At 41.2% G+C, this 144,179-nt stretch overlaps 4 protein-coding genes and 1 long non-coding RNA gene across 26 annotated transcripts; 3 read left to right on the top strand and 2 right to left on the bottom strand.

The window, feature by feature from the left end:
• Positions 1-4,824: 4,824 nt before the first annotated feature.
• Positions 4,825-5,527, bottom strand: LOC6899197 (40S ribosomal protein S3-like; the record flags this gene model as incomplete). Its single annotated transcript, XM_002136291.3, has 1 exon — positions 4,825-5,527. A coding segment is annotated over one exon (630 nt), but the record flags the coding sequence as incomplete, so codon positions are not given.
• Positions 5,528-23,020: 17,493 nt separating this feature from the next.
• Positions 23,021-103,719, top strand: LOC26532449 (uncharacterized). Of its 21 annotated transcripts, XR_004470722.1 has the most exons (7): positions 23,100-23,395; positions 23,477-23,619; positions 47,514-47,829; positions 71,182-71,440; positions 71,536-71,632; positions 71,698-71,885; positions 71,945-72,230. XR_004470722.1 is itself a non-coding variant. In XM_033385357.1 (3 exons), exons 1-3 carry the CDS (start codon positions 47,808-47,810, stop codon positions 103,425-103,427), a joined length of 168 nt encoding a protein of 55 aa, XP_033241248.1. In that variant the 5' UTR covers positions 47,514-47,807; the 3' UTR covers positions 103,428-103,719. The 21 variants fall into 21 exon arrangements, 2 of the variants coding, with proteins under 2 accessions (XP_033241248.1, XP_033241246.1); XR_004470727.1 differs by lacking the exon at positions 71,945-72,230 and having other exon boundaries at positions 23,101-23,395; positions 23,454-23,619; positions 71,698-71,889; XR_004470723.1 differs by lacking the exons at positions 71,698-71,885; positions 71,945-72,230 and adding an exon at positions 103,379-103,423 and having other exon boundaries at positions 23,102-23,395.
• Positions 103,720-103,972: 253 nt separating this feature from the next.
• On the top strand, positions 103,973-106,803 carry eIF5 (eukaryotic translation initiation factor 5). The gene is made up of 3 exons (XM_002137874.3): positions 103,973-104,216; positions 105,301-105,777; positions 105,851-106,803. The coding sequence occupies exons 1-3, from the start codon at positions 104,004-104,006 to the stop codon at positions 106,577-106,579; spliced, it is 1,419 nt and encodes a 472-aa protein (XP_002137910.1). The 5' UTR covers positions 103,973-104,003; the 3' UTR covers positions 106,580-106,803.
• Positions 106,804-110,978: 4,175 nt separating this feature from the next.
• Positions 110,979-112,082, bottom strand: LOC117184577 (uncharacterized). Its single transcript, XM_033382855.1, has 2 exons — positions 111,847-112,082; positions 110,979-111,815 (listed from the first exon to the last, which is right to left on the bottom strand). Exons 1-2 carry the CDS (start codon positions 111,848-111,850, stop codon positions 111,016-111,018), a joined length of 804 nt encoding a protein of 267 aa, XP_033238746.1. The 5' UTR covers positions 111,851-112,082; the 3' UTR covers positions 110,979-111,015.
• Positions 112,083-126,597: 14,515 nt separating this feature from the next.
• Positions 126,598-129,185, top strand: LOC117184578 (uncharacterized). Of its 2 annotated transcripts, none has more exons than XR_004469984.1 (2): positions 126,598-127,098; positions 128,336-129,185. It is a non-coding gene; the product is annotated as an uncharacterized lncRNA (long non-coding RNA). The 2 variants fall into 2 exon arrangements; XR_004469983.1 differs by having other exon boundaries at positions 126,771-126,990.
• Positions 129,186-144,179: the final 14,994 nt, after the last annotated feature.

The following is a 144,179-nucleotide window of genomic DNA, read 5'->3' as shown; positions in this document are numbered from 1 at the left end:
ATCTTGAGGATGCGTTCTGGCTCCTTAAAGGTAGCCGGCACCCAAATTCTGGCCCTCGGTCTGCTGGGCACCTCGCTCCAGTCGACTGCGACGAGTTTCCCCCAGCATAAACCTCGCCGACCTGCGCTACCGCCGCTTTGTACAGCTTCACAGAGCGCTCGTCTTCGCAGGCAATTATCTTTACATTGCCCTGGAACCACCCCATGTCCTTGCAGACTGGCGGAGGTCCAGGGTCTTTGTCGAGGAGTTCGAAGCAGCGGTCGGCCAATGCCGCTTCCACCCACTTCCACTGACTCCTTGGGATTCTCCCCTCTGCGCTGCCTTTGTCGAGGACACCAATTAGCGTCCTCTCCTTGGCAATCTGCGCAAAGGAGATATTTGGCAGCACTCTGGAGCGCTTTGCTACCGGTCCCGGTGTCTCCTGCGAGCGCTGCCTCTTGGCTTGGGGAGCCACCTTTTTCTGTTCTAAGGTGAACTCCGGAAGTACGGCCGAAGCCCATTCCACCTTCTTCAGCCATTCGGCTGATGGGCTGGCTTCACTGCTGGCGTGTTGCCGACGGAGTATGTGCCCTGCACTCCTCTTTTCGGCATATGAGTATCGTCTGGCTTGGGCACTTGTCGACGGCAAGTCAACCCCCTCCGCTTTACCAGAAGGTCGGGCAGCCGCAATATTGCTTAGCTTCCCTTCCAAGGTGTCAGCTTCGGGAGTTTCCTTGCCACCCACACCGGATTCGGGATGGGACCCCCTCGGGTTCGCACAGGCACCTTCCACCTTGTAGGTATTCCCCACTATAGAGCCGGTTGGGCCAGGCCTTTGGGCCGCTGCCTTTCCGAGCTTGGGATTGCTCCCAGTTGGCATTTGGGGAGCGCCGCACTCATTTGTTTTTTTGTTGGTTTTGTTTTTATTGTTATACATCTTGTTCCCACGAGATGCAGAGAAAGGGAAAGGTCAGCCCGGGCAGAGATCCACGTTGCCCGGGTAAGGCATCATTAGAACAGGGGGCTGCCAAGTCCCTGAGCCCTCCGTTAGAGACTGGGCTATTTTTTATACCGGGCCCCCAGCCAGGCTGACTCTCGGCACGGGTCGAGTAACACACTTAGTCCGGCCCGGTGTGAGGTGGATGTGGGGGTTGGGATGTGGGTAGGTATTGTGTATGGATGGGAGTGTGTGAGCTACTTATTGAGGCGGCACCACAAGCGCATCGTCAGTGTTGCTGCTTCGCGAACACCCGCTGGCTGTCCGGGACTGCTTATTTCCCTCCCTCCCGTGAGGGATGCCCGCTTATTCGCAGCTGACCTACCGAGGTAGGCCGTTCGCTATCCGCAACCCGCGACCCGTCCGGTGGCCTCAGCTAGGCCCCCTTTGAGCTACCTCACAAGCTCATCAGACCAGAATTAGCTTAGTAAATGGAGAAACATTTCGATATGAAAGTTACTCAATAGAGTCTGAACAGTTTCAAAATGGGTTGATTTTTGTTTACACTGACATTATCAAACCAAGATGTGTTGGAAATAAAAGACCTCGATGTCTTCGAGTATTACATTATAATGGAAAAGATCAACTTATACAATTCAACAGTATTGAATATTATCCCATTGAAATATAGTCTCCAAAAGAAATTTCGATCTTAATTACCGATTCCAAAGGGTCAATTTAAAAAACGACAAGAAATGCTATAAATAATACTGTAAATATGGAAATTTATTCAGAGTAGAAATAACCACCATGACGAAATCTTATCAACATTATTATTTAAATCAGTGTGGAGGAGGTTTGAATCATATAGGAAGTCTTAATGTTTCACCCAGAGTTATCCAACAAGGTAGAGGAATTGGGAATTTTTTTAGTGGTCTTTTTAATTACATAATACCACTATTCCTTTCGGGATTAACTCTATTAAAAACTAAGCTTCTGAGACTGAAAAGGCAGTAATAAATGAGGTCGAAAACCTTTAAAAACCATTATCCAAGAACAAAGTAAAATTGCTTTGCAAAACCTGTCAAATAAAGCCATTAATAAGTTAACCCGATTCCAAAATGGGGCAGGTAAAAAGAATAAAAAGAGAAGGTCTAGGAAAAAACTATCTCATTTGTCATCTAAAGAAGGAAGCAAACATACGCAGCAAAACTCAACAAAGAAATTAACTATAAGAGACATTTTTTCTAAATCAAAATGACCACCCATATTGAATGTATGTAAAGCGAATTGGATCTCTTTGAGCCACATTCTACACAAAGCTCTATTCTGAGAACAGAAGAAGTTTCATATAACCCCATAGCTTCGTTGAACAGTGCTTCTTCAATTGAATTCGTTTGCTTAGGAAATGGGGAAACATATCGAGACCTATCAAATGTTTACTCAAGACTTGTTGTGCAACTAAGAAGAAGTGATAATACCAACATGGAAGGAAACGATGTTGGAGTAGTGAATAATATTTTGCATTCAATGTTTAGAAGTTCGTCCGTATATTTAAATAATATTTTGGTTTCTCAGAGTGATAATAACTATCATTATATTTTAAACTATGGTAGTGAGGCCAGTGAAAGTCACTTAGCCACTCAAGGTTATTAACCTAATTATGGTAAATTATTATCTGGTAGATACGTTAACACCGATGGATCCATTATGCTCAAAAATATTTTTCAAAACAGTAATAAGGTTGAACTATTCGGAAAAGTTCATGGAGATATATTTAATCAACCAAAACTGCTTATAAATAATGTAGATTTGAGGATTACTTTTAACATTGAAAAAACAGCATTTTATTTAATGGAATCTGAAACTGAATCAAATATTAAAATATTGGAGGCACAACTATTCATGAACCACATAACTATTAATCCGAGCATTTTAATGGCTCATCATCATGTTTTACAAACTAAAAATGCCATTTATCCATACAGCAAAGTTCAAGTAAAATCATTTACAATATATCCAGGAAATAATACGTTATGAATTGACAATGCAGTTTGTTTAAACATAAATAGATTATTGTACCCATTCACTCATGTAACAACACCGAACTCTAAAGAAATCACATAAAGTAGACAAGTTATGACTGCACTGGTGTAAACAAAAATCTGTAACCCATTAATACGACAACAAAACACAAGTGGAGAAAACACTTAACAAATGCGGTCCTAAAATACAACTAATGTAAGCATGTACTCAAATAGACACCCTCAGTGAAGTGTATCCTCTGCGTAGGTCTAACGATAATTATAGACTACCAAATTGTACCTCCTACCTCATTGTCAAATCACTCTGATTTTAAGAATAAAATTTAGTTTGAATTTACAATTCAACTCGCAAATGTCTAGACTTTTCTTTTAAGGTCTTAACACAGTTATTAGACAGCTTCCCAATTTTTTGGCTTTTTGCATGGTAAAAAACAAATCATATTCTGGAAAAGATCAATTTTGATAATTTTAAAACTGAACGCTATAATCTATTGGTTAATGGAGTTCAAGTACCATCGCAGGCACTTGAGTTTGATTTCTCGAACTCTGAAAATGCTCAAAGCTCTAGAGGATATAATATGCTATTCAGATCAAGTGGAATAAAACTTTTATGCTTACAAATTAAGCAGGAAATGTTTGATAAAAATAGTTTTATATTAGCATTTGACCTAACTGCAGACCATCACAATTCAACTGTATGCTCAAATTTAATATCACAAGGAGCCATCCGAATTGAAGGACTATTTTCGGAGCCTTTTACAGAAGCAGTTACTTGTCTGGTATACTGTGAATATGACTCAATGATTGATATTGATAAACATAGATTCATCGATTGCAAATCGATAAGTTGCTTTACAAGCATTCAAAAACAAAAACAATTTTTAAAGGAGTTTATCCCTCTGATCAGCTGCCTAAAGTAATATCGAAATATCCTGCTTTAATAATAGCAAACACAGATTCTTCAAGCCATTCAGGAACTCATTGGGTTTTTACTTTGATAAAAAATATTCAGCAGAATTTTTTGATTCATATGGTCAATATCCTCAAAATAAAGAATTTGTAGCGAACCCTTTTGGGTTCGTTGCACCCTCCCCTTTCTTCCCCGACGAGAGTCGCGTTGTTGTTGGCGTTGCGCCGCCGGTCGGTGTTTCGCTGACGTTGTCTCTCTTGGCCGGGTGCCCCGGGTTCTGCCGACTCTGCGGTGCCGCGGTCGGGGCGTCGGGTTGCTGTTTCATTGGTTTCTTCCGCGATGTCAGCATTCCTGTGTAGGCCAGTGGGCTCGTCGGGCTCGTGGTCGTGGAACTCTCTCAGGTCGTTGATATTCGCGGTCTTCCGTTTCCGGCTTTAGCCAATGATTGCCAATGTCATCTCGGGTAGGAGTTCGTCCCACGTGTTCTGGTGGTCGTCGACGAACTGTGCGATCATCGTTTTCATAGACCGATTGGCCCTGTCCGTTGGGTTGTCTTGTGGGCACTACGGTGCCGTATGCTGTAGCTCCACGCCTGCGGTGCCTAGGAATATTTTAAATGATCGGCTGGTGAACTGGGTTCCGTTGTCGCAGACGAATAGTTTTGGCACGCCGAAGCTGCTTAGTATTCGTTCTCTGAAAGCTCGATCGAGGTTCGCTGTTGTTGCTTTTTTTAGTGGCACCAGTTCGACCCACTTTGAAAAAGTGTCGATGAAAACCAGTAGGATGGTGTTCTCGTGCTTGGACCTTGGTAATGGTCCGACGAAATCGGCACACAGGGTGGCGAAGGGTTCTTCGGCTTTGCGTGTGAGCATCCTGCCCACGGCCTTGCGCTGTGTGGCCTTGAACTTCTGGCAGCTTACGCAGCCCTGCACGTACCGTCGTACGTCTCGGTGTAGTCTGTTTTGTTTGTTGTATTTACGGGGCGACTCGGATTAGTCGCTCATTTGATGAACAGTAAAACTAAGTTTACAAAACTTTCGCCTCGGACAGATCGTCCAGGGGCTTGCTGGGTGGCGGGATCTTGTACTCCGTCTCGGGGGTCTCGTAGATCTTCTCCTCCTTGGGCTCCACCACAGACACGTTGTCGGGCAGTGGCTTCTTGGGGCCAATCTTGTTCTTGGGATCATAGGGCAACATGATCTTGACCTTGATGCCGAGCACTCCCTGGCGCAGCAGCACGTGACGTGTGGCGGTTTCGACGTAGTCGTTGCACGGATCACCAGAGTGGATCATCAGGCCATCGACGAACTTCATCGACTTTGCACGTTGACCACGCAGCTTGCCGGACACGACAACCTCACAGCCCTTGGCTCCAGACTCTATGATGAAACGCAGCACACCGTAGCAGGCGCGACGGACGGCCAGTCCTCCGGTCAGTTTGTAACGCAGCGACTCAGCCTGGGCGATGGCGCACAGACCACGGGTGGCGACCTTCTCGGCGTACAGCTCGATGCGGCCGGTCTCGAAGTTGAAACGCTTCTGGACCATAGCGGTCAGCTCGCGGATGCGGCGTCCCTTCTCGCCCAACACCTGCTGGGTCTTGGTGGCCATGATGATGATCTCAGTGCGGGAAGGGGTCACACAGGGTCCTGGACAGTAATTTCGTTGCGTTGTCCTCAGGATGGTTTTCCGGACGCCGAGGTGTCCTGCTGTTGGTTCGTCATGGCATTCGCGGAGTACTCTCGTTCGGCCGTTTTTAGGCACGCATAGTTTCCACGGTATGTGGTCGTCGTCGTCGGCTCCGTGTCCTAGATAGCGGTATAGCTGCCCGCTTTCGTGCGTGTAGTCCGGGTATTTCTGGGGTTCGTCTTGGACTTGCTGGATCCTTTGTTTAAGCCAGGTGCATGCTGTGTTGTCTTCCTCCTCGATGCGGGAGAGGGTCTCCAATGGTTGTCTTGACAGCGCGTCAGCGGCTACGCTCTGGTTGACGGCCCGATAGTGCACGTCGTATTGGTATTGCTGTAGTTCGAGCGCCCATCATGTGGCCCAAGTATTTTATCCGGCGTTGGAAGAAGGCGCACTTGTCCGTGTTGATCCGTAGGTTTGCCTTTCGCAGTCGTGCGAAGACTTCTTTTACGTTGTTCAGGTGTTCCTGGAAGCATTTCCCGACGATGACGATGTCGTCGAGATATGCGAACGCGAATGGTTCCATGTCTGCGCCGATGACGGCGTCGAGGGTCCGTTGAAACGTGGCTCCCGCGGAATGTAAACCGAAGGGCATTACTTTCCATTGGTATAGCCCTCTGCCGGGTATCGTGAATGCCGTGGCTTCCCGGCTGTCCCAGGCCATTGGTATCTGCCAGTACCCGTTTTTCAGGTCCAGGGTCGTGATGAAGTGGGCATTTCGGAGTCGCTCTAGTATGTAGTTGATCCTGGGTAGCGGGTACGCGTCCGGGATAGAACGCTCGTTGAGCTGCCGATAATCTACACACATGCGCCATCTCCCGTCCTTTTTGCGGACCAGGACGATTGGCGCACTGTGGGGGCTCCGGGATGGTTCGATTAGGTCCTCTGCTATCAGTTGGTCGACCTGTTCATCGATGATCCGCCGCATGGCTGGATTTTTCGGGTAGTACCGCTGTTTTATGGGTCGGTTGTCTCTCATGACGATGGTGTGTTCCGTTAGATCCGTCGTCCCTCGGAGGCCTGCGAGTGTCGGCAGTTCTTCGTCTAGAAATTCCTGTATTCTCGGGCCGATGTCGGGAGGCCATGGGTCGGAGATTCGTTCCGAATCGTCCTCCGGTGGTTCGTCGATTCCTGGGTCGCAAGTGTTGTCGGGGTTCTCGGGGAGGATCGTTGTGTCGAATGCGCTTGGTGGTTCGACTTCGCGAGTGTATTCGCTTAGGCCGGCGACGACGGCGGATGCGTCGCTCAGGTGTGGGGTGCTCGTGTGTGTCCTGGGGGGTGCTTGCGCGACGTTGTACTCAGCGTGATGTACGAATGTGCGGGTCTCGATTGCGGTCGTAGCGTTTGACCGACGGCTAGTTTGGGCGGTGAGGTTCACCGACATGGCTCCAGGCGTGGTGCTGGGCCGCATGCCGGCGATGATGATGTCGGTGACGATCGATGGTGTGTCGGCTCCAGGTGCGGCGGGGTTCCGATTGATGCCTCGTGCGGCGGTGATCGCCCCTCCCGGTTCCTGCCTGAGAGGACGCGGGAGTAGCGGGTCGGTCGGTGTCGTGGGGGTAGTTTTCGCGTCGAGGACGGTGTCGACACGTTCGTGGGCCAGGGTGGCGGTCGGAGGTGGTACCTCGAGCGCCTGGCTGCTGCGTGGCGGCTGTCGTTGCTGGGGCCGGGTTGTCTTCTGGAGGGGCGTCCTGGGTTCCTTTCCCATCGTTGGTGGAACCGCGTCGGTGCCCTCGGGAGACCGGCTCGCTTTCTTCGTGGCTCTGCTTAGTTTTGGGTTTCTCGGAGTGAGCCTGAGGCTGGTGTGCCTCGTTGTGGCCATGGGTTCTGTGTTCCTTGTTCCTTGTGCTCGTGTCTCGTGTCGTGGCGGGGGATTCGTTGGCGGCAGGGGTCTCAAGTTCTTGGGTCCGTGGGCGTGTACTTGGCTGGCGGTGATCGTCGGCGTGTTTGGGAGGGGGCGTTGGGAGCCCTGGAGATGGAGGCGTGTGGTGCCACATTGTATTGTGGTTTCGATGGCGCACAGGAAGTCCATCCCTATGATGGCTTGCTCTAACATGTTGGGTAGTACCAAGAACGGCATCTGTACCTCTTGCTCGTCTAGTTTGACGCGCGCTAGCAAGATCTGAGTTATCTCGCGTGCCGAGCCGTCGGCATCGGGTATCGGGACGCACGCGTCGCGCAGGTCGTTGTCGTGGCCGAGTTGGCGGGCGAGGTCGGCGTTGATGAAACTTCGGGACGCCCCGGTGTCGACCGTGGCTTCCGTGCGCCGCCCTCCGATGGTCACTCTCGCCACTATCCGGCCGTCGTGTACTTGTAGTGTAGTATGTGCATATATTGAGTTTACACTGTACCCAATGGTTAACAATAAATGTATCAGCAACACATTGTTGCAGTACACAAACAAAACCACTTCAAGTGAGCGTGCAATATGATCGCCGCTTATGCGCTAAGCTAAGTCACCATTCCCACGCTGACCACTTGAAGCATATATATATATACACATATGTACATACGGCTCTTGCCCTCTCGATTATGCTGATAAGACAAATATGTATGAAGCCGCTCCGCTGTTGGCGTAACCGGCAGCGCAGCTATGCGGTCTGAGTTATAAGAATAAATTCAATAAAGATATTCTAAAAACCGAAGTCAAACGGCATAGACGTGCCCGGGTTATTACTAAACCAGTGACCTATTACAGTAGCGGGCTTCTTAGTTGGTTGTCTGAGGACGCGTCGTGCCCGGCTGTTCCCGTGTCAGCTGGGGTCGTTTCCCGACGGGTCCTGGCGGCAACAGCCCACGGTGCGTGTTCCGCGCTTGCCGCATTCCCAACAGAAGAGGATCGATGGGTTGGTGCAGTCGCGAGATACATGTCCCGCCTCTCCGCAGCGTCGACAGGCTGCGTGCGGGTTGGCGATGGGTGTGGTGATCATTCGATGTGCCGCTTCCTGTGCCGAAGCGCCGGCTTGGTGCGGCTTCCTTGCGGGTTCCGAGGTGTTCCAGTGGGGCTTTCGGAATTGGGCCCGATTCGTCCCGCTTTCGTTTTGTTGTGTCGTTGGCCGCGTGTACCTGGGTGGTTGTCGATAGGGGATGAGGATCGCTGGTACGTTTCGTTCCTGGATGCTCTCGAACTCTGTGGCCAACATCGTTAATTGCGTCAGACTTCTCAGTTCGTGTCTTCGCACGTACAGCTGGTACACCGCTTGTTTGCGTTCCCTGATCTGGTCTTCCAATTGCTCGAAGTACCGGGGAGGCAGGAAAAAGGCTAGGGATTCCTGGCGGAAATCGGCCCATGAGGCGCTCTGGAGTCGGCTGGTGCGGAACCAACGGTTGGCTCGGTCGGTGAGGAGCTCTGCCATGGCTCGCGGCACGTAGTTCATGTCTACCCCGTACGCGAGGGCACGCTCTTCCAGTAGTTCGTCGAACGACAGTGGGTCGTCCTGCCCGTCAAACTGGATTCCCCACTTTCGGATCCGTTCCGCCATCTGTGCGGCGTGACTGTAGTAATAGCCGTCTGTGGGGCCATTTCCTACTGCTGTCGGCAAGATCCTTCTCATGGGCGAAGGCCTTGGCTCCGGGGGCGGGGGCTTCGGTAGATCTTCGGCGGTTATCGATGTCGGTGAGGTGCTGGCTTTGCCTCCCATGATTCCTGGAACTGGTAGGCTGAGTTTGGGGTCCGTCTTCCGCTTCTCTGTTGGTGCTGAGGTGTCGGGCTGGGGCGATCTGGCTCGTCCTGGCGATCTGGCGTACTGCCGCTCGAGCTCCGCCAACCTGACCCAGGCATCGTGTTCGAGGGGCCCGGCGACTAGTTCGGCGAAACTCCTAAGCAAATCTTCCACGTTCCCCTCGCGGCTGAATCCGAATTCCTCCGCGAAAGACTCCAGCTCCTCTCGGCGACGTTTGTGTATCCAGCCGGTACTCACCCCTGGGTTGGCGACGAATTCTCCAGGGTAATACCCGCTGGTCTGTTCCTCTGTGTGGGATTCCATCGCTCCGATCGTTACTTGAGTTGGCTGTTTCGCTGGGCTTGCGCCTTTCCTTCACTAGGGCACTGTGTCGAGCTTCGCGGCTGACGCTTCGAATTTCTTCTCGGGGTGACGGCACTGTTCGCGTTTCTCTGTCGCTGTGTCGCGCTTTCGTCTGCTCGTTGCGCAACTCTCGCCGTTGATATTGCGCGAGGTCGGGGTTTTCTTTGGGTTATTCTCTTGTGTTCTTGCTCTATTGGCCGTGGGGTTTTTATTCCACGAACCCTCGCTGACGTTCCCTCAGGTCCCTGCTCGGGCGCCACTTGTGATGGACCTATTTCAGGCTGAGGTAAGCTCAGTCACGTCCAGGGGTCTGTTCACATGAAATTTGTAGAAATGTGTTGGAACCTTAAGGGCGGCGTCAGAGGGCGGCCTGTCGTAGAGAGGTGGATCGGGGCTCGGGCGGGCGTTTCTAGCGTTGTGTATATGAAACGACCGTGTGGACTCGGGGTGGGGCGACGTCGGTGCCTCGGCTGATTGGGGTGAACTTACGCAATCGGGTGTTTTTACTTTGCAAATTTGACACTTTATTGTATTTCTTAGCGGTTTAAGTGACTTATTATTAATTGGGCGCCGATGTCTTCTGGTGGATTCCGGGTACCGCGTCTGTACTCCGGACTGGGTCTCTGCGTAAGTTTTGGTACAACGACCGTACTGCGAGCCGGATCTCTGCGTAAGTTGCTTTCTGGTTTTCAGTCGGCGTCTATTTATACGCCAATGGGCGCTGTGTCAGCGGGTTCAGAAGTGCACTTCCGCGTCGGGGTGCACTTCGCCGTTCTGGCGATCGCGGGTTGACCTAGTTCTGTCTCTTCGTGTTTTTGGCGAGCTGGCGGGTTTGCCGTTGGGGGCTTGTTGCGGGCTTCCGCGGTGTCATCGTTTTGTAGCCGATGAACCCGGAAGACTGCGCCTGGCCGGTTGCTTGGTCTGGAGCGGTGGAAGTCAGCGTGACCTGGTGTGTTTGGTCAGCGTTATGAAGGCGGCGCGTGTCAATCGGTGGCACTGTGTGGAGGGGGGGTGTTCGTGTAGTAAATCACTTTGGGCAAGGTGTTGTAATTTAGTAGCTGGGTTTTTATAGGGCGTTGGGAGAGGCGTTGTAGCGAACCCTTTTGGGTTCGTTACAATATTCTTGATCAGCATCAATAGCCGAGTCGATTGAGCTCTGTCCGTCTGTCCGTCTGTCCGTCCGTCCGTCCGTCTGTCCGTCCCCTTCAGCGCCTAGTGCTCAAAGACTAAAAGAGCTAGAGCAACGATGTTTTGGATCCAGACTTTTGTGATATGTCACTGCCACAAAGCACGAAAATCTGTGGCATCCACAATTTCGACGATACGAGAAAACTAAAAACGCAGAATCGTAGAAGATGACTATATCTTCTAGAGCGTAAAATCTCAACTAGATCGTATAATTATTATCAGAATATTACCAGAATCAAGAAAACAATTTCATTCTTTCTCGCTCTGTCTCTAACACATAGGTTTCATGGTCGGTTTTGCCCATTGCAAAATATGAGTTCAAGGATCTCAGAACCTATAAGAGCCAGAGTAACCAAATTTGGTATCCACACTCTTGTGATATCGGACCTTGACCGTTTCGTGTCCAAATTTCGCCACACCCCCTTCCGCCCCCGCAAAGGACGAAAATCTCGGGCATCCACAAATCTCAGAGACCATTAAGGCTAGAGTAACTTAATTTGGTATCCGCACTCCTTTCAGATCTTACTATAAAACGTATATCTCAGAATTTCGCCCCACCCCCTTCTGCCCCCACAAAGGACGAAAATCTGTTGCATCCACAATATTGAGGATACAAGAAAACTAAATACGCAGAATCATAGATAATGACCATATCTATCAGATTGCTGAATCTGGATCAGATCGGTTAATTTTTGTAGCCAAAAGCAAGAAATCAATTTGCAGTGGCTGCGCAGCGCCCGACGTCACGCTCAGACTGATTTTCTGTCTCTATCGCACGCACTCTTGTCGTGTCGTTTAATATTAGCGGCATAGTGACTTAGTATCGGGTATAACTGTAGAGTTGCGGTCTCCGCAGCAACTCACAACGTTCCCCCTCGTTTACTTATGTATATTCTTAACCTTTTTCTTTATTTTTGTCTTTACATGTATAGTTGTCTCTTCTTCTCTTACATATATATAATGGGAAGTCTTTATTTACTCTTTACATATCAATTGGAAATGGGCAGTGCTATATCTATTCATCTCTTTTCCTTTATATATAAGATGTGAAATTCCATGCTCTTTCAACATCTTAAAGGGCGTTTTTGTAGAAAATTTGGTTACATAACTTTTAGGTAAAAATATCCAAAGCGGTTCGTTATCCTTATCAGTTAAATAAAGGACTACTTTATTTCTAAATGATGTTGTTTTGATTTTAAATCCATTGATCTTGTACTCAAGTCCTATGCACAGGTCCTCAACCTTGGTGTATCCAACCGCCGGCTTTGTCTCGTTAAGTAATTCTAGGAAAGCCTAGGTATAATTTTCATTATTATCATTTTCTATATAGAGATTTAAATATTCTTACATACTATTATAGTAATAGAAACTATTCAAACTACTAACGATTTTATACCAAATTATTTAAAAGATTGCATGATCTTTTATACTCTCATTAATTCAATTGTATACAAATGTGATCTGAGCAGATTGGTAGTTGAGTGATAATAAGTAAATGGTTTTAAAGCTGTAAAGGCCAGATATCTTAAGTCTGATTGGTTGTTGAGTAATAAGGGATGAATTATGGATACACTGCAGTATATTGGTTCCAATATTATATTTACATTTTCGGTCTATAGCCGTCAACATGAAAAAATTATATAAACAGAACAAAATGCATGGAATTTTTGTTCATATGCCGATCACTTCCTATATAAGAACTGTAAGTAGATAGGTTAGTTCACTTTCACTTCGAAATGAGGACATTTCATTGCGAGTTGTGTTATGTAAAAACATCTTTTAGTTCCTGCAATGAACTGAAAAAACACACCTTTAAAATCCACAACTTAAGTTATTCAAAGTCATAATCATCATTTTATCGATGTTACTTATGTCCAGGAGCTGAACTGTTTTGGTTGAGAATTGACTTCATATGCATATTTTATTTAAGCATAACATGGAATTAAAGCGAAAAATATAAAATAAATATTAAAAATATAATAATCTGTGGGTTTTTAAATATAAATACCTTTACATAAATTTACCAACTAAGTATAATATGATGTGAAAATGAATCAATAAATTCATTCAAAAGCATCAGTATTCTACCTGAAATCCACTTATTCTTTTTGTGTAATCCTCACTTGGAAGAAACCTGTTTCAAACGAATCCTATGGTTCTCTTGTAATAAGAGGAAGTGAAATTCAATTAATCAAAAGTAAAACAGAAAACATTTAAAATAAAGTGTGTTTAAATGTGTTATATTTATTATATACATATGTATATATAATTTTTAGAAAAATACATAAAATATTCTTATTATATAAATATTGTTAAAATTTCGCCTCAGCTAATTTTACCGCAGCAATTAAGTCATAATCATCATCTCTAAAGAAATCACACTGTCTAAAGTAGACAGGTTATGACTGCACTGGTGTAAACAGAGATCTGTAACCCATTAATACTACAACAATACACAAATGGAGAAAACACTTAACAAATGCGGTCCTAAAATAAAACTAATGTAAGCATGTACTCAAATAGACACCCTCAGTGAAGTGTATCCTCTGCGTAGGTCTAACGATAATTATAGACTACCAAAATGTACCTCCTACCTTATTGTCAAATCACATATAAGACTCTGATTTTAAGAATAAAATTTAGTTTGAATTTACAACTCAACTCGCAAATGTCTAGACTTTTCTTTTAAGGTCTTAACATGTAGTCACTACTGAAGGAATAATACCAAATCCAGGCAAAATCTCTGCCATTGTCAAATTTCCAATACCGGAAACCACTAAACAAATAAAGTCATTCTTAGGTCTACAGGAAATTTATTTCTAACTTTGCTAACATAGCAAAGCCCATGACACTCAATCTAAAAAAAGATCTGTCATAGATCCCAAGGAAGAAAAGTACGTCGAGGCATTTAAGAAGCTAAAATCACTCAATACCTCAGACACTATCCTTGCATTTGCAGACTTTGACAAAATGTTCACGTTAACAACTGACGCTAGTAACATAGCACTGGGAGCGGTTTTGTCAAAAGAACACAAACCGATCTGCTACGCAAGCAGAGCCCTAAATGAACATAAAATAAACTATTCAGCCATCGCAAAGAATTATTAACAATCGTATGGGCCACCAAGTATTTCCGATCATACCTATTTGGTAGAACATTCGAGATACTAAGCGATTATAAGCCCTTGATTTGATTGAACAACATCAAGGAGCCCAATATGAAATTGCAAAGGTGGAAACAATTGGAATTGCACAACTGAATGAGTTTGACTTTAAAATAAAATATCTACCAGGCAAAGAAAATCATGTAGCTGATGCCTTATCAAGGGAAAAGATAAATGAAAATCTCCTTGCAGAAATTTCCAATAGCGCTGGTGCAACGGTACATAGCACACAGGAAGATAATCTAAATCACATTGCTGTCACTGAAGAACTATTAACTACTACAATCGTCAAATTTAGTTAATAAAAGAAAATGAAGATAAGGGAGAAACGATTCGCTATTTCCACAAACTAATCATGAAGATTACCTTAGAGAAGGATATAATAAAGGAACAACACCTTAAAACAGAAACGACACGTTTTGGCTGAAAAGTGGAACACGTGACTGAATATTAAAAAATCATAATGGCTTACTACATCCTGGGATGGAGAAAACAGTCAATTGGTTTAGGGGAAAATATTACTACTCGGATTATCAGAAGTGGATCCAAAATATCATAAACGAATGTTCCACCTGTAATATAGCCAAAACGGAGCACAGAAATACAAAATTGGCATTCGAAACAACTCCAGAGATACTAAATGTCAGAGAAAAATACGTGATGGATTTCTATTTGATAGGTAACCAACAGTTCCTATCATGTATTGATGTATATTCAAAGCCGCCACTCTCGTGGAAATAAAAAGTCGTGACTGGTTAGAAGCAAAAAGAGCCATCATGAAGGTTTTTAATGAAATGGGCAAACAACTTGAAATCAAAGCCGCAAAGATTGAGCTTTTATGTGCGCAGCATTGCAAGCCTGGGTGAATGCGGAAAACGTAAAAATAGAGATCACTTCCAGCAAAAATGGAATATCTGACGGCGAAAGATTTCATAAAACAGTAAATGAAAAATTAAGATTAATATATAGCGAAGATAACCCAGAAGACAGATTCATGAAGTTTGAATTAATTCTGTATACTTATAATCATAAAACTAAGCATAATACCACAAATAGGACACCAGCTGATATATTCATTTATGCAGGCTCACCTGATTATGACACCCAACCAAATAATGTGAATAAAATCACTCAACTAAATAAAAACTGAATAGAGTATGAAGTAGATACCCGCTATAAACAGTCACCTCTAGTTAAGTCTTAAGTAACAAACTCCTTCAAAAAGACGGGGGAAATTAGACAGGTAGACGAAAAACATTACGAAGAACAGAATAGGGGTAGGAAAATAACTCATTATAAATCAAAATTCAAGAAAAATAATAAATCGAATATTAGCAAATATAATAGTTCCAGAGAAGCTGAGGAAGCTAATGGAATCGGCGAACTTCAACACAATTAAAATCCTCATCTTCCTCATAATTACCGTCGTAATGGCACAGGGCCAAACCATAGAAATAAATCCTATAAAATCCCAAAACGGATCAGTACGATCTGAAAAAGAAAATAGAAAATTTAGCAAGTCACAGTATTCAAATGAATGAACTCAATTTGGTTATAGATGCGGGAAATAGCGGAATAAATATTATAAGTAAATTAAATGAAGAAAAAGATAGGAACCAACAAATATAAATTTTGATATTCAATTTACAACATTTCACAGAATATATCGAAGATATAGAACTAGGAATGCAGTTAACTAGGCTCGGCATATTTAATCCAAAATTGTTAAAACAAGACTACCTGTAACAAATAAATTCTGAAAAAATACTGAATATAAAAACTTCCACGTGGCTGAAATCTGACACCAACGAAATTCTAATAATTTAGATGTAACTGACCATATTTTTAAAAAGTTGTCCTCAGAGTTAATGCAACTTATAAAAGATACCAAAACTAAAAGAGCTGGCTTTCGGGGACAAGTTGGTCCCAATCACATTTCTTGTGTTGCCAGGAAGTGATTGATGCGCTTGTCCTGGGATGGGTCTTCATCACCGTGGCTGGAGGAAAGGAGACTTGTGCGGGGCACAGGGTTGTAATTCCTGCGAAAGGCGGTTGTCAGTGGCGGTCCTAGCGTCCACTGAAGAGTTCTTAGAGTCAGCGTTCGCCAGAGCCAGAGCGGATTAGGGATCGGTCGAGGAATTCCTGGAGAAGGAGTTGGAGATTTTCCGGAAACTGGAGGGAGTGTCGAACATAGAACACACACGATCAATATGAGCGATGCCCAGCCGATCAAACAAGGATACTACCCCAAGAGTCCTAAGAAGCAAGCCGAAATCAACCAACAGCCATCGAGCCATCCCATGCCAAGGATCGACTATATTTTGGACCAGCTCAGGGAGGCGCGGTTCATCAGTAGCTTGGACTTGAAGTATGGGTACTGGCAAGTACCATTAGATGAAAATAACAGGATGTTCGGCGCGTTCACGGTGCCTGGTAGGGCACTGTTCCAGTGGAAAGTGATGCCGATTGGATTTTACTGGATCCCGAAAATGTAGCTGCCATTGCAGTGCTACAGCCCCGGCGAACGTCAAAGAGTTGAGCCAATACCTGGGCGACCCAGAACACACCGGAGACTGGCCATGCAGGGACCAGGAGACCGATGGCAAGGATAGCCGCACGGTACTACTGGCCGGGGATGCACCGTGATGTAAGGGCATATGCGAAGAAGTGCGGACGGAAGGATCGGGCCGGCAGTGGTCGAGCGCATGACCAAATATGGTCATGAAATCACGCCACCAGACGAGTCCCGTTACGTAGCTGGTGGAAGATTAAGAAGACGCCGATAGAAAAGCACGGTCACCTTATGGGGGAAAGAACCGTTGCTGCTAGACATTATCGACAACGCCGACACCGAGGGAAGAGGAGGACTGCGATGCTGACTTGGGACAGTGAGTTAGTGGAGCTAGCAAGTTTCATGTGAAAAGTGGAACATCAGCGGTGAAACAAAGAACGAAGCGAGCCAAAGGTCCCAACCCCTCTAATCAACGGTGCTACGTTTGGGTCCCTCAAGTGACGAGCCGCTATCGGACCGTCAAGCCAGGTAAATAAAGTGAAAGCGAACGCGTCAGCGCCGACTGAGTGGTGGATTTGAGCTACGTGCCAAGAATCGATAGCCCCAGTCGTTAGGGCCGGCGGAGTCACGTTTGGAGACGCCTTGGGGGGTACAGAGTCGGTTTCACACGCCAAGGACAGAGCGAAGTAGAACTAACAGTCGAGCCAGTGCAGGAGACAAAGTAGTGCAAGATAGCCTTAAGATACCAATAAAGAATAATCGTTATAGCAGTAATCAAACCAAATCAGTGCATTCTTACTTGTCGTCGGGAAAACTTATAAATTTGTTGCGGCGAGTCCAACGACCGTTGAGCCAGCCCAGCTGAATCAGACAGAACAAAACGGTTCATTACAACGTATCGATACAATTTTAGGACCTTCATGAATCTCTTTGTAGCCCGCATATTAAATAATTTTAATAATAATGATGATAGGGAAGCAGTGAGAGGAGGGCGAGATCACCATCCCAAATTGCCAACGAGCATCCCAGCCGGGACCACCAGCGTGCGCTTTTCTTCCATTCCCCAACATCTCGCCTGAATCGTTACAGTTATAAGTAATATTTTTTGTTTCATTATTATAAAGGTAGTGGCACCCTTTTCTCGGCCAGAATACCGATCTTCATCTCTATAGAGAGCTAAATTTTGCAAATCAGTCGCATAGCATTTATTGTTGGGAAGTTGTTAACAACGATCGACAAGCCACGGCTGAGAACGTGGATTTTAGTATGCTATTAAATACTCTACAGTAATGGAGTCCGTAGCCCAACTAGTTAGACACTTGAATAAGCAGGGAAGAAGTCTTTAGATAGGTCTACCCTGACCACGGCTAATAAGTTTTAGCAAAGGCCCACTCATATTTTGCAAAAGTCATTCGGCAGAGCTAGCCACCAAATGCTTGAAAATACAGAATAATATCTTTAAAAAGAGATTGCCTGGCCACGGGTGCGAAGGAAAGTAAAGAAGACGAAACTGATTGCTTCGATTTAATCGTAATTAAGCTTGTTTGGTTGTTACTCCGAGTTCAGATTAGCACGGCACAAGCAGCAGGTAACCTATGTTTGTGCTTTCTTCTCACACAATTTCAGAGCTCCGGTAAGTTTTTTTTCAGGGGTACTAAGCTATGCTTGAAGGCCAATAAATGTTGTTTTTTTAGTTCTTTATATATTACGGATTTAAAAAAAATATTATTCTTATTCTTATTTCTAAATTGTGGTATGTTTAGTTTCCGTTTGAGTGTCAGAAACAAAGGTGTTGGGAGAGAACGAGAGGGTTAGAAGGCGAAACATCTGTTTTGGTTGAAATAGGTCATCGAGCGGCAAAGAATTTCGAGCGCTGAGGAAGATAAAGATAGTTGAAGTACCAAAGGAAATTGAGCGAATCAACTGTTTTTGCTCTCGAAGTTCAACGACTTTGCGAGCTCCCGCATAGTGAGTGACAGAAAAAGTGGAAATTATAAATAGTTAAGTGATCGGTTCGGTTGGAAGTTTAATAAAGTTGAGCGGCTTAATAATGGAGGGGGAACTTATAGATCCGTCCGTCTGCATTCTGTGTGGTGAAAGTTTGAATTCTTACAGCTGTCTAAGACCAGGTGTGGAAGAGTCGCTTTTGACTTGAAAGACACGCAAACCCCCAAATAGCAGGTACAAAATAAAGAAAATTTTTCAGGAAGCCTGGCGGGATCAGTAAATAATAATCCAGGGTCAGCACCAGTTGATATCGGGAATATAGGGACCATAATTACCCAAGCAGTGCGGGCCATGCAAAACGACCTTCCTCGAAGCTCCATCGACGAAAGCGCTTTCCTCGACGAACACCTGAAGTACTGTGGGTGGAAATACATACAATTAAAAAGGGCGTAAGGTCAGGGACAATCAAATCCGCAGATCGGCGAGAATTGTGAAAAACCACTACTGGAATTCAAATTTAACCCCCTTCTAGCTGCATAGTGTCCTAATTAATTACAACGATACAATTAAAATTTGTCCGCCCTTCACCCGATCATTCTTTCTTCTTTGTTTTCCTCTCCCTTATCACTTATCGTTCTTCTCTTTCCATCTTCGGGATGAGAGGAAGACGGCATAAATTCCTTTCACTGATATACGGTTATATGGGAACGGACAAAACCCAATCTCCGATTGAATAATGTTATCAAATTTCGCCGCCGATTCGCTTGGGGCAAAGGGGCATTCCACCGCGAAGCGTTCAAGCGCTGAATGTTATGACTGGCGACGCCCACGTCTCTGGATGCTGGTCGCTTACGAACGAACACTATCCAAATATTGCCCGTATTAATATGACAATTTCTTAATACTCTCTTGCGGTCCTTCCACCCTTCTCCTGAAGCACTTATCCCAATTGGACTCAGAGCTGTAGCGATTTTAACGGCTAAATAGCCTATTCGTCTTTAAAAACAAACAACGCATTCGATTATAACTATTTGAGTCTTCCTAGTATTTTGTTTTTGTTTTTGCTTTCGCTTTTTACTAGTTTTTTCCTGTTTTTGTCTTCGGACCAGTACACACCCGACTCGATAGAATTTTAAGTAGGAATTGCCAATAGGGATCGGACAATCCTCTGACAGGTTCCTGGAAGAGTTTTCAACCAAGAGACCTGTTAACGCCTTTTTATTCTTCCTAGACCCATTGTTCGCTTTCCTCGCCGAGAACTAGATGGCGATGCCCAAAAGCCTAAAAAAATTCTCTGCTACAAGCACTGCAGCTCGCAGTATATTCTTCAGGCCCAACTCGTGCTCGACTTCAGAAGTTGGCATTACCCAAATTTAGTGGTAAAAATCCGGAGCTAAAGAATGAATCGCCGATACCAGCATCTGTATGCTGAAGAATCGAGAACGCCAAGGTGAGACAAAGTCATACCAAGCAAGCAACATAATCGCATTTCATTTTCTTGTTCATCTACTGCCATCAACAGCAAAACTCAGCTAACTTGTTGCTATTGCAATTCATGCATTATTGCATAGATACATGTGACAGTTCTACCGTGGTAGGTGCAGTGAGCTTAGCAGTAGTGACCGAGCTTTCTACTGCGTTCTTTGCACATGGTTTTCGTGATTGTGCAGGTGGTGGTACTCCTCCACCTACTTTCGGTTTGTGATCCGTTTTGCAGCGTTCTAAGTGAGACAGGCTCGTTCTCGGTTCTCCTCTTCGCCAGCCCGACGCCTTCCTAAGCTAGTACGTCCGCCGCCCCGTTTCCTTCGATGCCTTGGTGGCTGGGAACCCAATAGATCAGCACTGACTTTGAGGTGTTCAGGGTGTCTAGTGCCTCCCTGCTCGCCAGGGCACTTCTGAAACTAACCGAGGATTTTATGGATTTTATTGCCATATCTGTCGACGAATATATTGACCGCATCGTGTGCTCGCTCTATAAGCTGAGCGACCTCCGCTGCTTTCCGCATGCATTAGTCCGGTAGCTTATACGATAGGCTTATCTCAGGGTCTGTGTAGAATGGATCCGTCCGTATATCTGTTGAGATGCTAAACTTGGTCCCTTCGCATTTTCCAGTCTTCGTGTGGCCTTCTTCACCCTTTCTACTACATCGGCTTTCCATGCCAGCTTGTTGTCCGGTACTGTGCCTAGGTATTTAACCTTTGTTTTTGGGCTCAGCCTAGCTTGGTCAATTTTCGGAGGGTCCATATCGATACCTTGTACCTCTTGGTAAAGAAGATGAGGTCCGTCTAAGTATGCTTATGTTGTCTGCATAAGCTGTTATTTTTGGGGCCTTCCTTTCAAATCTCTTAATGAGGTCGTCGACCACCAAATTCCACAGTAGTGGCGACAGGACTCCACCTTGAGGTGTGCCTCTGTGAGCCCTTTTTACCATGAAAGCGATGCCCCACTCTGATTGCACCCGTCTACAACTTAGGAGGTCCTGGACTAAGGCTATGTCAGCGGGTCCTTGCTCCATGTCAATGAGCAGCTCCATCAAACGTGGGCGTGGGAGCGCTGGGGTCTCCTCCATTAGAGAAGCTTCCACTACGCCGCCGTCATCTTCCTATTCTCATCACTGCGGTCCATCAAAGCCACAATGAGATGTCTCTTGGACACCTCGTTCATGGCCTTCTGTCTAGGCTTCCTCGGCTTAAGCTTGGGAGTGGTCACCTTGGGGCCGCGTTGCCGCTTGCTCGCCAGAGTATCTTTGGCAGCACTTTCGATCGACTGCTGCCTCATGTTGGCCAACACCTTGTTGGTGCATCTGGGGCAGCTGCGCGTAGTGTTTGCGGCCCTCCTGTAACCGTTGTTCGGCCCAGGAGAGCTTTGATTGCTAATCTTAAGAGATATCTGGCTTGCCTTGGAGCCGGCTCAGCAACTTGAGGCCTGCATTGTATTGAGCTTTCGCCTTCATCCCCTCCCTGGAACGCTTCGGCCCTTCCCTACGCAGGGAGCTCATACCAGATTCCGGCGAGCGGGGACGGCTTTCGTCTTTGGTTTTGCTAATGGATAGCACGCTCTCCAGGTCCGAGTCTGCATCGACAGCGGTCTTACCGCTAGGCCCCTCTAGCCATGGACCTGGCTCAGTTCCCCAGACTTTAGATCCGGACCAAGCTGCACAATTGCCTTAGCTGGACACTGGATTACCTAGTTCAGAAAAAACGACAGTGCATTACCCTTGTCCAGAAAAATGCAGTGCCAATAGTACAGCCGGCACTCTCGTGGAGGATTCAGCTAGAGGATTTTCGCCAGCCACAGTGCTGAAAAGCTATTAATAAAAAATAAATATAAAAAAAGCGGCAAAATGGGCATGAACAGCAAGATAAACATCAGAATCCTCCGGGATCAAACATTTGAAAAAACGTCAAGATGCGAAATATCACAGAATAAACGAAGGAAATTGACATCTAAATGCAGTGCATAGGCTATCCAAATGCGGGGCTGAGATAACCCCTGTTTGTACCGGGAAACTTTGGAGATGTGTGGGAGGCAGAGAAGAGGCTGTCCTGATTCTGGGTCCCGGATCCTCGGTCTATCTACAGCCGTCGGTCGTCTTTCATTTCTAGAATGGTTCGTAAGGTCTTACCGGTTCGAAAGTTTTTAGCTATTCCACAATCCATCTGTGATGTTCCTAATCCGCACGTTTCCGCCGATGGTTTACAAATTAAACCCCTTAAAACAAGGTGGAGCAACTGGAAGCCAAGCGAAGATACTCTAAAAAATTACGAGCAGCCATGGCCAAGCCAACAACCAGGGCTGCTACAATTTTTAAGGGAGGCCTTATAGCCAATAAAAAGCCCAATTAACTAATTTAAATATGTTGAAATTTCGCAATGCAGACCAAAACTTGTTCACATCTGTCAGATATTCCCACCGTTCCTACGAGATGTGATCAGTGTGCAGAGCATATTAATCGTGGGTAAGAGTGGCGATTGACAACTTGCGCCACAGCTGACTAACCACTCCAATTAAAAATATTAAAACTATTATTTAAAAAAATGTCAATTAATGTTAAAGACTATTGTTATTGTATGCTGCATTGCATACGGTATAGAAATCGTCTAAAGCTTTGTCCTTGAAACCAGAACTTCAACTACGGACAACAACTGGACTGCGGATATGAGGCCTAAAGACACGGCGACAGCCTCTGATCAGTGCAAATTCCTTTGCACTTTTTTATTATTATTATATTATTTTATCATTATTAACAGACAGTTGGTTGTACTGAGACCAGACTGTTTCTGATACTAATCTGTTAGATATAAAAGTATCCTTTATATTCAGGAGTATTGATTAGGTTATAATTCATTGAAAACATTAAAGCTGATGGAAGAAAGCTGTGAAAGCAAGGACATTTATCTCCATATAAAGTATACCAATTAATAAATTCGAAACATCATGTAATCGACGTGCAGTTGACTTTATTTGTTCAGGGATTTCTTCGTTAATAGGTCGTTTAGGTGCTGCAACAAGAGTCGACAATCTCTGATATCATTGCTTGAGTTTTTTTTAGAAAAAGACAGACTGTTAACAGAATTACATTTTTAATTCATACTCTGCCGCTAGCGAATCATATAACATATATGAAATATGTATTACCTTATGACTGCTAGGCCTAAACCTGAACACCCTAACTATTTTGTGTCTTTCAGTTTTCGATTATTTTATTAATGTATTTTATACCTTTAAAATAGAAGAGGTATTCTTTTGCGTCTCCTCAACGGTCATACTGAAAAAAGAGTAAAAATCGTACGTTTTGCTATTTTTATGAAAATATATACCTAAATCGCTTAAGTTAATGAGAGTCACATGTGCTTTGACTACTTTGAGTAATAAATTTTAAAAAATTACGATATAAAGGTACAAATTTTAGCATTCAAATTCAAATTAAACACAACCTCAAAAATTTAAATGGCGTGGCTTTTACAATAATGTACATACATATATTTGTATTATGTATAAGTGAGTTCCGTGATTATATTCTGACTATTAGTGTTGCAGATAATATACAAAAAATTAGAATTGTTTTTTTCTTATTTTCAGAAATCGCCCTTACCCCACATAACAGAAATAATATTCTCTTTTGAATAAATACATATGCATGTATGTACATTTATTAATGCATCTGACTAAATTTACTAATACGTAAATATATTTTATTTCTTTATTTAATTCATTGTCTTTCGGTAAGTGTGTTTTATATTTTTTGCACGTAAAGTATAGGAAATTTCGAGGAAAAAAAGGTTTGATGTAAAAATACTTAAACATTAACATACGAATGTACGTTCGAATGGCGTGTGACAAATGCGGTATATACAAAATAAATATGTATTAGCGCAGGCTATAAAATTACTAAGATATTGAATTAGGCACAAAAGAGCTCTTCCCCTTGAAAAGAGGTTCGCACGGCGTTTTAATTCTCTCCACCTATGCTTCGTCTCTGATCGCGGCACCGCTGCCCACTCGCTTCGTGTTCGTCAATAACTTGGACAGCTGAGTCGGACCTAGAATCCTAGAACAATATAACAGACTTTGGCGAGGCGCATAAAATAGTACATTCTTGCGGTCTGAAGAATCTAACAAAATACAGTTTTTAGCAGCGCATAAAGGTCCTTTTCAAGGACCCTTATTTTTTCTGCACGCAGTATATGTAAAATTCAAACATGGACAAAATCAAGTGAAGGAACTTTAGTTATACACCGTCTTTGTTATTTATCCAGCATAAAAACTCTGGAAAAATGGATCCATTCAAGAAGATTTCTGGCGAGTACCTCCTGTTGTCTACGAAACAAAACGCTTTTCATATAGAACAATTCTGGTAGCTTCTGGTCAATAGCTAGCTTCAATAGTTCAATTGTTGAAAATTAACTATAAAATATTCCTGGTTAACTTCTTCCGTTTTTATCTGCTTTCGGCGCTTTAAAATAGCCTTTTCATAGCACCAGAACAGCATAGCACTATGTGACCCATTTCTCATGCCAGGTTTATATTGGCTTTTTCATAAGCAATGTGCCGAAAAGAAATAGCACTCTTTGTTATACCCCATACCAAAGACTATACAATACCAAGATGTTGCATGAGGAACAAATTCTTTTCCAATTTTCGTTTGACGCTTCATGGTACGGGCGCGCGGGGCTATTACTTCAATTCTCTTTTACGCTACCTTCGCCTCCGAAATGCTACTCGGCTTCGTCAATGCCTCGGTCAGCATCTAGTCGGTGTGTCTCGAGAGAAAGAATACAAAAACAAAATATGAATCGTCTGCGTGCCGAAACCGTAGGGCAGCGTGGTCGCTGATGTCTTTGGTGCGGCACAGTGGGGACTCAGCCGAAATAGTAAAAAAAATTCTAATAGAGAGTTTTCCAATCGAATTTTCAAGATAGTTTTAGTTTAGGAGATATAAGCACTCAAAGTTTAACATTTTTTCAGTGTGCAAATATTTATTGAACTCATATTCACTAACTAATTTAGCAAGCTGAGACGGCCAAAGGTCCCACTGTGCCGCTCCAAAGACATCGGCAATCCGCGCCCACCGCTTCGACGGTGCTGAGGCTCGAGAGTCCAGAATTGCCGAACAGGCGAAACCGATGGGCAGCGGGGCCGAGGTAGAGACGAAGTACACGCGAAAAGGGAATTGAAACCCCGCGCGCTCCCTCGTGCCTTTTGGGTTCTAATGTTAGGACCCGCCATAGAACAGCTTTTTGGTCGCTCATGCAACATCTTGGTATTGTATAGTCTTTGCCGATACTCAAAGATTATAGGGATATGTTTGTTTTGTGAGATGTGGATGTGTGTAAAACAAAATGAAGCGTTTCCAACCCCATAAAGTACTTACATATATTCTTGATCAGCATCAAGAGCGGAGTCGATATAACCATGTCTGTCTGTCCGACCGTCTTTATGACTATAAGCTAGAGCCTATAAGAGCAGGAGCAACCAAATTGTGTATCCAGACTCTTGTGATATCCCATTGTTACAAGTCTTTTCAAAATTCTCCCCGCCCCTTCCGTTGCATCCACAATTTTTAAGATACGAAATAACTGAACGCAGAAACGTACGAAATTACAATATCTACCAGATTAGCGAATCTGGTTCGGATCGGATCTTTATTATAGCCAGAATGCACAAATCAATATATACAAAATTCACGAATCTGGCTCTGATCGGATGGGGGCGAAATTGTGAAATACTTGTAACAGTGAGATCTAACAGGATTGTGGATAAAAAATGTCGTTGCTCTAGCTTTTATAGTTTCTGAGCACTAGGCGCTCACAGGGACGGACATGGTTCTATCGACACGGTTATTGATGCTGATCAAGAATATATATACTTTGTGGGGTCGGAAACGCTTCCTTCTGGGCGTTAGACACATCCATTTTCACCACAAATCTAATATACCCCTATACTCATTTTGAGTAGCGGGTATACAAATTCTAATCAATTAGCATAAACGGATAAACGGGGTGCAGGAATTAACAGAAGAAAATAAGTACGGGTCGCGATTCCTCTCTTTCTATGTCTATCCCATCTCTACTGACAAGTACGAGTAAAATTCCATTACCAAACAAATCAATTCATAAAGAGAAAAACGAACTTATTAAATAAATTGTATAGGTTGTTAATCAGGTCACATACACTAGTCGGCATAATTATTTTGACGAAGTAAAAATCGTGTATTTTTTAGCATAACTTTTTTGTGACTTTATTAAGAACTTTTGATTTATTTTTCTTTTAAATATATAACTAATAGAAACTTAAAAATAAGGAAACAAATATATTTTCATTCAAACTTAAAAAGATTTTAATTAATAAGTAATTTCACAGTATGGCATAAGTATTTTGACAAAATTGTTTAATTTAAATAACAAAGTTTAAACTTTACAAAAGTGAAAGAATTCAGCAAAATTTAATAAAATATATATACTCCTTTAGCTTATTAATGCGCGTAGGACTCGGACTTCAGTTGGAGTTGTTTTACGCTTGGCGCATGATCTGGTTAAATTTCTGAAACCATTATTTTTTTTAAACTTATTACATTTATAGTGAACAGTTCCGTTCAACAATACGAGAGAAAAGACAATTTCTGAGCTCACTTCCCTTTGGCAAGCGGTATCTTCGGAGATCCTTCAAAATTTAGTGGATTCTGTAACACGGCGACTATAAAAAGTTATTGAAGATAAAGGAGGATATATATTTTATTAAATTTTGCTGAATTCTTTCACTTTTGTAAAGTTTAAACTTTGTTATTTAAATTAAACAATCTTGTCAAAATCAATCTTGTCTTATGCCGTACTGTGAAATTACTTATTAATTAAAATCTTTTTAAGTTTCAATGAAAATATATTTGTTTCCTTATTTTTAAGATTCTATTAGTTGTATATTTTAAAGAAAAAATCTTAATAAAGTCACAAAAAAGTTATGCTAAAAAATACACGATTTTTACTTCGTCAAAATAATTATGCCGACTAGTGACTGTCTATCGGGCATAAAAGAAGAGCTGCGGCTCAGAACTTTCCCGCTCGTTGAGGTAACCCAGTAGCGTATTCCCTAAAGATGTTAAATTGGGATTTGTTTCGACTGACCACTGCAACGTCAGTATTTTTTTAGCCTCCAAATTTTTTCTGTTTTGTGTGGGGGGGTTCGGATTGGCGCGTTGTCTTCCAGAAAGATCTCTCAATCTCCGTATAAGTGTCCAGAATATGCTGTTTCTGAAAACTCTACATTCATGTCTGAATTTGTTTGGTGTTACCACTAACCATACAGTATATACAGCGGCGAGCACGCGTGAATAAATGCTCATCACTTTTCAGTTTAATCACCTGTAAAATCTTACAAAATGAATTAATCCTTGTGATTTTTGTTCATAGATTATTTAATTTAGTAAGAAGGAAAACAAACAATTTTACTTCAAAGAGCTGCTTTTCTTTAAGATATTTTAATATTTTCATAAAAAATCCATGTATCAACTTTTGCACGTTTCAAATGTTTTACATAAATAATTTTTCTTTTTTAAGTTTTTCAGAATAAGTTTTGGCATACTCTCGAGTAAATTTAGTACTTTAGTATAGTATATACTTGCAAGGTATCATGCCTCACTACGACTTCACGCGCTCCCAAAAACTCATCCAATCCCTTTGATGAATACACATACTTTCCAATGTTTTTTAAGCAGAGCCCATCGATGTTCAATGGGATTTTTATCTGGACAGGCTTTTTCACGAATGTAGCCGTGTGATTCGGGTTACCGTCTTACTAGAAAGTGATCTCGACTATGGGGTAGACACATTTTGTCTAAAAAATTTGACAATTGACTCCCAAAATATGAAGATCATTTTCTTTCTTCATTATTCCATCGATTTTAACCGATTGGACAACATTCCACCAAGTGGAGCAGCCATACACCATCAGGCTTCCTCTTTCGTGCTTTATTATTTCCTTTACCTGATGCTTTTTCCGCTTTCCACTTCCAGTAGTATTCATTTCAGATTAAGACCGTTTTATTTTGGTAATATATGACAAAATTTCCTTCCTACAATCTTCCGTGGTCCAGTTTCTGGTTAAGTTGACAAGTTAGCTGTATCACCGTGTACGCAAAACGCCAATATCGTCCATATCCGCGTTAAAGGAGCGGATTTTAAGGTTCTACAGTTTTCACATATTTTTGCTGTTTGCACCAAAACGAAATGTTATTGCCCTGGCCAATTTTTTCCGATCCAAATTTGAGGTTGGGTTAAAATAAAATTATTTATAATGAAATAAAAAGTTAAATTACCCTGATATACACACTTAATCATAATAATAGGTACACACATCTACGTAAACTTTAACATAACAGAAAGCAGTTGTATTCAATATTTGAAACTTAAAATTAGTTCTCAATTATTCCAACAGTATTTGTTTTCAATAAAATAAACTTTATTACTATATTATAGGATAATGTTATAAAAGAAAAGAGATCAATTTGTACTTCAGAGTCAATGTCAGGCTGCTCAAAATAATAGGTACACTTCAAGTTTTGTTATGAAAAAAGTTTGTTAACTGATTATTATTATTTTTTTATTGCCTAAATGGAATTTAATAGTTAATATCCGATGTATCCACCTTTATTTTTTGTCACCTTTATAATTATTTTTGGAGTACTTTTAATAAGCGTCTGGCAGGTGTCTCATACCACAATTTTTGGATGCTCTCGCATAATTTTTGATTATTTGAAAATAAAAACCTAGCTAATTATACCCGATACTCAAAATGAGTATTGGGGTATATTAGATTTGTGGTAAAAGTGGATGTGTGTAACGTCCAGAAGGAATCGTTTCCGACCCCATAAAGTATATATATTCTTGATCAGCATCAATAGCCGAGTCGATTGAGCCATGTCTGTCTGTCCGTCTGTCCGTCCGTCCGTCTGTCCGTCCCCTTCAGCGCCTAGTGCTCAAAGACTATTAGAGCTAGAGCAACGATGATTTGGATCCAGACTTCTGTGATATGTCACTGCTACGAAAATATTTCAAAACTTTGCCCCGCCCACTTCCGCCCCCTCAAAGGGCGAAAATCTGTGGCATCCACAATTTTAAAGATACAAGAAAACCAAAAACGCAGAATCGTAGAGAATGACCATATCTTTTAGACTGCGGAATCTGAATTGTATCGTATTATTATTATAGCCAGCATCAAGAAAACAATTTCATTTTTTCTCGCCCTGTCTCTCTCTAACACACACGTAGCATAGGCGGCTATGCTTAGAGTAAAACATTAGCGCCTAGATCTCAGAGACTATAAAAGCTAGAGCAACCAAATTTGGTATCCACACTCCTAATATATCGGACCGAGACGAGTTTGTTTCAAAATTTCGCCACACCCCCTTCCGCCCCCGCAAAGGATGCAAATCTGGGGATATTCACAAATCTCAGAGACTATTAAAGCTACAGTAACCAAATTTGGTATCCGCACTTCTGTTAGATCTCACTATAAAACGTATATCTCAAAATTTCGCCCCACCCCCTACCGCCCACACAAAGGACGAAAATCTGTTGCATCCACAATATTGCAGATTCGAGAAAACTAAAAACGCAGAATCATAGATAACGACCACATCTATCAGATTGCTGAATCTGGATCAGATCAGATCATTTTTATAGCCAAAGGAACAAATCAATTTGCAGTGGCTACGCAGCGCCCGACGTCACGCTCAGACTGATTTTCTGTCTCTCTCGCACGCACGGCGTCTGCCGGAGGAGAGCCATACTGACTTAGTATCGGGTATAACTGTAGAGTTGCGGTGTCCGCAGCAACTCACAACGTTCCCCCTCGTTTTTTTTTGTAAATCTCCCCACAAGTTTTCGATTGGATTTAAGTCGGCAAATTTAAGAAGCCACTTTAAAACGTCTATTGTTTGGTCCTCATTTCTTTAACTGGCACCTCCATGTTTGACAAATTTTTATACCCGATACTCAAAATGAGTATTGGGGTATATTAGATTTGTGGTAAAAGTGGATGTGTGTAACGTCCAGAAGGAATCGTTTCCGACCCCATAAAGTATATATATTCTTGATCAGCATCAATAGCCGAGTCGATTGAGCCATGTCTGTCTGTCCGTCCCCTTCAGCGCCTAATGCTCAAAGACTATAAGAGCTAGAGCAACGATGTTTTGGATCCAGACTACTGTGATATGTCACTGCTACAAAAATATTTCAAAACTTTGCCCCGCCCACTTCCGCCCCCACAAAGGGCGAAAATCTGTGGCATCCACAATTTCGACGATACGAGAAAACCAAAAACGCAGAATCGTAGACCATATCTTTTAGACTGCAGAATCTGAACTGGATCGTATTATTATTATAGCCAGCATCAAGAAAACAATTTCATTTTTTCTCGCCCTGTCTCTCTCTAACACACACGTAGCATAGGCGGCTTTGCTTAGAGTAAAACATTAGCGCCTAGATCTCAGAGACTATAAAAGCTAGAGCAACCAAATTTGGTATCCACACTCCTAATATATCGGACCGAGACGAGTTTGTTTAAAAATTTCGCCACACCCCCTTCCGCCCGCGCAAAGGACGAAAATCTGGGGCAACCACAAATCTCAGAGACTATTAAGGCTAGAGTAACCAAATTTGATATCCGCTTTTCTGTTAGATCTCACTATAAAACGTATATCTCAGAATTTCGCCCCACCCCCACAAAGGACGAAAATGTGTTGCACCCACAATATTGCACTTTTGAGAAAACTAAAAACGCAGAATCATAGAATGACGCAGAATGACCATATCTATCCGGTTGCTGAATCTGGATCAGATCGGATCATTTTTGTAGCCAAAAGCAAGAAATCAATTTGCAATGGCTACGCAGCGCCCGACGTCACGCTCAGACTGATTTTTGTCTTTCTCGCACGCATTCGTTCAATATTATCGGCGTCTGCTGGAGGAGAGCCATACTGACTTAGTATCGGGTATAACTGTAGAGTTGCGGTGTCCGCAGCAACTCACAACGTTTCCCCTCGTTGACATCTACGTACGTACTCTTTTATATGACGTGTCATATTTTTCCAGTAGTAGTGTCTTTTTATTTTCGCTAGCGTTCTTGTTATGCCACTGTGGCCTCCTTGAATTGGGTCGTCATGGTATGTAGACAATATTTGTCGTATCTCTTTTTCATCTGTTATTTGGGTCACCGGCTGGAGTAGCGCTACTCTTAAAGATTTTAATATTTCATTGCCCATATTTTTAAAAGAATCTATTAAAACTGATTCAAAGATCTTTTCGCTCGGTGCCACTTTGAGTTGGCTGATTTTTAATATACCGGCCTCTTTTTCGAGCCTTTGGAAGAACTGACCTAGGTCGAGAATTCCATTAATATATAAATCGCTAACTTCAATTCTTGCGATAATTTTATTTCCATGTTTAAATAAACATTTATATTCTGTTATGCGCAAGTTCACTACTTTTCGTACTTCATCATTTGTAATGACTTCATGTACGTTGGGCTTAGATACATTTTTATGACTTTGCCTTGGCAGAAGTTCATATTTTTCTACTGTACAGTTTTTATTTTGTCTACTTTGTCGCCTGGTAGTTACTTTCAGGACTTTATGTTGCATGTCTTTGAGTTCGTTTATAGTAATACGTGAAAGTGCGTCTGCTACAAAATTATCTTTCCCCTTTAGGTATTCTACTGGGAAGTCAAATTCTTCAAGTTCTAGCCGCATGCGAGTTAATTTCGAACTGGGATTAGTCATAGAAAAAAGATATGTTAATGGTCTGTGATCCGCTTTTAACAGTAAAGTGTTTGCCATAAATGTATGGTCTGAAATGGGTAATTGCCCAATGAATTGCCGCTAACTCTTGTTCTGTTGTGCTCTTATTGCTTTCCCCTTTTGTAAATGAACGAGATGCATAAGCTATTGGGAGCTGAATTCCGTCACGGTTCTGAGTTAGAACCGCTCCGCAAGCTTGTTTACTAGCATCTGTTATAATGCAAAATTCTTTGCAAAAACAGGATATTGTAATAATGTGGGGTGCATAAGCTTTTCTTTAAGGTATTGGAATGCATTTTGGCATTCACTTCACCATTCAAAAGGAACATTCTTTTTACATAATCTAGTTATGTGCCGTGAATAGTCGGCAAAGTTTTTTATAAATCGACGATAATAATTGCAGAATGCTACAAATCGTCTCGCGCTGTCCGCATCTTGAGGGACAGGATAATTTTTGATGACGTCAAATTTCTTGTCATCTGGCAATACTCCTTTGTCAGTGCATTTGTGACCCAAGAATGTCACTTCAACTTTAGGTTATATTTCCTACATACATTAAAAACATCAGTTAAGTTTTTAATCATGTGTTGGTTAGCCGTTTTGTTTTTCTGTTGCAGATTAAGTAGCTTGGCAGATACAACTTCTACCGATTCTCCTTTTACTGCATTTGACAGTTGCATAATGATTGTAGGAATTGTCTGCTCATTACTAATTAGATTTCTCGCATGGCCTTTGAATTTTGTTTTTATAAGGCTTATGGCTGTTAGCTCATGCGTGCCTTTTAAGGTATCTAATAGATTCAAAGAATCTAGAAAACTTTGCAGATTTTCTTGCTTACCGTCAAACTCTGGGAAGAGAGATGCGGCTAGCTTGATAAATTCTGCAACTGTTTGTGCCATTTCAGAGATTTTTATCGTTTCCGGTTTCGTTTCGATTGTATCGCTTTCTTCTAGTGTTTCGATGTCAGGTTCAGCGTCGCTTGACTGAGTCGATTCGTCTAATTCTTTTAATTGGTCGGGATCAAATTCCGCCAATTGATTTAGACTTTCTGGCACTTTTATCTGAATGTGTCGCCTATTGGTGACAGTAATTAATCTTGTGTTTAGGGATTTTATTACCCTTAAACATTTACTTTTGTGCTCAGATTTACTAAGGTAACTATATTATTATGTTCCCTTACTAATATTTCTATATGGTTTTTCAGAGTTTCCGCTTTTAGGACTTCATCTTATTAATGCATTTGTAAGATTTATCGAATTTGTAACGAAATGAGTCTATATGTTTCGCGATTTCGTTCCATTCCATTCTTTTAATGGAATTATCTTACTTTTGTAAGAGTACTAACAATATACATAGTTCCTATACCTAAATATGGGTCTTCTTCTTTTATTAATTTTACCTTGACATATGGTAGTGTTGAAAGTACCATTGCCTTTTCTGCTTTTTTCCTTATCGCAGTGAATAAGTGGGCTACAGATTGCGTCGAAAACTTCTATATAATCAGTCTCAAACTGATGTACTGATATGTATTCGCTATGCGAATGTAAAACTTGAATCGCATTAATGCGAAAATTTGGATAGCTTTCGAAGACGTGATCTATTTTCTCTTTATTCATTTCTAGATATTATCTAGGTCATTTGCCCTACTCATGTATCTTTTCTTGATAATTTTGTTATGCTCAACATAGAGTGTCAGCAGAAATTGCAAAACCAATACTATCGTGATAATTAATAACACGATCCACAATGAGTTTATGTCATCCGTGTGATCAATTATCTTGACGTTGTTTACAACGTTGGCAGTATTGTCTTTTGCCTCACTAGAATCACTAAACCACCCCATTATGTAGTTTTAATTGTTTTTATATATTCAATGAATAGAATTTTTTTTGTTCTAACGTTCATGAAAGAAAAATGAATTTTATTTCACGCTGCAGGCCAGTCCACATATAAGGGAATAATCGTATTACGGCTCTTGAGTGTGGATGTGTTACGTAAACATTGGGTCAAAGTGTCTTTATGTTTATGAGCGTGATACTCTACATTAACTTTAGGCATATGACCACTTGACATATTGTATACACTACAATACGGTGGGCATATGCCTATTTGGCATACAACATACTTCACAACTCGCAATTTCGCTTAAAGCTCAGCTCTGTTATTCGCCGGTGTCCCTGTTTCTTTTTTTTTGTCACGGAACTGTAATACATTGGCAAATAAAACATACCAAACAAAATTTTGTTTTCAACACTTAAAGTACGATAAAACTAATTATTTATGAAAAGCTTCAAGGTGTACCTATTATTATGTAGTGTGTAGGTGTCAAGTTTATTTTAATGCATCAATAAGTCATTTATTTTATCCTTTTGCAATTAAGGTTCGTTTTTTTTTTTGTATAAAATGCCGTTTACTTTTCATTTCGTCAACGAAAATGTTTTTGTTTTGACAACGAATAAATCTTGCGGAATGTGAAAACGGGAACCTCAATTTATGTGTATTCAAAAGTAAATCGGAAAACTTTTGTGAATGTGAAAAACGGAGCCTGGCTGATTGACAAATAATGGGTATATTTCGAGATTAAGAAAGTTTTTTTAGTCATAAAAGAAAAGACTAAATATTAAAGTAACGCAAAAATGTTTAACATGTTTTATTTAATTTAATTTTTTTTTGTTGTATTTAAAACAAATTCATTAATATATTTAGTGGCGAGCACGCCACTTGAGTTCTTTAAAAATTCATCAATCCTTGTGATTATACCCGATACACAAAATGAGTATAGGGGTATATTAGATTTGTGTTGAAAATGGATGTGTGCAACGTTCAGAAGGAAGCGTTTCCGACTTCTTAAAGCATATATAGTATGTCTATTAATTGTTTGCACGGCACATAAGTTTGACTTAAACATGGAAAATATGAGTAAAGGCATAAGTTGGGGGAATTTTTTTTATTAACTGTTATCAAAATCTGTTTAAGCTGTAGGTATGACGAAAAAAAAGGGCAAAAGGAGTACCAATCGGATTTTATTTTGCCACAAATCATCCTTTTTTTTCCTTTAATGCATTTTCTTTTCGGCATTATACTGTCGTGTATATTTACATAGAAGGTACACATTCTTTTGTTTATTTAATGGATTAGACCAATCCAAATAAGATATTTCCACCACCATGCTTAACCGCTTTAAGTTTAAGAGTACCTTGTATCATGAACAGAATTCCTAAGGTGCCTAATATGTGGTTTTCCATCTAATCCAAACCAAATGATCTTAGTTTCATCTGAATACAACACAATTTTCTAATTTTTATGTGAAAAATGAACATTGTACAAAATCCGGAATTAATTGTTGGCAGAGCAATAACTTTTCAGGCTACTACTGTTTTAAGAGCTTTTCCATCGCGATTTTCAAAAGAATCGCGATAAAGGAATCAATTTTCTATAAGATTAGGTAATTTTATAAGAGTAACCTTATTGCATTATTTTGTACAATTTTGTAAACTAAAAAAGGTCAGAAATAAGGTTAACAAAGTACTGGCACACTTAGCATTTATTTTTTTAATGAGCTATGTTCTTGTAATTTGGCTATATGGTCACTTTTTTTTGGCAAGGATTAACATTAAGTTCTAGTTTTGTGGAACTGGTTGATATTCAATCTCAAAATACCGCCAATAGCTTAAATTTAAACAAGTTAGAGGTAAGGAAAAGAAACCACTAAATCTCAGAGGTAAATCATCCCACATTTTCCCAACCAAGCCCAATCGCAAGTTGAAAATGTGGAAATTACAAATAAACTTGTTCAATGGTTCAAAAGATATTAAAAACTTTAAAATTCGAAACGCATAGGCCGAACCAGGGCTTTAATCATCCCTGAATCGATTCAGTATTTTCAAAAAGATTAAAGATTTAAGATAAAATATAATCATTGTTTTATAGGATTAATGGAGTGCCACTTGTGAATAGCAAAGAATTTTTAAGTACGTTCCCTCTAGTAGTTACCAGTCTCACTTACCTGGTTCCAGACAATGCATTTCAGCGGAGAATTGAACACATGCATGTCCTAGTGCGAAACCACCCCTGGTTCCACGATCCATCCCCTTCGATTACCCGTAACTAGCTGCTCAAGGGGTAGCTCCGAACAAGTTACCATTAGAACGACACCACTAGGTTCTCGGTCGACTCCTCTTCGATTACCAGTATCTAGTTGCTCAGGACGTAGTTCCGACCTAGTTACCAGTAGTCGATCTGGAACTATTTATAATAAATAAATACAAATAAAAATTCGATAAAAATGTATATTATATTAGAATATATATATATATATTTCATATATGTACATATAAACTAGCTGACCCGGCAGATGTTGTTCTGACACACAACAAAAAAATGTTCTCAGTTAAATGTGGCTAATTTATAAAGAACAATTTTTATATGTCCCGGTGAAGTGTTTTCGGATTAGAGGCAATAAATAAGCAGATTTTTGATTTTATCATGTTTTTTTTTGTAATTTAACGATTCTTTGATAAGTTTTAAAAAAATCGTTTAAGGCTTTCTTTTTTTCCAGTCAAGCACCTTGTGATCACAAACTTTGCCCCGCCCACTTCCACCCCCACAAAGGGCGAAAATCTGTGTCATCCACGATTTCAAAGATACGAGAAAACAGAAAACGCCGAGTCGTAGAGGATGACTAGAATGCAAAATCTGAACCAGATCGTACCAGAATCAAGAAAACAATTTCATTCTTTCACACTCTGTCTCTCTCTAACACACAGGTTTCATAGTCGGTTTTGTCTATTGTAAAATATGAGTTCCTAGATCTCAGAGACTAAAAAAGCTAGAGCAACCAAATTTGGTATCCACACTCCTGTGAGATCGGACCTTGACGAATTAGTTTCAAAATTTCGCCACACCCCCTTCCGCCCCCGCATAGGACGAAAATCTGTGGCATCCACAATATTACAAATTCGAGAAAAGTAAAAAAAACCCACAATCATAGAAAATGATCATCTATCTAATTGAGGAGTCTTGATCAGATCGGATAGTTTTTATAGCCAAAAGGAACAAATCAATTTGCAGTGGCTACGCAGCACCCGACGACACGCTCAGACTGATTTTCTGTCTCTTTCTAACGCACTCTTTTTCGTTCAATGCAAGCGCCGCACAGTGGCGAATTCCGCCGTTTCAGCTTGCTAAATTAATAACTTCTGAATAAATAGAGATAACTTCATGAAACAAACTGCATTTGAAAGAAAAATCTTTCAAAATTGTATCTGCTTAAGTACATTATGCTACAGTGTCTAAAAGCTTCACAATAATGGGTTAAAGTTGAACTTTGTTGCCGGTGCATATTTTCCAACGTAAAATGCTCAATTTCTACTATTTTTTTTTTTTATCGAAAATTACTTTTTATGGTGTTTACTATAAAATATTATTTTTTAATTAATTTTCAACTAAACATAATAATAAAAAATTTAAAAATAAAAAAAATAATTTTTTTAATCTGAAAGTTGGTTTAATTTTGTTGTTTCTGTAAAATAATCCTCCACTTCCTGTTTAGTGGGAGGAATATCTAATAAACTTATCATTTCTGAAGAATAACTGCTTGCCGATTTAATTTGTGATCTCACATATCTAATGGATGAAATATATGGATCTGAAGAGGCTGCCAGCATGTTGAAAAGGTCTTGGTTTTGCTTAATTCGTGATGTCTTGCACGTATTCATATTCCTGTATTTTTTGTAATCTTTTTTTTTCGTTTCCTGGGCTTCCTCTGACATCTCTCCAATTGGTAGGCTCTGATGTTCAATTAAAATTTGACCATGTGCCAGAATTTCATGAAGCGTGGGAGCTAGCTTTGTTTTCAGGATATTTTTCCAGTAACAGCTCTGCAGTTATTAATACAGTAATTTTATTTTTCTCAAAGAATGTCGGTGATGGGCTTCTATCGCTTGTGTTTCCAAATCCTTGTTTGGGGCAGTCCATTTTTAGTGATAGTTTGTGTAAGAATTTTTCTTGAATAATTTTTTTCCTAGTCTTTTGTATTTCCTTGGCTAGCGTGCTGTTTTCGAAAGATTCTCCCTCTCGCAGAATGGTATATGCAAGTTTTAAAATGAACTCAATACATCTATGTTAAGTCTTGCATGCAGAACCTGGTCAAAACGCCAGGTAAAGGTCCAAATACTAGCCTGCATATTCATACATAACCAACAACATAATTGAGGTAGCGCGAGATTGAAAATTATTCTAATGTTAAGTGTACCTGAGCATATGGATTCATTAGTACCTACATTTTGAGCAGTTTTTCAACTTTGACTGGACTTCACAAAAATATTTACCTACATTTTCCCGAGACTTTTATTGTATATATTACCTAAGTCTAAAAGCCCTTTCTGCGCTATGGAGCCGTTTTGTTTCTGTACCGATTTACCTGTCACAACCTCGCACGAAAAACGGTCAAAATATGATTTTGTATGGGATTTAAGAGCTGTGATAGCACACTTAGGCCGGTTTTGGCCCGTTGTGATACCGCATAGGATCATTCCTTCCAGCGTTGTGAGACTTTCTGTCAGCAATTATCCCATCCAGATGCTCTCACAAAGTTCGCTATCTTCCTGGGACATAGTTTGGACATCTCTGAGATGTCGTGTAGAAAGGCTGAGCCCAGGTGCTGTAGCCTTCTTCTGCTGAGAGCTGGGCAGGAGCAGGAGGAAGCAGTTCCACTGTTTCCTCCTCTTCCTCGTCTCTACAGCTGCGACAAAAATCATTATGTGGGGCCCCCAGCCTGTTAGCGTGGGTGCCTATTAGCCAGTGTCCCGTGAGGGAACGTATTGCCACGCTGCACATTTTCCTGCTTAGCTATGCGACATCGTGGCACTATTTTACACATGTCGTTTGTTAGTCGCTTGTATTGCTCTTTTATAATGATCTTACAGATGGCCAATGGCATACAGATATCCTCCTTGTCTGAGCCATCTCGTGCAGAGATTTGCGGTAGTCTGCCACGGTGGCCAAGTTCGAAGAAATCGCACTTAGCGATTTGATCGCAGGCTGGCTATCGCTATAAATGTTTAGCTTGGTTGCCGTAACGGCAACCGCTTGTAGGCAGTCTAGAGCCTCCCTGATTGTTATGACTTCCGCTTGAAAGACACTGCAATGATCTGGGAGCCTAAAGGAATGCCTTATGTTTAGCTGTTCAGAGTAGATTCCCCCTCCGACTCTGTCGTCCAGCTTTGATCCATCTGTGAAGATGTTTATGGCCCCATCTGGGCCTGGGAGTCCCTCGAGCCATTCGTCTCTGTGAGGGATGATTGTGTCGAAGGGAGTGACTGTGTACTCTCTTGGAACTTGGTAGTCTGTTTTTGAGGGGACGGTATTGCTATTATTTAATATGGCTGAGTGACCTATGCACTGTGTCACCCATTGATCTGAGTCTCTTAGACGTAGACGTATTGCTGCTGCTTCTGCCCGTTCCTTTCCTGCGAGGTCAAGGCTCTGTAGGCATAGGATGGCATTTAGCGCATCATTTGGGGTGGTGCGAAGAGCTCCGCTGATGCATAGGGCGGCAGTTCGCTCGACTTTGCCCAGTTGCTTGGTGATTGCCCTTTTTGATAATGCCGGCCACCACACCGTAACTCCGTAGAGTAGTATTGGTCTAACTATAGCTTGATATATCATTGGACTATGCTTGGGCTCATACCCTATCTTAGCCCAATAGCTTTTTTGCATGTGTAGAGTGCAACCGTTGCCTTCTTTACTCTGTCTTTGACATTCAGGTTCCAGTTAAGCTTCTTGTCAATTACCAACCTTAAGTAACTGTCACTGTCGCTAAAAGAGAACCTGCATCCTTGTAGTATTGGAGGGTTGAGGGGCGGGATCTTGTATTAATTTGTGAATAATACGAGTTCCGTTTTTGAGGGATTTACTCCCAGACCACGCGATTCTGTCCAATCCGACAGTTGCGCTAGCTTTGCGGTCATTAAGTCGCACAGTGTTTGGGGGTATTTCCCCGAGAAGATAATCGCAACGTCGTCCGCATAGGCCACGACTTTGCGGCCCCCCCTTTCTAGGTCACATAAAATCTTGTTGACTGCTATGCTCCACAGAAGAGGAGACAGGACACCACCTTGCGGGGTGCCTCTGTTGACATACCTTGACTGGGCGGACGATCCCATCGATGATATCACCGTCCTGCATGTGAGCAATTGATCAATGAGCATCACCAAGTGACGGTCCACCCCCAGGTCAGTCAGGGCTTCTGTAATGGCACCCGGTACAACGTTGTTGAAAGCTCCCTCAATATCGAGAAAGGCTATGAGTGAGTACTCTTTGTGATGCAGTGATTTCTCTACAGCTGAGATCACTTCATGATTTCCGTGGATTTTCCTTTCCGGTAGGCATGCTGTGCGCCTGACAGCAACTGAGGCTGTATAGTTGTCCTCAGTTGCTGCCCGACGAGTCTCTCAAAGGTTTTGAGGAGGAAGGACGATAGGCTGATCGGTCTAAAGTCTTTTGCAGCTGAGTGCGAGGCTTTTCCTGCTTTGGGAATGAAGACTATCTTTGCCTTAAGCCATGTTCGCGGGATTGTACCCACAGCCAGTATCTTCCTGAAGATACCTTGTAGCCAGTGGATGGCCGTATCCCCGGCCTTCTGAAGTTGGGCCGGGATTACCTGGTCTGGGCCTGGCGATTTGAACGGGTTGAAGCTGTTTATTGCCCGGCTTATGTTACGTTTTGTGAGGATGTGATCCATCGAGGTTACCGGTCCCTCTCCTGAGAGATGTACCGTCTCGATGGTTGTGCACCCTGGGAAATGCGTGTCTAGTAGAATGTGCAGGGACTCCTCACTGGAGTTAGTCCACGTGCCGTCATTCCTTTTAAGATACCCTACCGAGGGGTTAGTTTTTGAGAGAATCTTGCGAAGCCTTGCGGCCTCTGACGTTTCCTCAATTTCCGAGCAAAATTTTTGCCAAGAGGCCCTTTTTGCTTTCCTTGTTTCCTTTTTATATAGTGACAGACTGATTTTGTAGTCTGCCCAGTGGCTATCCTCGTTCGCGCTTTTGGCCCTGTTGAAGAGGGTCCTGCAGCTTTTACGTAGGATGTCTATTTGTTTTGACCACCAGGGGTTTTTTCTTTTTCCCCCTAGGTTTGCTAGAGGGGCATGCTGCCGCGAAGGCTTTGTTGCATGCTTCTGTGAACCTGTTCACTAGGCGATCTAGGTCGTCTTTTGTGTCCGGGCATGATGGTGCTTTGGAGGGGGGTAAGTCCTCCAGGGCTGAGCTATATTTTTCCCAGTTGGCTTTCCTGGGATTAATATAGTCCTTAGGTTTCGGACACTCGAGGGATAGTGTGGTCTCGATGTATCTATGGTCAGAGAAAGGGTGGTCATCAAGGACTTGCCAACTCTTGACTATGTCTAACAGGTTGGGGGACACTAAGGTGATGTCAATAACCTCCTGTCGATTTTTAACTACAAAAGTGGGGTCGTTGCCCCGATTACAAATAAATAGATTTGAGTTAAGGATGAAGCTGAAAAGTTACTCACCCCTTACATTTGTGTTCGAGCTCCCCCATTGAGTGTGGTGAGCGTTTGCATCGCAACCTATTAATAGGTCTATGTCCGACCTCTCGCTGTCGCTGGCTAGTTTGCGAACAATGTCGTTGGGAGGATCGTTTCCCTCATGGGCCATGTAGGACGACATCAGCCTTAGATGTGTCCCTTTCAGCTCTAGTCTTGCCGCCGTGTTGTCGCTATCGCTATAATTATGGAGCAGAAAGATATTAAGGTGCTTTCTGGCGAGAATGCAGGTGCGGGTTTTACCTACATGTTGAGCTACAATTATCTTGTACTCCTTCGACCCTAGTCCACAAACCTTGTCTCCCACTATCCAAGGTTCCTGGATCAGGGCTACGTCTGCTCCGCTCTCTTCGAGGCGGAGTATAAGAGCAGCGGATGCTGCTTTACAGTGGTGGAGATTGATCTGAAGGAGCCTCCAGGACATCCTTAGTGTTCTCCACCACTGTAATTTCGGCATCCGGATCGTCCTCGACTTCCTCGTGGCAACACATCGCCTCGAAGTCGCATCTCAGCGTGCCATCGGTGGAGTAGCCCTCTGGGTTTACCTCTGTGTGATCGTCGGGTGCTTCGATCTCCGAGGCAGCGTCCTGCTCGACTGGCTTGTCGACAGGACGTGCCCCGGCCGCCGCATCCGACCTGTAGACCTTTACGGTCACAGAGCCCAAAATTGAGCTCGCCTTTGGCAGCCTCAATCGGGGCCAGCGACTCTTTGTTGAGGACGACCACCGCCTGGTTTGTGGGACCCTGTGTCGTCTCAACTTTGACCACCTTCCAATCCGCTGTTGGGAGATGGGGGTTGCATTTTTGCAACATTTTTAGGATGCGTTCCGGCTCCTTCATGGAGGCCTGGGGGTCCAGGCTGCTTTTCCAGCAGCTCGAAGAAGCGGTCGGCCAGTGCCGCTTCCACCCACTTCCGTCCTTTCTCTGGCAATCTGCGCGAATGATGTGTCAGGCAGTACTCTGGAGCGCTTCGGTGTTGGCCCCGGAGTCTCTTGCGAGCGCTGCCTTTTTGGCTGAGGGGCTTCCTTCTTCGGTGCTTCCTGGCCAAAGTTCGGCAGCACCTTCGAGGCCCACTCAACCTTCTTTATCCATTTGTCCGTCGGGCTGGACATCGACGGAGTATATTGCCAGCACTCCTTCTATCGGCATATGTAAAAGATTTGGCTTGGACACTAGTATATGGTGACTCATCACCCGCCACTTTACCAGCAGGCATAGCAGCCGCTGGATTGCATAGCCACTCTGCCAAGGTATCGGTTTTGGGAGCTAATTCACCACCCCCCCGACACCGGGATGGGACCCCTTTGGGCTCTCCCTAGCATCTTCCGCCGCGCAGGTTTTCACTGCTGATTTGCGGGTCGGGCCAGGCCTTTGAGCCGCTGCCTTCCCCTGTTTGGGATTGCTCCCTGTTGGCATTTGGGGAGTGCCAGACTCATTTTGTTTGTTTTTAAAATCTTCCATTCTTTTCCCACGAGCTGCAGAGAAGGGGTACGGTCCGTCCGGGCAGAGATCCACGTTGCCCGGATAAGGCATACTTAGAACAGGGGGCTGACAAGTCCCTGAGCTCTCCGTTAACGACTGGGCTAGTTTTATATACCGGGCCCCCAGCCAGGCTGACTCTCGACACGGGTCGAATAACACACTTAGTCCGGCCCGGTGTGAGGTGGGTGTGGGGGTTGGGATGTGGGTAGGTATTGTGTATGGATGGGAGTGTGTGTTGCTACTTCGCGAACACCCGCTGGCTGTCCAGGGCTGCTTATTTTCGGTACTCTCCCTAGGGATGTCCGCTTATTCGCAGCTGACCTACCTATATGAACTTTATATAGGTAGGTCGTTCGCTATCCGCAACCTGCGACCTGTCCGGTGCCCTCAGCTAGGCCCCCTTTGAGCCACCTCACGAGCTCATCAGACCAGACCATACGTATAAATGTAGAGTTGCGTTCGCAGCAGCAACTCACAACGTTCTCCCTCGTTGGTGTTATATACATATGTATTTGCAATAATATTAATTACATATCAGACGTCTGTGCCTAGAATTAAAAGCGATGTGCAATATTTTTAGCGCATGACACTTAACAGAAAGATTTATATGTCTTTCGCTATTCCTTAAATTTTTTGCAAAACTACATCTGTCTCTGCTTTTGGATCTTTTAGTCCAACTGTTACTTTCCTCTTTCGATCGCAGAGCATCCCTCGGCGGTAGCAGAAGTGAAGAAAAACCTGAATATTGGCGTGACCGACATGCACAAGCCACAATGCGCGCAACGATCACACACTTTATTCTATTATATAGAATCTATAAATATTATTGAAAAATGTGAGTTCAAGGATCTCAGAAACTATAAGAGCTAGAGCAACCAAATTTGGTATCCACACTCCTAATATATCGGACCGAGACGAGTTTGTTTCAAAATTTCGCCACACCCCCTTCCGCCCCCGCAAAGGATGCAAATCTGGGGATATTCACAAATCTCAGAGACTATTAAAGCTACAGTAACCAAATTTGGTATCCGCACTTCTGTTAGATCTCACTATAAAACGTATATCCCAAAATTTCGGCCCACCCCCTTAGGCCCCCACAAAGGACGAAAATCTGTGGCATCCACAATATTGAAGATACGAGAAAACTAAAAATGCACAATCATAGAGAATGACCGTATCTATGAGATTGCTGAATCTGGATCAGATCAGATCATTTTTATAGCCAAAGGAAACAAATCAATTTACAGTGGCTACGCAGCGCGTGACGTCACGCACAGACTGATTTTCTGTCTCTTTCGCACGCACTCTTTGTCGTGTCGTTTAATATTAGCGGCGTCTGCCGGAGGAGAGCCATACTGACTTAGTATCGGGTATAACTGTAGAGTTGCGGTGTCCGCAGCAACTCACAACGTTCCCCCTCGTTTTTGTTTTGTTTTTCAAGAAAAAAAACTTTTGAAACTAACTAAACAATACAAAAGGCTAACGGAACACATTAAAATTTGAGTCCAAACGCCTTTTTTTCAAAAGAATCCTTAAGTCAAAAAGTACTCACTAGGTGCTTAGTTCGCAAATAAAATTGTTCTGTTACTACGTTTAATTCCATGAATATTAAATATATTTTTGTTTACCTCGGTGTTTTAGAACTAGTTTTCTACGGGAAAGCTTGGGACCTCCCAATTTGCAGATTGATTCTATGTTTATATCGTTATGCCATACTTTTTCAAATATTTCTTTAAATTTATGTTTGGAGTTTTGAGCTTTCATATTACAACGTTTATGGTGTGCTAAAGATTCTCAATCGGATTAAAACCAGGACCATTTCACGGCCAGTCCAATGTCCTAATTCCCACTGTTGATAAGGATTACTTTAGCTAAGAAAACCCATCGTTGGAAAATCAAGCTTTTTGAATATGTCATTACCATCAATAAAATAAAAAAATTAAAAAAAATATGCCTGACCAATCTTGCACAATCTTGGCAAGGAGCAGAATCGTCCTAGAAGATGAGGGCGTCAGCAAGCGGAAAGTGGTCCTCAACGTGACCGCATTTACATATCCGTCAATTAATGCCAGATGCCGTACTCTAAAATGCAAAGTAAAAAAATGCCAAGAACATCCTGTTCCCTCTTGCTTTTCCGACTTCGCGACGATCATTGGTCCTACTTTCCCAACGAGCCACGTTTATCTTAGATCAACAAGAAACATTACGTTTACAGTGAAAGTTTCGTTGAGCTTTGACCATTGGAGACTTTGCTGGAGCATTTCTAGTGTCAAAAGTGGTATTTTTGCTGGCCGCCGACCAAGTTCTATCTCCTGAAGACGCCACCCTAAAGTTTTGGTGCTTATATCGGTACCTAACGACTGAATATCTTATGCCATTTTGATCTGATTTTAGATGCTGAAGTGGTTAAGAATACGATCCTACTTTGATAGTCCCTTGAGGAGGTCGTCGTCCTCCTACTTCCTAAGGGATAATTTTACCGTACCGTTTTTTTTTTTTTTGTTTTAAATTGTATATAAAATTGTTAAAAGGAGACTATCTCAACCCAAGTTTGGGGCTAATAGTACCAAAACTAATGTTTTTTGACCCCAATGCCAATATACATAGCTGCCCTATTATCTTCAGTAATTTTTGGCGTTTTATACATTTTTTGTTTGGTTTTAACTTCTTGCTTTTTTTAAGAAAAAGATACGTTAATTAACAGCTAATAAGTGTATCTGCACAATAAAAATTGTTCCCAACTGACTTTTAAGTTTCTGGTTTAAAGTTAGATAACATGAGTGTCCCCATTTCACTGTCCACCACTGTATATAGTAATGGTAAGTGGTTGTACTGAACAAATTGGAGACTTTCCAGCATACCCAAATCCAGGCCAATTAATAGGGACTAAGAATGAGTTCGAATAGTATGAATAGAATAAATTCTAGATTTTGTTTTTATATTTTGATGCTTTGCATTTTTGAATAGAATAAATTCTAGATTTTGTTTTTATATTTTGATGCTTTGCATTTTTGAATGTGTGAAACGTAATTCGTAACTTAAATTATTTTTTTTATACCCGATACTCGAGGTGTATTGGGGTATATTCGATTTGTGGTGAGGAGGTGTGTAACACCCAGAATGAAGTGTTTCGGACCCCATAAAGCATTAATATCCTCGTCGATATACATAGCTATGTATGTCTGTAAGTCTGCCCGTCGGTGCATACGTTTACAAATTGGTTTGGTTTTGTGTGTTGTAAAAATTTCATATTTTTATTTTTATGGAACTCCGATTTTCAGACGTCCATAATAATTTTTCTGAAAGCCAAACGCTTTTCTTTCGATGCTATTGTTTCTTTGTTCTCCGAAATTTCGACTTACATTTCTAGCTTTGCCTGGTCAATCATATTTATAAGCATGAGTTGCGTCAGCTAAATCTATCTAGAAGCCGAACGGCTCAATAAAGGAGGATGAGATTTTAATTTTAGGTAAAGGAATATTCTAAGAACCTTTACAGAAAAAATATCTACGAAAATCCCGAAAATAAAGTCAAGTCAAAGTTAGAAAATAACTCAAAATTAAGATCAGTATTAGTATTACCCAGCGAGATCAAAAAGCAGCACTCTGAAATTTTATGTATTTTTGACTTCTTTGACGATGTTTTTTTTATTTTTTGTTGTCGCTTAGTCAATTTCAAACAAAAGACCACACACTTATCTGTTTTTATGTCATAAACATATACTAAGAAACAAACTATTTTTAAAATCACACGCTTGTAACGCTTTTTGGGTAATTTTGACCCAACGGAAGAAAATATTTAATTTATTAGAAAAACGTATTTTTCCAATAAGATAATTTATTTCTTTTACACTTATACAAAATTAAATATAATTCTGCCTTTTTTTTATCAATAATGAATTAATAATTTGTGGTACCAATCTTAGCAATGGGGCAATGAAAGTTATTATGAAACGAGCCTCTGGATCGGCTTAAAAATTATGTTGGTAAATCTGAGTGTTCACGAATCATACACTCGGATGAGTCCAAACTTAATCTTATTGGTTTGCGCACACTTCGCCGCAGAATCGGAGAACGCCACCATAAAGCATTCCCCATTTATTATAATATGGGCATGCATATCTAAATATGGAAAAATATGGATATATGGATATCTGGAAAACATAAAGCTTTCAAATTCAAAACTGCTAATTTTTTGTGGTTGTATTAAACTTTGCAATTATGGAAAACTGATCAATGCAGCTTTAAATCGTCCCCCAACTGTAGCTTCAACTTACCGTCTGGATTATATTAAGCTTTCAAATGCCAAATTTATATTTTTTTGTGTTATTGTTTCCAGAAATGTTGGACTTTAAAAGCTCGGGAAAAGTCGAAATATATTCATTCCTTATGTTTTTGTTTTGTCGTTAGAGTGCAGCCGCTTGACCAACCCTTCAAATGTCGTATTTTGCCGTTAGATTTCGTTTTTGTAGAATGTCTTTGTAGTAGAATGTGTGCGCCCTCTGGCGGAGAGGAGCCATTTCGACTGAGTAGTGGGTATAAATATAGAGTCGCGACTCAAAACGTTTACCCTCGTTTTTTTTGTTAAATAATTTTTTAATAATTTTAAAAATTTAGGTATTAGTACATATTTAACAAATAATTTTCTTCTTTTACAGAAATTTGCAAATCCAAAAAGAAATAAATATTTTGAGGTACAAGCGTGTCCAGGGTTACTATTTCAAATGCTTAATCACTGAAATACTACAAATTCAACAAAATAATTTTCTTCTTTTACAGAAATTTGCACATCCAAAAAGAAATAAATATTTTGAGGTACAAGCGTGTCCAGGGTTACTATTTCAAATGCTTAATCACTGAAATACTACCACACATAAAATTGTTCACAATCATTGCATATATGCACTGAATGTTACTTTAAATAGGTGCGATTGGCTTGCTCTTGATTTGCACTTATAAATACCAAGTCATCCTGCAAGTGACTTCATAAAGGGAAACCGAGCTCAATTACTTACGTGTTTTAATCGTGAGCTGGCATTCCACACCCCAAGGAGAGGAAAGACAATATCTTATATGACTTTTGAACGATTAAGTGGTAAGTGCAATAGTGGCTACTATATCATTGATTTATTGAAGAATGGCTTCACCATGTCAAATTTAATTTTGATTTTATGTGTTTTTAAGTAAATACACTAATTAAGACAGAAGCTAAAATAGCACGTAATCTACATAAATGCGCAATTATAAGTGGTAATACTGGTATTTTACATTCGACTTTAAGGGGCGACTATAATTTGTGAAAAGGTGATTGACTGTTTCAAAAGTAAAATTTAGTCGTTTGATGAATTGTATTCCCGCAATCTTCAATTGATCTTCTTCCGTTCCGGCCGTGCAGAATTCCAGCCAGTTTATTGTCTCCCATTCTCGCTGTGCTGAATTTCTACCATCTTCAGTTGATGCTTGGATGCTTCGTGTGTTTCTCTCTCGTATTATTGATCCTTCTTTGTAGCTAGTGTGACGACACAAATTTGTTATTTATTTTGTTTTGTACAACTGTGAAAACTGAAACTATTTAAGTTAGTTTATTTTTACCAAAAACAATAATACGTTACATAGTTTTTTTTCACCTAAAAGACGCAGTATTTTAATAAAAGTTAAAACAAATTTTGCATACCGAAACAATTTTCAACTTTGAGTGCTCATTTCTTTTAAACTTAAAGTCCGATTATTTGAAAACTTGATTTTTAAAAGCACTGGAAAAAACTATTAGATGCGTATATTGTATGCAAAGCGTTAAAAGAAATCTACGACTTTTGTCACCACTTTTCGTCTGATTCGCCACCGTGCGCCGCCCCCTCCCACGCGCTTACACCTAAAGCACCTAACACCTAAAGCTAAGTTCACGGCCACTGCTTCTAAAATAAGCACACAAATAATATCGCACAATAAACGCCAAATTGTAACCTTAACAACGGAGAAATTTTTTATTTAACGGCAGCTTCCAACAACTTTTTAAAATTTCGATTACCAATAATCCAATAAGCTGTCCAAGCTCTAGACAGTATGGTGGGTCTACTCTTTGCCTTGAAATTTATGTTTTTATAACGTTGCCCGTAAGCGTGCATGTTGCGCGGCTTTCGTTGTGTATAAATTGTCTCAGAACAGGGCATCGATTACTTCAGTGCACCTCGAGCAACTGTCGTACCTGCGGGGGTAGACACCATACCCTCCTTCATTTTGGTAGCCCTGAAGATACCGCAGTCCAAGGGAAATCAGCGCCGTATACTCCATCTCAGTCTGCGCTGTCTGAGCATACCACTGAGCCCTCTACTTCTGCGTCTGCCCTTATTGCCCAAGATCTCAGGAATGGTGTTGTTCTACTTGCCACGGCTACGGTCTTAGTCAAAAATCGTTCCGGAGTTTTAGTTCCCTGCCGAGCGGTGCTGGATTCCGGCTCCCAGTTGCATCTAATAACTTCTCGTTTCACGAATCAGCTTCAGCTTCGAAAAATGAAATCATCGACTGCAGTCTCGGGAATAGGCGACTCTAGCTTCGTCACGGATGGATTTTCGGTCAACGTTAGCCTACACTCTCGCTCATCGGATTACTCAACTCTCATCACTGACATTGTAGCCTCTAGCATAACCGATCGACAGCCAAGCTTTGGAATTGACACTCAAAACTGGAACATTCCATCGAAAATACCACTAGCAGATCCGGAGTTTCATAAGCCGCAGCGCGTCGATTTGCTAATTGGAGCAAGTCTGTTTTTCGAATTCCTGTGTGTTAGTCAGGTCAATGCACTGCCAGAATTTCTTTCAATTCATAAAACGCGCTTGTGATGGGTCGTGTCTGGAGATTGTTCCCGTTTAAAAGGTTCATCTTTGATGGTCTCTCGGGCTCGGGTCGTAGCTGCTGCGGATAATAGTCCAGAGGACCGGCTTGAGGTGCTTCTTCGGACGTTTTGGGAGGCAGAAAATTGCATCGCACCAATAGTAAAGTCTACCAAAGAAGAGCTAGATTGTGAAGCACACTTTGTGCAGCATTTCCGTCGACTACATAAAGGCGATTATTTTGTTCGTCTGCCAGCAAAATATAATTTGGATCTCCTTGGAGAATCTTACAATCAAGCGGTTCGTAGATTCCCGACCCTTGAGAGAAAGTTTGATCGTCGCCCTGATATTAAATCTCAGTATGCAGCATTTATAAAGGAGTACCTTGATTTGGGCTATATGGCTCAGGTTCCTGCCCAGTCAATCAGCAACTGCCGATATTTTTTGCCTCACCATTGCGTCATGAAGGAAGATAGTTCTACGACCAAGCTTCGCGTCGTTTTTGATGGATCCGCTTCAACCTCATCTGGATATTCCCTGAACGACGTTTTAATGGCTGGTCCCGTAATCCGACCCAAACTGTTTCATATTCTTGCTCGATTTCGGTCATACGCCGCTGCGATTACGGGGGATATCTGTAAGATGTATCGTTATGTAAGAGTCTCGACCGAGGATAGCAACTTGCAGTGTATTCTGTGGAGAAACTCCAGGGAAGAAGACTTGCGTGTGTTTCAATTGGACACCGGTACTTATGGGACGAAGTCTGCCTCCTATTTATCTGTGCGAGCGATGCATCAGTTGGCAATGGACGAGCAGATGGCGTTTCCAGTTGGAGCTGAAATCCTTCGCCGTGACTTCTACGTGGATGACTTGATATCTGGAGCCAGCTCGCAGGAGGAGGCTATCCGAAATTCGGGAGCAAGCTACTGGAATTTTGTCTAGAGGTCAGTTCAGATTAAGGAAATGTTGTTCGAACGTCCGTGCTGTGCTGGATGGAGTTCCGGAAGAGGACAAGGACAAGGGAAGGTGTTACTGTTGGTGTGATTCTGCCGTTGCGCTCTCTTGGATTCGGGACGAGCCGTCAAGATTTAATATATTTGTTGCAAATAGGGTGTCAACGATTCAGGAAATGCCCGAAAAAATGGAATGGCGCTATGTTCCTACAGCTTTAAACCCAGCCGACATTCGGTCTCGAGGGGCTCATCCGACTGAGGTGCATGAGTCACCTCTTTGGTCATGGTCCTCATGGTCCTCCATTTCTTTGCGGCTCCACAGATGACTGGCCACCCACTGTGCTACCTGATAAGCCAGCCCTTGAACTTCGTCGGAAGGCTCTTCTGGTTAAATCGCCCTACATGGACATTGTTGCTGATTCCAAGTATGCGAATTCATTTGAACCTTTGCAACGCGTTTTCGGATATGTACATTGACAAGTTTAGCAACTGAATTCGGCGCCCCGGACTGTCTCAGACATTGAACATGGAACCCAGGTATTGCTACGACTAGTCCAGCGTACTCCGCTATGGGAGGGCATGAAGTCACTGCGGGCAAGGGGAGCAGTCTCCCCATCGAGCTCAATCGCATCGTTATCGCCATTCATGGATCCACTGAAAAACTCTTCGTTGGATTTTGATGTCCGTCATCCAATCATCTTGCCCAGCAGCCATCCACTGACTCTTGCAATAATCTCCCACTTTCATGAGCGAAATCTGCACGCTGGTCCTCGAGCTTTGCTTGGACTAATTCGATCCCAATATTGGCCTATTGGGGGGAGGAAAACGGTAAACAAGGTAGTAAACAAGTGCGTAAGATGCTTTCGACTGAAGCCCAGGGTGTTGGAGCATATCTTCCAAAGGAGCGGCTCGATGGTTCTCATGCCTTTGAGATCACGGGCGTGGAGTTCTGTGGGCCGTTTTTCTACAAACCGGAGGCACGCCACAAGGCTCCAATCAAGTGCTACGTCTGCGTCTTCATTTGTTTCGTCCACAGTTGCTTTCCTACATGGACTAAAGCGCTTCATATGTACCAGACGAAAGCCGCGGCAAATTTGGTCAGACAACGCAACCAATTTTGTCGGCCCTAAGAATGAGCTATATATGAATGAGGTCGAGGCTATAGACTGGTATTTCATTCCTCCGCAGCTCTCCTCATTTTGGTGGTCTATGGGAGGCTGCAGTAAGGACGGCCAAGTTCCACTTCTACCGTGCGATAGGCAACTCGGTTCTTGGATTTGACGAGCAGCGGACGCTGTTGTGCCACATCACGGCAGTGATTAATTCAAGAAATTTAGTTTCAATTTCAGAGAGCCCTGCCGATCTAGATGTGTTAACTCCAGTGCATTTCTTGAATGGTGGCCCTCCTGCTTCGTTCGCTGAGCCTGACGTAACGTAGCTAAACTTCGATCGCCTGGACGGCTGGCAGCGCGTTTCGTATCTGCAGCAGCTCTTTTGGTCCCGGTGGAAGGAGGAGTACGTAACGTCCCTGCAGCAGCGCTCAAAGTGGCGCACTGCGAAGCCTAGTTTAACAGTCGCAGATTTGGTTCTTGTCAAGGATGAGAAGTGAGAAGTGGCCACTGGCGAGAGTGGTCGAGCTTTTGCCGACGAGATGGCGTTTCCCGAGTTGCTGTGCTGAAGACGTCATCTGGAATCACCAAGCGCGCAGTCAACAAGCTGTGCCTGCTGCCCCTTAAAGATGCTGTTGAAAGTCAGGCTTCCAACGGGGGGAGTATGTCGGGTCAAGCAGCTTAAATATTGTAAATTATTGCCAGTGGTGCGACCCAAAGGAAATGGATTTTGTTGTTGTTGTCATTTCCAACGCGCACTGTAAAGATCATTTGTGACCGCATATGCACATGCAGCGGAATTCTTTCGTCTCTATATATTGCAATCTCTCGTACTCGGCTTAACAGCGGCCCGAGCAACTCTAACGCTCTCGGGCTATCCTACTCTCTCGCTCGCGTCTAAGCTTGCTGCATAGGGCCTGGCAATTTGGCCCGTCAGCCCTTGCACCGAATCACCGAATAAGTAACTTTGTACTTTGAAGTGCAAGAGTCTATAGATGACACTCCACTTACCTCCGTGTTCGCTCTTTTTCGTACTAAGTTTAATATTTGCGCAGCTTCTGAAATTATGGTACACTGCGACCCACAATCAATGAGAGCTCTAAGGTTTTGATAGCCAGTATTCCTTGACCTTACTTTTATAAGTACTGTGGCTTGTTCTTTTGTCAAGCAAGTGTTAACATTTTCCCTTTTTTCGTAGCGAATATGGAGCATTGTTTGATGAAGTTTTTTTACAAATCCCACATAAAATTTCAGATGAGCATTTCTTATAAAAATCATGCCTACAGCATTTTGTGCAAAGGCACTGTTTTTTAATAAACTGGCCTCTATCTATCGGACTCATTCCCTTAAACTTATAGCAGTGAATTATGGCATGTCCTGCCATTTTACATAGCGGACAATTTTATTTTATTTTGCCATAATGCACTACGTTTTTTAGCGGTTTCCATTCTTTATTCTGCGACGTGTAAAGAGAAGTGTACCGTTGTTCTAAAAATTCCATTACATCTGGAAATGCTTGAATATCTTTTGTCCTTTTTATATGACTTTCATATAATTGTAAGGTATCTTTGTTGAATTTTTTCAACACAATGTACGCGAAAATCACATCAACTTCTTCTGTTAATTGTGACTTTAATTTAATTAAATGTATTGACTCATTTATAGAATCAGAAAACCATTTAATATGTTTCTCTGAATCGTGATCTAGCATTGGTAAGTTTAATAAAAGTTTCAGCTGATCCGAAACAATTTTTCGTTTATTTTCATACCGATTGGCCATCAATTCCCAAGCGTCATTATAATTTTCTAGCGGCCCAGTTAAAAGGTGAGCTACCATACTCCGTGCTTCACCCTTTATCGTGATTTTCAAATAACTGAATTTTAGAGATGTACTCAGACTATCTCTGTTATGAATTAATTCACAAAATATTTGTGAAAAGCCGTCCCACTCTTTTTCTTCTCCCGAGAATGTGGGTACTTCCACTTTCGGAAGATCAGGCAAATTGATATCTTCTTTTTTTATCGTTGCCCTTTTAGTATCCATGCTGTTTCCCTCAGCTACGGCTTGCATCCTAACTTCTAGCTTGCTTAACATGCTTTGAATATCAAAGTCCAACTTGACGAGATCGTCAAGCTCGTTGAAGCTGTCGTTTGTTTCATAGCTATGATAAAACTCCTCAATTTTTGAGCTCAGTTTTTTACTGAGGAACTCAATTTTTTCCTTTCTCATTCTACACTCTCCCATTTTAGCCTGATCAAACCTCTGCATGGTTTGCTCTAAATATGTCCTCAGGTTTTCCACTATTCTGTCGAATCCCTCAGATACTTTTTCTATGCTATTGTCAATTTTGGGCTCTATATCTTCCTTCAAGGTTCCAGTCTCCACTGATTGTAACTTTGTTTTTTCTACCTTCCCTTTCATTTTTCATTATTTTTTGACTCTACATACTTTTTATGTATGTCCTCTACATTTGTAATCATTTTTTCGTACTGCTGCCTCTTATAGTAGTCATGATCGACTACTCCATATGCTAACAGTGCAGAATTATTGCCTGTAACTTTGATCTTAAGGTCTCCTAACCTTAGGATTACATCGCTGGTCAAATGACCAGCTTCAATATTCTTAATCTCCTTTGCTATCGCGGCTTGAGCCTCTAATAGCTTAATTATTTGTTCCGACATCTTAGTTAAAATTTTTTTTTTTACTTAATTAGACTTAAAAACAATTTGAGATATGAGTCTTAGCTGATGAATTCTGCTTCTGTTGTTGTTGTTACTGCTACCGCTGAAGTAACTGCTGCTGATACCGCTGTTGCCGCTGCTGGTGTTGCCTCTGCTTATGTCGATGCTGCTGATATCGTTGTCGCTGCTGCTGGTGTTGCCTCTGCTTAAGTCGCTGCAGCTATTGTCACTGCTGCTGATGTCGATGCTGCTGAAGTCGCTGTCGCTGATCTTCCTGTCGCTGCAGTTACTGTCGCTGTCGCTGATCTTCCTGTCGCTGCAGTTATTGTCGCTGGCTCAGTGGGCTCACACAAACCAATTTATTTATTTATTTTCTCACAGTCACAGTTATTTGCCACCTTTTTTTTTGTTTTTTGAATTGCTAGCCATTAAGTACTTTCGATGTTTCGGACTACTATTTTTTTTTTCTTTCGATGTTCCGGCCTCGAATTATCTTTCAATTACAATAGATATACATCTTTCGTTATCTATTAAAATACAGCCTGTCCAGCTCGTATTTTTCCAATTTATTAATTAAAACTTCTGTTTCATTAATTTATTTTATACTCTGTTCCTTCCTATAGGAGGAATATCAAAGTTTTTTACTTTGCTACCTTTAGCTGTCAGTGATCTAGACACTTGTTCAGTCTCAAAGGAGCTGGTTTAACTCCGTGCTCTCACCACAGGGGGGAAACAACGGAGAGTCTCGAAGGACCAAAATGTAAAGACCTTAAAAGAAAAGTCTAGACATTTGCGAGTTGAGTTGTAAATTCAAACTAAATTTTATTCTTAAAAGTCTTATATGTGATTTGACAATAAGGTAGGAGGTACATTTTGGTAGTCTATAATTATCGTTAGACCTACGCAGAGGATACACTTCACTGAGGGTGTCTATTTGAGTAAATGCTTACATTAGTTTTATTTTAGGACCGCATTTGTTAAGTGTTTTCTCCACTTGTGTTTTGTTGTCGTATTAATGGGTTACAGATCTCTGTTTACACCAGTGCAGTCATAACTTGTCTACTTTATGTTATTTCTTTAGAGATCGGTGTTGTTACATGAGTTTATGTGTATAATAATCTATTTATATTTAAACATTCTGCAAGCGGCCGAAAGTGGCATTGTATTGACGATAATATGTTCATGTTTGAACATTCTGCAAAGGGCCGAAAGTGGAATTGTTTTGTATTTTGATTCTTGTGAACCTTTTTGTGTAAATTTTCTTTATAGCTATAATTACAAGTACAGATAATCATTTACAGTCAATTACAGTGGTTAGGGAAGTGCTATCGTTTGCAGTCTTCGTGCTACTTTAATTCTTCTTACGGCATAGATTATTAATATTATCATTATTATGATTCCGATAATCAAGGCCGCATGTCCAGATACATGATGGAACTTAAGTCCTTTTAAGTCATGATGACCTTCACTTAACAATTTTATTTTGTTTCTAACTTATCCATTTCTTCTGTATGGTTAATTAATGGTACTGTTAATGGATTCCAAACAATTTTTGGTATTTTGCTTATATTACTTATATGAAAGGATGAAATTGGCTCGTAGCTTTCTGTTTGAATACTGTGATGAGGTACTAGTATTTTATCATCGGCTCGCACAGTACAACCATGTATTATTGTTAAAATTCCTTGTTGCGGAAGATCAATTAGTTCTTGATTTGAGTTGCTACATTGAATTCTATCATTAGTGTTTACTGGAATTTTGACGAGCCAACTACCCTCCTTTCTAATTCGACCCAAAATGATCATGTCTCTGCTATCTTCCTATACACGTAATTTGAATTACCTTTTACTACTACGAGTACTTCTGGTCTCTTTTGGAGTCATTCCTGAGTCTTGCTCTTCTGACTCAATTCCAGCTAATGAACAAATTTTAGTTATAGGTCGTTTTATCAACCCGTCTTTATATTTTATAGTTACTACTCTGACTCTATCGTCCCTACCTTTATGTATTTCTTCTATTTTTCCCAAGGGCCATCTAGCTGGGTGCCAGGTTTCATCTTTTATTAATACAATCTGTCCTGTTTTAATATTCCGCATTCCTATTTTCCATTTATTTCTTTGTTGCAGTGTGTGCAAATAATCTTCTTTCCATTTAATCCAAAATTCTCTTTTCATTTTCTGAATTAATCTCCATCTATCCAGATTCCCGATTTTTTCCTCTGAAATTGTCCCCATCGGGCCAAATATTGGCCTTCCAATTATAAAATGACCTGGTGTTAATACATCCAGATCGTCAATATCATTTGTAGCTGTATACAAAGGGCGTGAATTTAGTACCGCTTCAATTTGACATAATAGAGTTGCCATTTCCTCATAGGTTAAATTATTGTCCTCAATTACCGTTTTTAAGTGATATTTCACTGATTTTACCCCAGCTTCCTAAATACCTCCGAAGTGAGGTCCTCCCACTCGATCTGTTCTCTTTCTAATATTTGAACCACTTTTATGTTGTCTTTGAGGGCTTTTCGGTATTCCTCGTCTAATTTGCGCGAAGCTCCCACAAAATTGGTTCCATTATCAGAAAACATTTTTGCACATTTTCCACTTCTTGAAAAAAATCTTCGAAGTGCAGCTAGAAATGCATCTGAAGTAAGATCGCTGACTACTTCCAAATGAATAGCTTTTGTCGCCATGCATACGAATACGGCAATAAATCCCTTATAGGATTTCTGCCCCCGGTTTTTAGAGCATCGGATATGGTAAGGCCCGGCGAAGTCTACACCTGTATTTGTAAACGGGTGCGACATTGTAGCTCTGTGTTTCGGCAGATTTCCCATAATTTGTTCTGCAGTATTCTGTCGAAACCTAGCACAGGTGACACACTCGTTAAGTTTTTTCTTTAAGCAATTTCTCAGCCCAAATATCCAAAACTTTCCCTGGATATAGTTTCGCATCAGATTAATTCCACCTTGCAATGTTTCTTTATGTGCATTCTTGATAATTAAAGACGTCAAGTGACACTTATCTAAAATCAAGGGATGTTTAACCTCAAATTCCGCGTTGGAGTTTTGCAATCTACCTCCAACTCGTAACAATCCGTCTTTATCTAAGAACGGATTTAAGCTTAATAGTTTATTTTTTGTTTCTATTTCCTTTTCATTAATTAGGCTAGCTATTTCGGAACCGAATTGGCTAGCTTGTTGTTGTTTTACTATTAATACTTTGGCGCTCTTAATCTCCTTCACTGTCAAAAATGAAGGAAATTCTTTCTTTTTGGTTTTGATTTGAATAAACCTCAATACATATGCAATGACTCTTTCTAGTTTACGCATACACGAATATTTTTGTAATAATTCGCAAAAAATGTTATTTTTTGCTATTACCATTGTTGTGCTCACAACTAATTTTTCTTCAATTTCCTCTTTTGGCCAATGTTCCTTAGATTTCGCCAACCATTGAGGCCCTTTCCACCAAATCTTAAAATCTTTTAGCTTATCTGCACTAATGCCCCTTGATGCTACATCTGCTGGATTGTCTTCAGTTCTAACGTGTCCCCATTTAATATCCTTAATCTTTCTTACTTCGTCAGTTCGACGCCTGATAAACTTGTCTTTATTGTCTCCATTCTTTATCCAGGCTAGAGTAATAGTAGAATCACTCCAGGCATAACACTCTACATTACTTCCAACCGCTACTTTCACCCGTTGAATTAATTTTGCCAGAAGATGTGCTGCACAAAGTTCTAATTTTGGAATAGTTTTCCGATTTTTCTTTAGATTAACTTTGCCTTTTCTGGCTCTTATAATTGTAGAACTATCTACCTTGGCATACACTATGGCAGCATAAGCCTTTTCGGATGCATCGGAAAACCCATGAATTTGCATCGACTTATTGTGTTGAGAATTTAGCTATCTCGATATCCGAATGCTCTCTAACTCTGCTAAACTATTTTTAAACGAATTCCATTCCCGAGTATCCTGTTCTAATAATTCTTCATCCCAATTTTTGTCTGCTAGCCAAAGTTTTTGAATAAACAATTTTCCGACAAGTGTCACTGGAGACAACCAGCCTAAGGGGTCAAATATCTTGGCTAAGGTAGATAATACTATTCTTTTGTTATTTTTCTTAATTGATTCATAGTGGAAATTGAACCTAAACTCGCCTTTAACCGGTTCCCATTGTAGTCCTAATGTTTTGACCGATTCGTTCTCCTCAATTGTTAATACTTTATTTTTTTTGGTCATCTCTAATACCTTCTATAATTTCTGGGATATTTGTTATCCACTTTCTCAAGTTAAACCCAACCTTATTAAACTCCCGGGTAACTTCCTTTAGATGCTTTTTAGCATCCAGTATCGTGTCGGCACCTAACATCAGGTCGTCCATATAAAAATCATTTTTTTTGATTTCCCTAATTGCTTGATTTTTGCAATTGTCTGCTATTGCAACAAGCACCCTAGTTGATAAGTAGGGAGCTGAAGCGAAACCGTACGTAACCGTTGTGAGTTTATACTCTTTTAACCTTTCGTTTGGATTATCTCTCAAAATTATATGCAAATATTGTTGATCTTCTTTATCAACATTAATTTGCCGGTACATTTTTTCAATGTCCGCCGATATTACAAATGGCCATTTACGCCATTTCACCATAATATCGAAGATATATTTTTGGACCCTTGGTCCAACCCACATGATATCATTTAAACTTTTATTGTTTGTGGTTTTTGCTGAAGCATCGAAAACCACCCTCAGCTTTGTCGTTAGACTGGAATCTCTTATGACTCCTTGATGGGGTAAATAATATTTCTTATCTTCTTTGGACTCTACCATATGTCCTAAGTTTTTATATTCATGCATGAACTTTACATAATTTTCTTTTAATGTTTTATTATTGCTGAGCTTTCTTTCTAAACTATAAAATCGCGCTATAGCTTGGTGTTTTGAATCTCCTAGATCCTTTTCTTTTTTAAATGGTATTTTAACTACATACCTACCATTCTCATCTCTTCTTGTTGTTTCCAAGAAATGCTCCTCGCACACATCTTCTACGTCATTCTTTTCACTTTCCAATTCCCAGAACCGCTCTAAGTCCCCAACTTCAATTGTTGTCGCCACAATAAATTTATCACCTTTTGATTTGGTGCAACCGGATATAATCCATCCGAATTCTGTATTTTGTCCAAGTAGTCCGTCTATTTTTACTACTCCGTCTTTTAAAATATGGGTATACAAATCTATCCCAATTATTACATCTACCCTACTTGGTTTGTTAAAGTTAGGGTCTGCCAACACATAATCTTGCCACTTAGTTTTATCAATATTGAAAGACTTTAATGGTAAAGCTTTCATCAGTTTCGGAAGAATAATTGCTTCAATATTTAGAGGACCTTTATTATAATCACGAGTTTTTACCGATAAAGTAACTTTGTACTTTGAAGTGCAAGAGTCTGTAGATGACACTCCACTTACCTCGATGTTCGCTCTTTCTCGTACTAAGTTTAATATTTGGGCAGCTTCTTCTGAAATTATGGTACATTGCGACCCACAATCAATGAGAGCTCTAAGGTTTTGATAGCCACCATTCCTTGCCCTTACTTTTATAAGTGCTGCATTTCTTATACATATCATGCCTACAGCATTTTGTGCAAAGGCGCTGATTTTTAATAAACTGGCCTCTATCGATCGGACTCATTCCCTAAACTTATAGCAGTGAATTATGGTATGTCCTGCCATTTTACATATCGGACAATTTTCTTTTATTTTACCATATTGCACTACTTTTATCAACGGATCCCACTCTTTATCCTGCGACGTGTAAAGAGAAGTGTACCGTTGTTCTAAAAATTCCATTACATCTGGAAATGCTTGAATATCTTTTGTCCTTTTTATATGACTTTCATATAATTGTAAGGTATCTTTGTTGAATTTTTTCAACACAATGTACGCGAAAATCACATCAACTTCTTCTGTTAATTGTGACTTTAATTTAATTAAATGTATTGACTCATTTATAGAATCAGAAAACCATTTAATATGTTTCTCTGAATCGTGATCTAGCATTGGTAAGTTTAATAAAAGTTTCAGCTGATCCGAAACAATTTTTCGTTTATTTTCATACCGATTGGCCATCAATTCCCAAGCGTCATTATAATTTTCTAGCGGCCCAGTTAAAAGGTGAGCTACCATACTCCGTGCTTCACCCTTTATCGTGATTTTCAAATAACTGAATTTTAGAGATGTACTCAGACTATCTCTGTTATGAATTAATTCACAAAATATTTGTGAAAAGGCGTCTTACTCTTTTTCTTCGCCCGAGAATGTGGGTACTTCTATTTTCGGAAGAGCAGGCAAATCGATCAAATTCCAACTCGCCGATTTCGTCTTCGAAGCTGTCATTTGTTTCATAGCTATTATAAAACTTCTTGTTATACCCGATGTCGTTTCGTTTAATCTTAGCGCCGTCTGCCGGAGGAAAGCCATACTGACTTAGTATCGGGTATAACTGTAGAGTTGCGGTGTCCGCAGCAACTCACAACGTTCCCCCTCGTTTTTGAGTTCAGTTTTGTACTGAGGAACTCAATTTTTCCCTTTCTGATTCTACACTCTCCTAGTTTAGCCTGATCAAACCTCTGCATGGTTTGCTCTAAATACGTCTTCAGATTTTCCACTATTCTGTCGAATCCCTCAGATACTTTTTCTATGCTATTGTCAATTTTGGGCTCTATATCTTCCTTCAAGGTTCCAGTCTCCACTGATTGTAACTTTGTTTTTTCTACCTTCCCTTTCATTTTTCATTATTTTTTGACTCTACATACTTTTTATGTATGTCCTCTACATTTGTAATCATTTTTTCGTACTGCTGCCTCTTATAGTAGTCATGATCGACTACTCCATATGCTAACAGTGCAGAATTATTGCCTGTAACTTTGATCTTAAGGTCTCCTAACCTTAGGATTACATCGCTGGTCAAATGACCAGCTTCAATATTCTTAATCTCCTTTGCTATCGCGGCTTGAGCCTCTAATAGCTTAATTATTTGTTCCGACATCTTAGTTAAAATTTTTTTTTTTACTTAATTAGACTTAAAAACAATTTGAGATATGAGTCTTAGCTGATGAATTCTGCTTCTGTTGTTGTTGTTACTGCTACCGCTGAAGTAACTGCTGCTGATACCGCTGTTGCCGCTGCTGGTGTTGCCTCTTCTTATGTCGATGCTGCTGATATCGTTGTCGCTGCTGCTGTTGTTGCCTCTGCTTAGGTCGCTGCTGGTATTTTCGATGTTATTGATGTCGCTGCAGCTATTGTCACTGTTGCTGATGTCGATGCTGCTGATGTCGCTGCAGCTATTGTGGCTGCTGCTGGGGTCGCTGGCACAGTGGGCACACACAAACCAATTCATTTATCAATTTTTTCACAGGTGCAGTTATTTTGGCACTTGTATTTTTTGTCAATTGCTGGCCATTAAGAATTTCCGGATGTTTCGGATTAAATATTTTTTTCTTTCCCTTTCGATATTTCGGCCTCGAAAACGCCACCGCCACGAAAAAATTTTTCTTTTCACTTACAATAGATTGTACATATGTAGTTATCTATTAAAAATACAGCCTGTCCAGCTCGTATTTTTAAAACTTATTAATTGAAACTTCCGTTTCATTAATTTTTTTATACACTCTGTTCCTTTCTACAGGAGGGAAATCAGAATTTTTATTTTGCATCCTTTAGCTGTCAGTGAACTAGACACTTGTTCAGTCTCAAAGGAGCTGGTTTAACTGCGTGCTCTTACCACAGGGGGGAAACAACGGAGAGTCTCGAAGGACCAAAATGTTAAGACCTTAAAAGAAAAGTCTAGATATTTGCGAGTTGAGTTCTAAATTCAAACTAAATTTTATTCTTAAAATCATAGCCTTATATAGGATTTGACAATGAGGTAGGAGGTACAATTTTGTAGTCTATAATTATCGTTAGACCTACGCAAAGGATACATTTTACTGCGGGTGGCTATTTGAGTGCATGCTTACATTAGGGTTATTTTAAGAATGCATTGGTTAAGTGTTTTCCCCACTTGTGTTTTGTTGTAGTATCTTTTAATGGGCTACAGATCTTTGTTTACCGTCATTACTTATCTATTTTATTTGATTTTTTAGAGATCAGTTTTTTGGATACATGAGTGAATGTGTTTTATGCTTGTTTATGCTTGAACATTCTGCAAGGGGCCGAGAGTGGCGAGTGGTTTCGACGATAATATGTTCATGTGTGAACAATGGTTCTTAATAATTGATTTTCAAACAGTCCTTAACGTAAAATATATTATCACGATTCGGCATAAGTCCTACCTTTAAACCTATTAGAAAACGAGGGGGAACGTTGTGAGTTGCTGCGGACACCGCAACTCTACGGTTATACCCGATACTAAGTCAGTATGATGCTATGATTCTGCGTTTTTAGTTTTCTCTAATCTGCAATATTGTGGATGCAACAGATTTTCGTCCTTTGTGGGGGCGGATGTGGGTGGGGCGAAATTCTGAGATATACGTTTTATAGTGACATCTTAAAGGAGTGTGTGTACCAAATTTGGTTACTCTAGCCTTAATAGTCTCTGAGATTTGTGGTTGCCTCAGATTTTCGTCCTTTGCGGGGGCGGAAGGGGGTGTGGCGAAATTTGGACATGAAACGGTCAAGGTCCGATATCACAGGAGTGTGGATACCAAATTTGGTTGCTCTGGCTTTTATAGGTTCTGAGATCCTTGAACTCATATTTTGCAATTGGCAAAACCGACCATGAAACCTGTGTGTTAGAGTGAGACAGAGCGAGAAAGAGTGAAATTGTTTTCGTGATTCTGGCTGTAATAATTATACGACCTGGTTCAGATTTTGCACTCTGTAAGATATAGTCATCTTCTACGGTTCTGCGTTTTTAGTTTTCTCGTATCTTTAAAATTGTGGATGCCACAGATTTTCGCCCTTTGTGGTGGCGGAAGTGGGCGGGGCAAAGTTTTGAAATATTTTTATAGCAGTGACATATCACAGAAGTCTGGATCCAAAACATCGTTGCTCTAGCTCTTATAGTCTTTGAGCATTAGGCGCTGAAGGGGACGGACAAACGGACGGACGGACAGACGGACAGACGGACGGACGGACAGACGGACGGACGGACAGACGGACAGACGGACGGACGGACAGACGGACAGACAGACATGGCTCAATCGACTCGGCTATTGATGCTGATCAAGAATATATATACTTTATGGGGTCGGAAACGATTCCTTCTGGACGTTACACACATCCACTTTCACCACAAATCTAATATACCCCAATACTCATTTTGAGTATCGGGTATAATTAAGATCCGGGAAATTCGAGCCCAAAGAAAAACTTGAGTTTCGTTGTCCATTACAATTCTTTCAATTGCATCATTGAGCAAACGGTTTTAAAGCTTTCAAGTTCTCGCTTTATATCGTTTTTGTAATGGTCTATACAAAATTCCTTTTTCTGTGCACAAGTATTTGGCGGGCTGTCTCCCCAAATTAACTGTTGGATCGTTTTTTGAGTACATGCTGAAAATTAACTTAAACTTCTAAGCCACACTGAAAAACAAGAAAAAGCTATAATTTATGTTTGTGTCGTTGTTTTTCATAAGTACGCCCTCATATTGCATTTAGCCTCTCATCTCGTAGCTTTTGCTTTAGTAACACTCTCTCCCTATCAGCTTCTCTAACTTCTATATCTCTCTCGCTGCCGAAACTTTCTGTGCAGTAGCGCTGGCTATTGCTGGAACCCCTCTCCTCTCAGTTTTAACTCCGCTTTAAGCGTTTGTCTGGCATATTGTCTGACAGCTATTTGTTTTAAATTATCAATATTTTTTAAAACTTTAATTAAGGAATTTTCCGATACCATAAAATACATTTATTCTTGATCAGCATCAAGAGCCAAGTCTTCAGTCCGTCTTTACGAGCGCCCAGATCTGAATATCGGGTATAAATGTAGAGTCGCGGGAGTAGGTGCGTTTTCTTTTGCAATTAAGATTCGTTTTGTTGCATAAAAAACTGTTTTTTTACTTCGGCGCGGAAAATGTTTCAATTTATGTGTTTTCAAAAGTAAATCAGAACCGGTATCGCTGCATATAACCATTGAAATAGATGGGCGTTATTCTTCTTACTATTTATATGGTCTTTCCTTGGGCCGAGTGGAGTATGCCATTTCCGAAGGTAATGGTCTACATTATAGTTGCAAGGAATACCGCGCTTCGACGTTCGATCGTTCATTAGACGTAGAAAGAGCTAATCGTGGGTTTTATAAAGCAATATGTTCAGCTTTTGGCCTACTGCTGCTGGCTGAGTCTCCGATGTGCAAGATGTTTACTCCGCGGGAAGTGCAGGTGCCAACTACCTTCTGGCCTGCGGCATCTGTAAAAATAGCTGCAACCACTCCTTCAGTGCAGAAGCTGATATCGTTTGCGACACCAAGTGCAACGGAAGCCACTGGTGATGCAGATTCGGTAGCCGAACTTAGCACCTCGGAAAGCGTGCAATCAGAAATGTCTCTAGCACCCATGTCCGCTGAGTCCGCAAATTCACTAACTATCCCGTCCAATTCGATACGTCCAGTAAACAGAGGTCCCGGACCACCGGATATTGCAATCACAAGTACCATGTGCCAAAACACCTGTCCGGGTTCCCACCAAAGCGGCAAGTTTTTTCCCCAGAACTTGCCCATTTAATGATGTACCTGCTTTCATACAAAGTAAAATAAAAGATGTCGGCTAAAAGGGGGAGAAGTTTAATTTCTCTTATGCCAGGAAAGTAGAGTCCTTTAAGATCATCGCATCACGACTCAATTCGAAACCATTTACTCTGTCAAATTTTAGCGGGAGCACTTGGTTTTGAAAGAGTACAGTACATCCTATTCCCTTCTACTACCACCCGTACAAAAAAATAGCTTCTTCCCTTATTAGTAACTTATTAGAATACTATAGGCTTGCGCAGTAAACTTAGCACTCTCTTCCTGGAGAGTCCCACATTTCCATCCCACGTTATCGTATTTACCGAGATTTGAGATCATCGCATCACGACTCAGTTCGAAACCATTTACTCTGTCAAATTTTAGCGGGAGCACTTGGTTTTGAAAGAGTATAGTACATCCTATTCCCTTCTACTACCACCCGTACAAAAAAATAACTTCTTCCCTTATTAGTAACTTATTAGAATACTATAGGCTTGCGCAGTAAACTTAGCACTCTCTTCCTGGAGAGTCCCACATTTCCATCCCACGTTATCGTATTTACCGAGATTTGATTAAGGTCGGACATCCTTAGCTCCGATGTTTTGGTAGGTAGGTACACAACGTTTAGAAATATCCGTTCTTCTCGACGTGGAGGAAGGGTTTTGATTGCTGTTACGCATTTTTTCTATATTGGACGTTGACATGCAATGACTGCATCTAACAAGAGGCGATGCAATTACTGCACCGTCAAGTGGCCCGTGTGACACCAGCAGAAGGCTGTTACGCGCGGATCCCAGGCAAAGCGCAGCCCTCCTCCCGCCCAACCGACCGAGGGGCGCTGCCGCATGACGCGCGGTGCGTAGCCGAACCAAACGCGAGCATGCAAGAAAGATAGATATTAGACTAACCTTCGAGGAAAATTAGCACTAAACTTATTAAGAAATTAAGCATGCAATAAAATACAAAATACAAATACCACTACAATTACTAATTACTAGAAAGGTGTGTAAGGATTAGTAATTTAATAAGAGGAAGAGAATTAGTGGAGGATATAATATGGTAGAGGGAATTATAGTCCGAGCATAAGACCCTAAACGGTTCATGCAAGGAATAATTCGATCTACAAAGTGGAAGGAACAACGGTATAAAGTTTCTAGTCAGTCTAATAGGAATCGTGAAGTTTATGCGGCTCAACAGATCAGGGCTGTCTATGTCACCCCTGATCAAGTTGTGCATAAATATCACACCAAGCATTTTTCTACGGTTAACTAAGGATGGGAGGTTTACTAATAATAGTCTACTAGAGTAAGATGGGAGTCTTACACCCGCATCCCAGTTAAGGCCCCGCAGAGCAAAGAGTAAAAAGTTTTTCTGTACTGATTCTATACGGTCCTGGTGTACTTTGTACTGAGGGCACCATACACAGGAGCCGTATTCTAAGATCGGACGAACAAGCGAGGTATAGAGAGTCTTTGTTATATAGGGGTCGTCAAATTCCTTTGACCACCTCTTTATAAACCCAAGCACGCCCATGGCCTTATTTACCATGGTAGAAATGTGTTCGGAAAACTTTAACTTGGGATCTAACATAACACCCAGATCATCCACCAGGGTAATTCTCTCAAGAGAACCCCCAAATAGGGTGTAGGGAGCCAACAAAGGGTTAGAACGATGAAATGTCATAACTTTGCATTTCGAGGCATTAAGGTGTAACAAGTTTGCACAACACCATGACTGAAAGCTATTGAGATCGGATTGCAAGCGAGAATGAAATGAAATGTCCTTGTACTGGACACAGAGTTTAACATCATCCGCATACATAAGTACTCGAGAGTATGTTATTACTGAAGGCAAGTCATTAATAAAGAGTGTGAAGAGTAAGGGGCCTAGATGGCTGCCCTGTGGTACTCCCGAAGAAACCTTTACTGGTAAAGAGAGGGAGTTTTTGAAGAGGACTCTTTGAGACCTAGAACAAAGATAGCTAGAAATCCATCTCAGGAGGTTGGGCGGAAACCCTAAAAGGTCAAGTTTATGTGCTAAAATTGAATGGTTTACAGAGTCGAATGCTTTACTAAAGTCGGTGTAAATAACATCCGTCTGTAAGTTACCTTGAAAGCCTTTAATAATGAAAGAGGTAAACTCTAACAAGTTCGTGGTGGTTGATCGCCGCCTTATAAATCCATGCTGAGTTGGAGATATAAGTGACTTGCAGAGATGTTGCAAGTGCGGAGTTAAAACCTTCTCAAACAATTTGGGAATAGCGGATAACTTTGCTATACCTCTATAATTTTTTACATCAGACTTACTACCTTTTTTATGGAAAGGAATTATAAACGATTCCTTCCAGATTGGGGGGAAGCAAGATGAATCAATGGACATGGTGAATAGTTTAAGCAATGGTCCACACAGAGCCTCGGCGCAGTACCTGAGTACACAACCTGGAACCCCGTCTGGACCCGGTGAAAACACCGGCTTAGCTAGTCGAAGATCTTGAAGTAGGGAATACTCATTTAACAAGGGACTGAAAATGCCGTTCGACCTCGGTAATCCGTATGGGTACGGTTGACCAGAGTAGCGTTCCTCAGAATAGGTAGTTTGGAAAAACTGGGCAAAAAGACCGGCAATTGCCTGATCATTATTTGCCGACGTATTACAAAATGATAGCTAGGATGGGTGTGCGGACGTTCTACGCTTACTGTTTACGAAGCAGTAAAACTGTTTAGGGTCCTGAGAAAAACGTATCCTGCAACGAGATAGGTAGTTCTTATAGCATTGAGCATTAAGAACTGAAAAGTTTGACCGAGCTATTACATAACGAGAGTGAGAAGTAGGAGAACCCACTTCTTGAAATTTTTTATAAAGACTTGATTTTAAGTTTTTTAGACTGGATAACTCTTTGGTAAACCAAGGGGGTTTTCCAGATCTAATCGGACAAGAAAGCGGGACACAAGAATCAAAAAATGTGCCAAGAGCATTGTAAAAAATGTTTGTGGCTTTTGTGACATCAGTGCACAAGTACAAAGCGGACCAATCAAAATCCCTAATTAGGTTATTAAGCTTCGCAAACTCGGCTTTACGAAAGCAGCGGACACGTTCAGGTAGTCTACTCGACCGATCCAATACAGTTGGTCCTATGTCTAGCGACACCTCGAAAATAGGGTGGTAGGCGTCTTCAGGTATAGTGAGCGGAAGGGCTCGGGTTAACAACACTATGGTCGGATCCGATACAAAGCATAGATCAAGCAATCGACCCAAGGAATTTGCGCTATTATTTGATATGTTTTCTTTATCAATTCTTCACATGAATCTTGCGTCTTGCTCGTCTTTTTATTGATCATATTTTCTTCTTCCTCAAGCATCGATATCACTCAGTTATCGCAACAAACTATCCAATGTAACTACATATATTCAATACTAGCTAAACCGGAAGACTTTGTCCTCCAACGCAACAAAAAAATGTTCTTAATTATATGTGGTTAATTTATAGCGAACAATTTTTAGAATACCCTTTTTTTCCGCCTTAGAGGCAATATATAAGCAGATTTTTTTTTTATCATGCTAATTTTTGTATTTTAACATCAGGGTATATGGTAGCAAGGTAGCAAGGTGGGTAGCCAGTCATCTGAGGAGCCGCAAAGAAATGGAGACCCGTGAGCCCAAAGAGCTGACTCATTCAGCTCAGTCGGATGAGCGCCTCGAGGCAGAATGTCGGCTGGGTTTAAAGCTGTGGGGACATAACGCCATTCCATTTTTTCGGTCATTTCCTGAATTGTTGCCACTCTATTTGCAACAAATATATTAAATCTTGACGGCTCGTCCCGAATCCAGCAGAATCACACCAACAGTAACACCTTCCCTTGAAGACATTCATTCCAGCTATCTCAGCTATCTCAGCATAGCCAGCAACTCTGCTCCACAAAGCTCCAACTTTGGTGCCGTAAGTGTCTTCAAAGGAGCCACACGAGATTTGGCATAAAGTGACTGCTGGAATGCTGACCCTTGGACACGACATAAATGCATGCACCATAAGCCTTGATGGCATCGCAAAATCCGTGAATTTTCAGCGTAGCGTATGGAAGGAGTGCAAGCGGAGGAAATTTAAACCGACGAATCTGACCAAAACTGGTGAATATTTCCTGCCACTCGGTGTTCAGTGCGACTGAAAGGCTTTCATCCCAGGACAACTTCTTTCGGCACAAACGCTGGAGGAAGATTTTGGATTTAATAATTACGGAACCAACTAGACCGAGACGATCGTAGAATCGCGGAATGGATGACAAAACAGAGCGCCTGTGGGAATTCAAAGAAGATTGTAGGGCCAAGTCCTAAAGTTTAAGTCTCATGGCTGACATCGTCGAACTTTAAAAATGTTTCCTCTTCCGGAACTCAATCTGAACTGACCTTTAATTTACGAACCGCTTGATTGTAAGATTCTCCAAGGAGATCCAAATTATATTTTGCTGGCAGACGAACACAATAATTGCCTTTATATAATAGACGGAAATGGTGGACAAAGTGTGCTTCACAATCTAGCTCTGGTAGACTTTACTATTGGTTCGATGCAATTTTCTGCCTCCCAAAACGTCCGAAGAAGCACCTCAAGCCGGTCCTCTGGACTATTATCCGCAGCAGCTACGGCCCGAGCCCGAGAGACCATCAAAGATGAACCTTTTAAACGGGAACAGAGTCCAGACACGACCCATCACAAGCGCGTTTTATGAATTGAAGGCAATCCTGGCAGTAGCTTGACCTGACCAACACACAGGAATTCGAAAAACAGACTTGCTCCAATTAGCAAATCGAAGCGCTGCGGCTTATGAAACTCCGGATCTGCTAGTGGTATTTTCGATGGAATGTTCCAGTTTTGAGTGTCAATTCCAAAGCTTGGCTGTCGATCGGTTATGCTAGAGGCTACAATGTCAGTGATGAGAGTTGAGTAATCCGATGAGATAGAGTGCAGGCTAACATTGACCGAAAATCTATCCGTGACGAAGTTAGAGTCGCCTATTCCCGAGACTGCAGTCGATGATTTAATATTTCGAAGCTGAAGCTGATTCGCGAAACATGAAGTTATTAGATGCAACTGGGAGCCGAAACCTTGTGGGCACCATCGTTGCACAGCGCGCAGCGTGCTACGGTTTGGTTCGTTGTAACCAATGTGCACCTAGAATTATTATGCTTTCTACTTCTGCCCACTTGACTGATCGACGCATAGCTTGCCAAAGAAAAGTCCATTGTGTCCAATGATCTACATCGCTGCTCCAAGAACGAGGCCATAGATTCCCACGACGGAATTAAGTTTGCGAATGCGGGTTCGTTGAATCGCTCCTCCCACTTCTCTTGGTTCGCTAGATCCAGTTTTCGGAGAAGCTCCTGCACGACGATGCATCCTGCGATCTGCTCAATGGTGCCCAAGCCGTGGAGCGAGCACATATGAGAATTCAACGTGTCTGAAAGCTCCCGAAGCATGACCACTGACCCAGGTTTCATAGCCATCGACGTAAGATGCAGTCATTGCATGTCAACGTCCAATCTGATTTGGGCGTGCCCCTAAAAATTTGTCTCTTTGACTAGTGGTTTTCCAAATGTCCTCAGATCCTCGTGAGCTTTCATTTTTCGGACACTTCGGATTTCATGCGCAACTAAAGAATATTAGTTTTTTCTAATTTTTTACTTATGTCAGTCTCCCCAATAAATTAACGATATAAATATGTATATTATATGGTTTCGGAAATGTATTTTTCACTGCATTTCAAGCATCTGGTAAAAACCTTTATACCCTCTGTTCTCTGTCATACATTTGACAACACTTTCACTTAAATCCACAACAAAGAGCGTCCACTAAGATCAATTAAATTAAATTAAAATGTTTAGCGCTTCATTAAGTCAATTTAGAAATCACTCTGGCCACCAATAAACTTAACAAACTGACCTATGTAAATTGTATGGGCAGTGCCTTTCATCTAGTATCGCATGTAAACACTAGATATTCTAATGAAATCTGGTTTGAGATACCGTTGTACTGAAATATTTGTCAGTTGATCGGAGGTGAAGTTATGAATATCCTAGTCGGTGTATTGAATGGAAATTATCTTAAATTTGTATTACTTATTTTTTTGTTACTCCCTATCTCTCTTTTTTTACCTACACAGATCATTAAGAATAAGACCGTGACCAAATCTAAATTTTCTGTGAAAGCGAAGGTACAAAAAGCGCTTTCAAGTAAAAGTAGACCAAGTGCAGCCACGGGATCAAATTTGATGTGGTATAACTTTTGGTTGAATTTCGGTTCAAAATTGCTTCCCATTACACGAGAGCGTTTGCAGTTTAAGAAGGGCGGTATTGAAAAGGAAGAAAAAGAACTGCAAGCCTTATAATTTGTATAGTCTTTGTGTCCATTTTTATTCAATGGTAAATATAAGATAGCTTTTATCAAACAGAACTTTTTTAGTTCTGCTTTCAATTCGGCTATCGTTTATCTTTTTAATTTTTTATTATTATTTTAGAACAACCTGCGAAAAAAAGCGCACCTCCAATTCCACAAAAGCGAAGTAAAAGCTTTCAGCTGTGTATGAAAAACCAGAGGCGAACTATTAGTCACCGGTAAGTAAACATCCTCAACTGCATCTAAAGTTTCGGTATTATATTCCACATTATATGTAAACTAGAATGCAGATATGTATGTGCATACGTGAGCTGTTCAATAAGTCCATGAACTTTTGGATGATTTTGGTTTTTGGATAAGCAATCATTTTATTTTTCAACGTAGTCCTATACATATGTCCACCGATTCTACAATCTTTATATCCCTTCCAAAAATATGATTTGTCGAGGTCCTCAAAATGGGAATTTGTTTGTAAGATGATTGACTTAATTGTTTGATTTAAATCTCTTTCCGCCGAGCCATTTCTTCAGGTTTGGAAACAAGAAAAAGTCACTCGGGGCTAAATCCGGAGATAGGAGATATCCGGAAAATCGCACTGAAAACCCCAGTCTTTGACTGCTGTTTGGTCTTTGGTGTGTGGTGGTGGATCCACGTTTTACCCGTGGTTACGAAACGGCACAAAAAGTCGTCCTAATTGTGGTTAAACAACGCAAAACACTCCCGCGAAGTTGTCACACGGTTGCGTTTGTGGCCGACCCAAGTGTTTATTCAAAATTAAAACCGTTAAGCCCAATGATATGACTACGGCTTCCACAATCTTTTTTAGTTTCAATCTCCGATTGGCCAACACCATATCGTGGAATGTTAAATTTTTTCTGGTGTACAGATAAAACTGGGCGCCCAGGATTTTCGATATTATAAATTAAAACGAGGGGGAACGTTGTGAGTTGCTGCGGACACCGCAACTCTACAGTTATACCCGATACTAAGTCAGTATGGCTCTCCTCCGGCAGCGCCGCTAATATTAAACGACACAACAAAGAGTGCGTGCGAGAGAGACAGAAAATCAGTCTCAGCGTGACGTCGGGCGCTGCGTAGCCACTGCAAATTGATTTGTTCCTTTTGGCTATAAGATCTGATCTGATCCAGATTCAGCAATCTGATAGATATGGTCATTATCTATGATTCTGCGTTTTTCGTTTTCTCAAATCTGCAATATTGTGAATGCAACAGATTTTCGACCTTTGTGTGGGCGGAAGGGGGCGGGGCGAAATTTTGAGATAAAGGTTTTATAGTGAGATCTAACAGGAGTGCGGATACTAAATTTGGTTACTCTAGCTTTAATAGTCTCTGAGATTTGTGAATATCCCCAGATTTGCATCCTTTGCGGGGGCGGAAGGGGGTGTGGCGAAATTTTTAAACAAACTCGTCTCGGTACGATATATTAGGAGTGTGGATACCAAATTTGGTTGCTCTAGCTTTTATAGTCTCTGAGATCTAGGCGCTAATGTTTTACTCTAAGCAAAGCCGCCTATGCTACGTGTGTGTTAGAGAGAGACAGGGCGAGAAAAAATGAAATTGTTTTCTTGATGCTGGCTATAATAATAATACGATCCAATTCAGATTCCGCAGTCTAAAAGATATCGTCATTCTCTACGATTCTGCGTTTTTGGTTTCCTCGTATCTTTAAAATTGTGGATGCCACAGATTTTCGCCCTTTGTGGGAGCGGAAGTGGGCGGGGCAAAGTTGTGAAATATTTTTGTAGCAGTGACATCACAGAAATCTGGATTCAAAATATCGTTGCTCTAGCTCTTATAGTCCTTGAGCATTAGGCGCTGAAGGGCACGGACGGACGGACGGACAGACAGACATGGCTCAATCGACTCGGCTATTGATGCTGATCAAGAATATAGGACGTTACACACATCCACTTTTACCACAAATCTAATATACCCCAATACTCATTTTGAGTATCGGGTATAATAAAGGTACATAAATTCGATTTTTGGTTAAAGTAGATGTGTGTATTGCTCTTCTTTAGTTGTTGTACCCATTGGTTGGCATCTCGTAAACGTATTGCTACCATTTCTGCCCACTGTTTTCCCGCAAGTTCGAGGCTCTGGAGGAGGCATAAGATGTCATTTAGCGCATCATTTGGAGTGATGCGAAGAGCTCCACTGATGCATAGGGCGACGGTTCGCTGAATTTTGCCCAGCTGTTTGGTGATCGTCCTTTTTGATAGGGCCGGCCACCACACTGAAACTCTGTAGAGTAGTGTTAGTCTAACTATTGCCAGATATATCTTGATTCATTTCATAACCCATTTTAAGCCAATTGCTTTTCGCATATATAGAGCGCTGTCGTTGCCTTCTTCACTCTATCTTTGACGTTCAGGTTATAGTTGTCCTCAGGTGTAACCCCCACAAGTCTCAAAAGTTTGGAAAAGGAAGGACTTTAAACTTTGGTCTAAAGTCTTTGGAGATTGAGTGTGAACCTTTCCCTGTTTTGCACCTCGCTCCTTGTATTTTTTCCATATTCGTCCCATGAGATGCAGAGAAAGGGAAAGGGCAGAGATCCCTTAAATCAGCATCATTAGAACAGGGAGCGGCCAAGTCCCTCAGCTCTGCGTGAACGACTGGGACAGTTTTTATATCGGACACCACAAGCGCATCGTCAGTGTGGATGTTCATCCGCTCGCTGTCCGGGACTGCATATTCTCGGTACTCTCCCTGCGCTTATTCGCAGCTGAAATACCTACCGAGGTAGGCCGTTCGCTATCCGCAACCTGCGACCGGTCTGGTGGCCTCTGCTAGGCCCTCTTTGATTCTCCAGCTTATCACACCAGACTGCCAATTGGTTAAATTAGCTGAATTTCAATCAATTTAAAAAATAATATTGGGAAAGAAATGTGTTTTTATTGTCTTTTCATTTTTTGGCCTCGGTTGACATTTTCATGGAAATGGTAAGTACGTATAGCAAGTATTTGGTTTCCAATTTTACCAATTTAATTTAAAGTGTACCAGTATTAATTCGAAATCGCTCAATTTTCATATAATTTGTTTTGTTGAGAGGATTATTATGAAAGAATTTCTCAAAGCTCTAAGCGAAGCCATTCTTCATTGTGCTTAAATCAATGATAAAGTTACTTGTGTCATTGGTCTGATCGCGATATTACTTCAGATTTTGAAAGTGAAGTAATTTGGCGCTCTCCATGTCTTTATCGAAATAAACCACAATAAAGTTGAATCAAGAAATATTTTGTTTCACCCAAGCAAAAAGTTCAAGACGTTACCACTACGGTTACCCCGTTACCGTGCAAAAATAAGTCGGAATACTGGCTGTCTATTTCTTCAAGAAATTCCTCAAATTGGCTGTGGTAGAGTGGGTTTGCAATAATGCTGTTAATGATCTTAATAACCAAGTCCATGATCTCAACTATTTCGGCTGGAAAAACCTGTTAAAAAACCTGTTAACCTGGATCAGATCAGATAATTATTCCAACCAAAAAGAACAAATAAAATTACAGCGGCCACGATAGTCTAGCCACGCGCTTACTGATTATCTCTCTCTCTCTCTCTCTCAAACACACTACACCGTTCAGTGTGCGTGATCTGGTGGTAGGGAGCGAAATAAAACGACTAATGTTGGTGTGAGATTAGGAAAAAGAATTTCAAGCAAAGTGGAAACAGATAAAACAGATATAAAATCTCCCAATTGGTTCTAGCAATTTTTATGATATATATAAAATTTTTTTTTCCTTTTTTTTTGGCAAATAACCAGCTTAAGCATGTGAGTCGTGGGGTTGGCAGACGGCTTGACCCCTAATATGTAATATGTTATTTAATATTATGTTTATTGATTATATGAGATCGTGCTAAACTGATAAAGTATAAGAACAGTTAACAGTAATGTAAGATATATTTTAATATTATGTGTATTGGTTATATGAAATAGTGATAAAGTATAAGAATCGTTAGTTTGAACGGCTCGGCTCTGATATACACTCCCCGACACTTGAATACGACACACTAAAAATGTACACTTTAGACACTAATATTTCTGGCACAAGCCAAAGAAAACGGTTAATTTGAATTTTCATCAAGTCTCTATTCAGTTTAGCACAAATTAAACAAAAAATAACAGACATTCACTAAAGTAGATTAAAGAAAAAAATTTAATTAAAATAACTAAAATTTCTGTTCTTAAAAAATGAGACACTTGAATACGACACTCAAATTGAAATACAGTAGAGTCGGATTATAACGACACTCAAGGGACCGACGATTTTGCGTCGTTATACCCGGCAGACGCTCTAACAGAGAGGGGAATAAAAAATAGGTTTTTAAAAAGATTTAATAAAAATAAAAAATGTAACAAATTTAATTCAATAACATGTTTTTTTTTATAAAAACTCGGATATATATACATAATTCATAATATAACAAGATTAATTTCTATGTGTGGTTTTTCTTTTTATTCTTATTTTAAATAATCAGTAATTTTTGATTGTTTAGCAGTAGTTTTTGACTTATAAAAACAATCGCGCACAGAATTATTTAACGTGATATGCTGTGCGTTGAGCACGCGTCATTAAAATCGTTCGTTCTCTTTCGTAGTGATCAGACGCGTTTTTGTTTTGCGCTCCGCATTTTTTCCTTTTGTTTTGAATAAACAGCCGGTTTTTTCCTAAATAAACTTTAATTAACTTCCTAACCAGCCAACAATCTGGAAACCTATTCTATTCCGCGAGTGCATGCCTTTTGATTTGTGTTAAGACATTATTTAACTATTTATTTTTCGGCGTCGGCTTGTCGTGTTTGTGTTGTTGCAGTGAGTGAGTACGCATTACATTGCATTGCAGTCCGCTCTCGTCTGGTAGCTTTTGTTGTGTTATCACTCTCTCCCTATCACCTAAACTTAAATAAATATTCTTTCTCTCTCGCTCTCATAACTTTCTGTTCAGTAGCTCTCTCTATCTCATTAGCTGCTGCTGCAACTGTTCTCCTCTCCTCCTATTAGCGTTTGTCTGGCACACTCGTTTGATAGCCATTTGTTTTGAAATATTATTTGATTTTAATTCTAATTTGGTTCAAATTTTTTAATATCGAGTTTTCTGTTGTATGTGCCAAAAAATCCTGCAAAAAGCAGATCACCCACGATCAGCCGATTATCCCCTGCTGGCTCTGCGACAGCGTAGTGCACGCAAAATGCGCTGGATTTTCTGGCCTTGTGAGTGATGCCATTTCAAAGCGTAATGGTTTGCATTACAGTTGCGAGGCATGCCGTGCGGTGGAGAAAGACATGGTATCTTTCATGAGGCAGACGGAGCTAACCGTTGGTTTCAAAATCCAATACGATCGGCTCCTAGCCATGGAGGCTCAGTTTAGCGGTTTAAAACTGCTGAATGAGTCTCCGAGGCGCAAAAATGTCACTCCGCGGGATCTGCAAGTGTCAACCATCACTCAGCCGTGCGCCGCCGAAAATCTGACTCTGACCACTCCAAGTGTGCAGCAGTTGATCTCGTTTGGCACTCCAAGGGCAACGACAGCTGCTGGCGATGCAGATTCGGTAGCCGAATTCATCGCTTCGGAGAATGTGCAGCCAAGTACGTCTGCAGCGTCCGTGTCCGCAAGTTCGCTAGTTGTCCCGTCTATCCCGATCCCACCAGTAAATAGACGTTCCGGACCTCCGGATATTGCCACCACAGGTACAAGACCTGTGGTGACGAAACCACTGGTGGGAGTCCCACCAAAACGACAAGTTTTTGTCTCACGGCTGGCCCCTGACCTCACATCTAATGATGTAATTGCTTTGATTCAAAGCAAAATAAAAGCCGTGGGGTTAAAGGTGGAAAAATTCAACTTCTCTTATGCCAGGGAAATAGCCTCGTTTAAGATAAGCATCTCCCCAACTCAATTTGACACCATTTGCTCCGCCAAATTTTGGCCGGAGCATTTTTTGGGGAAGGAGTTTAAGGCTAAGAAGAAGAATAGGCCCCCCATATCCCTTACAAATCTTTCCAGTGTGCCACCCTCAACTTCCTCAACTTCCCGTCTTGCTTCCACTTTTCCAAAAAACTAACTTCTCTTTTAGTAACCTATCAGAATGTAAGAGGCTTGCGTAGTAAGCTCAGCATTCTTTTCCGGGATAGTGTTGCATTGCTTCCCACGTTATTGTGTTTACTGAAACCTGGTTAAAGCCGGACATTCTTAGTTCCGAGGTTTTGGCAGGTCGGTACACAACTTTTAGAAAGGACCGTTCGTCTCGACGTGCAGGAGGGGTTCTAATTGCAGTGGACTCTTACTTCACGTCAGAACACTTCACAGTCCAAGTTCAACAGGAACTGGAATTCCTGTGTGTAAAACTGATTCTTCCCGCTTTCGCTATATTCATTACTTGCTCGTATATCCCACCTTCTTCGGATATTTCAATTTATGAGCAGCACTTGTCCGCTTTAACCGCTGTTTCTTCCTCGCTATCTTCTAAAGATCGTATGATAGTTCTTGGTGACTTCAACTTGCCAGGAACTGTTTGGTCTTCGGTAAACGAGTCTAGTATCCTAGTGCCCATGTCACGACGTGACTTTGTTGACGGCTTGCTTGACCTGTCCCTGTCTCAAGTCAATCATGTGAAAAATTCCTTGGGTCGATTGCTTGATCTATGCTTTGTATCGGATCCGACCATAGTGTTGTTACCCCGAGCCCTTCCGCTCACTATACCTGAAGACGCCTACCACCCTACTTTCGAGGTGTCGCTAGATATAGGACCAACTGTATTGGATCGGTCGAGTAGACTACCTGAACGTGTCCGCTGCTTTCGTAAAGCCGAGTTTGCGAAGCTTAATAACCTAATTAGGGATTTTGATTGGTCCGCTTTGTACTTGTGCACTGATGTCACAAAAGGCACAAACATTTTTTACAATGCTCTTGGCACATTTTTTGATTCTTGTGTCCCGCTTTCTTGTCCGATTAGATCTGGAAAACCCCCTTGGTTTACCAAAGAGTTATCCAGTCTAAAAAACTTAAAATCAAGACTTTATAAACAATTTCAAGAAGTGGGCTCTCCTACTTCTCACTCTCGTTATGTAATAGCTCGGTCAAACTTTTCAGTTCTTAATGCTCAATGCTATAAGAACTACCTATCTCGTTGCAGGATACGTTTTTCTCAGGACCCTAAACAGTTTTACTGCTTCGTAAACAGTAAGCGTAGAACGTCCGCACACCCATCCTCGCTATCATTTTGTAATACGTCGGCAAATAATGATCAGGCAATTGCCGATCTTTTTGCCCAGTTTTTCCAAACCACCTATTCTGAGGAAAGCTATTCTGGTCATCCGTACCCATACGGATTACCGAGGTCGAACGGCATTTTCAGTTCCTTGTTAAACGAATATCCCTACTTCATGATCTTCGACTAGTTAAGCCGGTGTTTTCACAGGGTCCAGACGGGGTTCCAGGTTGTGTACTCAGGTACTGCGCCGAGGCTCTGTGTGGACCATTGCTTAAACTATTCACCCTGTCCATTGATTCCTCTTACTTCCCCCCAATCTGGAAGGAATCGTTTATAATTCCTCTCCATAAAAAAGGTAGCCAGTCTAATGCAAAAAATTATAGAGGTATAGCAAAGTTATCCGCTATTCTTAAATATTTGAGAACGTTTTAACTCCGCACTTGCAACATCTCTGCAAGTCACTTATATCTCCAACAGCATGGATTTATAAGGCGGCGATCAACCACCACGAACTTTTTAGAGTTTATCTCTTTCATTATTAAAGGCTTTCAAGGTAACTTACAGACGGTTGTATTTACACGGACATTTGTAAAGCATTCGACTCAGTAAACCATTCCCTTCTAGCACATAAACTTGACCTTTTAGGTTGTACGCCCAACCTCCTGAGATGGAGGTCTCAAAGAGTCCTCTTTAAAACTCCCTCTATTCATCAGTCAAGGTTTCTTCGGGAGTACCACAGGGCAGCCATATAGACCCCTTACTATTTAAACTCCTTATTAATGACTTGCCTTCGGTATTAATATACTCTCGAGTTCTCATGTATGCGGATGATATTAAACTCTGTGTCCAGTATAAGGACATTTTATTTCATTCGCGGTTGCAATCCGATCTCAATAAGTTTTAGTTACGGTGTTGAGCAAACTTGTTAGACCTTAATACCTCGAAATACAAAGTAATGAAATTTCATCGTTTTAGATGTGTTTTAGGTGTGAGATTGCTATCTTACTCTAGTAGACTGCTATTAGTATACTTCCCATCCTTAGTTAACCGTAGAAAAATGCTTGGTGTGATTTTTGTGCACAACTTGATCAGGGGTGATATAGACAGCCCTGATCTGTTGGGCCGCATAAACTTCACGATTCCTATCAGACTCACTAGAAATCTTATACCGTTGTTCCTTCCACTTTGTAGATCGAATTATTCCTTGCATGAACCGTTTAGGGTCTTATGCTCGGATTATAATTCCCTCTACCATATTTATCGACCACTAATTCTCTTCCTCTTATTAAGTTACTTGTCCTCACACACCTTTATATTAATTAGTAACTGTAGTGGTATTTGTATTTGTATTTTGATTGCATGCTTAGTTTCTCAATAAGTTTAGTGCTAATTTTCCTCGAATGTTAGTCTAATAGCTATCGTTCTTGCATGTTCGCGTTTGGTTCGGCTACGCACCGCGCGTCATGCGGCAGCGCCCCTCGGTCGGTTGGGCGGGAGGAGGGCTGCGTTTTGCCTGGGATCCGCGCGTAACAGCCTTCTGCTGGTGTCACACGGGCCACTTGACGGTGCAGTAACTGCATCGCCTCTTGAAAGATGCAGTCATTGCATGTCAACGTCCAAATATAGGCACTCTCGGCGGTGCTTGTCGATATCTCTGACCCCCGTAGTAATTCTTAGTTCGACAGTGCCCCGTAAGTGCTATCCGGACCAAGTCAAGGGAGACTCCTTGAAAGGGGACAGCAGTAGTCCCCGGTTGCAGTTTTATTTTCCACGTACAAGTTGTGAATGGCCGGGCCAAGTGGCGCATAAAAACTTTTACTTGCAGCTTTGTTAGACATTCGCTTTTTAAAATGGCTTAAAGCTGACATCTGCCAATTGCCTGGGAAGTTTTTGGGTTCCTCGTGGGATTGGAGGCGAGCTACAAAGTCGAACTATCTTCCCTCTGCCTTCTTTCGCTTACTCGTTTTTTGTTTTTGCGGCCACTTAAGTGTCAAGCATTTGTGCAACAGCTGCCACGAGGCAACAAGTGAAATGGATGCCGAGCTGTCTGTGCACGCGAACAATGCCACATCAACATAATCATTAGCATCATTATAGAGCTCCTTGTCCCCTAGACATATCTCGAATAATAATAATGTCCCTAGCCACCGCATACTCCGTAGAATGCAGGGCATCTGTGCAGCTTTCGTTTCTTGCCTTGGTTCGCAATGCTCCTACACCTCCGACATCACAATGAGCAGGCACCATAATTTCATCGCCTTTTTTGCGGGTTTTATGTGGCATGGCTGAGTGGATTTTATGCTGTGCAACAGCAGCGGGAACAGCCAAATGAACATGCAACCTTCAGCAGCAGCAGCAATCTGGAATTGGAAGCCTTCTACCCACTTATGTATGTTCGCATTTTAAATTAGCGTTAATTGAACCCATCTGGGCGGAGATTTGATTTCCTTTTTTGTGTTTTCTGTCTTGCTGTGCTTTTGCTTTTGGACATGTCAGCAACTCAATCAGTTGGTCCATCAATCCTTGTGATTTTTTTTTTAAGATTCTTTAATTTAGTGAGATTGAAAAATGACAATCTTTTCAATTCAAAGAGATCCATTTCCTTAAGAGATTTTAAAATGTTCAAGAAAAGAGCATGTATCCACATTTTCACGTTTCAAATTTGTTTACTTTAATAATTTTTTTTAAAATATTTGTTCCAAAGGGCCTTAGCTTTTATCATATTCCGAATAAGTACTGGCATACTCTTGACTAAATTTAGTAGGTGCTGGCAAGGTATCATGCGCCATTCCGACTCACCCAATCCCTTTGGTGCAGACTCGTACTTTTCCAATGTTTTTTAAACAGAGCCCATCGATTTTCAATGGGATTTAGATCTGGGCTATTGAGCAGGCCACTGTGCGTCGGTGTGCGTCGGGCTACTGTCTTGCTGGAAAGTGATCTCGGATATGGGGAAAACACATTTGTCTATAAAATTTGACAAAATGGGTTCCTAAATATCAAGATAATACTCTTTCTTCATTATTCCATCGATTTTAACCAATTGTAGAACGTTCCACCAAGTGTAGCAGCCCTACACCGTCAGGCTTCCTCGTCCATGCTTTATTGTTTCCTTGACCTGATGATTTTTCAGCTTTCCACATGAGCAGTATCAGTAGTTTTCATTTCGATCATTTCGAAAATAAAACGGTTTATTTTATATCTGACCCAATTGCATTTTTGCAATCTTCCGTGGTACAGTTCCTATCCTCCTCGCTAAATATAAGATGCGCAATATAAAAAACGCAAAATTGTAGAAAATTACCTATCTATCAGATTGCTGAGTCGTGATCAGATTGGATAATTTTTATAGCCAAAAACAAATCAATTTGCAGTGGCTACGCAGCACCCGACGTCACGCTCAGACTGATTTTCTGTCTCTCTCTCACGCACTCTTTTTCGTTCAATGCTAGCGCCGTTTGCCGGAGGAGAGCCATACTGACTAAATGACAGCAGCAACTCACAACGTTCTCCCTCGTTGGTGTTATATACATATATATTTGCAATAATATTAATTACATATCAGACGTCTGTGCCTAGAATTAAAAGCGATGTGCAATATTTTTAGCGCATGACACTTAACAGAAAGATTTATATGTCTTTCGCTATTCCTTAAATTTTTTGCAAAACTACATCTGTCTCTGCTTTTGGATCTTTTAGTCCAACTGCTACTTTCCTCTTTCGATCGCAGAGCATCCCTCGGCGGTAGCAGAAGTGAAGAAAAACCTGAATATTGGCGTGATCGACATGCACAAGCCGCAATGCGCGCAACGATCACACACTTTATTTTATTATATAGAATCTATAAATATTATTGAAAAATGTGAGTTCAAGGATCTCAGAAACTATAAGAACTAGAGCAAGCAAATTTTCGATCCACACTCCTGTGATATCGGACCTTGACGAGTTAGTTTCAAAATTTCGCCAGACCCCTTTCCGCCCCCGCAAAGAACGAAAATCTGATCCACAATATTGAAGATACGAGAAAACTAAAAACTCACATTCATAGAGAATTACCGTATCTATGAGATTGCTGAATCTGGATCAGATCGGATAATTTTTATAGCCAAAAGGAACAAATTAATTTGCAGTGGCTACGCAGCGCCCGACGACATGTTCAGACACGTTTTCTGTCTCTCTCGCACGCACTCTTTTTCGTGTCGTTTAGGGGAGCCAGTTGCGGTCGCAGCAGCAACTTACAAAGTTTCAGGCGTAAAAACAAACAACGCAGATGGTCTTCCGACCCGTGAACATTCCACATATAAATGGCCATGGGAAAAACAATAATTTTCCAAATTCAGACCACATATTTTCAAGGATTGTTGTTGTGATTTGTTAATAGTCGAATGGCGAATGCAATACGTATCGGAAATCGAAGTCTTTTAAACTCGAACGGCATAGCCGTTGGGATCATCGGAATCCTGGGAAAGAAAACCTTCGAATTTTCTTTTAAGTATCGTCGTGTAAATCAAATTGCTCATAAATTTTCTTACCAACAAACGCGTACCGTTGCACAGTTTTGGTTGGTTTATGTTTCCAACCAATCTTTAGGTGTCAATTGTGCGCCTTGGGACATCCAAAGAGTTGACAAAATCAGGTGGATAGTTGGTGCCTCAATCTTCATTTGTAACACAATCAATAGATTTGAATAAATGGATCCAAACCAATGATCTCGATCTGAATTATGTAGTTTATGTCACCTATATCTTTATTCTTAGCCGCTAAAATTGCTCGCTCACTCAATAATTATTTTTGTAGTTGGAAATAATATTTGGGAATACTTTGTTAATGAGCTCGTCTTTTGTTGTGACAAAGTTACAGAAATTCGGAGGAAATTAAATTAATCCGCTCGATTCCTCGACAGTTGCTCGACCATTACCGATAATCAGAAATTGATCTGAAAAATCTTCAGCAGATGTATCATTTTGCAGTGCAGCCCTTATGTTTGTTGTCAGCTGAAGTTTCTTCACATAGCAAAATAGATTTTTTGATTTTATGCAAGCGGTTGGATCTTTCAATGTTCGGTTATGCGCCATTGTGCATTGCGAAGTTTTTTTTCAATATTTTCAATAATTACCGGTAATTTTAATGCTAACTGAGCCGTACGGCATCCTTGTAACAATATGGCTGCTATTCCAGAAGAAGCAATATTGGATCTTCCACGAACAGTGGCTAAAACTATTGACCTGAGGAATGTCTTACCAGTTTTTGTTGGGGATTCAACAGGGGTACATTTTTTTGAACAGCTAAATTCAGTTCTCGATTAAATGCGTCATTCTTTTCACGATTCGGCGCTGGCATTCCTAAGCTGACTAATAAACTACCGCATATGAAGTAACACATGTCTACAATCAATAGTAAAGCTTGGTTATGTATCTCCTCATTCATTTCAAGATCGGGATTTCTGAAACTTACACGAAATACAAAATATTTTCTGACTTATCCTTGTATTCGGTGGGTTCGGGGGAGAGCATGTCGAAATAATGATAGCAAATAATATGCGTATCTGACTTGGAAATGAAGAGATAATAGCTTCCTCGATTGTCATGTCCTAATTTGTATCGTTTTCTGGTAAATTATGTTCTTCACAGGCAGCCCGATATGTTGGGAATATTGTTCCATTCACAGTGCGTAGTGACTTAAATGACGTTGAGCAACGCATATTATCAAGCAGCAACTGCAAAGAGAAGCATTCATCATTCTTTGGATGAACTGTATACATACGACCAAGAACGCACATCCAACTGTTGTCGACAACGAAATTTTTTTTTTCCCTGTGATAGTTCGACCGTTATCATCAGGTGATCGACGCCGATACAGTGGATAACCGCCATTTTCAGTGACGGTCTGCGCCGTTAATTTCTGTGGATATCGTTTGGAACACTTGCCGTCGACCATGCAAGATGATTGACGATTAATGGCGTCACACGGTCCATGAATCATATTTTAATTACGACATCATGTAGGTCTGGATCGGCTTAGTAATCGGGAATCTCAGCACATATGATATCATTTACTTGGTCTTGTTGAATTCGTTTCATTAACCAAATAAGAATGTGCGCGTGTGGCATGCCATTCGATTGAATACATCCAGCTTTGATTATTTCGAAAGACGCGTTCTTTAACAATATAGTTAATCAAGTACCTCATTTTTTGCTTGAATGCAGGTGCTGTGATGTTGTGCCTGGGAAGCAGCAATTGAACGAACAATTTTGGTTTACAGGTAAAAATAATAAAGAGATCTGGCCGACCGTAATGACGAACATATGTATATTCTTGCATCTTGCCCATATTCATGCATATGACGTTGAGGTAGTATACGTCGCCGGCAGAATAGTTTTTTTTACCGATATTAGCTGCACTTCCTTCAGTACCAATTGCGTCACGTAAATGTAAATACTCTTCAGAACGCAATTTGGCTTGCTTTAGCCTAATAAAAGTTAAACGTTCCGTTTCTATTTTGACGTACATATCGACGGAACACTGCTGAAATAATCGATGAAACCGCAGCAAAAAGGTGTCGGCATTTTTTAAAATCATCAAACGAGCTAACTTTCATTGTACTTTCTTCATTCAATGAATTTATCATTTTGATATTAATATAATATCCATCTTCTCCTTGCCACAACATGAGCGGGTACTGCAACGTGTCATATGAACGATGTGTTTCAGATATTTTTTGCTGTGGCGCAGTATCGCGATGTACAATCACAATATCACGTCTTTCCATGTTTTTTTTACCAACAAGCAGGATAGCAACTTCATTTATTGATGGAGCATTAAATGTGCGTTCGTGTGCTCCAGATGGTCGTTTATCCGCTCTGATCACTACTTTTTAGTCATCATTTGTCATGTGCTCCAATGCACTCTGGAACAGCCTGACCAACGCATGATGTTCATGAAGTAGTTGCTGGAGACCTTTTTTGCTCTTTTCATTGCTGCATTTATCTCTTGACATCGATCAAGTTGTTCTTCCATGTTTCCCATGAAGAATATATGTACAAAATTATGCTGTGCATCTTCGAGAGGATGCAATTCGATGAATCTCTCCTTGTATCTTGAATTTCGGATTAAATCCTTGTTCATCGATAATTTTTGTTTCAAATGAGGTCATTTGGAAACAACCATTGTATTTTTAAATGTTTTCAAGAAAATTACGTGATTCGGGTGTTTCGGGACAAAGCAGTAAACGCAATGGCTCAGGTGGCGGAGTCAATAATGGCAATTTGACTTTTCCACTAAGGCGGGACAATCCGTTTCTCCGGAAAACTTCAATACGCCACAATATTCGCAAACAATGTGTATTGGCCCAATAAAAACGCAAGGATGCAAGCAGTAATCGGTGCTGCAATTGTATCGAAACGCTGCTCAATTGAAATCAGCTCTTGATAAGTCTACTTGCCTCGCTTTTCTCTTGTGTATGAGAAGCACGAAGTCGAGCCAAATCCACACGGCGCTCATTCATAGGTTCATTCCCTATATTTCGTATCCTTCTTAATTTACGGCTTTGTCGGTAAAGATTTAATCGTCTTGATCGCGGCAATTTTAAAAGTGAATTAAAAATAATACAAATTACAAATGTGAGGTATTTTTATTTGTTTTGGTTCTTTACAATAGACGGCGGCCACTTAATTGATATAGTTTTCAAAACATAGTTTCAATATATATTTTAAATAACCAAACCAAAAAAATAAAAAATACATCACTTATGGAAATCGGTTATTTTTTTAAGGTTATTCGATGTTTCCATACCGTACTAAAAGATGGCGCACCCTGTACATATTTATTTCGATTTACATTTGATAATGACAATATTCATTATATTAACAAACTCACAAATTTTCTTTTTTACCATTTTTTCTGCAATTGCTTTCCAATTTGCCAACAGGCTGTGTCATTCTATTCATAAACATTATATTAGCTACTCAGATGGTTATTACTCATCATATTATTTTAGATGTATGATGTATGTGTCGTTACTTACTAGAGGTCTGCATGGCTCCATTCAAAACAAAAGTCCAACATAATGCATTCGAATTGAATAGAGTTGAATGAGTGCAACGCACACAACGAATTGAGTTATGCGAGTTATGAATGCAAGAATGTGTTGGCTTCATATTTGTTAACATTAAATTGTATGATTGATAATAAATGAATGCGCAAACCTAAATGAATACAACCGAACAGAACCGAAAATTCGAATAAACCGACTTTTTGCATGCGTACTCTATGCATTCGTTCATTGCTTGGGTTTTTCGTTCTTCTTGTTCTTCTTTTCCCTAAACACAGCAAAATAACAACAATTGAAAGGATAGTGCTGACAGTGTTGCCAAGTCAGTTATTAGTTTGTTTATTTCTTACTTTTTATTTGATTTTAAACGACGTTTTCTCAAATGCATCTTAAAGCAACTTGAACAGAAGTGAACAAAAAACCACGCAGCAAGCAATCGAGCGGAGAACAAATGCATCTTGTTTGTGCTATTTTTTGTATTATGTATTCCACGAGAACAAGTACAGCGATTTACTTACCATTTTGGTGTATATTGCATGGCGTGGCATCGGTAAAAACTTACTGAATCCACACTGTATTGTAACGTTTGTTCGCGGTTTACGGTTATTTGTCGACATCAAAAACAAAGGCGAGTTTTTTCTGGTTAACTGCCGCTGTCAGGCCGATCGTCTGTAGAGCGTGCAATCATGGAACTTTGTCCAATTGGTTAAAATCGATGGAATAATGAAGAAAGAATATTATCTTCACGTTTTAGAAGCCAATTTGTCAAATTTGATAGACAAATGTGTCTACCCCATATCCAAGGTCACTTTCTAGCCAGACGATAACCCGAAGCACACGGCTAAATTCGGAAAAATCGTCCCAATAATTTTCACTTTATCCAGTGGCCTGCTCAATAGCACAGATCTAAATCCCATTGAACATCGATGGGCTCTGCTTAAAAAACATTGGAAAGTATGTGTCTTCATCAAAGGGATTGGATGAGTTTTTGGGAGCGCGTGAAGTCAGAGTGGCGCATAAAACCTTGCAAGCACATACTAAATTTAGTCGAGAGTATGCCAAAACTTATTCGGAAGGTGATAAAAGCTAGGGACCTTTGTAAAAAATATATATTTAAAAAATTATTAATGTAAAAAATTTGAAACGTAAAAAGTTGATACATGGAATTTTTTGAAAAAATTAAAATCTCTTAATGAGAAGAATCTATTCGAATTAAAATGATTGTTTTTTTTTCTTTCTCACTAAAGTAAAGAATCCATGAGAAAAAAATCTCACGCAATTTTAAAAGTTGTACAGGCGCTTAAACTGAAAAGTGATGAGCATGTATGCACACGTGCTCTCCACTGTATGTATTTTTGTACGTGTGCATAGAAAACGACATGTACAAATTTGTCGATCTGCTTTCAATTTATTTTCTGAAATTGTGGTGGAGGACGCAAATCCTTTTGCGAAATAAGGCAACTATTTTAAATTTAAATTGATTCTTTAATTAAATTAAATAAGCTCATACATCTGCCAAAAAATGTAACAACTGTGAAGGAAATCACGCTGCCAACTATAGGGGTTGGTCGGTATATAAAATATAAAATATATAATCCGACAAAACTTGCTATATATACAATCAACTACCACCCAGGATTTTTTTTGCTAAGGCGTTAAATAACACGAACTAATCGTACGCCTCAGTCTCCAAACAAAAACTTTAACAAACCACAGCAGGAATAATGAAGCATCAGGCATCGCAGCAATGACTAAAAATTGATACCCAACATACTTCTGCAAATACATCCCGATTGCCTAGTGGAATTAAATCAATAGTGATAACTATAACAAACACAATGGCGGCAATACAACAAACGATGCAGAATCTTTTGCGCAATTAAAATCTCCTCGAGCTCCTAATCAAACAGAAATTTACTTAAATGGTTTTTCTTAATATATATATCTACGAATGGCATTTCGCAGCAGTTGCAGTCAGGCGCAGCTACAGAATCAAGAGGCCCGACGGTTGGTGCAGCAAGTAACAATAGCTACAATCTTCTGGCCACAGCAAAGGTGGCAGTAGAAGCCAACAACGGGCAGGTTGCTAATTTCAGAGCACTTCTAGATTCAGGATCACAGATAAACTTGATCTCTGAACGAATGGCATCAATGTTGTCACTCAAACTAAAAGACACAACATTACGGATCGAAGGAATTGGAAGTCAATCAAAGACCAGCAGAGCACGAGTAAATGTGCTCATGAAATCCCTTCACAATGGTTTTACGCAAAGAATTGAAGCTTTCGTATTACCACAGATAATAGCTGATCAACCAGCTCAGGCACTCGATTCAGAGAGCTTAAACATACCAATCAGGATCTCACTGGCAGACCCAAACTTCCATAAGCCAGGCAAAATCGACATGCTAATCGGAGTCGAGCATTACTTTAAAAAGCATTAATTAAAAACCGATTTCTATGTTGACGACTGTCTAACTGGAGCAAACACGATTCCAGAGGCAATTCATGTTCGACAAGAACTAAATAAGATATTGCTACCGTCCGGATTCAAATTGCGCAAGTGGTGCTCCAACAATGAGCAACTTCTCCAAGGAATCCCCAAAGAGGATATTGTAACCGATGTAAAACTAGGAGAGACACTAGAGCACTACAGCGTGAAAACTCTGGGTCTCATCTGGATGCCGAAGAAGGATACATTGTGTGGACGAACACAGAAGAGCCACGCTACACGCATCACCAAACGGGTGGTATGTTCCGAACTGGCCCAAATCTTTGACCCACTAGGACTCTTAGCACCGGTGGTAGTAAAGGCAAAAATCTTCATGCAACAACTTTGGGAGCTCAAACTGGATTGGGATGACGAATTACCATTACAACACCAAACCGAATGGAAAGAATACCGGGACGACTTACAAACATTGAACAAAATGCAAATTCCCCGGCATATCTACGATGGTAAAACTCCAGTTACACAAGAACTCCATACGTTTGTAGATGCATCAGAACGAGCATATGGCGCAGCAGTATATGTACGCGCTACAGACAAAAACAACCAAGTGTCAGTAAGACTGCTCTGTTCGAAATCACGTGTGGCGCCGACAGCCAAACAATCGCTACCACGGTTAGAACTTTGTGCTGCAGTCCTCGGTGCCGAGCTCACAAACCGAGACCGACAGGATCGGCACATGGACATTAACTCGCTTTCAGGATGGTTTTGGAGTGATTCCACCGTTGTGTTATCCTGGATAAACGCATCGTCATCAACATACCATACCTTTGTGACAAATCGAATAGCCAAAATCCAGGCATTAACAAACCAGTCACAATGGCGTCGCGTGTCATCGGCCAACAACGCAGCCGATGTCCTGTCGAGAGGAATCGCAGCAAGCAGGCTGGCAGATCACAATCTGTGGTTATATGGACCATTATTCCTGCACGGATCTCGAGACAACTGGACGAAGGCACCCAACATAGAACCCAGCAATCTTGAGAGAAAAGCTAAACATGTAAGCTTGCCAATCACATCTAGCGCACTTGGGGATGAATTATATACTTGCAAACATAGCAACTCGTTTCACAAGCTGCAACGCATTGTGGCATATATGTTACGCTTCTGCTACAAAACTAACAGAGCGAACACCACAACGCTCTGCGCAGAAGAACTGACTCACGCCCGCACTATAATCCTGCGAACCATACAACTAGTCGAGTTTACAGCAGAGTTAAAACAGTTCCAACGCTATAAGACTGTGGATAAAAAGAGCTCGATCATATCGTTATCTCCCTTCCTAGGAGACGATGAGCTCATCCGAGTTGGTGGTAGACTTGAAGAAGCTCTACTTCCATACAACGCAAAACACCCAGTTTTGCTGCCTTACACTGCTGGTTACACTGGTTACCTGGTTACACTGCTCGCAATACTAAAGTAAGCATCAGTACCTTCAGCACCACAATAAGCGAAATAAAATCGACTTACACTCACTCGGTTTGGTGACGTGAGCCCACCGGAGACACCACCCTCGCCACCAATGTGGCAACTGAAGAACCAGACATCAGACTTTCTTCAAGAACTTGATGATCTACACCAGCAACTATCAGCCATCAATCATCACGAGCTGCCACACCATCTCACCACCGTGCAGCACCATCAACTCGCTGCTTATGCAGCCCTAGCAATATAAATTCTATTGATCATTGCCTTCATCTTCCGGAAGAAGTATCAACTATGGAAACCAAGGCCATCAAATCCCGATCCAGCCATGTCATCACCCCCTATACCCCTTCCACGCCGGTTTACCGTCGACTTGAACGATGGTTGAACACAGTTTCAACGACCGGGAGAATGTTCAGTTGCAGAAATATGTTTAAGTAATAGTGTATAATACCCGTCAGCATAACACAGTGGCACCGTGACACAGTGTTCTACGTAACATGCAATATAATACCTCACGACAACACACTAGCCACTGCAGTGAGTTCTGCTGACAATGCACTCTCTCCGCAGAGTGCGAAGACAGCGGGGCATTTGCTGACCATCAAAATGTCGGAATTGCCCACCAGACACTAAAATTATCCATAATACACAAAACATATATTTTACAGACTCAGCACTTTTGTACCTTTTGATTACCTATAAATAAGAATCATTTTTATTAATAAAGTCAGTATCATAAACAGTACCATAACTGCCTGCCACTCATCTTCCATCGCAATCATCAGAGGCTGTCGCCGTGTGTTCAGACCCTCCCTTGCGCACCGTAGGATACCCACTCCGCAGTCCAACTGGTTCAAGTTCTAGTTGCGACGACCAAACTGTAGACGGTTTATGTACCGTATGCAACCCAGCTTCCTACACACACACACACTAACATCATCATTTGCACAACTTATCTACAGGCAACATCAATCCATATGGAATCTCAAAGCGGTAACCTAAACCTAGCCGCATTGTACTGCCCACCGCGCTTCTCCGGTTTTGAAGAAGAATTTGTAAAATTCTCGATCTATTAGGTGACCGCTTTATAGCGCCTGGTGACTACAATGCGAAGCACACCCATTGGAGATCTCGACTCAGCAACCCTAAAGGAAGACAACTATATAATGCTATAATCACATCACGAAACAAGCATGAGATTATTTGTCCGGGCCGGCCTAAATATTGAGCCCCAGATCCAAAGAAGCCACCAGTCTTGATTGATTTTGCAGTTGCAAGAAGAGTGCTGCAGGCTCAGATTCGTGTAGAACACTTAACAGATCTATCATCGGATCACTCGCCAATCCTACTTCACCTTTATGACCAGGTTTTTATACCCGATACTCAAAATGAGTATTGGGGTATATTAGATTTATGGTGAAAATGGATGTGTGTAACGTCCAGAAGGAATCGTTTCCGACCCCTTAAAGTATATACATTCTTGATCAGCATCATTAGCCGTCCGTCCGTCCGTCTGTCCGTCCCTATTAGCGCCTAGTGCTCAAAGACTATAAAAGCTAGAGCAACGATATTTTGGGTCCAGACTTCTGTGATATGTCACCGCTACAAAAATATTTCAAAACTTCGCCCCGCCCACTTCCGCCCCCACAAAGGACGAAAATCCGTGGCATCCACAATTTTAAAGATATGAGAAAACCAAAAACGCAGAATCGTAGAGAATGACCATATCTTTTAGACTGCAGAATCTGAATTGGATCGTATTATTATTATACATTGGACGTTGACATGCAATGACTGCATCTAACAAGAGGCGATGCAATTACTGCACCGTCAAGTGGCCCGTGTGACACCAGCAGAAGGCTGTTACGCGCGGATCCCAGGCAAAACGCAGCCCTCCTCCCGCCCAACCGACCGAGGGGCGCTGCCGCATGACGCGCGGTGCGTAGCCGAACCAAACGCGAGCATGCAAGAAAGATATTAGACTAACCTTCGAGGAAAATTAGTACTAAACTTATTAAGAAATTAAGCATGCAATAAAATACAAAATACAAATACCACTACAATTACTAATTACTAGAAAGGTGTGTAGGGATTAGTAATTTAATAAGAGGAAGAGAATTAGTGGAGGATATAATATGGTAGAAGGAATTATAATCCGAGCATAAGACCCTAAACGGTTCATGCAAGGAATAATTCGATCTACAAAGTGGAAGGAACAACGGTATAAAGTTTCTAGTCAGTCTAATAGGAATCGTGAAGTTTATGCGGCTCAACAGATCAGGGCTGTCTATGTCACCCCTGATCAAGTTGTGCATAAATATCACACCAAGCATTTTTCTACGGTTAACTAAGGATGGGAGGTTTACTAATAATAGTCTACTAGAGTAAGATGGGACTCTTACACCCGCATCCCAGTTAAGGCCCCGCAGAGCATAGAGTAAAAAGTTTTTCTGTACTGATTCTATACGGTCCTGGTGTACTTTGTACTGAGGGCACCATACACAGGAGCCGTATTCTAAGATCGGACGAACAAGCGAGGTATAGAGAGTCTTTGTTATATAGGGGTCGTCAAATTCCTTTGACCACCTCTTTATAAACCCAAGCACGCCCATGGCCTTATTTACCATGGTAGAAATGTGTTCGGAAAACTTTAACTTGGGATCTAACATAACACCCAGATCATCCACCAGCGTAATTCTCTCAAGAGAACCCCCAAATAGGGTGTAGGGAGCCAACAAAGGGTTAGAACGATGAAATGTCATAACTTTGCATTTCGAGGCATTAAGGTGTAACAAGTTTGCACAACACCATGACTGAAAGCTATTGGGATCGGATTGCAAGCGAGAATGAAATGAAATGTCCTTGTACTGGACACAGAGTTTAACATCATCCGCATACATAAGTACTGAAGGCAAGTCATTAATAAAGAGTGTGAAGAGTAAGGGGCCTAGATGGCTGCCCTGTGGTACTCCCGAAGAAACCTTTACTGGTAAAGAGAGGGAGTTTTTGAAGAGGACTCTTTGAGACCTAGAACAAAGATAGCTAGAAATCCATCTCAGGAGGTTGGGCGGAAACCCTAAAAGGTCAAGTTTATGTGCTAAAAGGGAATGGTTTACAGATTCGAATGCTTTACTAAAGTCGGTGTAAATAACATCCGTCTGTAAGTTACCTTGAAAGCCTTTAATAATGAAAGAGGTAAACTCTAACAAGTTCGTGGTGGTTGATCGCCGCCTTATAAATCCATGCTGAGTTGGAGATATAAGTGACTTGCAGAGATGTTGCAAGTGCGGAGTTAAAACCTTCTCAAACAATTTGGGAATAGCGGATAACTTTGCTATACCTCTATAATTTTTTGCATCAGACTTGCTACCTTTTTTATGGAGAGGAATTATAAACGATTCCTTCCAGATTGGGGGGAAGCAAGAGGAATCAATGGACAGGGTGAATAGTTTAAGCAATGGTCCACACAGAGCCTCGGCGCAGTACCTGAGTACACAACCTGGAACCCCGTCTGGACCCGGTGAAAACACCGGCTTAACTAGTCGAAGATCTTGAAGTAGGGAATATTCATTTAACAAGGGACTGAAAATGCCGTTCGACCTCGGTAATCCGTATGTGTACGGTTGACCAGAGTAGCGTTCCTCAGAATAGGTGGTTTGGAAAAACTGGGCAAAAAGATCGGCAATTGCCTGATCATTATTTGCCGACGTATTACAAAATGATAGCGAGGATGGGTGTGCGGACGTTCTACGCATACTGTTTACGAAGCAGTAAAACTGTTTAGGGTCCTGAGAAAAACGTATCCTGCAACGAGATAGGTAGTCCTTATAGCATTCAGCATTAAGAACTGAAAAGTTTGACCGAGCTTTACATAACGAGAGTGAGAAGTAGGAGAACCCACTTCTTGAAATTTTGTATAAAGTCTTGGTTTTAAGTTTTTTAGACTGGATAACTCTTTGGTAAACCAAGGGGGTTTTCCAGATCTATTCGGACAAGAAAGCGGGACACAAGAATCAAAAAATGTGCCAAGAGCATTGTAAAAAATGTTTGTGCCTTTTGTGACATCAGTGCACAAGTACAAAGCGGACCAATCAAAATCCCTAATTAGGTTATTAAGCTTCGCAAACTCGGCTTTACGAAAGCAACGGACACGTTCAGGTAGTCTACTCGACCGATCCAATACTGTTGGTCCTATGTCTAGCGACACCTCGAAAGTAGGGTGGTAGGCGTCTTCAGGTATAGTGAGCGGAAGGGCTCGGGTTAACAACACTATGGTCGGATCCGATACAAAGCATAGATCAAGCAATCGACCCAAGGAATTTTTCACATGATTGACTTGAGACAGGGACAGGTCAAGCAAGCCGTCAACAAAGTCATGTCGTGACATGGGCACTAGGATACTAGACTCGTTTACCGAAGACCAAACAGTTCCTGGCAAGTTGAAGTCACCAAGAACTATCATACGATCTTTATCAGATAGCGAGGAAGCAACAGCGGTTAAAGCGGACAAGTGCTGCTCATAAATTGAAATATCCGAAGAAGGTGGGATATACGAGCAAGTAATGAATATAGCGAAAGCGGGAAGAATCAGTTTTACACACAGGAATTCCAGTTCCTGTTGAACTTGGACTGTGAAGGGTTCTGACATGAAGTAAGAGTCCACTGCAATTAGAACCCCTCCTGCACGTCGAGACGAACGGTCATTTCTAAAAGTTGTGTACCGACCTGCCAAAACCTCGGAACTAAGAATGTCCGGTTTTAACCAGGTTTCAGTAAACACAATAACGTGGGAAGCAAATGCAACACTATCCCGGAAAAGAATGCTGAGCTTACTACGCAAGCCTCTTACATTCTGATAGGTTACTAAAAGAGAAGTTAGTTTACGAAAGAGAACGAATTTTAAAGCCAGCATCAAGAAAACAATTTCATTTTTTCTCGCCCTGTCTCTCTCTAACACACACGTAGCATAGGCGGCCTTGCTTAGAGTAAACATTAGCGCCTAGATCTCAGAGACTATAAAAGTTAGAGCAACCAAATTTGGTATCCACACTCCCAAGATATCGGGCCGAGACGAGTTTGTTTCAAAATTTCGCCACACCCCCTTCCGCCCCCGCAAAGGACGAAAATCTGGGGATATTCACAAATCTCAGAGACTATTAACGCTAGAGTAACCAAATTTGGTATCCGCACTCCTGTTAGATCTCACTATAAAACGTATATCTCAAAATTTCGCCTTACCCCCTTCCGCCCCCCCAAAAGACGAAAATCTGTGGCATCCACAATTTTGAAGATACCAGAAAACTAAAAACGCAGAATCATAGATAATGATCATATCTATCAGGTTGCTGAATTTGGATGAGATCAGATCATTTTTATAGCCAAAGGGAACAAATCAATTTGCACTGGCTACGCAGCGCCCGACGTCACGCTCAGACTGATTTTCTGTCTCTCTCGTGTCGTTTTGTCGTGTCGTTTAATATTAGCGGCGTCTACCGGAGGAGAGCCATACTAACTTAGTATCGGGTATAAATGTAGAGTTGCGGTGTACGCAGCAACTCACAACGTTCCCCCTCGTTTAACCTCTAGAAAGAGAGATTTGATAAAAGTCACGAAATATACACATAAGTTTCCATTCTGAATTAGTTCCCATTAGTTGCATCATTAGTGGCTGTAATGTTACTTGCTGCATAACACTGCACTCCAATAGTTACAGGTAATCAAATTCACAACAGCAGTCGTGCTCCAAGGCATATTGAAGAGCTGCTACGCGATAAGAAAAGGCTTTGGCGAGAATGGCAAGCCCATAGATCTCCTGCCTTGAAGGAGCGGTTCAAAATAGCCAACCATCTACTACGCAAAGCCCTAGAAGATGGGAAAACCCGATCCCAAACATACTATATGAAGCAACTCTCCCAAAACAGCAAACGATTCCTACTTTGGGAAGCTAAGTCAGGTGTAAGTCAGTGAGTAAGTCTCAGAGTAAATCTCCGTTACGTGCAGAAACTGGGTAGTAGGCTCTCAACATCAAAGAGAAGGCAAAACGTCTTCAAACCAAATCAAGCATCAAATAGCTTTGTGCTCCCACTAACCAATAATTTTGCTTACATGCTTACAACAACATCGACCTTCGGAGATGATACCATATATGGATTTTAAAGGCCCGGTTATGTAGATTGAATAACAAAAAACATTTTGTGTTAAAATGTGTTATGTTATATATGTTAATTGTTTTGTATTGTCAAAAAAAAAAAGAAAACGAGACCAATGTGTTCTTGTGTGGAGTAAAAACCAACCTGTGTGTTTGTGCGTTATATAATGTATGCGAAAATAAAGTAGGAAATGTGTATTAAAAGTAAGTAATAATCTTGTTTGCGGCTTTTGCGGTACTTTGATCAGCTTGAGTTTTGTCATGCAACGCTGCTAGACGAATGGATTGACAACAGCCGAAACTCTACCACGCTTGCAAACTGGATAGTTTGCCAATTGACGGAATGCTCACTGACCAACGAAAACATTAGTGAAATTAAGAAAGTTAGAAGCTTTGCTATTTATATTTCTTCAAATCTGCAAAAGTGCAACCGAAATGTGTGCACATTTATAAAAAGCATTCACAGTGGCTATCAATGCGCATAAAAATTGTTTTGGAAAATAAAGAAGAGACGCAAAGTCTTCAATTGGGTAGACCAAAGCTAACTTATGATGAAGCAGAGCCCCGTCTAAAACGAAAACCATCTGCCATTAAGCAATCAGTAATAAAAACGATAACAAACTTTTAATTAACGCAGCAACAATGTCAGCCAGGAAATCATATGAAAATGATACTGCATTTGTACTTAAAAATGTTAGCACTTCTAAAAGCGACGCTACTGAAGCTTTAAGAAAGCTCGATATTTTAGAACCAATACCTTTAACAACCAATGATGCTTTGGAATTTTTGCTGAAACATTTTTTAAGCAAACGATTACATAATACAATTCGTCAAATAAGCAAACAGCATTATTGTGACATATGCCCAAGCTACCAAAATGTCCAGGAAGCCAATTGCAATTGAGACCTAAGGGAATAACTGTTACAGAAACTATGGCAAAAGTTGCCTTGCAAGATTTGTTAAACTACACTGCAAGCCGCATAATAATGTTACAGGAGGAGTTATTCGCTAACTTAGAAGGAAATTCTAGTATTAAATTAATTGCGATGGATCAACTGGTCAAAGTATGTATAAAAAAAGATTTTAAACGAAGGAACCGGATACTGTTGATCAATCTTTGTTTGTTACTACCGTTATACCTCTGAAGCTTATCGATGAAGCAGGAACAATTTTCTTGAATAATAGAACTCCGCAGTCTGTAAGATTTTGCCGACCCCTCAAAATGGAATTCGCCAAAGAAAAAAAGATCATATTCTTGCAGAAAAAAGCAATTTGGATATCCGAATAAAAAACAAATGAAAAGAAGATCACTGTCTCATACGACCTTCACATGTTTCTTATAGATGGGAAAGTTTTAAACGTTTTAACGGGCACAAAATCTTGCTAATTGTGTTCAATATGTGGTGCAGGCCCAAAACAATTTATGGAATGTTATGATACAAATTCCTTTAAGCATTTTCAATATGGGATAAGTCCACTTCATGCTTGGATACGCATTTTTGAATTGGTACTTAAAATATCATATAGAATGGGGTTTAAAAAATGGCAAGTAAGAAACGAGAATGACAAATTGGAAATGATTGCCAAAAAAAAACACACACACAAAGAAGATTGTGGTAAGAAATGGGATTGCATGTGGATAAGTCAAAACAGAATGGAAGCGGAAGCTCGAACGATGGCAACACTGCGAGAAAAGCTTTTTCATATACGAAATTATTCGCATTAATTTTATAACTCGATTTGGAGTTACTTGAGAGTCTGCATACTATTTGAATAGCTATTAATTGCAAATTTGCAATCGGGGCTTTAAAATTTATCAGATAGAATTAGATCATACATGTTGCATTACTCTTGGTATCCTATGTCACCAACTCTCCATAAAATTTTAGTTCATGGATCACAAATAATAACTGCATCAGTGATGCCGGTAGGCTGTCTTGGGGAAAATGCGTCTGAAGCGTAAAATAAATTGTACAAGCGTGACCGGCCAATGCACACTCGACACAATTAGCGGGTAAATAATACGAATGACGGATGTATTCCAATGATCTATGGACTCATCAGATCCCCTCATCTCAAGTATATCTTTTAAGAAGAGGGCAGCTCGACATAAAAACAAACCTTTTCGCGAGATCCCATTGAGCTTTTAGAGGATATAAATCAATATTCGTTTGAATTATCTGTACAAAACAACTAAATGATAATTTAACATATGTAAATTGTTAGAAATAGTTAAATAGTAGAATAAATTAATAAAGAACCTGGCATTAAGTAAGAATTTGATCAAAATAAGAATTGTTTATCAAAATTTTTTTTATATTTTTATATTTACCACTATTACATCAAAATTACAAACAGAATAATCCATTCCCTTCAAATTTTAGTATTTTTGTATAGCTCTTATGACTTTCCTTTGTGATCACGTATACGCCTTGTTGCCATACATGGGCTATTGGGGTAGGCGTGGTCAAATGAACTTAAAATTTTGTTATAATATTTAGAGTGCTATATTTATCAAATACACCAAGTTTCAGCTCGATATCTGCCTTAATCGACTTTATGCCACTTATTTGGGAATTTCGCCCAGGGAACTGAACAACATCAAAATTCCACAAATTCCGAAGTAACATACCTTGGTGTCCACTTGGATAGACGGCTCACTGGGCGTAAACACATCGAAGCTAAGAGAAATCTATTCAAATTTAAAGCTAGTTTTCTAAATTTGCTTATAAACGTCCGTTCTCCACTAAACTAAAATTGGAATACAGAGTACTTTTGTAAAATGCAGTTCTCAAACCAATTTGGACATATGACTTCGAACTATAGGCAAACGCTTGCATAAGTAATCAAGAAATAATCCAGAAGGCTCAATCGAAAATACTGAGAACTATAACTGGGGCACCATAGTACATACGGAATAAAAATATTCATGAAGACTTAAATGTAGAATCTGTGAAAGATGAAATCGCCGAAGTAAAAGTAAAGTATCAGATCAAACTCTTGGCCGATCCGAATAGGCTGGCACAGTTTTTAACTTAGCAAGCTAGCCATACACGACTCCGGTGATAAGACCTCCCCCCATCAAATAATACTCTAAGTAATGAATTTTATAATAATATAATTAATTAATTAATAATTATATATTCAGCCAGGCTCCGTTTTTCACATTCACAAAAGTTTTCCGATTTACTTTTGAAATCACATAAATTGGGGCTCTCTTTTTCCCATTCCGCAAGATTTTTTCGTTTTCAAAACGAAAACATTTTCGTTGACGAAATGAAAAGTAAACGGCTTTTTATACAACAAAACGAACCTTAATTGCAAAAGGAAAAAAATAGATGACTTATTGATGCATTAACATAAACTTGATACCTATATCAGGGTAATTTAACTTGTGCTTTCTTTATAAATAATTTTATTTTAACCCAACCTAAAATTTGACTCGGAAAAAATTGGCCACAGCAACAACAAATTTCGTTTTGGTGTAAGCAGCTGACGCATTCCGATTTGGTTATCGGAACGTTGGCAATTAATAAATTTTTGCGTATAACAGCACAAATGTGCATGTAACAGCTCAGACTGTGCTTGTAACATGCGCTCAACAGAAAATCTGGGTGAGCACAGCTGTTTCCCGCCCAATTTAATTCGGACTTCAAAATGTAACATATCGATAAAAAAAATATGTGAAAAATGGAACACCTTAAAACGAAAACGAAACGTTTTGGCTGAAAACGTAATCTGCAAAAGTAAATGAAAAACGGAGCCTGCCTGATTATAATAAATTTAATAATTAAATAAATGTATTAGATTGAGATTTACCTACTTGTCGAAAGTATCCAAGAGAGAAGATTCGATAAATACAATAATACAATACAATACAAAAAAAAATTTAATTCATATTTCTAAGAAATTAAATATGATAACAGATCATTTTATTTGTTTTATTATCCTGCGTTACCCAACAGCTCGATATTATCAATAGTCCATAGATTATAGCCAGTGGTGCAGCAGTTAAGTAAATCCCTATTATTGTTTGTTGTTTGCACTGCCAACTGTACCACATTGTACAATTTATGCATACATACATAAATCCCTTACGTCAGCAGCCTATGAAGCCGTTCTCTAGCGTCTTTCTTTTGCCTTCTCTATATCTATCAATCTGTCGCGCTCTCGCTTGCATTAGGGCATGTACAATTTGGCACACCTGCCCTTGACTTTAATCGGGATCTAGCAATTACTTCTTGCACATCTGTAGTTCTTCAACCCGACACCGTCTTGAGCCGACCCCCGCTTCTTCAATCTGACCCCGTCTTGACTCGAGCTAATCATCGAACAGACTCGTCGTCTTCTTGTCGTAAACCATCGCTATCCCTTCGACTTTGTATATACACCCAGCGGAAAAAAAAACCGCACTCTGATATTTCATGCGTATTTTACTACTCCATTTTTTACTTCTTCAACAAATGTTATCCGATTTATACAATTTATTTATTGTGTCAATAAATCCATTCCTAACCAAAGTATATACTGATGTCATATTCACATAATTAAAAACAAAGTTCTTCTAAAATTTCCTCTTACTCTATGCTTGTTCTCTATGTTTTTGGCTTCCGCTGTCTTATTTTGGCTGTCATAAGTGACATTCTCTATCGGATTGGGGCCGGGACTGTTAGATGACGAATCTAAGTACTTAATGTCCTATTCCGGCTTCAAAATGTCTGTCGTTGAAAAAAAATTGAAACTCGTTGAATGCATTCTTAAAATAAACGAGGGGGAACGTTGTGAGTTGCTGCGGACACCGCAACTCTACAGTTATACCCGATACTAAGTCAGTATGGCTCTCCTCCGGCAGACGCCGCTAATATTAAACGACACGACAAAGAGTACGTGCGAGAGAGACAGAAAATCAGTCTGAGCGTGACGTCACGCGCTGCGTAGCCACTGCAAATTGATTTGTTTCCTTTGGCTATAAAAATGATCTGATCTGATCCAGATTCAGCAACCGGATAGATATGGTCATTCTCTATGATTCTGCGTTTTTAGTTTACTCGAATCTGCCATATTGTGGATGCAACAGATTTTCGTCCTTTGTGTGGGCGGAAGGGGGTGGGGCGAAATTTTGAGATATGCGTTTTATATTGAGATCTAACAGAAGTGCGGATACCAAATTTGGTTACTCTAGCTTTAATAGTCTCTGAGATTTGTGAATATCCCCAGATTTGCATCCTTTGCGGGGGCGGAAGGGGGTGTGGCGAAATTTTGAAACAAACTCGTCTCGGTCCGATATATTAGGACTGTGGATACCAAATATGGTTGCTCTAGCTTTTATAGTCTCTGAGATCTAGGCGCTAATGTTTTACTCTAAGCAAAGCCGCCTATGCTACCTGTGTGTTAGAGAGAGACAGGGCGAGAAAAAATGAAATTATTTTCTTGATGCTGGCTATAATAATAATACGATCCAGTTCAGATTCTGCAGTCTAAAAGACATGGTCATTCTCTACGTTTCTGCGTTTTTGGTTTTCTCGTATCGTCGAAATTGTGGATGCCACAGATTTTCGCCCTTTGTGGGGGCGGAAGTGGGCGGGGCAAAGTTTTGAAATATTTTTGTAGCAGTGACATCACAAAAGTCTGGATCCAAAACATCGTTGCTCCAGCTCTTATAGTCTTTGAGCATTAGGCGCTGAAGGGTACGGACAGACGGACAGACGGACGGACGGACGGACGGACGGACAGACGGACAGACAGACATGGCTCAATCGACTCGGCTATTGATTCTGATCAAGAATATATATACTTTATGGGGTCGGAAACGATTCCTTCTGGACGTTACACACATCCACTTTTACCACAAATCTAATATACCCCAATACTCATTTTGAGTATCGGGTATAAAAATATCAAAGAATCACTTACAGAGCGTGCTCGATGACAAGGTGCAGAATCGTCGTAAAAGATGGAATCATCTTCTCTCTCAGTAACTGATTCCATACTGGATAAAATTTCTCTGCGAATAATGCTAGGTGACCTTCTTATTAAAGACGCCTCCTTTGGCCGACATTCTAGCCCAAATACATTGCATTGCTGCTCCTCTGATGTTATCTCAACATTTTTGAACCAGTCTTGAGGCTCGTTTCATAATAACACGATCCCATTGCTAAGATTGGTGCCACAAAATATTGTTTAATTACTAATTTAAAAAAAAGGTCTGAATTACGTTGAATTTGTTTTTAGTTTACAAGAAAAAAATTAACTCATTTGAAAAAGAATAAGTTTTGGTTGTAAATGTCATTTTTCTATTTTATTTTATTTTAATTTTTTCTTCCGTTTGATCAAATTTGTCGAAAAAGCGTTACAAACGTGTGATTTTAGATATTATTTGTTTCTAAGTATATGAATATAAATAAGACCAAATAGGTGTGTACTTTTTTTTAGGAATTGATTGGATTTTTGTTGTCTCTGGGTGTAAAAATGGGACTTGATTGAAAAACAAGAATTTAAACCTAAAAGTATGAGAAACCCTTTGACAGGGTTGCAGCACTTTTTACCTAATATGATGATAAAGTTAAACAACCGTTCTGATATGATTCTCTGTCTCAACAGGACTTCAAGTAACAGGCATCGAAAGTTACAGCCGTTCAGGTACACGTGAGCCGAATACTTTGCCGTGGCAAAAGACTTCTGATAATTACAAAAATTACAAAACACCAATTAATTATAACAAAAATATAAAAAAAATACATTTAAATATATACTAAAATAATTACAGTATATATATTAATCTGGAAAAAATCAGAGAATACTGAAAAAAACGTACATTAAAAATAAAATATACACATCCCAAAATCATTGTTGGTGCGAAAAAGCTGATTCGTAATCTCCAATTCAAAATCAAGAAGACTCAGCTCTCTAGGACTTTATGTTCCATTCCGAGTCGTTAAAAATCAAAAGACAGTAAAGCGCCACAAGAAACGGCACAGAAAGCCAAACTGTTCTGAGACTATAACGATCTCAACTCAGTCCCAGTTAAGTATTTACGTGCACCGCCACGTAAATAAAACAAAGAAATGAGAATTTTATAAACGGAACGAAAAGCAAAGAAATCACTATACAGCCAAAGAAAAAGCCAACAAATTGCCTTGACGGTCCTCGTACAACACAAGCAATTACAATAAGCTTTTAAAAACGGTCATTAGCCTTTACATATTTTTTCCGAAAAAGTTCCGAAATGGCCACCGTCAACGTTAACCGTAGTGTGACAGATATCTTTTATCGATATAAAATGCCGCGTCTTCAAGCAAAGGTAGAAGGAAAAGGCAACGGCATCAAGACTGTTTTGGTTAATATGGCTGAAGTTGCACGCGCTATTGGTCGTCCGGCCACCTATCCGACAAAGTACTTTGGCTGTGAGCTGGGCGCTCAAACACTTTTCGATCATAAGGTAAGCAAAAAATTATTCGAGTCCTATTTGTAGTGGACGTGTATCTCGATTATATACAGTCTTGGGGAAAAAATGAGTATATTTAACTAAAGTTTTAGAGAAATATGTTAATTTTTATTAATTTGTCAGTTAGATTAGAAAAATGTTAATTTGCATATTTTTACACACATCAGCGTTAAGAAAAGCCGCTCTCTGAAATTTCATGAATTTTTGCCTTCTCTAATCCGTGGTATTCGAAAATGTTATTCTATTCATCTAATTACACTACACAATTAAATTTTGTATTACAAATTGTTAAATCTATCAAAAGTCGGTTTGGTTTGAAGCGTGAATATGGTGTTGCATAGTTTTGTACCCGATACTCTAACAGTATACGGGTTTATTAAAATTGTGGTGAAAGTGAATGTGTGTAACAGCCTGAAGGAAGACTTTCCGACCGCAGAGACTATATGTATTCTTGATGAGCATCAATAGCCGAGTCGATATAGCAATGTCTGTCTGTCCGTCTTGCTTAAAGCCAAGTTCTCAGAGACTAAAATAGCTAGATCAACCAGGTTTCTGTCATCTCACACAGAATCAAGTTTATTTCGAAATTTTGGAATGCTCCCTTTCGCCTCCACAAAGGACGCAACATCTGTGGCATCCACAGTTTCGAAAATATACTGTTTGCGGTTTTCTCGTATCTTCAAAATTCTGGATATCACAGATTTTCATCCTTAGCTATTTGGTAAGGAAAGATCGTGTTGTTATAAGAAATAGCCTCAGGATCAGGTTCAAAATCCTGGTGAGAAAGCATCTGATGCTCAATGACGTTTTGTAAATAATATTACGGCTCGTAGAACTATATGATTGCAAGTATATAAAATATACTTATGGACATTTGTTTGAAAATGATTTAGTGAAAACCCAAAATAACAAAAAATTAGACGAATAGAATAACGTTTTCGGAAACCACCGACTAGGGAAAGCACAAATTTATACGAATTTCAGAGTACGGTTTTCTTTTGTCGCTGTCTGCATGTATGTATATTTTTTCGAAGGCTGTATGCTATTTAAATATGACTAAAAAAATCTCTTTTTATAGAATGAACGGTTTATTGTTAATGGATCACATGACGTCAACAAGCTTCAGGATTTGTTGGATGGCTTCATTCGAAAGTTTGTTTTGTGCCCTGAATGCGATAACCCAGAGACTAATCTGACCGTATCAGCAAGGAACCAGACAATCTCGCAGTCCTGCAAGGCATGCGGCTTCCATGGTCTGCTTAAGGTGAACCACAAAGTGAACACATTCATTGTGAAAAATCCACCATCACTTAACCCAGCCGCTCAAGGTTCCTCGCTCACTGAAGGGAAACGCTCGAAAAAGCAGAAACAGAAGAACGAAAACTCTGATGGCTCCATGTGTAACAACTCAATAGCCAACAATTCTGGCGGAGAGTCGGACGGCGGCAATGGCCCCAATCAGGCCAGCCAAACGGAGGCTGAAATAAGCGCGGCCATTCCGGAGAAAAATATAGGTGAAGACGATGATGATGGCTGGAGCGTCGACGTATCTAAGGTAATAAACATGAATTGCTTCAAACCAAACTAATGCTGCCATTAATGAATTCATAATTTATGTACCCATATAGGAGGCCATACGCGCGCGCTTACAAGATCTAACCGATGGTGCTAAGGGCATGACAATTTCGGAGGACTACGACAAGACAGAAAAGGAACGCATTGATATCTTTTATGAATTGGTGAAAAACAAGCGTGACAAAAGAGAGCTGGAGGATGTTTCTGTACACAAGGAGCTGCTGATCGAAGCCGAACGATTGGACATAGTTAACAAATCCCCGCTGGTTCTCGCTGAGCTTTTGTTCACTGAGAACATTATTAATGACGTTCGCAAAAACCGCATCTTGTTACTTCGCTTTACTCATAATAATCCAAAAGCACAGCGCTATTTAATTGGCGGCATCGAGCAAACTGTCGAGCTACATACGAATACGCTAATGAGCAAGGTCGCCGGGATCTTCAAAATCTTTTACGATTTGGACATACTCGATGAAAAAGTGATTCTGGACTGGGCACAGAAAGTGAGCAAACGACATGTTTCCAAGAAAATTGCCACTGAGATACATGAGAAGGTAAAGCCGTTTGTACAGTGGCTCAAAGATGCCGAAGAAGAAGATTCTTCCTCTGGAAATAATGATGATGCTGCTGGCGATTCTGACGTGGAGATTGAGTACGATGATCGGGCCCGCATTGAACCATTAAAGGTTGCCGTATCCTTGGAACGTGGGCTTGGCGTTGCCGTTAGTAAGAAAACCCAGGAGGATGAGGAAGGAGATGAAATTGATATAGACGACATATAGACAACCTCAAAACATCACCTGCAATGTTTTTTTTAAAACGGAATCGGAAATGTTCTAAACTTTGAAGTAATACGATGTTGCTTTCCTTTGATTTACAGCTTTGCTAAATTTCGATTGTAAGCATTGCATAAATTAACCAGCTATAAAAAATAAGTTAATTGAACTTAATTACATCTGCATATATACACAAAATAAAAAACTCAACAGAATGCAATAGAAACCAATTGAAAAATTTGTGTTTATACATTTTGGTTTGTTTGCCTTTTTTGGGGAAATCTTATAGTTTTCTATATAATAATGTGTAATGAAATCGAGCAGGCTTTGCAGTTCTGAAAATTGAATTAAATAATATATATTATGGCCCTGCGTGTTCACACCAAAAATTTATCAAAACGATTTAGATTCCGCATTAAAATAGACAATTTAAGTCAGTGATCTTTTTTGTTGGTGAAAATTAGCTAGAACAATGAAATGTATACTTTTGTGGTGACCAGGCTTAAAAAAATTAATAGTTAATACAATTAAAAAATGAATTCCATAGAATTCTGTCCCGATATTTTCTAAATTTATTGGAAGTTAACTAATTTAACCAATAGACATAAAAACGTACGAACTTTGACGTGAAAACCTTTTAAAATCGACAAAAGTAAATTTTTTGCTATTTTTGTATGTTAACGGTCATGTTTTCCTTTGTTATTGACTCCGTTAAGAAATATGATTCTTGATTGAAGTTATCAATCACAATCTCGGATAAGGGTGTTTTTTTACTTTTATTACCTCGTAATAACGTAACGTACGTCAGATGCCTCTGCGGATTGAATACAAAAAAACAGGAAAGGTTGATATATATAGAACAGTCGGACCGACAACATATCGAACGAATAAGAAAATTTTGATTGCGGTACAAAATTAAAAACAAAAATAGTTTACAATCAAAGAAATGTTTGTTCGTCGTTTGGGCCAGGAATCTGTAATATTATTATTATTAATATTATTAATTTTCATATTAAGACATTTTTGGCTGTTCTATGGTGTATTTCACTAAAAGCAAAGGCCAGCGTCAGATGTCCAAGCTTTTATTATTTTATAGAGAAGGATACCGAAAATATCACCTGTTTTTAAAACCACGCATGAGTGCGTCATCCTGTTCAAGTATGTACATATGTATGTATGAATATGTACCAAAGGTTAAGTCTACATATATGTAATGCTTTGCATGGCGTTATTTTTCAAGACATGTATTTTCTTTCTTTTTATTTTAGATTTTTTTAGTTAGCTTACATGTTAAAATGTACAATAAAAACAATATTCAAAATTCATTCAATATTCAAATTCATTATTGATTTATTAGCTTTGTTGATTTAAAACGTTTTTTTCTTCAGAGAGATACATTTTTATTGTGGGGAAAAATATTTTACTTAGGACCATTTAATGTTTAATGAAATCCCTTAAAATTATCGGGGGTTGTCCAACCTGAGCGATAGTTGGCCAGGGCTGAGGGCGACGCGCCATCTAGCGGAAGTCCAGTGAAGCTTTTGCTCATAGCCGGTCCGGAATACACCCACCGGAACCGGGCCAGAAGGTTTCGTGGAGATGAAAACTGGAGTTCGTGAGAATGTCGACTGCATAGAAGACTGTCCAACGTGAACCTCTCCGAGTGAGTTCGTTCCAGTTGCGTGTGTGTGAGCCGAGAAGCGCGGGACGTGAGACGGTGGGCAAGAAGACGAACGATGGTACCAGGGCAATTCTAGCCCGATCGCGGGGTCCTAGCAGCGCAACGAACCTACATATATAGATTTATGGCTGACCAGCCACGGCCAGCGATCGCCTACGCCGCGTAAATTCAATCATACAAAAAAAAACACAATTCACTTGCAAAACACCTTCCACATTTAATGTTTGTTTTTTGTTTGGTTATTGTTTTGTTACATTCATTAGTGATTTAACTAACTTACCGTACCCGAGATCATTGACCGCAAATGTAAAAACAACGACACATTTCCCTATAGAACTAACTGCCAACAGCTGATCGGCTGCATAGGCTTAAGGGCTCGCGCACACTATAGCTGAAAGCGGAGCTGATAGCTGATTTATAAGCTCTGAAAAAACAAACACACTGCACCGGTGCCAGTGCGCACATTGCAGACTGAGCTGAGCTGAATGCTGAAAAAGCTCGCTGAAATCAGCTCAGCTTAGTTTGATCGATCAAGCATGTTTGTTTTTTCAGCAAGCTGATTGCTGATTTTGTTCAAGTGTATTGGTTCATAAGTGATCGAAAATGGGCTGCGAAACATTGTTAAGCGAAATTACGGTTAACCCAGCGCTGGGGAATAAGCGGGACTATTAAAAATATTTTAATAGTTTTATTTCTATAATTTCTGGAAGGCGATAAATTGGGCAAACAAGTTTTATTATTTACCATTACCAATAAATATAATATACTATGTCCCCAAGTACAGTAAACGCTCGAAAGACATCACAATGTTTATTATTATACAAAATAAATAATAATTGAAAAATGTAATAATAATTCGTAAAATAAAAGTAATACGAATACAAACTCAACGGAAATGTGGTTAAAATACACTAACTTAAAAAAAAAAAACGAAGAAAACTTCCGTCTGGCTACTGTAGTACGTGCTGTGAAGTAATAATTCATTAACAATATAATAATAATAATTATAATGATATCTATTGATGCCACTTAAGAAGATAGACAAAGGGAGGCAGTGGTTTTCAGCTTTCAGCAATCAGATCAGCCGACAATGTACGCACCTGCAAGCTGATTCTGCCTGAGAAAAGCTCTCAGATCAGCTGAGCTTTCAGCTTTGATTTCAGCTCCGCTTTCAGCTACAGTGTGCGCGAGCCACTGTATGATACTGGGAGCACACGAACTCTTCGCAAAGAAAGTAGGAGAGAAGAATAATGAATTAAATAGACGTAATTTGCATTCTAGATTAAGGAATTTATCATATGAAAAGCGGTTAAGAAATTACTTAGAAACCCAAATATAATATTTTCTGAACTACGAGTGGATGGTATGCGAGCACTGTCGGTGCGGGTGAGAAAAGCGAGATCCCGGTTTAAGCAAAGGCGAACTATGAGGAGGCAGGTGATTGCTTCAGTAAAGCGCTGTTGCAAGAAAGACCTGAGAGTGCTAGGTCCTGATGCTCCTTGGCGTCAGTGACCTCAGCGCATCCAGGGAAGTGCGCCTCCATTAGTGCTGTTAGGACTTCTTTACTGCCCTCTGTCCCCTGTCCGTTGTTTAGTTTTAGTTGGCTCCGTACTGTGGGCTGCTTTGAAAGCAGCTTCCGGAGCCTATTGGTTTCGGGCACTTTCTCGATGTTGGAGCAGAAGTTTCTCCATTAGTTCCTTTGTGCCTTACGTATTTCCTTCTTGTAGCTCCTAAGTATGATTTTATATTCCTCATTGACAATCTTAAAGGATTCCTTGAGGTTGTTCCTTTGGAGAGAGAGATCTCGGTTCCACCAGAGTGGCTTGGACCTCCTCGTCGTTCTCGAGGGTTTGCACGACGCATGGTAGGCGTTCAGTAACTCGTTGGATAAGGTCTCCGCGGATTTCACTGAGCCCGGATTCGCGAGCTTCGAAGTAACTGTCTTTTTAAACTTTACCCAGTTTGTGTTCCGGGGGTTTTTATAGACTGTTATCTTCGAAGAGTGTTTGAATTCGCACTTGAACTGAATGTACTTATGGTCTGAGAAGGATGGTCTTTCGAGGACTCTCCAGTCAGATACCAAGGTACTCTTTCCCGTGACAAGAGTTAGGTCTAGCACGTTTGACGAGGTGGGACCCACGAAGGTGTGTTCCTCCCCCACGTTTGCTACGTCTAAGTTAGTGGATAAGATAAAGTCTAGGAGTGACTCACCTCTATCGTTGATGTCAGGGCTTCCCCACACATTGTGATGGGCGTTGGCGTCTGCACCGATGAGGTGTTGGAGATTTTTGGAGCCGGCTTCTGTCACCAGCCTCCTAAGTTCTTCCGGTGGGGTGGGCCTGTCGTGTGCCATGTAGCAGGAAGCTGCCATTAGGCGCTTTTCCTCGCTCTCCAGCATCACCACCGTCAGGTCATCCGTGCTGTAATGAGACATAAGATGAGCGTGGATTCCCTTCCGTACGAGTACGGCGGTTCTGTTCCTGCTTACCGATGTTGAGTAGAGAAGGCTGTAATTTGAGGACTTTAGTCCGGCCACAGAGTTGCTTGACGTAATCCACGGCTTCTGGACTAAAGCTATGTCGGCGGGCCCTTGCTCCATGGAAATGAGGAGCTCCGCCGACGCTACCTTGCTTTTATGAAGATTGAGTTGCAGCACCCTTAGTGTCATGGGTGGCTAACTCAACCTCGCGCGACGGGTTGACTATGATTGTCAGGTCGCCGTCCTCCTCCTCCTGGGCGGCCTCCACTAAGGTCTCCAGACCTAGGTCCTTCTCGACCTCGCCTGGAGGGTGTGCGCATCTTTGTCCTCGGGGTGGCGCTTTTTCAGCCGTAGGTAGACGCTACCTACGCCCCACGCCATCTTCCCGATCTTGGGATACAAGATGTCCTCCGCCTCCTTGCTGATCTGGAGGATCACGTGCTGGCCCCCCTCGTTGGGTAGTGGGCTACCGGCATGCAGAACCTTCCAGTCAGCCTTTGGCACGTCCGGATTTTGCCTCTGCAGCAGCTTCAGGGCTCGCTCCCCCTGGACAGCAATGGGGAAGAGCACCTTCGCTATTGGTATGGACGGGATCAGCCCGGTCAGGATCACCACCTCCAGCTTGGCCCCATCCCACAGAGCTTCCAGTAGGGACACCTTCTGCACCAGCCACTGCCGCGTTGGGTCGTCATTACACTTGAGGATTTTGACCCCGTTCAGCCATCCCGCTCCATCGAAAGTGGGCATGGGAGCGCTAGGGTCCTCCTCCATTCGCGAGAACAGTGCCTCGACGAGCTGCGCGTGGACTAACTTCCACTGCGCCGGCGTCATCTTCCCGTTCTCGTCGCTGCAGTCGATAAAGGCCACAATGAGATGTCTCTTGGACACCTCGCTCATGGCCTTCTGTCTCGGCTTCCTCGTCTTCGGCTGGGGGGTGGCCACCTTGGGCCCGCGTTGCCGCTTGCTCGCCGGAGTGTCTTGGTGGCCAACATCTCCTCCACCTTGTTGGCGAATACACCGTTTGTTGCCTTTATCTGGGGTAATGTTGGGTAAACATTGCTCATTTTGGTGAACATGTTCACTTGTTCTTTTTTAGTAAGTGAGTCAACTCACTCATATTGCTCACTTGCTCTCTTAGATTGCTCAGTTACTCACTTGTTCACTTGCTCAGTTCTTCACTTGCTCAGTTACTCACTTGTTCACTTGCTCAGTTGTTCACTTGCTCAGTTACTCACTTGCTCAGTTGCTGACTTGCTCAGTTGTTCACTATTCATGCACAGAACCCTAAGCACCACAGACTTTTAAACAAATAAAATACGTTACATTTCAATATTCATCAAAGATTTATAACTAAAAACAAAAAAAAAATGTATATAACAAAAAAACAAACTTTTTATTTCCTTTCATAGGAATTCTTATACTAACATAAAAATAAGGAGATCCTTTCATAGGAATTCTTATACTTTTCGTTTTCTTCATTTTAGCGCTATAAGAGAAAAAAATGTTAATCAAGCAAACAAGCATTCCGATTTACATGTTGTTATGCAAAAAAATTAAATTTTCAACGGTTGTTGACTTTAAAAGGGATCGCCTTTTACGTATGGTTTCGCCTGCACTTGAAAATATGCGCTCGCATGGCACTGAGGTGGCGACTAAGCAGAGGCGCTTCAGCATATAGGTATAAAGTAGCGGGTATTGCGCTTTCCGCTGATTCCACCATACCAATGGATCATCTTTTCGGCTGATGTACTCCTCAGCCAGGTACTTATCCATTTCTCTTATGGATGCTGCCGTATTGTTGGTGGGTTGGCTTACTTGCTGAAAAGTGGTGTCAAATTCAGCCCATATTGTGTCCTCTTCTTGTTTTTTGTTGCTTATAGCTTCTTGTGGAGGTTCTGGGAGTGACCGTATCGTTTGAGCCAATTTTTTGTTGATATCCGCTACTGACTTTTTAAAGGCCTCCGCAGATTTAAATGCGCGTCCTTTGAACCTGGGATCCAGAACAGTGCTCTCCGCATACAAAATATTAGCCTCGAAATCGTTAAACCTGCCGTCCATCTCGTTTATGATTTCATTGATTACTTCGGCAACTAGGTTATTTTTAACTGTTGGATATATTTGAGCCATTTTTCTTTGAAGTAATCCAGTCAAAGCAATTATTTTTGATAATGTTACGTTTATTTCAGCTGATATCTCTTCTGTAACTTCATAAAATGGCTTTAATACGGTAAGCACTCCATCAATGACATCCCAGTCTTCTGGTGACAAAATTAAATCTGTCCTTGTTGACAGAGCCGCCACGACTGCCTCCTTCAGGATAGACAGCCGTTCAAACATTTTGTACGTTGAGTTCCAACGTGTTGGCACATCCTGTGTTAGTTTGAGGTCAGCCAACTTAAGCAGCGCTTGCATATCTTTAAGCTTTTTTAAGCCTGATGAGCTGCGATGAAAATATTCGCTTATAGCTTTAGCTTTTCTGCGCACACTGCTCATTTTATCTAGAGCCTTTTGGACAATTAGATTTAGGGTATGAGCAAAACACCGTATATGACTCCAATTGCCGGTTCTAATAGCAAGAGCAATGTTGTGTGCATTATCGGATGCTATTGCTGCGACTTTGTTTTTGAGATCCCATTCATTCACAATTTTTTCCAAAAAGCTGCACAGATTCGCAGCAGTGTGCGACGCTTCAAAGGCCTGACAAGCAATTGTATAGGAGGTCAGCATCGTTGATTCCTCATCGATAAAATGTACTGTGACATCCAGATAACTTTCGTTGGTTATAGATGTCCAACCGTCTGTAGTTAAGCACACCGCTGTGGCCGCACGTAGTTCTTCTATTATCGTCCCAGTGTACTCGTCACGAATTTTGGGAATCAAGGAGCTGGTTAATGTTTTCCTCGTCGGAAGCTTATAGTTTGGGGCGTGCGACACATCGTGAATAAATTTTTTAAATTCTGGTTCTTCGACCAAGCGCAAGTCGTGATGACCCTTGGCGATCATCCGTACAAGTTGCAGATCAATCTGCTGCGCTTTGCTCGCTGGTACAGGCCTTTCAGCAAAGCTTGTTATTTTTGGTTGCGCACTTTGCACAAAAATCGGGCCATCGGTGTTTTGCCAGATAACGGGCTCCATAGACGCCGGGTGCTTGCTCTTTAAATGGCGGCTTAAGTTGCTTTAAGATTTGCAACTCAAAATTGATTTGCAATACTTGCACTTGGCTTCCTGGCTTCCAACTTCCTCGAAATGGTTCCAAATCTCACTATACTTCCGAATTAGCGACATAGTGAATTTTTCAAAATTGTAAACAGCTTTGCCCGTAATATAAAAAGTGTGAAGTAAACGCAAATATGAGCAAAGCTACCAGATCGCAAAATGCCCTTTGAGGAGTAAAATTGCGCAAAAAGTGAGTAGAGAACAAGTGAGTAAAAATGAACAAGTGAGTAAAAATGAACAAGTGAACAACAAAGAACAAGTGAGCAAAAAAGAACAAGTGAACAACAAAGAACAAGTGAACAAAAAAGAACAAGTGAACAACAAAGAACAAGTGAACAAAAAAGAGCAAGTGAACAAAAAAGAACAAGTGAACAAAAAAAGAACAAGTGAACAACAAAGAACAAGTGAACAAAAAAGAACAACTTGGAAGGAACATATTCAGTTGCTCACTTAAGAGAACAACTCTTTATTGTTCACTCACTCATGAGCAACACAACACTAATCTGGGGCAACTGCGCGTAGTGTTCGCGGCCCTCCTGTACCCGTTGCTCAGCCCAGGCTAGCTTCCACTTCTCCGGAGATATCCGCCTTGCCCCGGAACCGGCTCAGTAACTTGAGGGCCGCCCTATACTGAGCTTTTGCCTTCATCCCCTCCCTGGAACGCTTCGGCCCTTCCCTACGCAGGGAGCTTGTACCTGGTTCCGGCGAGCGGAGAAGGCTTTCCTCTTCGGTCTTGCTAATGGATAGCACGCTCTCCAGGTCCGAGTCTGCGTCGACAACGGCATCCGCGCGGCTCACCCTGAAACGCGTCGTTTTTGTGGCAGTAGTATTACAACTGACATGACCTGTTCCCGCCATGCCCGAGGTGTGACCGCTGGCGACACGCAGAGAGGATTGCTCCTCCCCGTGCCCGCCGGTGGCAGCAGTCACGCTTTCCACCGACGTTTGGGTTGACATCCCAACCCGTGCTTGCTCCTTATCAGCCTCCATATTTGACCCGAAGGTCCATACTGGTTAATGTTTTTCGGGGGGACCACCCCCTAGCGTTTTATGCCGGGCCGCCAGGCACCTCTAGCCATGGCCTTGGTTCAGTTCCCCCGAATTTAGATCGGGAAGACGATGGACCATAGCCTTAGCTAGACACTGCATTACCCCGGGCAGGGCAAGCGACGGTGCATTATCCTCGATAATGCAGTGTCCATTGTCCAGCCGGCACCCTCGTGGAGGGTTCAGCTAGAGGGTTTTTGCCAGCCACATTATGGGGTAGGAGCCGTACTCTTCCAACGGAATGACGAGCAGAACGAGAAGCCTATAGCGTTTTTCTCTGCCAAACTAAATTGCCACCAAAAAAACTACTCGGTGACAGAGAAAGAGTGTCTGGCAGCCCTCATGGCGATCCTAAAGTTACGTAGAGCTGGTGCCGTTTTCAGTCATTACTGACCACGCTAGTCTCAAATGGCTCATGACCATGAAGAATCTGGATGGTCGCTTTGCTCGTTGGTCCCTTCAACTGCACGCACGCCTTCGATTTCGGCATAGAACACCGGAAAGGAGTGGACTATGTAGTGGCAGATATATTGTCGCGCAGTATTGAAGAGGTGGATGTGGATCCGAGTGGTTCCTGGGTTTCGAAACGGTGGAGTTTGAATCTGAGGAATATCAGGAGTTAAGGAAGGCAATCACAGAGAACAAGGAACGTTTACCTGACTTCCAGATTTTTGATCCAATCAACTGGAGGCCTCCGTCTGCCGTTCTCCTCCTTACACACCTTTCCAATATTTAGTAATAAGTAATTGTAGTGGTATTTTTTTACCCGATACTCAAAATGAGTATTTGTGGTGAAATTGGATGTGTGCAACGTCCAGAAGGAATCGTTTCCGACCCCATAAAAAATATATATTCTTGATCAGCATCAATAGTCGAGTCGATTGAGCCCTGTCTGTCTGTCCGTCCGTCCGTCTGTCCGTCCCTATTAGCGCCTAGTGCTCAAAGACTATTACATCTAGAGCAACGATGATCCAGACTTCTGTGATATGTCACTGCTACAAAAATATTTCAAAACTTCGCCCCGCCCACTTCCACCCCCAAAAAGGACGAAAATCTGTGGCACCCACAATTTAAAAGATACAAGAAGACCAAAAACGCAGAATCGAGGAGAATGACCATATCTTTTAGACTGCGGAATCTGAATTGGATCGTATTATTATTATAGCCAGCATCAAGAAAACAATTTCATTTTTTCTCGCCCTGTCTCTCTCTAACACACACGTAGCATAGGCGGCTTTGCTTAGAGTAAAACATTAGCGCCTAGATCTCAGAGACTATAAAAGCTAGAGCAACCATATTTGGTATCCACACTCCTAATATATCGGACCGAGACGAGTTTGTTTCAAAATTTCGCCACACCCCCTTCCGCCCCCGCAAAGTACGAAAATCTGGGGCATCCACAAATCTCAGAGACTATTAAGGCTAGAGTAACCAAATTTGGTATCCGCACTCCTGTTAGATCTCACTATAAAACTTATATCTCGAAATTTCGCCCCACCCCCTTCCGCCCACACAAAGGACGAAAATCTGTTGCATCCACAATATGGCAGATTCGAGTAAACTAAAAACGCAGAATCATAGAGAATGACCATATCTATCCGGTTGCTGAATCTGGATCAGATCAGATCATTTTTATAGCCAAAGGAAACAAATCAATTTGCAGTGGCTACGCAGCGCTTGACGTCACGCTCAGACTGATTTTCTGTCACTCTGGCACGCACTCTTTGTCGTGTCGTTTAATATTAGCGGCGTCTGCCGGAGGAGAGCCATACTGACTAAGTATCGGGTATAAATGTAGAGTTGCGGTGTCCGCAGCAACTCACAACGTTCCCCCTCGTTATTTTTATTTTGAATGCATGCCTAGTTCTCTTAGAAACTTTAGTGCTAATTTTCGTCGAATATTAGTCTAGCAGCTATCTTTCCTGCATGTTCGCGTAACAGCCTTCTGCTGGTGTCACACGGGCCACTTGACGGTGCAGTAATTGCATCACCTCTTGAAAGATGCAGTCATTGCATGTCAACGTCCACGAAAAATGGGGCTCAGTTCGTCTCAAAAACTTTTAGAGAGATGATAGAAGCATTCGGAGTCACTCATATGAAGACGCCAGAATATTATCTGCGGAGTAACGCAGCCAAAAACGTGAATCACACAGTTCTCAACGCGATTCGGGCGTATCTGGAAGACGACCAACGGGACTGGGATGCGCATCTGCCGGAGATAGAACTGGCCATTAGGAACTCGATTCAAGAGGCGACGGGCGTAACACCATTCGTTGCGGTCTTCGGGCAGCAACTGTATTTGCATGGGTCATGCTACAAGCTGGCAAAGCGACTGCGGTCAATCGGCGAGCATGCCATATCGCTGCTGGAGAGTCAGGACAAGCGACAACTCATCCAGGAGAAGATTCGCGCGAGTCTACATCAGGCATACGTGCGTAGTAGGTTGCGGTACAACCAGCGAGCTCGGGTGTTCTACGCGAGGCTGGGACAAGAAGTATTCCGTCGAAATTTCGTCCTTAGGACTTTGTCAAATGCTTTAATACCAAGTTCGCGCGCAAGTTCATCCGATACCGAGTAGTGAAGCCAGTAGGAGAGAACGCGTACGCTCTGGAGGACATTAACGGCCGTCCCATAGGAGTGTACCACATCGGGACATCGGGGTACATCGGGGGGAGCTGGAATCTGTTACTAGGGATATAAGCAATTGTATTAACTATATGTATTAGTAAGGGTGAAAAGGGTGTTTGTGGTTAGTGGAAATTTTTCTAATGTTTATTTATCTATATATTCATCTACACGCAGTAAAGTTAAAGTCTAGTTTTAGCGAAAGATGAGATTGTCGATTATTACATATTAAAGCTTGGATATTTGGAAACATGATGCACTAATTTAAAATAGAGGGAGGACGCGTCTCGTAAGCCATGGCCGTTCCAGCAGAGGGTGGCCAAAATGAACATTGTGTGTGGTCACAGGTAGGGCGGGCGCGCGAATTATAAACACCTAAACTTCACCCATTTGACAGCCGTTTTTGTTGTTCTCTATTTGTCATTGGAAGTATTTTAGGTTTGGTGTTAGTTCTGATGTCCCGAGAAGTCGTATGTCTCTAACTTTGTTTACATTTGGAGGGCAAGGGGAACTACTCAGCACTCGGCCGATAGCTAGCCGGCGTTGCCCATAGGGAACCAAGCCAAGTGTAACAGGGTGTCACAGAAAGCTCCAAAGATTATGTCTCGAGAGGCTTATTAAATCAACCGAGAAATCCGTAGGTGCTAAAGCATCTCCAGGGAGATCATTTTTATGATTTTTAGTATTTTGATTTTTTTTAGTGATCTGAGAAAGATAATTGTTGACGCCCCTTAATAGAATATAGGATTAAATTACTTAATAATGGTTAATAATTTGAAGATTTGAATCAATATGTAAATAGTACTAAAATTGTGTATAATGTGCAGCAGTTGAGCTTGCATGAGGAATTCATTAAGCTTAAAGAGGGAAAGGTGATCAAATCAGCGAGAATTCAGAGTTTAAGCCCGTTTTTACAATAGGAAGAGGGAATAGCTATTATTCGAGTCGGCGGAAGGTTGTCCAATGCCGAATTGCCATTTGACACAAGGCATCCCATCTTAATGCCGAGCAACCATAAAGTGGTAGAGGCGCTTGTTGAACTCACACATCGAAAGAATTTACATGCCGGGGCACAATCGCTATGTGCCTTTTTGCGACAGAGATATTGGGTAATCAATTGCAGGAAACTTGCCCGCAGGGTGATCCGTGGCTGCATACCATGCTTTCGTCGTCGGCCGCTCGCTGCAACACAGCTGATGGGAGCGCTGCCAGCTAACCGAGTGCGAGGCAATATCTACCCCTTCGAGCGCGCTGGACTGGACTTTGCTGGACCAATATGGATGCACTTTCACATGCGAGGAAAACGCCCAGTAAAGGTGTATCTGTGCATATTTGTATGCTTTGCAACAAAGGCCTGCCATATAGAGATCGTGTCGGACTTAAGCTCAAATGCGTTCATCGCGGCGTTAAAACGGTTCTTTGCAAGACGTGGATTGAGCTCTGACCTATATTGCGACAACGCCACCAATTTTGTAGGTGCGTCACGAGAGCTCAACAGAGCTTTCGACTCGCCAAGTCAGAAGCTCATTGACGACGAATGCAGCCAGCGAGGAGTCAGGTTTCATTTCATCCCCCCACGCTCCCCTCACTTTGGAGGATTATGGGAGAGCGCAGTGAAGGTGGCCAAACAGCTGCTGGTGAAATGCACCAACAGCACAGCACTTAACTACGAAGATCTTGCGACTGCCATCACACAAGTAGAAGCGGTGATGAATTCTAGACCTCTGCATCCCTTGTCATCGGACCCGAATGACTTCGAGGCGCTAACTCCCGGTCATTTCTTGGTTGGCCGACCCCTGAACGCGTTAGTAGAACCAGTAGACGACGCACTGTTGAAACTGTCCATGAGCAACCATTGGAAACGCATTCTAATGGTACACCACATGTTCTGGCACCGCTGGTCGGCGGAATATTTGACGTTGCTGCAGAAGCGGACAAAGTGGAGCACTGTAGCCAACAACATTCAACTTGGTACACTGGTCCTTATTGCGGAAGACAACGCTCCGCCCGGACAATGGCTGCTGGGAAGAGATGCAGAGTTACACCCAGGAGCTGATGGTGCAGTTCGGGTTGTAACACTCAGGACCAAGACTGGATTATTTAAGCGCAACGTACATAAGCTCTGCCCGCTGCCTACAGATGCCGATGAACTTAATGTTGGAAGGAGCTTCCAAGGTGGGGAGAATGTTGACGCCCCTTAATAGAATATAGGATTAAATTACTTAATAATGGTTAACAATTTGAAGATTTGAATTAATATGTAAATAGTACTAAAATTGTGAATTAATTTGAAGTTGGCGCGTTACATTATGTACGTATAAAGAAGCGCAATCGATAGTATCAATAGTATCGAGCCAAAACGATCTGATTTATGATCACTAGATTTAAGAGATATATACGAAATAAAACGAACGAGCAAGGAACTACATCGAGCGGATTAAGGAAGGTCTGAATTGTGTAGACGGATTCCACTGGAAAACTGTTGGAGGGACTTAGCTCGTACAATAATTATACCCGATACTCAAAATGAGTATTGGGGTATATTAGATTTGTGGTAAAAGTGGATGCGTGTAACGTCCAGAAGGAATCGTTTCCGACCCTATAAAGTATATATATTCTTGATCAGCATCAATAGCCGAGTCGATTGAGCCCTGTCTGTCTGTCCGTCCGTCCGTCTGTCCGTCTGTCCGTCCCCTTCAGCGCCTAATGCTCAAAGACTATAAGAGCTAGAGCAACGATGTTTTGGATCCAGACTTCTGTGATATGTCACTGCTCCAAAAATATTTCAAAACTTTGCCCCGCCCACTTCCGCCCCCACAAAGGGCGAAAATCTGTGGCATCCACATTTTCGACGATACGAGAAAACTAAAAACGCAGAATCGTAGAAGATGACTATATCTTCTAGAGTGCAAAATCTGAACCAGATCGTATAATTATTACAGCCAGAATCACGAAAACAATTTCACTCTTTCTCGCTCTGTCTCACTCTAACACACAGGTTTCATGGTCGGTTTTGCCAATTGCAAAATATGAGTTCAAGGATCTCAGAACCTATAAAAGCCAGAGCAACCAAATTTGGTATCCACACTCCTGTGACATCGGACCTTGACCGTTTCATGTCCAAATTTCGCCACACCCCCTTCCGCCCCCGCAAAGGACGAAAATCTGAGGCAACCACAAATCTCAGAGACTATTAAGGCTAGAGTAACCAAATTTGGTACACACACTCCTTTAAGATGTCACTATAAAACGTATATCAGAATTTCGCCCCACCCCCTTCCGCCCCCCCATTGCTGAATCTGGATCAGATCAGATCATTTTTATAGCCAAAAGGAACAAATCAATTTGCAGTGGCTACGCAGCGCCCGACGTCACGCTCAGACTGATTTTCTGTCTCTCTCGCACGCACTCTTTGTCGTGTCGTTAAATATTAGCGGCGTCTGCCGGAGGAGAGCATAAGAGAGTATAACCGTAGAGTTGCGGTGTCCGCAGCAACTCACAACGTTCCCCCTCGTTTTGTTTATAAAGTTACAAAAACTGTTTCATTTTGCCACTGCCCGCTTCTAATATCAGAACAATTTGTAAACAACACAATTTAAATTTTATCCAGCTCAATAGAGTGATAACGCTGACAAAGATACTTAATTCGATACCTCCTAACTTACCGGCTAACTTACCACCTAACATACCACCTAAGAAACATAATTATGTGCAGCAACATGCAGACGAAAAACCATGCGTCGGTATGCGCGGCTGAATAAACAGAAAGGTTAAATTAAATCTCCTCAGAATCTCCTTCTCGTCGCCCACAACTCTGGCTCACTCCGCGCTTCCCTGTTGTCTCAAGCCTAATTTAAAGGCAATGAATCATCGCAATTTTGTTCAAAATATGACATGGTGCCCGAGCAAAGACATTGGGACTAGCAGGAAGAAGGAATATTAGCCAAAAAGAAGGAAGAGCAGCCTATAAGAGATAAACAGACGGAAGACAATAAGGAGGGAATGGACATTGAGTTGCCAGCACCCAAGGAAGTGGATTCATCCGACCGTCAGATAATAATGTCGAAGCAATAATAACAAAAAATACTTATTGGGTTGGCAATCAAAAGTACATGTGTACAATACATTACATGTGTTTGTGTAGCCACCGAAAATTGACTGGTTATAATAATGATGATCTGATCCAGATTCGGCGATATAGTATTCTTTATGTTTTAGGCGCTCATCTGCAGCGACAGGCAAAGGCGACCAGGAAACGTGTGTTAGAGAGAACGAAACTGTTTTCTTTATTCTGGAGAGAGAGAGAGACAGAGAGAGAGAGATACAGAGAGAGACAGAGAGAGAGAGAGAGAGAGAGAGAGAGTCAGACACGCTTGATGATTTTCAGAAGTTGCTAAACGTAGTAAAGTAATATGCTATTCAACATTTATTGAACAACAAAAATTGGTCAATTTAACATAAAAGTGGACTGTTAACTATTTTTTGTAGGCTTCAATGGAAACCAATCGAACTACAATTTTAGGAGATGAATTATATAATATAGATTATATACATAGATATAATATACATATTATGGACAAATTTCGTATTTTTCAACTTTGACCTCAAGTCGGCACCTCTAAACGTTGTTGAATCGGGCTGAAATTTTATATTTTATTGTACTCGGAATAGACCTTTGATTCCGACAAATTTTTTTCATCCATACAAATATACGAAACCATAATGTATGTACATACGTGTGCAAATGTATAATTTGATAGGATTCAATGTGTTTTATCTGCATTTATATATACATACATATATGTATTTGTATATACATATATTTATATATGCACTACTTACATGTATGTACATATATCAATAAACAATCATAGAAATTACACATTAAGTTATGTCAACACCTGTTTTTGGGAATCTTCATGTTATAAAAAAATGGTAATAAAATAGCTAATTAAGTGAACCAATTATATTATATTATATATTATATTTTTATTTGATTAGCTGTAAATAAGTAAAACACAAATAAACAGAAACCAATTCAATTAAGAGAGTTGCACAGGGCGTACCAAACCTCTGGGGTCAAGGACCGTAACAGGGCGTATCACACTTGTGTGGTGGTTTCGGATTGAGGATGAGTTGGGTTAGGGGGTAGGCGCTATCGGTTAGGTAATCGGGCGGAGGCTTATTGAGAAGGGGCACAAAAAATCTCGGTTCTCTAGAATGTATTGCTTGGCTTTGGTGTTGTGTTTTGTATATTTCAATTTATTCAGAAATCGTTTATAACACAATAAATGAGTATAGAGGTATATTAGATTTGTGGTGAAAATGGATGAGCGCCTAGTGCTCAAAGACTATAAGATGTAGAGCAACAACGTTTTATATCTGGACTTCTGTAATATGTCACTGTTAAAAGAGTGTTTCAAAATTTCGCCCCACCCCCTTCCGCACCCACAAAAGACGAAAATCTGTGGAAAATGCACAATATTGAAAGTACGAGAAAACTAAAAACGCACAATCATAAAGAATGACCATATCTACCAGATTGCCGAATTTGGGTCAGATCGGATCATATTTTTAGCCAAAAGTAACAAATCAATTTGCAGTGGCTACGCAGCGCCCGACGACATGTTCAGACACGCTTTTTGTTTCTCTCACACGAACTCTTTTTCGTGTCGTTTAAGGGAGCCATACTGACTATGATATCGGGTATAAATGTAGAGTTGCGGTCGCAGCAGCAACTCACAACGTTCCTCGTTTTTTGTGTTATCGATGGCTAAGGTGATTTGGTTTGGGCTCAGCTAGATCGCTTGGCTGAGCGAACTGATCGATGAAAGAGAGACGAAGGTGTCTATCGTGGTCTGTGCAGGTGGCCGAACCTGGTGTCAGCGATTTTTGGGATCCGGGGCATTGTCGCCTAGCGCACTAGGGTTTTCTTTCAGTGTCAGCATTTGTTCCTTGACGGCCGGACACGCGTCGAGTTTCCGCTGGGATTTGTGTGCGTGTTTTTGTTTCGCGTGTCTTGGTTTAACCATTGCCAGTGTTAACGTCGTCACCTTGATGTTACGGCGCCTACCTCGTATTTCCGCTGTTCTACGTCGCTTGCACGGCGGGGCCGGGGCCGCTCTTCTCGCCAGCGGGTTCGTTGGACTCGTGATTGTGGAATTCTTTCGGGTCGTTGATATTTGCGATTTTCCGTCTTCGGCTGCAGGGGTGTTGTTATTACACGATGTTTTTGGCAACGGAAAGGCTTTCACTCGATAGGGGCCGTCGAACTTAGGAGCCAATTTTGCTACAAAACCGACGACGTTGGGTGTTATTTCGGCTGACACGACCTCGTCGTATGCTCCTCATAGGCGACGGTCTGGTTTCAGGAGGCGGGGCGGGCTCATAACCATGGTGGGCGGACCGATCAACTTGCCTTCAAGGATCTGCAGTCCGAATTTGTGGTCCCCTTCCTGTTCAAGGGGCCCTTCCACCAACGAGACAAAGTTTCTCCGAAAGTAATTTACGTTTCCTTCGCGATCGAACCCAAATTCTTCCGTGAAGTTTTCCAGCTCCTCCTGGCGGCGTTTATGAATACCGCCAGTGCTGACTCCTGGGTTAGTGATTAGTTCCTTTGGGGAATACTCACCTGGCAGCTCCTCCGTGTAAGGCTCCATTATCCTTTTGGTTGCTCCTGCTTTTCGCTTTAAGTTAGTCTGTTGTTCCTCTCACGATATCTGTGGGCCGGTTGAGTCGACCTCACTATTGGTACCGGCACTACGTACGCGAACGTGCGTCAGTTCGCGACCGGCATCGTTAGAGTTTTGGGGGGTTTCTGTGCGGTTACGCGCCGTTGTCGTGGGGTGGGGTTTCGCCACCGAAGGATCGGGCACGTGTGCACGCACATCTAGACTTACGGCGGCCGTGGGTTTTTGATACACAAACTCCCTACTAAAGTTTCCTTCAGGGTCTCTGCTCGGGCGCCACTTGTAATGTACCTATTTCAGGCTGAGTTAAACTCATTACCGTCCAGGGTCTTTCTAAATTAATTCTGTAGATCGCTGGCACTATCGGGTAGGTAATCCGGCGGAGGCTTATTGAGAAGAGGCACTGAAAATCTCGGTTCCTTAGAGTGACTTTTATTGCTTATTAAAAGAAAGCTGACAATTGTCTCGCGGGACAACGTCTGCACTCGGGCCTGGTTTCCGCGTAAGTAACTTAAGTTCGTTGATAATTATCATATCGGTATCGGTGTGTGTTTTGGGAGCTTATGAGTAGTAGTGGGGAATAATGTGTAATTGTGGGATTCGCGAGGTGGCGAGTAGAAATAGGCTTTCTTTTACAAATGGCATATTTATTATGGGGTGTTTTTAAAGCCAAACACAGGTGTTGCAGAAATATGCAAAAGTAATATTTTGTGATACCAGTGACACAGTGTTTAATTTAACATGTAATATAATACCTCACGTCAGAACTCTAGCTACCGCAGTGAGTTATGCTGACAATCCACTCTCTCCGCAAAGAGCGAAGACATCGGTGCAATTGCTGACCATAAAAATTACGCAATTGCCCACCAGACAATAAATTTATTCTTGATACACAAATATATATTTTTACAGACTCAGTACTTTTGAACTTTTTGTTACCAATAAATAAGAATCAATTTTATCAGTAAAGTCAATATCAGCAACAGTACCACAATTGCCTGTCACTCATCTTCCATCGCAATCATCCTTTGCGCACCGTAGGATACCCACTCCGCAGTCCAACTGGTTCAAGATCTAGTTGCGACGACCAGACTGTCGATGGTTTATGTACCGTATGCAGCCCAGCTTTCTACACACACGCACATTATCATTTGGAGACCCCAACCATGGTCATCCTTTCAAAACTGTCAGACAAGCTACAGTGAAAGGATTCGATCTGGACATCAGATTGAAGGAGGGGCATCAGTTAATTTGGCACCAGGCCATACATTTACGGTAGCATCTCCTACCAATAAGTATCACTTTGGCAAATCTGACATATTCAAGTTATCAGCCAACAGAAAAATAGCTACAGAATTCAATTATCACCGAGAAAATACATTTTTGTTGTTCGTGCGTTCCATATAATGGAAACAGCACACATCCCTCCGTCCAATACATCCAATAGTACATCCGTACTATTACTTCTTTGACCAACAACGGCTGCGATTCGGAGCGTATCCAGCTGCAAAGCAAATAAAACACTCCCAACGGGTCAAAAAGTATTAAGTACAAACAGATGGAATGGATACAAAAATGGAGGAAGATGTGCCGCTACAATGGCAATGGCATGTGCAGCATGTTAAAGTTATTTTATTTTTAATGCAGCAGAAGATCAGCATACAGAATGATACATATGTGTTTTCGAGTAATTTACGCAAGAGACTGAGAAAAACTTCTATATGCAGCAGGGCACCTGCGCAGTATTGTAAGGGATCGATAACTAATTATCGTGGCGGTCACTTTGAACACTCCTCCTCAACAGTACGCATGTTTACAAACTTTAAACATACTTAACTAATATATGATAACATTTCATGCAACTTATAAATTATCTCTTAATCCGAATGCGAATACAAATTTATGGTGCTTAACTTTGACATAGCTCTTTGTGAAGACATCTGCTATCATCGCATCGGTTGGTAGATACGCAATGTCGACTTCACTTCTCTTGAGAACCTCTCGAATACGACAGAATGATGTACCTTGACGTCGATGTGTTTTGTACATGCATGAAACATGGGGTTTCTAGCAAGCTGATGTGCTCCAATGTTGTCGTCGTACATCTGAATAGCTGACTCCTGGGACATCAGCTTCAAGTCAATGAGTAGGCTGCGAAAGTATATCGCCTCTTTTGCTGCAGATGATAAGGCTATGTACTCTGCCTCCGTAGAACTGAGCGCAACCATCGTTTGCTTTCTTGACTCCCAAGAAACTGCTCCTCCTGCCAACATGCATAGCCAGTGAATGACTTCCGGTTCTTCATATCGCTTGTTCAATCTGCATCAACAAAACACTCAATTTCCTTTCCTTGCTTTGTGTAGCATATCTCCCAATCGATATTTTTTGCCAAATATCGAATATCGGATGGGCTTGGCTGCCGCTTCGTGCTCGGAATGGCGATCCTTGTTACGTTGAGCTAATTTATTCAACGAATGAAGATTTGAATTAATATGTAAATAGTACTAAAATTGTGAATTAATTTGAAGTTGGCGCGTTACATTATGTACGTATAAAGAAGCGCAATCGATAGTATCAATAGTATCGAGCCAAAACGATCTGATTTATGATCACTAGATTTAAGAGATATATACGAAATAAAACGAACGAGCAAGGAACTACATCGAGCGGATTAAGGAAGGTCTGAATTGTGTAGACGGATTCCACTGGAAAACTGTTGGAGGGACTTAGCTCGTACAATAATTATACCCGATACTCAAAATGAGTATTGGGGTATATTAGATTTGTGGTAAAAGTGGATGCGTGTAACGTCCAGAAGGAATCGTTTCCGACCCTATAAAGTATATATATTCTTGATCAGCATCAATAGCCGAGTCGATTGAGCCCTGTCTGTCTGTCCGTCCGTCCGTCTGTCCGTCTGTCCGTCCCCTTCAGCGCCTAATGCTCAAAGACTATAAGAGCTAGAGCAACGATGTTTTGGATCCAGACTTCTGTGATATGTCACTGCTCCAAAAATATTTCAAAACTTTGCCCCGCCCACTTCCGCCCCCACAAAGGGCGAAAATCTGTGGCATCCACATTTTCGACGATACGAGAAAACTAAAAACGCAGAATCGTAGAAGATGACTATATCTTCTAGAGTGCAAAATCTGAACCAGATCGTATAATTATTACAGCCAGAATCACGAAAACAATTTCACTCTTTCTCGCTCTGTCTCACTCTAACACACAGGTTTCATGGTCGGTTTTGCCAATTGCAAAATATGAGTTCAAGGATCTCAGAACCTATAAAAGCCAGAGCAACCAAATTTGGTATCCACACTCCTGTGACATCGGACCTTGACCGTTTCATGTCCAAATTTCGCCACACCCCCTTCCGCCCCCGCAAAGGACGAAAATCTGAGGCAACCACAAATCTCAGAGACTATTAAGGCTAGAGTAACCAAATTTGGTACACACACTCCTTTAAGATGTCACTATAAAACGTATATCTCAGAACTTCGCCCCACCCCCTTCCGCCCCCACATTGCTGAATCTGGATCAGATCAGATCATTTTTATAGCCAAAAGGAACAAATCAATTTGCAGTGGCTACGCAGCGCCCGACGTCACGCTCAGACTGATTTTCTGTCTCTCTCGCACGCACTCTTTGTCGTGTCGTTAAATATTAGCGGCGTCTGCCGGAGGAGAGCATAAGAGAGTATAACCGTAGAGTTGCGGTGTCCGCAGCAACTCACAACGTTCCCCCTCGTTTTGTTTATAAAGTTACAAAAACTGTTTCATTTTGCCACTGCCCGCTTCTAATATCAGAACAATTTGTAAACAACACAATTTAAATTTTATCCAGCTCAATAGAGTGATAACGCTGACAAAGATACTTAATTCGATACCTCCTAACTTACCGGCTAACTTACCACCTAACATACCACCTAAGAAACATAATTATGTGCAGCAACATGCAGACGAAAAACCATGCGTCGGTATGCGCGGCTGAATAAACAGAAAGATTAAATTAAATCTCCTCAGAATCTCCTTCTCGTCGCCCACAACTCTGGCTCACTCCGCGCTTCCCTGTTGTCTCAAGCCTAATTTAAAGGCAATGAATCATCGCAATTTTGTTCAAAATATGACATGGTGCCCGAGCAAAGACATTGGGACTAGCAGGAAGAAGGAATATTAGCCAAAAAGAAGGAAGAGCAGCCTATAAGAGATAAACAGACGGAAGACAATAAGGAGGGAATGGACATTGAGTTGCCAGCACCCAAGGAAGTGGATTCATCCGACCGTCAGATAATAATGTCGAAGCAATAATAACAAAAAATACTTATTGGGTTGGCAATCAAAAGTACATGTGTACAATACATTACATGTGTTTGTGTAGCCACCGAAAATTGACTGGTTATAATAATGATGATCTGATCCAGATTCGGCGATATAGTATTCTTTATGTTTTAGGCGCTCATCTGCAGCGACAGGCAAAGGCGACCAGGAAACGTGTGTTAGAGAGAACGAAACTGTTTTCTTTATTCTGGAGAGAGAGAGAGACAGAGAGAGAGAGAGATACAGAGAGAGACAGAGAGAGAGAGAGAGAGAGAGAGAGTCAGACACGCTTGATGATTTTCAGAAGTTGCTAAACGTAGTAAAGTAATATGCTATTCAACATTTATTGAACAACAAAAATTGGTCAATTTAACATAAAAGTGGACTGTTAACTATTTTTTGTAGGCTTCAATGGAAACCAATCGAACTACAATTTTAGGAGATGAATTATATAATATAGATTATATACATAGATATAGTATACATATTATGGACAAATTTCGTATTTTTCAACTTTGACCTCAAGTCGGCACCTCTAAACGTTGTTGAATCGGGCTGAAATTTTATATTTTATTGTACTCGGAATAGACCTTTGATTCCGACAAATTTTTTTCATCCATACAAATATACGAAACCATAATGTATGTACATACGTGTGCAAATGTATAATTTGATAGGATTCAATGTGTTTTATCTGCATTTATATATACATACATATATGTATTTGTATATACATATATTTATATATGCACTACTTACATGTATGTACATATATCAATAAACAATCATAGAAATTACACATTAAGTTATGTCAACACCTGTTTTTGGGAATCTTCATGTTATAAAAAAATGGTAATAAAATAGCTAATTAAGTGAACCAATTATATTATATTATATATTATATTTTTATTTGATTAGCTGTAAATAAGTAAAACACAAATAAACAGAAACCAATTCAATTAAGAGAGTTGCACAGGGCGTACCAAACCTCTGGGGTCAAGGACCGTAACAGGGCGTATCACACTTGTGTGGTGGTTTCGGATTGAGGATGAGTTGGGTTAGGGGGTAGGCGCTATCGGTTAGGTAATCGGGCGGAGGCTTATTGAGAAGGGGCACAAAAAATCTCGGTTCTCTAGAATGTATTGCTTGGCTTTGGTGTTGTGTTTTGTATATTTCAATTTATTCAGAAATCGTTTATAACACAATAAATGAGTATAGAGGTATATTAGATTTGTGGTGAAAATGGATGAGCGCCTAGTGCTCAAAGACTATAAGATGTAGAGCAACAACGTTTTATATCTGGACTTCTGTAATATGTCACTGTTAAAAGAGTGTTTCAAAATTTCGCCCCACCCCCTTCCGCACCCACAAAAGACGAAAATCTGTGGAAAATGCACAATATTGAAAGTACGAGAAAACTAAAAACGCACAATCATAAAGAATGACCATATCTACCAGATTGCCGAATTTGGGTCAGATCGGATCATATTTTTAGCCAAAAGTAACAAATCAATTTGCAGTGGCTACGCAGCGCCCGACGACATGTTCAGACACGCTTTTTGTTTCTCTCACACGAACTCTTTTTCGTGTCGTTTAAGGGAGCCATACTGACTATGATATCGGGTATAAATGTAGAGTTGCGGTCGCAGCAGCAACTCACAACGTTCCTCGTTTTTTGTGTTATCGATGGCTAAGGTGATTTGGTTTGGGCTCAGCTAGATCGCTTGGCTGAGCGAACTGATCGATGAAAGAGAGACGAAGGTGTCTATCGTGGTCTGTGCAGGTGGCCGAACCTGGTGTCAGCGATTTTTGGGATCCGGGGCATTGTCGCCTAGCGCACTAGGGTTTTCTTTCAGTGTCAGCATTTGTTCCTTGACGGCCGGACACGCGTCGAGTTTCCGCTGGGATTTGTGTGCGTGTTTTTGTTTCGCGTGTCTTGGTTTAACCATTGCCAGTGTTAACGTCGTCACCTTGATGTTACGGCGCCTACCTCGTATTTCCGCTGTTCTACGTCGCTTGCACGGCGGGGCCGGGGCCGCTCTTCTCGCCAGCGGGTTCGTTGGACTCGTGATTGTGGAATTCTTTCGGGTCGTTGATATTTGCGATTTTCCGTCTTCGGCTGCAGGGGTGTTGTTATTACACGATGTTTTTGGCAACGGAAAGGCTTTCACTCGATAGGGGCCGTCGAACTTAGGAGCCAATTTTGCTACAAAACCGACGACGTTGGGTGTTATTTCGGCTGACACGACCTCGTCGTATGCTCCTCATAGGCGACGGTCTGGTTTCAGGAGGCGGGGCGGGCTCATAACCATGGTGGGCGGACCGATCAACTTGCCTTCAAGGATCTGCAGTCCGAATTTGTGGTCCCCTTCCTGTTCAAGGGGCCCTTCCACCAACGAGACAAAGTTTCTCCGAAAGTAATTTACGTTTCCTTCGCGATCGAACCCAAATTCTTCCGTGAAGTTTTCCAGCTCCTCCTGGCGGCGTTTATGAATACCGCCAGTGCTGACTCCTGGGTTAGTGATTAGTTCCTTTGGGGAATACTCACCTGGCAGCTCCTCCGTGTAAGGCTCCATTATCCTTTTGGTTGCTCCTGCTTTTCGCTTTAAGTTAGTCTGTTGTTCCTCTCACGATATCTGTGGGCCGGTTGAGAATTCTGAGTCGACCTCACTATTGGTACCGGCACTACGTACGCGAACGTGCGTCAGTTCGCGACCGGCACCGTTAGAGTTTTGGGGGGTTTCTGTGCGGTTACGCGCCGTTGTCGTGGGGTGGGGTTTCGCCACCGAAGGATCGGGCACGTGTGCACGCACATCTAGACTTACGGCGGCCGTGGGTTTTTGATACACAAACTCCCTACTAAAGTTTCCTTCAGGGTCTCTGCTCGGGCGCCACTTGTAATGTACCTATTTCAGGCTGAGTTAAACTCATTACCGTCCAGGGTCTTTCTAAATTAATTCTGTAGATCGCTGGCACTATCGGGTAGGTAATCCGGCGGAGGCTTATTGAGAAGAGGCACTGAAAATCTCGGTTCCTTAGAGTGACTTTTATTGCTTATTAAAAGAAAGCTGACAATTGTCTCGCGGGACAACGTCTGCACTCGGGCCTGGTTTCCGCGTAAGTAACTTAAGTTCGTTGATAATTATCATATCGGTATCGGTGTGTGTTTTGGGAGCTTATGAGTAGTAGTGGGGAATAATGTGTAATTGTGGGATTCGCGAGGTGGCGAGTAGAAATAGGCTTTCTTTTACAAATGGCATATTTATTATGGGGTGTTTTTAAAGCCAAACACAGGTGTTGCAGAAATATGCAAAAGTAATATTTTGTGATACCAGTGACACAGTGTTTAATTTAACATGTAATATAATACCTCACGTCAGAACTCTAGCTACCGCAGTGAGTTATGCTGACAATCCACTCTCTCCGCAAAGAGCGAAGACATCGGTGCAATTGCTGACCATAAAAATTACGCAATTGCCCACCAGACAATAAATTTATTCTTGATACACAAATATATATTTTTACAGACTCAGTACTTTTGAACTTTTTGTTACCAATAAATAAGAATCAATTTTATCAGTAAAGTCAATATCAGCAACAGTACCACAATTGCCTGTCACTCATCTTCCATCGCAATCATCCTTTGCGCACCGTAGGATACCCACTCCGCAGTCCAACTGGTTCAAGATCTAGTTGCGACGACCAGACTGTCGATGGTTTATGTACCGTATGCAGCCCAGCTTTCTACACACACGCACATTATCATTTGGAGACCCCAACCATGGTCATCCTTTCAAAACTGTCAGACAAGCTACAGTGAAAGGATTCGATCTGGACATCAGATTGAAGGAGGGGCATCAGTTAATTTGGCACCAGGCCATACATTTACGGTAGCATCTCCTACCAATAAGTATCACTTTGGCAAATCTGACATATTCAAGTTATCAGCCAACAGAAAAATAGCTACAGAATTCAATTATCACCGAGAAAATACATTTTTGTTGTTCGTGCGTTCCATATAATGGAAACAGCACACATCCCTCCGTCCAATACATCCAATAGTACATCCGTACTATTACTTCTTTGACCAACAACGGCTGCGATTCGGAGCGTATCCAGCTGCAAAGCAAATAAAACACTCCCAACGGGTCAAAAAGTAGTAAGTACAAACAGATGGAATGGATACAAAAATGGAGGAAGATGTGCCGCTACAATGGCAATGGCATGTGCAGCATGTTAAAGTTATTTTATTTTTAATGCAGCAGAAGATCAGCATACAGAATGATACATATGTGTTTTCGAGTAATTTACGCAAGAGACTGAGAAAAACTTCTATATGCAGCAGGGCACCTGCGCAGTATTGTAAGGGATCGATAACTAATTATCGTGGCGGTCACTTTGAACACTCCTCCTCAACAGTACGCATGTTTACAAACTTTAAACATACTTAACTAATATATGATAACATTTCAAGCAACTTATAAATTATCTCTTAATCCGAATGCGAATACAAATTTATGGTGCTTAACTTTGACATAGCTCTTTGTGAAGACATCTGCTATCATCGCATCGGTTGGTAGATACGCAATGTCGACTTCACTTCTCTTGAGAACCTCTCGAATACGACAGAATGATGTACCTTGACGTCGATGTGTTTTGTACATGCATGAAACATGGGGTTTCTAGCAAGCTGATGTGCTCCAATGTTGTCGTCGTACATCTGAATAGCTGACTCCTGGGACATCAGCTTCAAGTCAATGAGTAGGCTGCGAAAGTATATCGCCTCTTTTGCTGCAGATGATAAGGCTATGTACTCTGCCTCCGTAGAACTGAGCGCAACCATCGTTTGCTTTCTTGACTCCCAAGAAACTGCTCCTCCTGCCAACATGCATAGCCAGTGAATGACTTCCGGTTCTTCATATCGCTTGTTCAATCTGCATCAACAAAACACTCAATTTCCTTTCCTTGCTTTGTGTAGCATATCTCCCAATCGATATTTTTTGCCAAATATCGAATATCGGATGGGCTTGGCTGCCGCTTCGTGCTCGGAATGGCGATCTTTGTTACGTTGAGCTAATTTATTCAACGAATGCGCAATGTCCGAACTTAGCTTCTGGAACGATGTGATGCCGACTTTGCGGCAGTCCTCGACAATCTTTCATACTGTACTGTTCGAGTACCAGTACTGTTTCACGTTTCACCTCAATACCTAAAAAGTATTGCATAGGCCCGATGTCAACCACATCAAACTCTGCTGCGATCCTTGTCTTGATAACAGATATATCAGCTAGGTCTTTACACGCCCAAATGATGTCATCTACGTAGATAGCTATTAGACACATATTTTTACCTGGCTTACAATATAGACAGGGTTCGTTGACAGTCGGTACAAAACCAATGCGCCTCAGCGTTGTATCCAACATAGAGTTCCACACTCTTCCTGATTGTTTTAGCCCATATATGCTTTTGTGAAGCCTCAAAACGTGATTTGGGTGAACTTCGCTGATGAAGCCCTCGGGTTGTCTCATAAATACCTTATCTTCCAATTCGCCGTTGAGATACGCCGTGACAACTTCCATTTTATGTAGGTGGAGACCAAGTGCAATTATCAGCCTGGCGTACAACGGTGCAAATGTTTCCTTGTAGTCGATCCCGTAGTGTTGGCTACAACCTTTCGCCACCAGTCGTGATTTCAGCTTGTTCACGCTTCCATCCGGATTGGGCTTGACTGCGTAAACCCATCTGCATCCAATAGACTTTAGGAAATTTAGTAAGCGACCATGTGTTGTTCTTCACGAGAGATTCAGTTGACCGTTCAGCTTGTTCGTAGTTTTCTGGAACTTGCATGTCTGTGCCAGTATCGCATTGTTCATATGATACTGCATCCTCGGTCGTCCTGGTTTCAGAGTTCTGGTTTTGTTGAACCTCAATTGATGCCATGTCATTAGAATCTGATGTATCTAGTTTGCCCCCTATCAGGTTCTACAAAGTTACATCCCTACTCTCTGGTTTCTTTACTGACCAAACGGTATGCTTTGGCCGTATCGGAGTAGCCCACCATTATATACTCTAAGCCTTTATGTGCGAACTTTGATTTCTTTGTTTCATCTAGAGCAATCGATACTGAGCCAAAAACTCTTAAATGTGATACCCCTGGCTTTCTGGAACAGTTCCACGCTCTTCAGCGATATGTGATATAACCGCCGGCTAAAAATACTTTTTGATTATCTTCCGTGAACGACACAAAGCGTTGCTTGTCACAACATAGATGCGCCGTTGCGCCACTGTCTGTGCAACATGCATTTAACATCTGGTCATTTTGGTTAGCTAAATTTATTTATTATTTATTATTATTTATATTTGTTTTTCGCCCTTGTTGTTTGCTTCTTCCTGCTTACTTTTAACACGGCATTCTGATTTCAAATGCTCTTCCTTTCCGCACTTAAAAAACTTTGCCCTTCTTAAAGATTTTCTTAAAATTTTTGTTGTCATAACTAACGTGTAGTTCCGCTCTACTTTTAATTTCCTTGCTAATGCTATCTTCCGACATAATCGCTTCTTCAGAAATTTTTAATTTTATCATACTCAAGCTCGGCAAATCATCTCGCGTTTCAATCGCAACAACAAAACTTGTATAAGGTTTGAGAAACTAAACGCAAAGTATTTAGCAACACAACTGATAAAATCTTTTCACCATCCCTTATGTTGACCTCTGCTAAAGCCTCGTTTACCACCTGGAATTTTCGCAAATATTTCTGTGCCCTTATACCATCCTACATTTTTAACGTCAACAATTGCTTTATTAAAAGCACTACCCTTGCTGGTCCGCTTGGCCTGCCACGACGACACACAATTTTTAATATTGTTCAGTTGGGTCGATTTAATACAAAGTAGAATTGACGCCAACGCCTTTTGATCGTTTAGTTCAAAAACTGCACGTTGTTCATTTGTTGCGCTTTCACTAAGATCAATTTTGCCACTGACGATTGGCCACAAATCATTTTGTATGAGAGCACTGTAAGGAATATCTCAGGCCGAGGTACAGCTTCTAAGTCTGTCCAGGGCCCGGTCCTTCTCCACAGCAAAATTTGTTGTGTGAGGACCCAAGGGGAGAGCCGTTCGTGGCGAAAGCGCGCCCGTGGGTTTTTACCGATTTTTACCGAATGCATTGGCAAGCTATCGTAGACAGCTAGCTTTCGTGGGGAACGTCAAATCGTCCGTAAAGAATGTCATGAGGAACCTCCACTATTCCTAAAGAAAGCGATCTAATTAAGCAGTCCCCGAAGGCTTACAGCAAATTGCTTTCACTATGTCGCCGACAAAAGGCCATAGTAGAGTCCGTTAAACGCAATCTGAAACAACTTTCAGAGGCAGAAGGACGCACATCAAGTGATTTGATAAAATCACTATGGACTCAAGCACAGGAAGTCCACTTCACAATTCATGAGTAATACGAGGACCCAGTGGAAGGAGGATATGACATGGAATCCTACCTAACACTGGAAAGTAAGGTCCAAAGAACATTGGCAAAATCAGCCACACCAAACACGGATGACGTGCATCTCTCACACATCAACATTCTGTTCTGACCCAGTTCTTTGACCTGTTCTCATGTATGGTAAGAGAAACTGACATGCCTACGGTGAAAAAAATTTGGTATCTTAAAACCATCGTTACCTGCGAGACAGAAAGATTGATCCGACTTATCGATCTGATGATCCGGGATGATGCCGGGAAATACTACTAATTGACGCATACAAAAATCCCAGAGATGTTTAGAATACGGTACTGAACCGTTTTCTCAATTATCGAACAATTAATGACGATCCTGTGGGACCTGTTCCCTCGTTACTCCCTATCGTTTAAATGGGGAACTCATCGTTGGTTCTTTCCTTAAGGCTATTGATTATTGCCATGGGATATATAGACTTGAAACTAATAAAAGGGTAAAATTTCTTATGTACTGTGAAATTAACGTAAACTCCTTGTTCTGTCGTTGTTTTGTAAAGGGTAAGTCATATACCTCTTTTCTTTTGCGATGAAGATTCGTTTTGTTGTATAAAGAGCCGTTTACTTTTCATTTCATCAAGGAAAACGTTTTCGTTTTGAAAAGTTAGAAATCTTGCGGAGTGTTACAACGGGACATTTCTTGTTTTAAATTAATAAGTCTGAACCAGTTCGAAAAGCGAAAACGAATTGTAATATTGAATATCGAGGCACCAGGTATTTAGAGAAAGATTGGTTGCAAGTAACGTTCGAAAAAATATATCTTTAGAATGTATGGTAGAGCGTGACTTGGCAAGTAGCCAAAAACAAGATACCCCTTAGATACAGGGGTAGCGCGTCACTTGGTGCTCTGTTGAGCTCAAGAGCGTCAACGAAAATTCAAACAACAAATACAACGTGAGCAGCGGCTTAGAAGCGAAAACCGAAGAATGGACCGGTGCTGCCTCTTGCATTTATGTGTGGATATTTTCTATGACTTGGGTGAATCAACAAACTTTGCGGTGAGGTTCTAACCACGAGAAAGAACAAAAAAAGGCTGAGGGGGGTGGGGCTACAGTGACTGTAGTAAACGATAGATGTATGCATGTATAACTGTTACGTCAAAGAGCCTGTTCAGGGCAGAAACTGTAACAGGGCAATCGCGCTGTTAGAAACCTAGGCTAACAGCCTTTTATCGCTGCTGGGTACCGTGCTCAGTTAATAGCCAGTTAACATTGCCCTCTGCCTCGCTCTAGCTCTCTCGGTTCTGTGCGCTCTTACGATCCGCACGTCGCTTACCGTTTTCTTAGCATGTAAGCTAGAATCAGTTACGTTTCCACCCTCGTTTCAACCGGTCGACACACCACACGAATCACCACATATACTACATATGTACATATATACATATTAGGTACACATGCATTTCTTATTACGACGGAGTTGAAATTATTCCTCTTCGTTGGATAATTACGTTTCGTCTCCACCCTTGTTACGATTGGCCGCGTTACCTACCTATTCACCCACAATAAAACAGCAAAACGAAAATATATAGAATCATACACGTTTCTTGGAGAAACTACACCCTAAAGTTTTTCTTTTTAGCACCTTCCAATTCGTCGCTGGATAGCAGCTGCTCTGATGCGCCCCGTACAAACATTGGTCCTTCGAGCCGGATCTTCTCCTAACCAAAAGGAGAAGTGCACCCCAGCCAGCATCGGCGGATCATTCCAATCCAAAATAAGTACAACTTCGTCACTTTCCCATCTCCTCCTGGTGGTTCTCCGTTTCTCCGAATGCTTCCACATCCAGTTGCTTTCTGACTGCTACTGGAAGCCATGATGCAATTATACAAGGTGGTCTCGTCGCGAGCCAAAGTTCGTTCGTGTTGTCCCTTATCGTCAGTGCATGCTTGCTTGTTGATGATGAAGGTTGTTCACGGACGAATTTTTTGATATATTCTTAGCTCTTATGACCCGATAACAACAAAATTACATATTGCATATTATATAAAAAGCATATAAAAAAAATACCACAGAATTAGAAGTAATCTTTATATATTATGTAAAAGAAAATTGTAATATAACTAAAAATGTTGAAGAAAAATTATTAATGGATGCATAAAATTTAAATATTAATATATCAGTAAAATCATTTTATTTTAAAATTTTAAACCCACGGGCCTGTTAAGGGTTAATCAACATATGCCGTCTCACTCACTCACTCACTTTACTATGTGCCTTTCACTCGCACTTATTGCTAGCATACGTTAAAGGACTGAGTTTTGCCGACGAGACCACCTTGTATTATTGCATCATTCTGGAAGCAGACGTGTTTTTCAAGCGTTCCGCTGTGCCGTCGCAGCTTGCTAAATTAATAACTTCTGAACAAGTAAACATGAAACAAACTGCATTTGAAAGAATCGTTCAAAATTTAATCTGCTTAAATACATTATGCTACAATGTCTAAAAGCTTCACAATAATGGGTTAAAGTTGAACTTTGATGCTGGTAAATATTTTCCTATTTAAAATGCTCTATTTTTATATTTTTTTAATCGATAAACTATTTTTAATGGTGTTTTTTATTATAAAATATTATTTTTTATTTAGTTTTCACCTAAACCTAATCATTAATATTTAAATAACAAAATTTTTTTTAATCTGAAATTTGGTTGAATTTTTTTTGTTTCTGTAAACTAATCCTCTATTTCCTGTTAGGTGGGAGGAATATCTAATAAACTTATAATTTCTGAAGAATAACTGCTTGCCCATTTAATTGTGATCTCACATATCTAATGGATGAAATATATGGATCTGAAGATGCTGCCAACATGTTGAAAGGGTATTGGCTTTACTTCATTCGTGATGTCTTGCACGTATTCATATTCCTGTATTTTTTGTAATCTTTGTTTCTTGTTTCCTGGGCTTCCTCTGACATCTCTCCAATTGGTAGACTCTGATGTTCAATTACAATTTTACCATGTGCCAGAATTTTATGAAGCGTAGGAGTTAGCTTCTTTTTTCCAGTAACAGCTCTGCAGTCTTCGAGGCATATTCACCAAACTTACGGGTATTTATTTTTTTTTCTTTGGAGTTTAAAATATTTAAAATGACACCCAATCTTTTGATAATGTCAATATCCACCCCAGTTTTCTTTGCTGTAATTTCTTTTTTCTCAAAGAATGTTTCAAAGATGAGTTTCACCTTCAGTCCACCTTTAGTGATAGTTTGTTTAATTTTTCTTGAATAATTATACCCGATACTCAAAATGAGTATTGGGATATATTAGATTTGTGGTAAAAGTGGATGTGTGTAACGTCCAGAAGGTATCGTTTCCGACCCCATAAAGTATATATATTCTTGATCAGCATCAATAGCCGAGTCGATTGAGCCATGTCTGTCTGTCCGTCCGTCCGTCCGTCTGTCCGTCCGTCCGTCCGTCCGTCCGTCCGTCCGTCCGTCCGTCCGTCTGTCCGTCTGTCCGTCCCCTTCAGCGCCTAGTGCTCAAAGACTATTACATCTAGAGCAACGATGATCCAGACTTCTGTGATATGTCACTGCTACAAAAATATTTCAAAACTTTCCCCCGCCCACTTCCGCCCCCACAAAGCACGAAAATCTGTGGCATCCACATTTTTAAAGATACGATAAAACCAAAAACGCAGAATCGTAGAGAATGATCATATCTTTTAGACTGCAGAATCTGAATCGGATCGTATTATTATTATAGCCAGCATCAAGAAAACAATTTCATTTTTTCTCGCCCTGTCTCTCTCTAACACACACGTAGCATAGGCGGCTTTGCATAGAGTAAAACATTAGCGCCTAGATCTCTGAGACTATAAAAGCTAGAGCAACCAAATTTGGTATCCACACTCCTAATATATCAGACCGAGACGAGTTTGTTTCAAAATTTCGCCACACTCCTTTCCGCCCCCGCAAAGGATGCAAATCTGGGGATATTCACAAATCTCAGAGAGTATTAAGGCTAGAGTAACCAAATTTAGTGTCCGCACTTCTGTTAGATCTCACTATAAAACGTATATCTCAGAATTTCGCACTACCCCCATCCGCCCCCACAAAGGACGAAAATCTGTTGCATCCACAATATTGCACATTCGAGAAAACTAAAAACGCAGAATCATAAATAATGACCATATCTATCAGGTTGCTGAATCTGGATCAGATCACATCATTTTTATAGCCAAAAGGAACAAATCAATTTGCACTGGCTACGCAGCGCCCGACGTCACGCTCAGACTGATTTTCTGTCTCTCTCGCACGCGGTGAGTTGCGGTGTCCGCAGCAACTCACAACGTTCCCCCTCGTTTGTTTTGCAAAATGCGCATTTCAAGGTCGATTTAGTATTAGTAAGTTCGTTAAGAACTTTTCCATCAATCATAGTTACGAAAAATTCAAAATTTACACTAATGGGTTTTTCTTCGTTGACTTTTGAGAAGCTCTTCAACTTTGACTGGACTTTACAAAAATATTTATTATTTACTTATTTATCCTTGAACTATTTATTACCTATGTCTAAAATCCCCCCACGAAAAAATGACGTTTTTTTTTTAAGTTTGATTTTTAAAAGCTCCGGATTTTCAAAAACCACTTTGTGTCGTTTCAGTAAAGTAAGAAGTAATTTTTCCGAGTGGAAAGTGTTTTAAAATCGCCGCACCATTATAGGGGTCTGAAAATTCCTTCGACCATCTTTTGATAAAGCCTAGGACTCCTTTAGCTTTATTTGAAATAGCGGATATATGAGAATCAAAACATATGTTTGGTACCAAGATAATGCCTAAGTCACTAAGTTTTTACAGGCGTTCCAAGGAAATGTTATTAATTGTGAAGTCAAAAAGGTAAGGCTTGTTGCGATGGAAGGTCATGACGTTACATTTGGAAATGTTAAGAGGAAGAGCGTTAATAATACACAAATTTTGAGAGCGTCGAGATCCGATTGAAGAAATAACGGGGACACCGGATCGCTGCAAGAAAAACATAGCTTGACATCATCAGCATGTATAAGGACTCGTGAATTAGTTAAAACTTGGGGAAGATCATTGATAAAGAGGTTAAATAATAAGGGCCCGAGATGGCTACCTTGCATCACACCCGAAGAGACAAAAACTGGTTTAGACAGAGGAGATTGGAAGCAGACACGCTGAGAACGATTGCAAAGGTACGCATTAGTCCAGAGTCGGAAGTTTTAGTCGGAAATCCTAGTAGAGATTGTTTGTGGATGAGGAAATTGTGATTAACTGAGTCGAAAGCATTACTAAAATCAGTATGAACTATGTCAGTTTGATATTGCTTTTCAAATCCGGCAGTTACATAGTAGGATCCGTGCTGTGATTCTGATAATAGGGAAGTACAAACGTGTTGGAGCAGAGAAGTAATCATTTTTCGAAGAGCTTAGGAAAGGCAGTTAAATTGGAGATACAACGGTAGTTTGAGACATCTGATTTAGACCCCTTTTTATGAATAGGAATTATGTATATTTCCTTCCAGACGGTGAGAAAATCACCAAGCTCGAGAGAGAGGTTGAACAGTTTTAAGAGAGGCACGCAAAGAGAATACGCACAAAGTTTAAGCACGGCTCTGGGAACCAAATCTGTTTAGGATCTCGTTTAAAATTGAGCTTGCATTTAGCCAAATAATTTGTATAGCATAGGGCATGACAAAAGGGAAAATTTAGATTTCGCAATTGAATACTTAGAAAAATCTAACTGCGAGCCAGACAGTTTAAAATTCTTTGGACGTTGACATGCAATGACTGCATCTTACAAGAGGCGATGCAATTACTGCACCGTCAACTGGCCCGTCTGAAGCTAACAGAAGGCTGTTATGCGAGCATGCAGGAAAGTCTAATATTCGAGGAAAATTAGAACTAAACTTACTAAGAGAACTAGGCATGCATTACAAACACAAATACCACTTCAATTACTAAATTCTAGAAAGGTGTGTAAGGATTAGTAATTTAATAAGAGGAAGAGAAATAGTGGTGGATATAATATGGTAGAGGGAATTATAATCCGAGCATAAGACCCTAAACGGTTCATGCAAGGAATAATTCGATCTAAAATTTCTAGTAAGTCTGATAGGAATCGTGAAGTTTATGCGGCTCAACAGATCAGGGCTGTCAATGTTACCCCAGTTAAGGCCCCGCAGAGCAAAGAGTAAAAAGTTTTTCTATACTGATTCTATACGGTCCTGGTGTACTTTTGTACTGAGGGCACCATACACAACACATTCTAAGATCGAACGAACAAGCGAGGTATAGAGAGTCTTTGTTATATAGGGGTCGTCAAATTTCGTTGACCACCTCTTTATAAACCCAAGCACGCCCATGTCCTTATTTACCATGGTAGAAATGTGTTCAGAAAACTTTAACTTTACCTGAACTTCATCACCATGCTCGCCTCCTGCTAAGAATCTTAGCTCAGACGTAGTGCGTCTAGCCACGACAGTCATTATGATAAAGAGTCGATTTGGTGATCTTCTTCCTTGCCGGGCTCTTCTGGATTCAGGCTCTCAGATTAATTTAATAACCTCTCGCTTTGCTCAGAAGCTTCAGCTGAAACGAGCCAAAGGGTATACTGATACTGATATCCGGTATCGGCGCTGATTCGGCATTTCATACGGAATGTTCAGTTAATTTGGTCATTCAATCCACGATTTCCGATTACTTCACGAGTCTCACAGCTCTCGTTGCTCCGCGTATTACAGGAAACCAGCCTGCTTCTTCATTTGATGTATCCAAATGGGAAATGCCATCCAATATCAGCCTTGCTGACCCACACTTCAACAAATCTCAGCGCATCGATGTACTTATTGGAGCCAGCTTATTTTACGACATTTTATGCGTTGGACAGATCAAATTGGAGAGGGGACTTCCTATAATACAAGAAACCCGTCTCGGCTGGGTTGTCCCAGGTGGAGGTCATTACTCCCACAGCTCAGTGCTCCTAGCTGCCTCTAGTTCGTCGGAATTGAGTCAAACGCCTACCGTTGGTTTGGATGAGCTAGTGAGAAGGTTCTGGGAAGTGGAAAACTGCCACGGTCCCGCTACAGAAGCAACAAAGGAGGAAATTGCTTGCGAGGAACATTTCAAAAAACATTGCGGTCGGCTTCCAAGTGGCGAGGACTGCTTTCAATTGCCTTTAAAGCTGAGTGACAGTCTTCTTGGAGATTCTTATCAACAAGCATATCGGCGATTCCTCAATCTAGAGCGCAAGTTGGTTCGCAAAACACTTCTCAAGGCCCAATACGCCGCATTTACAAAGGAATACGTCGATTTGAATCACATGTCCCCTGTCAAAGGTGACGCACTTAAACAATGCAAATTTTTTCTTCTTCATCACTGCGTCTTAAGAGAAGATAAAACCACCACAAGACTCCGAGTAGTTTTCGACGGATCCGCTTGTACATCTACAGGATATTCCCTAAACGATATATTGATGTCAGGCCCAACAATTCAGCCAAAGTTAGTTACGACTCTTCTTCGATTTCGTACCGTTCGTATAGCATTGACTGGTGAAATTTGTTAAATGTATAGATGCGTCCGTGTCTCGCCCCAAGATAGTTTTCTGCAGTGCATACTTTGGCGTGACTCACCCCTCGAGGAGCTAAGAACATTCAAGCTGGATACCGTGACCTATGGAACGAAACCAGCAGCATTTCTGGCCGTCCGTTCTATGCACCAACTAGCGGCAGACGAGAGTTCGTCATATCCAATTGGCTCTGAAGTTGTGTTGCGGGACTTTTACGTGGATGATTTGCTAACGGTGGGAGATACTACAAATGAGGTGCTGGAAATAATTCGCCAGGTGTCAGGACTCTTAGCCAAAGGAAATTTCAAGATCAGGATTTGGTGTTCCAACGATACATCTGTACTCGATCAAACACCCCATGAAGATAAGGAAACATTTGTTAAATTTACTGATGGCAGCGATGTAACCAAGACGCTAGGTTTAGCATGGAATCCCATTTCGGATGAGCTATTATTTTCATTCTGTCCCAATCAAGTCCCTTCGAAATCAACTAAGCGAGTATTGTATTGTCAACTATT

The sequence above is a fragment of the Drosophila pseudoobscura genome, chromosome X (assembly GCF_009870125.1).
Source record: "Drosophila pseudoobscura strain MV-25-SWS-2005 chromosome X, UCI_Dpse_MV25, whole genome shotgun sequence".
Classification (NCBI taxonomy): Eukaryota; Metazoa; Arthropoda; class Insecta; order Diptera; family Drosophilidae; genus Drosophila; species Drosophila pseudoobscura.
This window is presented reverse-complemented; position numbering and strand designations above follow the sequence as displayed.

What these genes read in the sequence shown, in the direction of transcription:
- LOC26532449 (XM_033385355.1), top strand. Translation starts at nt 47,808, where the DNA reads ATGACTTTTGAACGATTAAGTG. An exon ending in GACTTTTGAACGATTAAGTG is followed by an intron (nt 47,830 to 71,535) that starts GTAAGTGCAATA and finishes TTATTATTTTAG; the next exon opens with AACAACCTGCGAAAAAAAGC. An exon ending in AGGCGAACTATTAGTCACCG is followed by an intron (nt 71,633 to 84,851) that starts GTAAGTAAACAT and finishes GCTTGAATGCAG; the next exon opens with GTGCTGTGATGTTGTGCCTG.
- eIF5 (XM_002137874.3), top strand. Translation starts at nt 104,004, where the DNA reads ATGGCCACCGTCAACGTTAACCGTAGTGTGACAGATATCTTTTATCGA. An exon ending in AAACACTTTTCGATCATAAG is followed by an intron (nt 104,217 to 105,300) that starts GTAAGCAAAAAA and finishes CTCTTTTTATAG; the next exon opens with AATGAACGGTTTATTGTTAA. An exon ending in GGAGCGTCGACGTATCTAAG is followed by an intron (nt 105,778 to 105,850) that starts GTAATAAACATG and finishes GTACCCATATAG; the next exon opens with GAGGCCATACGCGCGCGCTT.